General features: G+C 34.1%; 6 protein-coding genes across 6 annotated transcripts; 4 read left to right on the plus strand and 2 right to left on the minus strand.

The window, feature by feature from the left end:
• Window positions 1-10,465: 10,465 nt before the first annotated feature.
• Window positions 10,466-48,462, plus strand: LOC129005548 (acyl-protein thioesterase 1-like). Its single transcript, XM_054434456.1, has 7 exons — window positions 10,466-10,741; window positions 23,149-23,180; window positions 27,191-27,256; window positions 29,808-30,000; window positions 41,829-41,930; window positions 42,904-43,071; window positions 46,301-48,462. The coding sequence occupies exons 1-7, from the start codon at window positions 10,688-10,690 to the stop codon at window positions 46,337-46,339; spliced, it is 654 nt and encodes a 217-aa protein (XP_054290431.1). The 5' UTR covers window positions 10,466-10,687; the 3' UTR covers window positions 46,340-48,462.
• Window positions 48,463-49,857: 1,395 nt separating this feature from the next.
• LOC129005562 (sodium-coupled monocarboxylate transporter 2-like) lies at window positions 49,858-70,335 on the plus strand. Its single transcript, XM_054434472.1, has 14 exons — window positions 49,858-49,933; window positions 51,215-51,427; window positions 53,981-54,140; window positions 55,998-56,063; window positions 56,590-56,641; window positions 58,909-58,976; window positions 59,328-59,482; window positions 59,926-60,066; window positions 62,962-63,070; window positions 63,601-63,713; window positions 63,981-64,155; window positions 65,453-65,539; window positions 69,303-69,451; window positions 69,962-70,335. The coding sequence occupies exons 2-14, from the start codon at window positions 51,225-51,227 to the stop codon at window positions 70,215-70,217; spliced, it is 1,734 nt and encodes a 577-aa protein (XP_054290447.1). The 5' UTR covers window positions 49,858-49,933; window positions 51,215-51,224; the 3' UTR covers window positions 70,218-70,335.
• Window positions 70,336-70,937: 602 nt separating this feature from the next.
• LOC129005554 (eukaryotic translation initiation factor 3 subunit E-like) lies at window positions 70,938-86,072 on the minus strand. Its single transcript, XM_054434465.1, has 9 exons — window positions 85,911-86,072; window positions 83,601-83,717; window positions 78,057-78,227; window positions 77,362-77,484; window positions 75,138-75,370; window positions 74,353-74,470; window positions 73,688-73,899; window positions 72,199-72,433; window positions 70,938-71,023 (listed from the first exon to the last, which is right to left on the minus strand). The coding sequence occupies exons 1-9, from the start codon at window positions 85,998-86,000 to the stop codon at window positions 70,985-70,987; spliced, it is 1,338 nt and encodes a 445-aa protein (XP_054290440.1). The 5' UTR covers window positions 86,001-86,072; the 3' UTR covers window positions 70,938-70,984.
• A 2,676-nt stretch (window positions 86,073-88,748) lies between these two features.
• Window positions 88,749-97,068, plus strand: LOC129005569 (uncharacterized). The gene is made up of 5 exons (XM_054434482.1): window positions 88,749-88,853; window positions 90,093-90,354; window positions 92,305-92,426; window positions 92,711-93,300; window positions 96,963-97,068. Exons 1-5 carry the CDS (start codon window positions 88,776-88,778, stop codon window positions 97,051-97,053), a joined length of 1,143 nt encoding a protein of 380 aa, XP_054290457.1. The 5' UTR covers window positions 88,749-88,775; the 3' UTR covers window positions 97,054-97,068.
• A 484-nt stretch (window positions 97,069-97,552) lies between these two features.
• LOC129005563 (DNA-directed RNA polymerase III subunit RPC8-like) lies at window positions 97,553-103,194 on the minus strand. Its single transcript, XM_054434474.1, has 5 exons — window positions 102,763-103,194; window positions 101,155-101,338; window positions 99,769-99,906; window positions 98,511-98,635; window positions 97,553-97,710 (listed from the first exon to the last, which is right to left on the minus strand). The coding sequence occupies exons 1-5, from the start codon at window positions 102,871-102,873 to the stop codon at window positions 97,657-97,659; spliced, it is 612 nt and encodes a 203-aa protein (XP_054290449.1). The 5' UTR covers window positions 102,874-103,194; the 3' UTR covers window positions 97,553-97,656.
• A 768-nt stretch (window positions 103,195-103,962) lies between these two features.
• On the plus strand, window positions 103,963-117,024 carry LOC129005551 (ruvB-like 2). Its single transcript, XM_054434460.1, has 12 exons — window positions 103,963-104,065; window positions 106,609-106,722; window positions 107,476-107,596; window positions 107,825-107,975; window positions 109,908-110,070; window positions 111,120-111,229; window positions 111,374-111,492; window positions 113,249-113,361; window positions 113,964-114,184; window positions 115,241-115,379; window positions 116,195-116,309; window positions 116,874-117,024. The coding sequence occupies exons 1-12, from the start codon at window positions 104,060-104,062 to the stop codon at window positions 116,903-116,905; spliced, it is 1,404 nt and encodes a 467-aa protein (XP_054290435.1). The 5' UTR covers window positions 103,963-104,059; the 3' UTR covers window positions 116,906-117,024.
• Window positions 117,025-118,004: the final 980 nt, after the last annotated feature.

Raw genomic sequence — 118,004 nt, forward strand, 5'->3', positions numbered from 1 at the left:
GATTACATTTGTTTATAACCTTTTTGAATAAAAGGAGTCTTGAAATTCGCTTGGTTTGCAGTTTGCTTCAGTGGGAGTTATGTTGTTTCTACTGTTTCACTGAATATCTCTTAAATTAATTGATCAATTCAAAAAATTTATTTTATACATTTTTTTTATAAACTACATATCAAAACATTGGCTGAGGCTACAAGTCTATCAATAAATTGTACTACTATACATTTTCAGAAACATTACAAGTATGCATACAATCCCTGATGTACAAAATGCTATTGCAGTTGAAAAATATAATAACAAAAAACTACATCTATTCTGTGACAGGAATCCTAACCCTTATTTTCAAATAGCAAAGTGAGATCATTTAAAAGTACAAGGCGATACATACGTATAAACTATGTAACATTTTAGACTATTTTAATTCCATACCAACACCAACTGTTATTAATCTACGAAAGCAATATCAGATATTAATGTTTGAGTGGATTTATTATTTCAATGAGGAAAGTACGAGGGCAAAGCACGTGTTTCAGTGAACAACTCTCTGGAGAGAACTCTTGAATGATATTGCCGTCTGTAGGATCCATGAGTCTAGAGGTGCTCTTGTTTTTATTAAACCAAAAATAAATTCCATATCAGTTGTATTAAACCGCTAAAGCAATTTAGCTTGTGAATATAATAAATTAGTATTTTACGTGTATTACTCCATCATTATATTGATGCCAGTAACGACAGATAAATAAGAATAATAATTAGAAATTAATTGAAGTAACTGAACCATTACTACTATTGGCTCTTGATACTACAGATGAATTGTTGTTTAATTGTAAAATTTTAATCTCGTTTTATGCGTTTCAAGTCCAGTCACGCAATGATGCACTGATCTTAACTTCGGTTTTGTCTTGTTTTTATGTTAATTTTATTTTGTGAGCTTTAATCTCTCTGTAATAACAGAGAACTTATATTGGTCAAAATATATGGTTATAACAAAAAATAAAAATAAAGTATCGAAACGTAAGCTACGTATACTTTTGTGTAAAATATGGCAAACGTCACACACCATTTAATCAATTTTTTCGATAAAATTTTCTAAAATATTTGTGTCTGTACACAGACAGCCACTAAAGCACATTATCGAAAATGTATATAGGCGTACTATATAGTAGGTATATGTAAACTTGACATACGGTTGGGACCAAATAGGCTTACCTCAGTATGCTATAGTATATTGGCAATATTAACCAGGCTGTCGTACTGTATTGGGTGTCACCTGGCTAAATTTGACTATATTGTCCTCTTCATTGTACTTCAGGGTTACAACGAGTAGGTTAAGTACAACAAAATAGGTTATAGTTCAAATTTTAACAGAATATTTTTATAGAAACATTTTTTTGTATTTCAGATGTTTAGGGAATTTTCCATTTAGGGAAAAAGTTACTACCGTAGGTCTCATGGTAAGACCTGTACCTGGAACCGATTTACCATCGTTTTGAGGTCCCCAAAGCCAAATACGCCATCCGTTCGAATTCATATAAAATTATATAGTCTATATTTAAATTTAAATACATTTATTCATGACATTACATATGCATGGACTAGCCACGTTTCCAAAATTGTTGGCGAGGACCAATAGGTTTTTAAGAAATGACAAACAAAGTTTACAGTATTTTTCTGTTGTTTTCCCCAAGTACAAATATAATATTTCAAAGATGATTTGTGGCAGGCACTTATATTTTAACAGAGTATTTATAATTATATAAATATATGTGTTCGTTAGCAAGAAAGCTCACCGAAAACTGGTCCGAATTTAATTAAATTTGGAATATTGGTGTGCATTTATTTGAACGAGTTTGCTAACCGGAATTATCGGACTATGGGGACTAAGAGGTTTTTTCCCCCATTTTTACCTTAAAAACATAAAATGTTGCAATTTCTTTCTAATCTATTTTGAAGAGCTTAAACCTTAAAACAAATTATATTGAATTGTTGTTATGCGCGATGAGAAAATTCCAAAGGAACTTCAATTTTTAAAATTCCTGAATTGTTTTTATGGAGAATAATTTGCTTGTTTAACAACCAAACGTATTGATTATATTTGAAATATATATTGATTTCAATACTAAAATACTAACATTTCCCTAAAAACACGTTATTATCATCGCTGTAGCAGCAAACCTAAGAACTCATTTAAAAATATTATTTAAATTGCGAGTAATTTAAATTATGACAGTTTTTAAGTAGATATTTTAGTGAAAATGAAATAATAAATTCCGTTTTCAGTGCTATCATTTCTCGTGTATGGATATTTCTAAGCGCCTGACTTCAGCTGGTACCAGAAATAAAACATGCGTGTTATGCAGTTTGCTTCCTAACTTTAAAGGCACGAGTAAATACAAGTTACCTGTAATGTTCACTCTTGGTAAAAGTTTTTCTTCTACGCCTGCTTTAATTTTTCTCCTATGTATCGTGGAAATAGCATGACATATTGGTGTAACCTAACATTACCTTTTTTGGCTTCCCGACAGTCTGATTGTAAGCTTTGACAAATCAAAACTTTACCTACCTTTAACCATAGACATAGATGAAGTAATATTACTTCATCTATGCTTTAACATTCAAATATACTTGGATTTAGATTGATTTTCCTATCACCAATTCAAGAAGCTTAAGTAAAAGACTTGGCCAGATTAGTAATCCACTATGTAATTAATCATCAATGGTTTAATTATTTCCCTAAATAAATAAAATTCTAAGCTTAAAATTGTATAATTGGCAGTATTAGCCCGTATGAAATAAAATGATTGAAAATAGTCTTTTGAACGCTTTTGTTTGAAATTGGAAATATTTTCATTGCGAATTTATACTAGTGCAAAACCAAAGAAGTTAAACATGTTTTTAGTTTTGTCAATATTAAGTGATTCAAGTGATTAATTTAAAGTGGCTAGTTGTCGTTAAATAGCCAGTCAATATTGTTAATAGCCAATCAGTGAACTGAATTATTTCTCTGATATCTTAAAGGTAATATAAACGTTACAGATATTAAACAAGCACAAGAATTAACGGGAAGCAGTAAAATGTAAGTTATGAGCCAGACATTAAACTTCATGACGTAGAGCCTCGTTTCTCTTTGCATTACTTCCACTGCCGAGCCTTAATGTTCCCTCTGATCCTTCAGAGCTGCGAGAAGCTAAAAAATATATAACATTTTGATCATCCGATACATAATATATGCTTATTCTGTGAAAAATAAAATATTTATGATATTAACAGTGAACATGTTATATTTTTACATGTACCAACTCTAGATGCAGTTTTCTTTGCGATGTCTGTGAATTCTGATTCTGTTAAAGTGAGAAATCGGCGAGCATAGAATTATTTACAACCTTGAAAAAACTCTGTATTCTCTATGAAAATAGGGCCTGTTGTATTTGAATTTTCAGAAACTGAAATTACTGGTATTTTGACATGTGTAACTGAAATGATCGTATTTTTCTTAAAAAATTACCGTTCTACGAAAAATATTAGATCACCTTTAATTAATACAATTCTTAGGAGTATCAGTATCAGAAGAAATTACAAAATAATTAACTTAGTACTATTGGAAACGATAGTCGTTGCAGTTGTCTACAAAACTATTTGTTGAGCGGAGTGAAGCGAAGCTCTTTGCGATCAACTTCAATGCCAAGTTTATAACACATAATCTCAATAACAGCTAAACATATTTTAGCCAAACTTACCAATGTTGTTTTGTCAAATGTATAGATAGCTTAGACAAAAACAATTTTGGTTTTTATAATGCCTATATAATTAAAGTAAATCAAAGTTTTTTGGATGAATGAGCCCTAAAGAAGATTAAATATTTTATCTAAATTAATTATGTTACAGGGGATCTCAGGTCTGAGCGAACCCACAATGTTCTTATTTGTTATTTTCTTGTTTATTTTGTTAACACTTATGTGAATAATGTCATAATTTAACCAGAAATAAATGCTGTACAAAAATTTTACATTAGTCTTATGGGTTGCCATGATGGTTACAAAATAATATCGTAAATGTAAACAAAACAACGATTTTAGCATATGTTAAAATCAAGCCACCACCTAAACACAGTACAGAGGAAAAAAATCTGATGATGACCACTGATCAAGTAATACAGAGGAAGTCTTAAGTTTACATTTAAGTCACAATTTGGAAACCACCACTGATCGTATATGTACAGTAATTTATAAAACATAGTGGCCCATAAGTCAGTTGACGCTTGCAATTTTCTTTTTATTTTAGCAGTTGGTACCATACACAGCTGTAATACCACAGCTGTTGGGAGTTGTGTTTAGTAATTGTTGTTGTTTAGTTTGAGGTTATGTTTGATAGTTATTCATGATAGTGTGTTCATTGTTATTCGATAAAAAATGAATAGAAAGTTAACAACAGAACAGCGTGTATTTGTTTTGCAAACATGGTGGAAACATGGCCATAGTTATAGTGATGTGTGCAATTTGTTTGTAGAACGTTTTCCGAATGTTCAACCTCCATCTCGACAGTAAATGTTGTTTTTGAGTTATGAATTAATAATAGACATGTATTCCATTTTGTTGTGTATCATTTCATTAAATGCAAATTTGTCAACTGACTTATGGGCCATCCAGTACAGTATTTTACATATTTGATTTTCGTAGCTAAATAAGGTTATAAAAATAACATTTATCTTAAACAATCCGTCGGTGGATACATCTCATATGTGGCTAACTTAAACAGGTCCACGATGTAGGGAGTGGTGAAGGGAGTGTGGGAACCATTTGTAGCAGTTAGGTTAATGTATCTGCAATCCTGAAATGTTATGAGAAGGGGGGGAAACAGGTCCAAGACGTAGGAATTGAAGAAGAAAGTAGTAAAGGCAGGCAGTGTGGAGTGTGGGAACCGTTTGAATTAAAAGAATTTACTACGCATACGTTCAATCTCATCTGCAGTATGGTTTAATAGCTTGGGGAGGGGCTTATTCATCGGTAATTGAACCTTTGTTCGTAATTCAAAAATCAATAATTAGAGCTGCGTTAAGAAAACCGAGACGTTATTCTACTGATCATTTGTTCAAAGAATCTCAGCTTTTATCAATAAGGCAGCTATATGTTAAAGATTTATTAGCTTATTCATACATTCATTTGGACCTTATCGCCTTGCCCGTAGTTCATAACTATCATACCAGAAACTCAGTGATGATAGGATTACGGGTACCAAGAGTTCTCAAATCAATCAATTTAACAAATTCCTTTTACATTGCTAATTGCTTGTTGCGTAATATTCCTTCAGAAATTAGGGACCTGCGAGTGTCACTGAGTGTATATAAGAGGGTTATCGCTAATTGGCTGATGGAGATAGGCCTTGACAATACAGAGTCGCTTACCAGCCCAGAATATCTCGTTTAGACCTAACCAACTGATAACTGGACTATCTATTGTACCTTCTACAGCACTCTTTACTTGACGGAATCTACGCCTCAGTAAAATTGGGAATTGAAAAAAAAAAGTTATTGAGTTGCACATTGTGTATGGTTATTAGGTTGTTATAATTATAATTGTATATTAAATTAAATTGTATGCTTATTTTACCAAGTAATTGTTTTTTTTTATTCTTTTTTTTATGTGTAGTGAAGTGTGAAGAACTTTTATTTTGATGAAGCAGCCAGTAAGGACTCTATCACGCACAGGTCATTGTGACCCATGTGATATTTTTATTTCTTAATGTATTTGCTGCAAAATAATGTGTATAAATAAAGAATTTCTCTCTCTCTCTCTCTCTCTCTCTCTCTCGTTTGTCGCAGTTAGATTAATCTATCTGCAATACTTAAATGCTATGAGAAGGGAGGGAAACAGGTCCATGACGTTGGAAGTGGAGAAGGAAGTAGTAAAGGCAGGCAATGCGGAGTGAGGGAATCGTTTGTGGCAGTTCCTTTTGCATACCACAATGTCTTATTTTACTGGACTATGTTCACTCATATCCGCTTTACCATAGTTGCCTTTACCTTTCCAAGTACTAACCTGAATCTGAATTTGCTTGAATTCAACAATAGGTCTAATACTTTGTTAAACGGACCAAACAACATTCTACAATACCCTAGGTATTTCCATCATCTTTCCCAGTACATACTAGCTATTTATGACATTTTTCTGAATTAACAATCAGGCTATCGAGTTTATTGTTTATTGTTGAATCATTTTTTGGTTCATAATTTAAGTAAAATAAAAAAAAAACATGTTGGTCATTCCCGTTCAAAAACTTAAAAGATGGCTTTGGAATTAAATATAAAGTACAAATAGAAATAAAAAATCAAAACTGAGGTTAAGACTTATTTATGTTTGATTCGTGGTAATTTCGATTTCATCAAGCGGACCTAGTCGAATCAACCATATTATGTGCTAAAGATTGTTCAAATATGTGAGCTCTATCAGACTTGAACTGAAGTCGTGGTAACTTGGAAATTGTCATAAGCTATCAAATTATACATTAATTCAAAAATATTTATTTAATACGAACATTTGAATAAATGTACAACTTTACACATCCAGGCTGCAACATTTTGAAAAGGGTTCCATCTTTTATCATGTCCCAGTCCCACTACTTTCGAACACCGAAACACAAAGATCACTCAATTACCAACTAATTTCAAAACGTCGATCCTTGAACTATAACTACCGGACGGCGATGTGGAGCCGGCGAAGGTCACGATATCGATGGTGCAGTCCGGTAGCCGCCGTGACACGAAGGTCATTATGGCCCACACAATCACAACAAATGACAAAATAATTTAACCCAATCCTAATGACGATGACCTTTTGGCGGACGTCGCCGGTGGGAAAGGCGCCGCCAGGGCCTTCTAGACTACAGACAGACGTCCAGGTTGATTATTTCTGCTTTCAAATATCCAGTCTATCGTCCAAAATAATCAAGATAAATCATTCAGATATTTTTCAATGTTTGTTATACCTTGGTATTTTGAGAATGTTGAGTGTTCAACCTCTTTTTAATCTTAAAGTTTGAGATATTTTTTATTAACACAAAAATCCCCTTACTACAAGTTGTCTTAAAGAGTAGCTAAAGAATATGCTTGAAAATAAATTTGGCGCTGTTTCGTTCAGTAGTTAGTTAAACGGTACTTAACTTTAAAGTCCTTTTTAAACGTTTTGGCCCACCCTGTAAATACTGTTAAAGGCAATTAATTTTTATCAGCGCCAAAATTATTGGGGTGATTAGACCTTTAAATAGATGTATCACACTACCAATGTATGCATTTGAAAATCTCTCAAAAAGCGCCCCTACGAATTGGGCCTTTTTGGTTCATTTTTCTGAGTTGAAAATAATTTTATTAGATTCGGCAAGGCCAAATTGGAGGAAATGAGAACATAATGAGTGCAAACAACAGATATGGAACTTGTTCAAATTTTAAGTGACAATGCTTTCATCACTCACTTTACTTGGTTAAATAGTGACTAAATTTACTAAGTTGATTGTGAAAGATAGAAATACGCTACCCCTTGTCAACATTTGTCAAACCCGAACCTAATCCTCTCCAGGCGACTGCAGCCAGAGAGTCCCAGAATTAATGAGGGGTCGGCCTGGGACCCTTTGGCTACGCCCACCAAAGCAGGCAAAGGATTTTTAGGTATAGTAAACTTCACCCCAAAGTGAGGCAGAACCAGGGGGAACCAGTCAAGCGCACTAATAGCTTTAACATTTGAGTCTATTGTGCGTGCTTGGAGCTGCTCGGGCAGTCGGTGACCTGGCCGGTGAGTCATACTACTGGCTCCACTATCTCTGAGCAATATTTTTTTCTTGAAAAAAATATAAAAATCTGATGGTATTAATGGATATATTTTAATCTTTATTTTTATACCAAATTTGAAGAGAATCGTGGAGTTTTTAAAATTACTCTACACTGTATACTTTGAATGTAACCTTATTAAATTTTATAAAAGAAATACTTTATAAAATATGTCCTATTACACTATCAAAGATCTTTGTCAAATAACTTTTATAAAATATGTTTTATAAAATGTTTTACAGTGTAATACGGGCCTCAGACCAAAGTTTAGGTTTCATCAGCTCTGCGTTTGGTCATGTAGCCAAATTTATTGGAAAAAATAACATCAAAATAACACACCGCTTGCATATAATTGGTTAATTTAAATACAAAATGCTCATGTTCTAATGACTTGTTTTCTTTGATTCAGAACTGGATATTAAAATTTTGGTTTCAAGATAGTAACTAAAAATACATTTGTAATCATACAACCCTTAAACTGTTGATTATTTTCTATGTTTTTATGCAACAAATACATAAAATACACTGTCATAAAAACACTGTCAAGGTACATAGAAAAAAAGGGGGGAACTTCCTCTCAAACCACCTAAATTTTGGAATGGATCGATAAGTGTTAACAATAAATTAGCACACACTGTAAATGTTATAACGATGTATTAATAACTAAAGAATATATTTTAAAATGGATAGGTACATAAGTTCATAAAGTATCATTGTTAAATTATATAGATATTGTAATAATTTATTCGGAGGTATATACAGTACTTACAGTAAATAAATAGTATTATTAGTTATTTCTTCACCTTTTTCAATATAAATACTTAACGGGTTGATGTATTATTTGGGGAAATGGCCCTCACAGTGTTGATATAGTATTGTATAAAATACTTAATAGACCATTCCATTCCAGCAATGAATGCAGATAAACCTTATTCAGTTACAGATTAGAGGTACTGTAGTTCAGTTATGGGGGGGGGGTCTTTCCTAAGAGAAAGCAAGCAATAAATGATTAGCACATTCCTTGCCGTAAATCCGACTGGCCATCCAGTGTAGATTAGGACAGCCGAACCGGTTTCTTTCGCACGGTTTGAGTGTAGAGTGGACAAAAGCAGGAGATTTTATTACTTTATCTGAACCAGTTGTCGATTGCGTTGTGTTGTGCCAGCTGTTATGGAAAACATCATATTACTTATAGGTAAAGTTTTTTTTTATAACAATTTATTAACCAATCAGCATTACATTGCTATACACGTTAGTTACCTATAATTTAAGAAACAAATTAGCATTATTAATTACATTCACATAGGTGGCGGTCAGCTATGGCTAGCCCCTCAGGCACTTTTTCACTGTTTTTACGGGTTGGACTGTAAAGGCGCTGATGGCCACCAATGAAACTAAATTTAAAAAAAAGGGTTATAATAAAACATCTTGAGGCAATCCGGGCTTTAGCCAGAGTCTCTGGATTTCAGAAGGTTGGCCTGAGTAAAGTTTGTCGAGTCGCTAGGTACAAAAAACATAATTTCCACCTTTAACATATTATATTTATTCCCTAGGCCTTTTTAAATAACATAAGTAGAGTGTGAGTACTTAGGTTTACTGCTAAAGGGAAAAGTCTTTTAGTTCAACTTTAATAGTATATAGTATAAAATTAATAAACTTTCCAAATTTGTTAAAAGAAAGTGTCATAAACAAACTACAGCAATTTACTCTTATTCTAAATAATAATAACTTGGGGATTCTAAATTTACGGTTTTTTTTATATTTTCAATTTAACGATCAAGCGTATGACAAGGCTTTAATATACAAAATTAATTGTTTAATCTCTGCGAAATGGTTTGGACAGAAATTGCAAAATGTTATATTTTTAGGGTCAAAAATGGGAAAACGCCCCATTTTTACCCCATAAACCCCCGTTCCCATTGTCCGATAATGCTGAAGTCCCTGGAGGCGATCAATTATCTTGGATAATTTCAAACAGCCGCTGAAGCGTTATTTATCATCCAAAAATATGTTTTCAAACACCAAGTGATTTTAATTTAAATGTCTAGTATACTGTGAGAATAGAAATGTTTTTTGTAGTTTAAATTGTTTGCCAAGGGAGTCCTTGGAAGCTAACGGATATCTTGGATTTACCCGCCGTAAGACCAATGTTAATTTCGTTAAAGGTGGCTGTGACTTATTGTATGAAAGCATGATAGATTGATGATGCAGTATTCGAAAAAATCTATCAATGGTATTTATTGTTGTGAGTGTGAGCTGAAGATTTGCTATTATAGCTCGAAATATGTAGAACATAAAATAACTTAATCTGTTAACGTAACTTGAATTATACACCATCCGGCTACCAAGAAATTATTGGGGTTTCGTTTTATAATTTAATACCAAGCTATATGCATATAGACGCATATTTTACCTCATGGGTGGGGGATTTTACTCTTCTCAAAACCCTGCTTATTTAGTTTTTATTGATCATACATAAAAATGGTTGTACGTCCATGTTACGTTTGTTGATGTAACTTACAGTAAAAAGGATATTCTGCGTGACAACTGTTGTGGCAACACTGTCTAATTTGAAACAATTTTACAAAAAGGTCAACGAAAAAAACAAACACATGATTCTCAGATTGTCATAGTTTTTTTGTAATTTGTAGAAGTAGTGAGCATGTGCAAGTGACGTAATTCGTTTTGACTTTTTGCCGTGAAGCAAAATACTCGAGTCGAGAATATCATCAAGTTATCGGAAACTAGTAACTTAATTTAGGTCTTTTGAATTTAGTGGGATAACATAAAAGTTTGTTTCGAAAGTAGCCTTCCTGTTTTTCTCTAGGACTAGGCCTTTCCAGTGTCAACTCGGTATCAAGTTTATCCATCACAATGGCATCGGCAACCCCCGTGGTTATTGCTGCCACAGCCAAACAGACCGCTACGGTAAGTGATTTTAACGTTTGGCAATTTATACTAAGCTAAGTTATAACTTAGGCCTACTTGTTTTTATGACTTTAAGTTCCGTAACTTAACTTAACAAGTTTTTTTTTTACATGGCCTGTTAATTCATCAAATGCCTAGCCTACAAATAGCCAGGACTAAGTTAGGCCTTTTTTTGATACTAAGTTAGGTTGCACTTTAGTTTACGTCCTACCTTACTATTATACATTAACTACCAGCTTATTTAAAAATGAAACTGTTCTAAACTAATTAAACCTAACCTTAACCAAACTGCAGTAAGTTATGTGAGTAAAAATAGAGGTCCGAAACTATGGTGCAGCCCTAAGTTAATTAGGGATGTGCATCGATAGGCCTAGTCTATGGTTTTTAAACATCGATGTTTTTTACATCGATGGTACTTAGAGCACCAATGTTTTTGTAGAACATCGAGATATTTTAGCCAAGTAGGCCTAACTTATTGATGTTTTCCATGACTGAATTGTATATTAGTTTTAGGTTAGGCTACGCTGAGGATATGCGTCCGGTAACCGAACGTGGATTAAGTTTAAGTTAGGCGTCCGGCGGTGACGTCACCGGGTTCTGGGGGCCTGGAACACCATTTACCTTAGTTTACCACAACGATACGATAAGCCGTCGGTGTTCGTGGTGTAGTGGATAGAGCTTACTCAGCTACTTAATGTACAAGCGAGGTATCTAAGTTGGGTCGAATCTCATCGGTGACACTAACATTTTGTCAAATATTGCTTAGAATACCATTTCTTCTTAAGTTAACTGTAAGTTACCGGTACATCTTTTGTTAGATTTTGAGGTGTTAAATTTTATTTTATGAACAGAATATAACTTAACCTTCATTCGATTTTTATTATCAGCTTAAGTTAAGTTATGACAGTAAATGCTGGAGACCTAATCCACTGGACGTGAATCCTCTGCTTTTAGGTTAGGCAGAGGATACCCGTCTGGTAAGTTAACAGGACGTGGATTAGGCGACCGGCAGTTTTTGTCATAACCTAAGTACCGTACCTTAACCTAACTAACCAAACTGGCCTATAATATAAATCGAATGAAGATTAAATTCTGTTCATAAAATAAAATTATTAAATAACTTAAGTTAATGCCTCGAATTCTAACAAATGATGTACAGTTAAAAGAAATCGCATTCTATCGAGAACCGTGCAGGGTTTGGGGCAGAGATAAAATCGGTGATTTGAGCAGCAGTCGTGAATGAGTCTCTGGCGCTGGTGTGGCGGGTTGTTGGCGGCTTGTGTGAATGGACTTTTTGGGTTAGTAAATTTAATTTCAACATGTTTATAATAGCCTATGGTACTTAAGATTATTTAATTTTATTTATAAAGTGGATAGGTAGTTATATTTAGGCTATGTTTTAGAGGTTAAGTGGTAGCTAGAGGACTTGCTAGTCCTAACTTCGCCTCTTAAATAAAGACATTTTTCATTTCATTTAATTTCATTCTAAGCAAAATCTTTGGCAACAAGTTAGAGTCCCCGATGGGATTCGATCTGGATACCACTTGAACTTCAGCTGAGTACCGGTACTCTATCCACTACACCACGAACTATTTTTAAAATAGTGGCTTAAACACGATAAATAATTCAAATTTAAAATAAAAACCACTCCAATATTTTTTTAGGCCTATTTCTTTTCATGAGGCCTTTCGCCAGCTAGGCCTAACTTATGCTGGCATCATCAGACACACCACAAAAACATTAATTCCTGTAACATGTGCTAGGCTATGTGCAGTTTTATAATGTTTTAGCCTAGTTATTTGGGGTTTAATTTCAGTGACGCAAAACTATAAAATACCTTTTACTAAATATCTTAGCTAAATTTTAAATGTTAAATTTACCTTTCAATTTCAATCTAAGCTTATTATTAGATCATGCAAGTAAAAATTAAAAGATTCGATTTCATTGTTACTTGTCATTAAAATTTAGAATATTTTAAGCTCATTTAAACAATAATTTTGTGAGTTGAAAGTATTACAAGTTTAGTTTTAATGTTTAATATTACATAATTAAAATAGACTAAGCATATACACTCACTAAGTTTTACTGTAGTGAGTTTATTCTATTTGATAGGCCCAGAAAAACCTGTGATATCACAATGAATCCAAAATTTTTACACTCTTATTCTAGATTGTTAGTATTATTTAAGGTTTTATAAAAACTGATTCTTAATCATTTATGTCCTGTCTGATTCTATTGTTAAGTAGGCTATAGGCCTACCTTTAAAATTTATTCCATCACCAATTTTGTCAAATATAAACTGTACAGGCGTTTGAGTCTGAATCATCAATGTTAAAACTAAGCTTCCACATGAACAAACGATGAACTTTTAAAGTTAACTATCCCTGCCACTAAAAAATTATCAGTAGCCTACTGATATTTCTCTACAATCCAATCAGATAATAAATAACACTTAGTTCCACCAACACCGCGAGATATCCGTTTTCAGTTTTCATTTGTGAATCCATTGTTAAACATATATTCCACTGAGTGTTATCAAGTGCGCCCAAAATGGCTGTAAGTTTTGTAAAACGTTTAAATATTTTACTTAAAATTAATGATTACTTACAATGCCTTTAATGTAATATTTGTATTGTAGGCCACATCTGGTCCCTACTTGTTTCTACTAGTTTTTTTTAGGAAAGTTTCTTACAATAGAATTGTTCTGCTACAATTTATTCTAAATTTTTTGAATTTGTTTAACTATATATGTAGCTACATTTCGGGTCATGTAGATTTATATTTCAGTTTCTAACATTAAATGTTGATTTTAGAATAACTTGTAACATACATTTAAAAAATGCAAAATAAATGCTGACACATCTGCAATGCTTTACAGTTGGTTCCTGGTGGAAAGTCGGAGTCAGTGTATTCTAAAATCTTATGCTAAAACGTATAACTTACTAAACATACACTTATATCATTATCATTAAGATATTATATACACTTTTTCCAACCCTTTTTTTACATGTTAACATTTCTTTCCTAGTGCAAATTAAGTAGTTCTAAATTAGTTTGATTACTTAATTTTTTTTGTGATTGCACTTGGTGATGAGTAAGATAAGTTAGGTAGGTCTATACCTTTTTTGGTCTTTGAGTGGGGTGCTCTTTAAACACCACTAACTGGGACACTTTTATTTGTGGATAGGGCAAAATCATGGTTTTGTTACTGACACCTTTGCCCTGTTAGTCAAAAAGCTTCATTAATTAATATCCCTGTGTAAAAAGTGTGACTTTTTAACTTTGAAGGCAAGGCCAACAAACAACCTGGCTCCCAAATTACCATTTTGTTTCATCAATCAATAAACTGGTATTTTTGAGAATCTTAAAAAATACATTTTTCTATTTTGTACAAATTAAGTTGTCTTTCTGAAAATTGGCTGAGTGTTTTTTGGAAGTCACATAGTGGGATTTTTTACATACCCTTTTAAGTGCTTCAAAGCTTGTTGAACATCAGTAGGCCTATACCTAATACAAACTAACTTCATTCGGTATACCTAATGAAGGTACTAAAAGCCTAAGATTTACACCCCTCATTGTGTTTCAAACTTTCCTTTCCCCTTATCTCAGTTAGTTCTGAAGGCAAACAATTTATAGTCTGCATTCTTCTCAGACAGTCCACATTTTCTAAGAACATATCCAATGTTATACGGGATGGGAATATAGCATACTAATGTACCTGTTGCTCGAAATCGAGCAGTTGTCAAGTATTGGTATAATTTTCTATGGGTTCTAAAGACTCAACCAAAACCTTAAATGTAACTATAATGATAATACTCACGCTGTTAATAACAGTTTGATATAGCCTAATAAAAACTCTTTAGGCCTATAAATATTTTTTAAAAAAATTCAAAGCTGACCTTGTTTTTTAGTATTTTCTTCTAATATTTCCCGACTTATCCATTGTCGCATAAAGTTGTCCATTTCTATATTCGTAATTGATAATGTAGCCTACATGGTACCACCATTGTCACCACATTAATTACAAATTTGAGGCATTCATTTTACTCAAGTACTACTCCTATCCTGCATTATCTGTCAGTCCCAATTTAGTTTGCTTCAATTGACATTCTTTTGGTTGATTGGCTGTAATAAGGTCAATTATATTTACAGCAGAACCCCGGTTAACCGAAACCCGGGTTAACCGAAACAGTTTCATAAAATAGTACAGGGATAAAATACGCTTTATAACTTCAGTGTTTTAGTTTAAAGTATTTTCTAAACCATTGTAACATTTTTGTAGCTGAAATAAAACACTGTATTAGCCTATAAAGTAATTAGGCCCTATTTTTAATTCATTTTTCCTATACACCATGGTAATACAGATTAATTAATTTTATTAGACTATATTTAGCATATGACGAGTTAACCGAAATACTGGTTATCCGAAACGGCTCTCCCCCCTCCTTTATTTTGGTTAGCCGGGGTTCTACTGTAGGAATTCAGAAAATGCAGAATAGGCCTATTCTATGTAATGTATGTTTTTTTTAGCATTACTAAATAAGGCATTGGATACATCTGAGTTCTTCCATTATCAATGCAACTGAGTTGTTAACATGATTCAACAATACAGTGTTATTTCTGTAGTATTTTACATGTTCATACGGTCCCGTTTTATCAATAAGTTAGGTTTATTTCCATTATATCTTTTTACAGCTACTAGTCAGGTCTCTTGGGGGTACAGTAGACTCCCTCTTATCCGGACTCCTCGGGACTGAGTCCAGTCCCGATAACGATTTTTTCGGTTAAACCGACGTCCCCAAAAACTCGTTAAAACGGACTGTGATATTTGACTTAAATTTAAGAGAGCATTGTGTTTAGACACGTGATCACTGGTCTTAAATCTTTCGCAGTCGTTTCAGTACCGCCTACTTCCTGCCGAAAACTAGTCCGGTTAAACCAATGTGCTGATAAAAAATTTTCTGGTTAAAGGTATGTCATTTCTGCCGAGTGTAGTCCGGTTAAAAGGTGACACAGACATAGACATACTTTATTTGCACAAAACATTCCATACATGTCATAACATTTAGAATAGGTGCATTGTCAAAATTAAATCCATACATAAAATATTTAACATTAAAACTTAACTTAAAATTAAACACTTAAAATGAAAAAATAAAAATAAATTTCTAAATTGTAGTTTTGTAAAAATCTTCAATTAAGTAAAAAGCCTTGTCAATAAGTAAATTATCTATTGTATCTTTAAATTTGGTTTTGCTTGGTGACTTATAGCATGGCGGAAGCACATTGTACAATCTCAGCCCAGCATACAATGGAGATTTTTAGGGTCAAACGGTGTCTGGGGAGTCTAAATATATTTTCATTTCGGGTTTCATACCTGTGATTAAAATGTATTGTTTCTGGTAGCTCATTTTTAACTGAATGTATGTAATTTAATAATTCTAGAATATATACAACCCCGTTAATGTCTGAATTCTTATATTTTGAAAATGTTTCTTTCAAGAACTGCGTGGATGAGAGTTGGTGATAATGCGAATAATACGTTTTTGTAACCTGAATAAAGTTTTAATACCAGTAGCTTGACCCCTAAAATTATGCCATATCCTAACACTGACTCCACATAAGCATGATAAACTACTTTAAGTGTCTCAATAGAAACACAGTCCCTTAAATGTATGAATAAAGATGATATCGACCTAATTTTGTTATGTAAATAATTAAAATGTGAATCCCATTTAACTGTGTCATCTATGTAAACCCCTAAGAATTTATGAGCTTAAGTGATAGTTTTGTAAGTTCACTCTTTCCTACTCATAGACATAGACATAGACATAGACTTTATTTGCACAAAACATTCCATACATGTCATAACATTTAGAATAGGTGCATTGTCAAAATTAAATCCATACATAAAATATTTAACATTAAAAAATTTTAACTTAAAATTAAACACAAAAAAAAAAAAATCTAAATTGTAGTTCTGTAAAAATCTTCAATTAAGTAAAAAGCCTTGTCAATAAGAAAATTATCTATTGTATCTTTAAATTTAGTTTTGCTTAATGACTTATAGCATGGCGGAAGCACATTGTACAATCTCAGCCCAGCGTACAATGGAGATTTTTCATAAAGGGTCAAACGGTGTCTGGGGAGTCTAAATATATTTTCATTTCGGGTTTCATACCTATGATTAAAATGTATTGTTTCTGGTAGCTCATTTTTAACTGAATGTATGTAATTTAATAATTCTAGAATATACAACCCCGTTAATGTATGAATTCTTAAATTTTGAAAATGTTTCTTACAAGAACTGCGTGGATGAGAGTTGGTAATAATACGAATAATACGTTTTTGTAACCTGAATAAAGTTTTAATACCAGTAGCTTGGCCCCATAAAATTATGCCATATCTTAACACTGACTCGACATAAGCATGATAAACTACTTTAAGTGTCTCAATAGAAACACAGTCCCTTAAATGTATGAATAAAGATGATATCGACCTAATTTTGTTACGTAAATAATTCAAATGTGAATCCCATTTAACTGCGTCATCTACGTAAACCCCTAAGAATTTATGAGCTTCAACTAAATTAAAGGAACAGTTTTCTATATTTTTGTGTCTAGTAGAAAATTTAATAATATTTGTTTTTTCAACATTAAGTTTTAACCCATTTTCTAAAAACCATTGCTCCATGTCCTTTACCACACTTTGCAGAGAAGAAAACATTTCAGCTGTATTATTATTTTTGATCAAAGCAGTAGTGTCATCGGCAAAAAGAATTAGTTCTTTATTAATAGCTTTTGGAAGATCATTAATGTAAATAAGAAAAAAAAGTGGGCCCAATACTGAGCCTTGGGGAACACCTGTGGATATAATTTCCCATGGTGAATAATGTTTGTTGTTATCTTCTAAAATTAAAGTTCTTTGTTTTCTTTCAGAAAGGTAAGATTGTATTAAAGAAAAGCAACTTCCCCCAATCCCATAATCAATCAGTTTTAGCAACAGGAGTGAGTGATCCACACAATCAAAAGCCTTAGACAGGTCACAGAAAACACCTGCTGTGGCCTGAGACCTGTCCAAGGCCTCTGCAATCTCATTAACAAACTGAGTAAGAGCAGAAACTGTGCTTAAGTTTTTTCGGAAACCAAATTGTTTATTGTAAAATAAATTATTACTTTCAAAATAATTAACTAGTCTATAGCTTATTACTTTTTCAAATATTTTAGAAAAATTACTTAATACTGATACTGGACGGTAGTTATTAATGTCTAATTTTGAACCTTTCTTAAAAACGGGAGAAATTTGAGAGTACTTGAGTTGATCCGGAAAAATACCATTCTCTAAACACTGATTTATAATAAGAGATAAGGGTTCGGAGATAATGTCAGCAGCAGATTTGATCAATTTAATTGGGATTTCGTCCCAGCCTACTGAAATTTTGTTCTTTAGAGAAAGGATGATCTTTTTTATTTCATCTTTATTAGTGGGGCTAAGATTGCACAATGTAACCCCACCATCACTGCAGTATGATTTTACAGACGAATGAACACCATTGACAGAAGCCTTTTTTACATTCAGATTAATAACTGTATTACAGAAAAAACTGTTAAAAAGCTTAGCTACATCATCAGGATTATCAACAGTGGTTTGGTTAGTATCATCTTTTAAAATAATTTTGTATCTTTGAGTACGGTTTAAACCCAGTTCATTGTTAACAATTTGACAAGCTGCCTTAGACTTGTTTTCAGATTTTCTAATTAGGTTATTATTTGAGAGAATTTTTGCATTTTTTACAACTTTATTAAATATTTTTTTGTATTGCTTTACATAGGATAAAAACTCTTGGTTTCTACTAAACTTGGCTTCCAAGTGCAATTCTCGTTTCCTCTTACTGGAAATTCTTATACCTTGGGTCACCCAATTCAGAGTAGATTTATTAGTTTTAGCATTCTTTTTTAGTTATTTAACAGGAAATATATGATTGAAAGATAATAAAAAATTTCTCAAAAAACTATTGTAATTTTCATTGGGGTTTAAAGCGGCGTTAAATACAAAATTATTATTAGTGCTCTGTAGATATTTGCAAAATTCATCTTTATTTCTATCAGAGATGATTCTTTTCTTAAAAGAACTAGAAGTATTCTTGGTGGTTTTACACTTGGCTAGCTTAGGGAGGTTTATAAATATAGCATTGTGATCAGAAAGACCTAACTCAGTGTTTAACCTGTAATGGCAACTAAACGTTTTGGGTGTGATAAAATTATCCAAACAAGTAAATGAAGTATTTGTTATTCTAGTTGGCTCCTCAAATTGAAAACAAAAACCATTACATTCGACAATTTCTTTAAATCTACTTGTGAATGTGTCATTCGTTAAAATGTCTATGTTAAAATCTCCAGTTACAAAAACAGTATTTTTTTTGAATTTTTTCTGTATTATCAAAAATAGAATTTTAAGTCTATCTAAAAACTGTTTACTTATGTTGAAATTTGGTACTGTATAAATAGAAATTAAAATTGAATTAAAATCCACAAGTTCAATAGCAGAACATTCAAAAATAAAGTCTTCATTTAAATTGGAAAACTGTGTTATTGTTACATATTTACAGTTCTTATCCACTAATATGCAAGATCCGCCCCTACAGCCACTTTCTCTTATATAAGAACTAGCCAATTTAAAATTATTGATTGTATTTAACAGAGAGACTGAATTATGATCTAACCAATGTTCATTAAAAGATATAGCTTTAATATTCAAATTGGCCTCAGATAAAAATAAATTAAGAGCTGAAATTTTTGTTAAATTTAAACCTTGACAATTGTAATGCATTATTAAATCACAGTTAGTTGAATAAAAAGATTGATTACATAAACCTTTTAGTTCGTTATTTTGAGCCAGTGAATTTGTTTTGTGCAAAGAATTATCTAAGTTACTTAATTTAGCAGGTACAAGGTCATTGTCAGAATAAATCAGTTTAAAATTAAAGGAGAACTATCATCTAAACTGGAATCTAACTCTAACACTGATGGATCACCCTCAACACTTGACACCACACATTTGCTCTGCTTTTTCACAACACTCGATGGTTTTGACTTAACAACTTCGTTATAGCTGAGACCGCCTGGAACCAACCGGGGGCTGATAAGACCAACAGCAGGAAGTTGTGTTGAAGTTGGTTGTGAGTGATGCTGTGGAGAACTAGATAGTGGTTGTAGTTGCTGCGAAGACGGTTGAGATGAGCAGAGTGTCAGTGGTACAGTTGTTGGTTTGCTTGCCGGGCATAATGTCTGGATGTTCTGTCTCAGCTTAAGGACAAATTCTGAATGGGAGAGTCCATGGTGAAGTATTCTCTGAGCACCAGGTTGTTCTTTTGTTACCACTATGATTGGAATGCCAGTGGTCCTATGAAACTCCATTATTTTCCTTGAAAAATGTTCAATTCGAACAAAATCTCGCACACAACCCATGGGGGAGCATATCAGCACACTGAATTTCTTAGTCTTGAGTTCATCAGTCAGAGCTCCAAATGCTGAGTCATAACCATCCAGAGTAGGCTTGCCATTAAAGTTGTCCTTTGTTATAAGGCTGTAGACTGCTGCCTCCTTAGGGTTGCTTCTCTGGTAGGCCAAAGATTTAGACAAGCAATCCTTTAATTGGGGTTTCCCAAAATGCCTAGCAAAAGAAACTGCTACACCGGCAGTCATCCTTCTAGGGTGTTGAAAATCACCAGAGATTGTGTGGGCAAAAGCTACTGAGCTGTCATTTTTTAGAGCTTTGATCACCTTGTACATGTCTGCCACCACCACTTTAATTCCTTCAACGTTAGAGATATCTAATACAAACTCATCATTGATCTCCTCAGTAGCCAGTTTTAAGTTACTCTTCTGCTGGTTTGAATTAGTTCCGTAGATGCAATGTTTGATCAATTTAGAAACTTCTTTTTTTCCTGATCGGTTAAAATGCAAACCATGCTTAGTATACATTTGCCTTGGTAAAAGGTTGAGAGGTAGAAATTTGGTATGCTCATTTTGGTTAACTTTTTTTTCAAGTTCTATATTTAAAAATGCGATACGGTTGTTGAGACCAGGCACATCGTGTCTGTAAGGTAATCCTGAAATCATAACATTCGTGTGGGTTGTCTTGTCAATGATATCTTGATATTTACTAATTAGTAATTCATCACCATTTCCAATGTCATTACAACCACCAATGACAATGACAGTGTCAGATTTTGTAAAATTTTTATCAGTTCACCTAAGTTATTTATTACTCCATTTAGCTGTGCATTGGGTTTATATATAACAGAAATGTTTACTTCTTTAGTAGGCCATATTTCAACAAGATTTCTGTACAGATTTCTACCGTGACTGTCAGCAACAAACAATATATTAGGCTTATCTGAACTACGTATAACAGTATTGTAGTCTCTTGCTGTTTCTTTGTGTGCTGTACATTTTATTTGATGGTTACTTTTCAATTCATCTTTCAAACACACAGGTCCCTTTTGAGTTTTTGCTGGTGATTTCAACAACTCTTTTTGAATGGTTACTTCAGCTGGTGTAAGTAGTTCAAATCTGTTGGATAGATTTGCTGGGTCGGTAACAAACTGTGCTTTATCTATTAACTTTGCAAAATGTTTAGGGATTACAAAGCTGTCCTCAGTAATAGTTAGTAATTTGTCGTCTCTCAGAAGTTTTGTTTCGGTACTTAGTTTTTCATTTTGTAGTTTCAGATTGTTTATATCACTTTCAAGTAGCTTGATTATTTCCCTGTATGTATTAGATTCTTCGGTGAACTTAGTTTCCATGTATGAAATTTTATTTTTTAAGGATTTTATTTCTGAGATGAGCTCCGGATCAGGTAGTGGGTACGGTTGAATAGTTTCCATAAGCTGTAGATTTCTTCTTTTAAAGTTATTTACTTGAGCTTGCAACACATTTATTTGGTCGTTAAGCAATTGAATTTCTTTATTTTCAGCTAGTCCTTTTCTCAGTTCATCTGATGAGTCTTTACATAGTAGCACATTAACAGAGCTAACTGATATTTGATCCTTCAAATACTGAATTTCATTGATTTTTCCTTCTAAATCACATTTAAGTTTCTTATTGTCTTCTGTTAATATTTTAATATCTTGTTGTAGGTTCATTACAGTTTCTTCTGCCTCTAACTCCAATACCTGTAATGAAGACTCAGCTTTTTCTTTTTGAAATTTTAACTGAATCACATTATCATTTGCTTCAGCCAAACAGTTCCTTAATTTCAATAATCCATCCTCAGCCTCATCAGTGAGAACTTCTCCAAGCTCTAAGCTAGAGATTGACAATTTTGTTTCGTTGGTTTTATTGCAATACACACTGGTTTCTGGTGTACTGGTGTTAAAGTTTGGTTGGCCCTCTGTCATTGCACTTTCATTTAAACAATTGCTTTCCTGACTTTCTAAAATATTATATCTAGTTGGAGATTTTAATATAGATTTAAAATCAAAGTCATCAATATTTAAACTGAGTTTATTTTGATCAATGTACTTTTCAAGTTGAGATTTGGATCTGAACATTTTTCCTTTTGGCGAGTAATAGTATATGTCAACTTTTCCCTTAGTTAATCCTTTCTTCCTAACTGTCTGTTTCCTTACCCATCCATCAAGTAAGTTTGTATCCATATTAAAAACTGTTTCTGTTTGTTACTCCCAGTGCTGTATCACTAACACTGAAGATGAAAGCTCATTGCAGTACTCAATGTTTACAGCACTAAATGCAGCAAACAACTTTATTTATTTAATAATGGCAATAGAATATACATATACACAAAATGTGTCTTTATTATACTAAGTAATATATATTCAAAGTGATGGAAAAATCTTAACTGGATAAAAAAGGATAATTCCTTTATATAATTATTAAATTTTTTTCCAGGTATATTATTAATTGAGGAAAAAAAATAATAAAGGTTTGATTTTAATGATGATAATGTTTAGTTGGAAGCAGGGATCTTCTTATCAGTCTTAGTTCAGAATATAGGTGGTGATATGTAGATAAAGAACCTGGCTTGTTGAGCTTCAGCTGCTTCCTTATCTGAATATCCAAAGGTCAACTTCTGCTGTTTCACTCGTACTGGAGTCTTATCTCTAGTCCACTATTATCTTGAAAATCGGCAGAAACTTGAAATTTTATCAGAAAAACCTTTATTATATACAACCGGTTGCTCAAAATAAAAAACTGGTTTCCGAATATTACACAGAACTAAAATGTGAATATTTACATATAAAACTTGAATAGTAAAACCAAAAATTTCCCGGTAAATTTTATAAAAAACTGAGGAACACAAGTGATACAGGTCAAGTAGTAATCAGGGGCTCACTCCCCACTCCTTGGCATACCGGTACTTAAACGATTTTGTTTTTGTTTCAGTTAATCTTTCTCCATGGGCTGGGAGACACAGGGTAAGAAACCTTTTTTTTATAATTTGATATAATAATTTATTAGCTTTATTTCATCCCAAGCTTACTTACAACTCTGTTAATTAATTTACGTTAAAACTGTATCAGCTTAATAAGTTACTTCGTGCCCACTTGATTTTGTTTGTAGTTTTTCTATTTCAATATATTTATTCAATAATTGTAAGAATAGAACAATGGAAAGAATTAAAATCATGAAGAAACTCCTCTTTAATGTAGTAAGGAGCAATTTCTATAGCATGATTTTTAAATTATTTTTTAAATTTGATGCTGCCGATGGTCATTAAATTATTAGGAAGAAAATGCAAGATCCTTCATTTGGACAGGTGGGCTTGTTATTGGGAAAGAAAAGATGATTGTGACTGTTTTCTCTTGAGGCTTTTCCTCTAGTATTGTAGCATAATTCTACGTTATTAGTTATACTTTCATTAGCAATGAGAGCCGTTTCGAAAATGTATTGATGTGTAGGCCTACAGGCAACGACTGTTAGTGTTTTTAAATTTGCTAAATGGATTTAAACACTGTAATTATTTTTTAGTCCTTAGTCCTTTAAGTCCTTCTTTGTTTTTAATATCCTTTACTGTAGGCTACTTTAAGGATTCGAGTTAGATTTTTCTTTGTTGTAGCTCCAAAAAGGTATACCGTATTTAATGTGTCTGTTGATAAGAGAATGATATAGGGTGGCGCAAAAAGGATGGTCGGTTTTGAAATGAATATAATGCAAATGATTTTACACATAAATTTTACTAACTTGCATTTCTCAACACGTTCAAATGCCCCGCAAAACCCGCCTAACCTTATAAGTTTCTAACCTTGTAAGTTAGAAAGTTGCTAGTAGGCTATGTCAATCAAACTATAACAATTTAAAAATAAAAATTAAACATCAAAAGAACATAGCGGACTTCGAAGCACTGACACTCTTACGGTCTGTATGTTTTCTTGGAGTAACTGCTGTTCGTGGAAGTCCAGTAAATTGACCACTTAAGAAAGTTTGTTATTTAAGAACGTTCTTTGATTTTTTTATTTTTTTTATTGTTATACTGTAGTTTGTTTGATTGACATAGCAAACTAGCAACTTTCTAACTTACAAGGTTAGAAACTTACAAGATTAGGCGGGTTTTGCAATGGGGCATTTGAACGTGTTGAGAAATGCAAGTTAGTAAAATTTATGTGTAAAATCATTTGCATTATATTCATTTCAAAACCGACCATCCTTTTTGCACCACCCTGTATCATTCTCTTATTATTCGGACCCTGTTGTCCAAAATGCAGTCACCCAACTTGATATTGATCTGCGATCAGGAACCAGTCCAATACGGGCTACACCAAAATGTTGCACCCTAATAAAAGATTCACTGTTTCTAAAAAAAATGTTTCAAAGCAAAAACACAATGCTCGACCGTTCGCTCAACACTGCGCCATCTTATGGAAAATTGGATACTATGGTCAACTTACAGACGGCCGGCAGTGGATCATACCCTCCCTCCCCTACTAGTACTACGCAGTTCAAATTCGACCATCCTTTTGCGCCACCCTGTATATTGTTTTTAAAGTACCGTACTGATGTTACATAGATAAGACAACTTTTTCAGTGAAAATACCCTTGCATTAATCTTTGAGCAGACATGATCTTTGTGGTCCTGCCAGAATATGTGCTTATCAATTTTTAACCTTAAAAATCTATTTTTCTCATCTTATTTATTTATTTATCATACGGTAAACACCATTTTTACAATCGATAATACATGAGGGCAAGTTACAATAAAATATTTATAATTATATATAAGTCAGATTCAGATTCATCTTGCTGAAAAAAAATATTGCTAACGTGAAAAAATGACACGAACAGGATTGTCCAAAAATGCATTAACAAAGATTGGATCATGCGTATTATAAATCCTAGTTAACAAGCATAAACATTTTTAGAGAAAAATAACGATTACCAAAACTAGATAACAATTGATAAATATTTCAATATAATAACAATAACAAGCAAAAATATAAATATAAATAAATAAATAAATAAATAAATAAATAAATATAAATATATATCTTATTTGATTTCATCAGATTACAAAAAGATCAACGTTTCTATTTTGGTTTAGCTCGAGATTATTAGCTAGTAAATAGTTTTTAACATTTGTTTTTAACATTTGGTCTATATGTATCAATTTCAATCTGTTCTACTGTTTTGCCTGTAATTTTTAAGTTGACTTCAGCATATTGGCACATAGTTCCGCCAGGTAGACGTGACAGTGTATTTGGAATCTTATCTATGTAACACAGAAATAAAACAGGGCCTAATATTGAACCTTTGAGGGATGCAAACATGATTTTAGGGGTTTTTTTATCAGGTTATTTATGATCTGTTTCTTACCAGCCAATTGTTTTTATTAGGCATGATTTCAATGAATTGCTTCCTATCTGACAAATATGATCCAAAACACAACAAAATGTGACCTCAAGGCTACTCCTACATATTTTAGTATGAGTTTTGTGACATTTCCTATCAAAAGCCTTTATAAGGTCCATCGATATTCCTAACAGGTTTTTTTTTGTGATCAACTAAATCTATAATACTTTTTAAAAAAACTTGGAAGTCGCTGTAATTATTGACACTTAGATTACGATACAAGTGATTGAGTGTCATTTTGTGCTGTCTAATCCCTTACCTTGAAGTTGTTGTACAATTGATTTTCAACTAGGTTTGGCCTACATTAAATTTTGATCATCTCCATTAATGTCTGCCTGATAGCTTTAGTTTGCTAAAGTAGTCGATAAGGCTCAAGCAAGACTATGTACACTGGACGGTGGACAACTGAAATAATTAATTTAACTTATACTTATAAAAGTCAAATACCACTCACTGATCACTGTGTCCTATCTCAAAAAGTACTAACCATAAGAACTCAGGAATTGGCATGGAGATTCTAATTAGTCTCTAGGTGTGCAATAAGAAGCGTTTTCAAGAAATTCCGTCAGGGCTCTGCCAATAAAACATTGTATAAGGTTTTTATGTTACTCAATGTTACTTTAAGATAGATATAACTTTCCAATAAGCCATGGGAGATCTGACAGTACTATTGGAAAATTAGGTTTAAGCATGTAACTAAACCTAAGTGAAAGGAGATGTAGTGGGAATATCTAACAAAAACATTATTTAGGTGGTTTCAGAGTAAGCAGTCCTAAGCTCCTGGTAGTGGGACAAATATTATTGTAAAGTTATGTTCTCTCTTAGTTGAACTTTAGTGGTCACATGTTTAACTTAAAATTTCGTGAGCAAAGCCACGACGGGGTAAGCCAGTAACTATATAAAAATTGTAAAGGTAAATGTTTAGTCTTTAAATCTGTATATTTTTTTCTAGAAATAAAATTTCTTAACCTAATACCAAATGAAATGTTGCCTACAATAGGTTTTTAAAATCCCAATGATCTACTGTCAAATGATCTCAACTGTCAAATTTGTTTACTGATTTAGAATAAAAGTTTTCTTCTAACCGGTTTCAGTGGGAAGCAGGCAGTGCGACGACTCATTACAGAAGCATGGAGTGTGATACGAAATACAGTAGACTACCTCTTATCCAGACTCCTCGGGACCGAGGCCAGTCCGGATAACGAGTTTTCCGGTTAAACCGACGTCCCCAAAAACTCGTTAAAACGGACCTGTTGCCGTGATATTCGACTTAAATTTAGGAGAGCATTGTATTTGACACGTGATCACTGGTCTCAAATCTTTCCCACAAGAACAGTCGCTTCAGTACTGCCCACTTCCTGCCAATCTAGTCCGGTTAAACCAATGTGCTGATAAAAATTGTCTGGTTAAAGAGATGTCATTTCCGCCGAGTATAGTCCGGTTAAACCGATGTCCGGTTAAAAGGTGTCCGGATAAGAGGGAGTATACTGTACACTTAGACAAAATTATCTGACAGCTCATAAAATAAGATATTCTGTTATTTTTACACTATGCCTTATACTAAAACATTGTCACTTTCCAGGCATGGTTGGGCCACTGCGATGACAGAAATCCGTCAGCCCTACATGAAAGTCATCTGTCCTACAGCGTGAGTGTACTTTGTTTTACATTTTTAAGTCAGTTTAACCCACCAACAGGCATGGCATTTTTTTGGATAGGTGTACTAATACGTTCCTCTCCACAGAGAATTTCTAAAAACCAAATTATTGCACCATTCTTACTTTAGGATAATTCATTATGGTTTTATGCCTACATTTTGATTCAGTGCAACCAATATGTCTTCTTGTTTTTGTGTCAAGTTGATGCATTAAAACTTGTACAGTACGTTTTTCGTACTGAAATTATGTTCTTTTAGAATGAGATTTTAAAATATGAAAAACGTTCCACTTTTGACATCCTGTGCTAATCAATCTCGTGGTGAGTACTACGACTATCCGAAGTACTATCCTGATGATTAGACTTATTCGGAAATTACAAGGCAAAAATGTGGTTTGGATTCCGTTATTACCTGTCCATTATAACCTTAGGTGACATTAACCTGTATGGACTATTAATTAACAGCTGTGTCTAAGGAATAAGTCAACTCTGTTCACTAACAAGACTGTAAGATCGCACCACTCATCCCACACTTATCTACATTCATACTTGGCTTAAAATACCGGAATTCGTATGGTCGGCATTTTAAAAGAAAAGTATAAAGTTAAAACAACCACGTTAAAGTTAATTGTTATCATTCACGTTTCGATAACATTTTTTGAAATGTATGCTTCAAAGGCCTATACAAAAAATAAATTTACAAAACTAGTCATTTTTACAATATTAGAATTCACATAAGACTAGTTGGTTTTACAAAATAAAACTTAACTGTCCAGTGAAATTTAAGTTATTTTAATAAGAATCATTAGAAGTGTCTGTCTTAAGGTGCGGCTATTGTATAATGTTGATATTTTTATTCATGCTTAATGGATAGTTTAAATTGATAGTTTGGTTACACTTTTCCATTAAAGCCTTTTACACAACCTACTCTAGTTAACTATACCAATGCAACAGAGCAGATCACTCTCAACTGTCGAAGGTCGCCAAGATAAGAGTTATCAGCATCAAATGGCTACATACCGTGTAACGGTCAAACTATAACCTATTTCATTCTTCATATCTGAATGTATTTTTATACCCTGATTTTCAATAAGTGAACTACTAAACAAAAACAATAACTTAATTTATATTTGGGTTTCAAGTATAGGCTGACATTTAGGACCTAGTTGAAAAAAAAAACCTATATGGAACCACACATTGGTTACAATTTGGAAAACGTGTTTACTCAATACTTTAAAACAGAAGTAGCTTTGCATCAGAGTGTCAAGCACAGAATGGTAGAAGATATTGTTTGGGATTTGCTTTCTTATAGTTATCATGTAGGTAGTAACTGTTAAATAAATTACTCCTACTAAAACTAACATTAAAGGTAGTGGTTGGTAAAGTCCTATTCATAGATGTAAAAACGCTAATTGGGCTATGTTCTGTTCATTCTGTATAAAGTTTTATTTTATATTTGTTCATCCATTTAGTACAGGCGCTAGGTGCAGTTGAGTATGCATGAAAAGAGTCAGAGATTTTGACTTTTAAGTTTTGGTAATGGGGGGCTAGGTGAGTGTAAAAACCCATGTCGTCACATCCAGAGGTGGTCGACAACCTAAGGGTGGGGGTGCAAAGTTGCGAAACACGTTAATCACCAAACCACTTTAACTCCCTTGTTAAGAGGAGGAGGGTCACTGAATTAAACAAAAATTACAAAAGTTTTATGTCAAATGCCCGTTCATTTTCAAGATGAGCTTGTTCGCATGGCTCAAACACGACCTGGTTGAAGTTCGTTCGCTACCCTCATTCACCTTTGGATTGGAGCTCGTTTGTTGCGCTCGCTTGCATTCAGATTAGCTTGTTCGCTACGCTAACTCGCCTCCAGGTTGAAGTTCGTTCGCTACTCTCACTCACCTTTTGATTGCAAATTAGCTGCTGTCATAAATTTTAGTGCTGCACCCTGTTGGTAAACCTATTAGCTTTTTAATGCTACTGAACATCACAGAATCAAATTGTTTAGTGGAACCAGCTGTTAAGATTCTTTAATTCCATTTAAATATGAGTACTCATAAGGTTAACATGGGAAACTCCAGAGCCACTGGGGCAGAGCCCTTTTGACAGATCTGCACCAAACTTCACACAAAACATCCTTGAATAATGCTTAATAATGCCTGAAAGTTTCATTACAATATGTCAAGCGGTTTTGGAGTCCATAAAGGACAAACAAATAAACATTGGATTTTATATATATAGATTAGTGTTATTTAATTGTGCACCTATAATTTGCAACACTTATATTGTTGATTATTTATTATATTAATAGCCTATATGTATTTAGCATATACCCAAATGGCAGCACGAGAGTTTTTAATGCATGATGCTAGACTCAAAATCTGTTATAATTTATTGTATTTATTTGTTCTAACTGGCAGCACTACTTGAAAAGCGGCCAGTCAATTTTCAAACACTGTCAATGTATGTAATAAGTTTGTATTCAACGGAAATAAATTCTCTTATTCATTATTCATATTGACACTGAATCACCATTTTGTTTTCCACAGTCCGACGATGCCGGTGACGCTCAACAGTGGGTTCAGGATGCCGTCGTGGTTCGACCTCAAGTCTCTGGAGGCATCTGGACCAGAGGATGAGGTGGGGATCAAGAAGGCTGCGGAGAATATCCACGCCCTTATAGAGTCTGAGGAGAAAAACGGCATCCCTAGTGACAGGATCCTTCTGGGGGGCTTCTCACAGGTAACTAACTTGTTATCTGTTAGTCCGCGTCCCTTACTCGTTGGACATTTAAAATGCACAGCTAAATACTCAGTACTTGACATTCAAGCCTTGTCATCAAAACATTGGTCCGTTTCACTCAATTAGGTTTATTGAAATATTTTATTAGATGAAATTCATGTATAGGCCTACAACATGAACCACAACTTTTGAAGGTCAGCATGTCTACAAGTAGAACAGTCAGTTTAATTAAGACTCGTTGACCTCGTTGGTAAAAACCAAGATGGCCAACAAGTAACATTTCTGTGAAAGTGACCTCCCAAAAAACAGTTATATTAGTAGTGATTATTCACCAACACATAATCACAACTATACTCACAACCACAACAGGAAGAACTGTAAGTTTTTGCAACATAATCTTTATCAATAAGATAGAAACTGCAACTAAAGTAGACACCAGTAGGCACCAAGACTTTTTCAAGCACTTGACTTCACATTCTTATAAATCTAAACTTAAACAGGATCTTAACTAAACTAATAATGCGGAAAACGAATCTTTATCTTAACAACACTATTTTATGATAAACAGAAGCTAAGCATACCAAGTTCATATATAAAATAAATTACGTCAATTAAGCCATTTCATCACGACCTACTTCCAACACAACAACTCAGCACACAACTTGTCACCTCCGTGTGTTGCTGACCTACTTCACCACACATAGTGAAGCAGCCAAATACTTGATAAAAAACTGTCCATTTTCAATTTTACAGACAGAGGGAACCAGCCAAACACCTAATAAAATACCCCCGCCGCAGCAAACCTGCCGACTAAGCGAATGTCCTTTCAATTCAATCTATTTAAATAATGTTTTAACGATTTTACTTAGGTTTGCTGCTACAAGAAAACTATTAAAGTGGATTTTTAGTTAAATATTAATAGATTGATATACAATAAATAAATTTGCCAAGTTTGATCCAAATATATCCATAACAAGCAAACTACAACATTTTACAATTATCTCCTTAAGAATAACATGGGGATTTTAAATTTACAATTTTTATTTATAAAATATAGTTTATTTTGATTGTAGAAGGTTTATATTACCTGGTTACTGTTAAAACGAATCTGTATAGTTTGAACAGCTACACTGGATCTTGTGACAGTAACCAGGTTATTTAAACCTTTAGTTAAAATGGGAATGTTGCTGAAAGTCAACAGTCCCGGAAGATCAAATAATTTATACCTGTGCCGCTAGGTCAAAAACTACAATTTTTGCAGTGTCTGTAGATCAAAAATCCCAGAAAGTCAAATAGTACAGTCCGGGCTAAAAGTTTAGTCTATGTTAAAGCAATTGACTTATTGGGAATTTGACCTAATGCAACAGCAGGTTTAATATAACGAAATACGGTAAAATACAAGTTCAGTTTCGCTGAGTCAACAGTGCCGGAAGATCAAAAGCAATAAAAGTGAACGTCGATTCAGTGTAAAGTAGACCTCCTGCAACGCTTACTACACCAACAAAACTCGCTTTTAGTTACTTCGTGTTTTGTCATAATTAGAATAGAGCTAAAATTATCATATTTAGTACATAGCTTATTTATTAATGCTTCTTGCCAACTGTTTGGTCAACACTGTAAATAGGTATAGTTTATGTAATGAAAAGCCTTTCGTCAAAATTTGTGGCATAAAATACACGCAAGGACGATCTGAACATTTCTGGTTATTATATACGTTTGTAAAAGGAGATCCGTTTAATTGTAGAACTATTTTATGAGTTATAATGTAGTCTACATATAAACTGTGTAATGTATTACGCCACGGAAGGGTTGAAACCTGTCCAAACTATCATATATATTATTATAACGTAAATGGGGGTTTTTCACGATTCTGAATCAACCAGTCGATGGATTTTCATTAGTTTTGTGTTGAAAGAAAGACAATTTTGAGAACTAGATAATTTCAAAGCCATAATTTAAAATTAATGTCCCAGTTTTTTATAAATTAAGTTTTAGTTTTTAAAAAGTCTAGCAGCCGATGCTAACCTTCTCCAATAAGTCAATGCTTCTAGCTAGCTTTTAGTACAATATAATTTGCTTAACATAACAGCTGTAACATTCAGTATTTGTGACACAAATTCAGCATTTGGAAGAAAATTCAAATACATACTTATGGTTGACTTATTTATACTATGTATGTGTAATGCTGACCATTGATACATTTAATTCTTCGGTACGAGGATGGCAGTTTAATTAAATGTGCATAGTAAAATAGGTACAGTAGTAGGATGTTCAAATTATTTTTTAAAGTATTCTTTGTAATCATCGATTTGTTTTAGTCCAATATAATTTGTTTTAACTAACAGCTGGTTGAATGTGCTATGTATACTTATAAAAGGCAAAGCCCTCACTGACACACTCACTCTCACTCACGCATCATCACTAATTCTCCCACTTCCCATTTACCTAGGAGGTTGAAATTCGATTCACCGATTCTTTGGGCATTAAATAGGAAAACTAAGTAGTTTTTATTATGATCGGGCATTCGGGCTCCGCCCCAGTGGCTCTGGAGTTTCCCATCTGAACCTTATGATTTTTCATATTTAAAAGGAATTAATGAATCATAACAGCTGTGTCAATTCAACAATTTATGACAACAGCTAATTTGCAACCAAAAGCTGAGTGAGCGTTTCGAACGAACTTCAACCTGGAGGTGAGTTAACCCCAAGGCAAGTGAGCTCAGCGAACGAGCTCCAACCTAAAGGTGAGAGAGCGTAGCGAACGAACTTCAACCAGGACTTGATTGAGCCATGCGAACGAGCTAATCTTGAAAATTAATTAGTTTAACGGGGCAAAGCCAGCGGGTACAGCTTGTTATTCTATAGAATTATTAGGTTTTTAGCGAATTTCGCATATAGGGAATAAGCTATTACCGTATAACTCATGGGAACACCTGGACCCGGGACCGATGTAATTTTTCGTTTTGAGTCCCTAGAGGCCAAAAACACCATCCGTTCAAATTCATATATATATAAGTGTATAAAACATTTTGGGGACTTGACTTTTTCGGGACTCGAGAATTTAGTACTTTTCGAGGACCTGTGCAATTTATTCCATTCCAAATGCAGCGCGTTATCGATCTTCACCCTTGTGTGGGCCTCCCATTCACTGACGGAATGTCTCGTGGCGTATGACGACCGGATATAAATAGTCACTTTAACACTCACTTATCTCGTTATTTTTTTCAGCATATTCGTTGACCCGTCTGCAGGTCTTATGTTAATGGGCTGTCAGAGCGTCTGTTGTAATAACTGGAATTCCTTATGTATGTTTGCTGCTGATTACGGTGAAGTATTGTTAGAAATTCCACCTAATCTTTTAAAGTTACCCATTAAATTCATAGAAATAATAATATTTAACTGTTTGACGAGTACCCCTATTGTATTCAAAATACTCAACGGCCCAATCCAATGTCACGTTTCGTATTTTGTATACTACCGTTAATTACTAGACTTAATTACTAGCTTCATTCCCACTGTTCTTGTGAACTTAACTCTAGATCAGACTGTTGCTTCATCCGCTTCTTCATCAGTTAATTTTTCATCTTAAAATCTAAAAAATATCTTTTTGGTACCTATGTTATCACCCACGGGATCTTTGAATAATTTTAGGCTTAACTGAATCTGAAGTATGTGTTTTGGTGGTTGATCATTGTAATGAATTATATAAGATTAACCTGCATTACACTATCGACAAATTAACTATCAAATATTTATTAAAACACTGAAGCATACTGCAAACGCTGAGTCATACTGCAGCAAAAACAGCCGTATTTAGTGAGCTTAAAGTAGGTATTTTCACTATTTTCTCCCTAGGAAGTGAAAGTCAGCTGATTTAAACTCAGTTGTGAGCTTCGATTGTATGCAATCGCATGTATCGAAAGTATGTATAATTTTTTTCACCACACTATGATGTTTTAGTTAATTTACAGTCTGTTTCAAAAGTAGAAAAATAAGCAAATACATTAACAATAATACAACGTTAAAAGTATAGTGATTTACCACTCTCAACACTAGCTAACAAAGATAATTTTGATAACACAGCCGAATCTGAATGGGAGGTTTAATGTCGTAAATGGTGTTGTGATTGTCCAATAAATTTAGTGCAAGATGAGAGCTCGCCTTGTGGTCGGAAACTTGACCAAAAGTATGTATTTTTCCAACTTATCTATATTTACCCTATGCTATAAATAAGACATGTAAATGGAATTTCTTCTATTTGGTTTTATTTTCTGTTTACATTTAGTTGTTATTTCGTTACCTACATGGCAACCCATACGGCCCAAGTTATTTTTTTAATTTTAAATTCGTTTCTTGTGTTTATTTTTGAGCCTATTTTAATTTATAAAGGGATTCATCACATCTACAGGAAAATATCTTTCATTTGGTACCAACCGCGTGTAATTCGTTCCAGTAGTATGGTCAGGCTAGCTGTCATAAGTTTTGCAAAAGTTGTTTTGTATAAGACGATTTTGAATGATTTTCCAATTTGATTATCTTTTTTCACTAGATTTTGTAATTTCTTCTTTGACTTTTCAAATTCTAAGATTATTATGAAGTGTTCTGTTAGTAACAAACCAAGGTGCGTTGACAATTTTACGTAGCAATTTTGATTGGTATCGTTGAAAAATTTCAATGTTTGATGTACTTGATGATCCCCAAAGTTGGATCCCATAAGTCCAAATTGGTTTTATAACTTTTCTGCAAAGTAACATTATTTTGTGTACTAAGTTTTGATTTAGATCCAAGAAGACAATTAAGCTTAGTTATTTTAAAATTTAGATATTGTCTTTTAGTCCAGATATGTGCCTTCCAATTAAGCTTTGCATCTAAGTGCATGCCCAAGTATTTTATTTCTGTTACTTTAGGGTGGTGAATATTGTTCATGGATACTGGAGGACATGTAGCCAGATTTAGGGTAAAAGTAATGTTTTCTGATTTATTTTCACTAATTTTGAACCTCCATGTTTTAAACCAATGTGAAATTTCATCCAAGTTTAACTGTAAATTTGCTGTAGTTTGAACCGGTTTGTCGTGGACAGATAAAATGGTCATATCATCCGCAAATGTGGCAACCATAGTGTTTACAATTTCTGGTAGGTCCGATGTATAGGGAATATACAAGTATGGTTCAAGTACGCTTCCTTTGGGGATTCCTGATTCTATAGGGTAAAGGTCAGTTAAATAATTTTGATGTTTAATTTGGAAAGTTCTGTTTGTAAGATATGATTTTTAAATTTGAAAAACTGAATGGGGTAGCTAAGGCAGGGTGCACACTGGAGAAATCCGTTTCAGGAAACCAATTTCATGAAACGTGAAACTTTAGTTGCTCGCAACAGATGGATTAGTTTAACAAAGGGTAGTGCACACTGCGTTGCATGAAACTGTAATTTCATTTGTTTCTTGCAACTGGTTTACATGAAATCCAAAAAACAGATTTCGTATAGGCTTAAGTTTCACGTTTCTATTGGTTTTCTTGACTTACCTCAATGTATTGTTATTTTTCCTCAGCTCACAGAGCTAACCTCCGGTTGGTGTCCTTCTTTTTTATTAGTGGGCTAAGTAATTCCACTAAAAGTTCAAATACCCCGCCACAGCAAACCTGCAGACTAAGCGAATTTCCATTTGCCTGATTGGATTTACACAAAATGTCTCCTTAAAAATATCACATTCCTTATTTAAATAGAATCAGTCTAACACATACTTAGGTTTGCTGCAACAGGGAGGGTAAAAGTGTTTTTTTATGTAAAATGTTAATAGTTAGTAAGAAATAAAAACATTTTCCAAATTTGGGCAAAATATGATAATAAACAAGCAAACTACAACAGTTTACTTATTCTCCATAAAAATAACATGGGAATTTTAAATTTACTTTTTTTGGAATTTTCTCCGTAACCATTAGGTGCATTATAACGCTTCAATATACTAAATTATTTGTTTTTTTAAGCTCTACAAAATAGTTTGGAAAGAAATTCCAAAATTTTATGTATTTTGAGTCAAAAATGGGAAAACCCCATTTTTACCCCATAAAACCCCCCATAAACCCCCGTTCCCATGGTCCGATCATGCTGGTTCGCGAACTCGTTCGAATAAACGTAGGTTCACACGTTTGTACCAAATTTCATCAAAATCGGATAGTTTTTGTTCGAGTTATCGCGCTAACGGACACATATATAAATATATATTATATATATAAATATATATATATATATATATGAATTTGAACGGATGGTGTTTTTGGCCTCTAGGGACCTCAAAACGAAAAAAAAATCGGTCCCGGGCCCAGGTCTTACCATGAGTACTACGGTAATAGCTTATTCCCTATATGGGAAATTCGCTAAAAGAGGCTTTGGCATTCTTAAAAATCTAAAAATATTACAGGATTACTGCATAATTAACGAGCTACAATGTAAGTACTGTGTTGACCATCCCTAATCAACGGGTGAACCCAATACTTCCTTCTTTTAGTTTTCTTTAGCCATCACCAATATAGTCACATCATCATCATTCGAATTCATAAGTCACATCATCATCATCCGAATTCATATCAAGAAACTGATGGAATCCCGTTTCTTCTGTGTGCATTTGTTAAAGAAATGGTTTCCTTGAAACCAATTTGATGAAACCAGTTTCCTGAAACGGGTTTCTCCAGTGTGCACCCTGCCTTAATGTGGCATTCTTGTCAATAGTTCGATATATCGATAGTAATATACACTAACACAATCGTAATAAACGAAATAATTTTATTATATTTACTAAACAGATGCTTGTTTGCATTAGCAAAATAAATAACAATTTAGAAGTCATTTTGAGAAGTTATCTTAGTATTTCTGTTAAAGAAATGACATTTCTTCATAATCTTAACATCTCAAATTACTTTAATACTTTCTTCTGAAATGGCTACCATACTAAATTCAAACTCACATAACAAGAAATTAAATAACATCTAAACATAAATTAAAAAGTTTTACACCACAATTAAAAAAACAAATGTACGATTGCTCTTGCTCATTCTTCGTCAGATTAGGCATAGGCACGAGACCCTCCTTCATTGCGCAGTCTGTAGTCTTGGAGATAAGAGAGATATGCGGTAAAGATAAGGAAGAACTGGAAAGGTCCGTTGTGGGTTTGCAATATTTATCTCAAAATCCAGCGCAAGGTTAACTAAATTTTGGAATTAAGGTCTGAATACGTGATTGGTGAAATCCAGGAGGCAATACTGAACTTGCACTACTTATGTTTTATCGAATTTTTTACCTTATCTACCAAAATTATGCTATTTTCCTTTGGCACTTTAGGGGGAAACGACTATTTCACCCTGAAAATCACGTTTGGAAATCGAGAAAAGCTTTAGAAATCGGCGATTATAAGCGCTCGAAAAATCTTTTTTTCTTTTAATGGAAGCCTATTTTTTATTATTCGAGTCATTTCAAACTTCTTTTCCTCTTGCACTTTTTCAGCAAACACATATTTCACCACGAAAAACACGTTTGAAACTCGTTAAAAGCGTTATAAATCATTAATATCGCCACATTTGACTGGTAAGTGTCAATAAAAGAGTGTAAAAGAGTCCTTGGAGCCTAGACGTTCTAACTCATAAAACAATGAAAGAACTACAAAGACAATTTATAGTTTAACAATATACTAGATATTTAAATTACAATCACTCTGATGTTTGAAAAAATATTTTTGGACTGTAAATAAATCTCCAGCTGCTGTCTGAAATTAACGTAATTAACATCGCTCTTATGGGGGACAAATCCAAGATGGCTGTTAGCTTTCATTGACTCCACTGGAGAACAATAAAAAAACTACAAAGAACATTTCTAATCTCACACTATACTCGATGTTAAATTATAATCACTTTGGTGTTTGAAAAATATTTTTGGACGATAAATCGCTCTTCAGCAGCTGTTTGAAATTATCCAAAATGGCCACTAGCCTCCAAGGACTCCCTAAAATAACCTTTAGCTGAGCTCCTCAGCCCTAACCTAAGCTGGGTTTACCCAAAATCGGTAATTTTCGGCACTTTGCTATTTTTTAATAAGTACGGTAAATTAATAAGTACGCAATTAATAAGTACGGTAAACCATATTACTGCAGAGGCCGGTCTTTATAAGTTATATTGTCTATGAGAGATTTATTTTGGACCTATTTGCATAAGTATGGTGATGTAAATGCAGTTGTCATCGTATTTATAATCATCGATCAGTCTAAGTTTTATTTTGTCAATAAATGTAAATATCCTTTTTGGTTAACAAAGGATGCAACCGAATCTGTAAATTAAGACAAGTATGCGAAAAACTTAAGTTTTCCAACCACCATTATTGCCTTGTTTACAACTATAAAATCGGAAGTAAAAATAACAATTAGGACAGCGTATACTAACTATTTGATTTTTGTTGTGAGTTGTATACAATATCACTTCTTTTTGAAATTATGTCAAGTCCAAGAGACATACATCTAGTTTTGTATTAAAGTCTTCTGTCAAGAACTACACGAATGTAAATGTTACTGTGGACAAGGTAGCTGAAACATTTGCAAATAGGTGTAATAAATTTAAGAATATTGTATTAGTAAAAGTATCATATACATTTGTCATTGATATCACTGTATTAAATAATGTATTACCTAATTATTTGTAGGGAGTAAATTAGTTAGTAGACTATCTATTAATCGATTTGCAAGGTACATTATGAATATTTCATAATGTAGCTTGTAAATCGATTAATGTATTTAAACCAGACGCTCGTCAAATAATGCAGTTCAAGGCGGAAATGTAGTGAGGGATACATCATGATTAGAATGTGTGTTACAGAACGAGAAACTGATGACAATAGTTGGAATAACTAGTCAATGTCAACGCACTCGATAAAAGCGCGGGATTAAAAAAGGCGCGAATATGTGCAAGTACTACTGTATAACCAGCGACAACACCTATGTAAAACCAGACATAAGCTATATTACAACCAGGCCTACGAAAAAGTCAAACTATGTAAAGAATGAATCACTGAATATGATTAGACGAAATCACAGAGGTACAAACTATGTTAGATATTTACGTGGTAAAGGAGTGTAGTTTCCTGATAGGTCTAAACAACGTCATCAGTTACCAAATAAATTATTTTTACTAGTTTTAGTCATACAATTGTTCTCATTTAAACTTGCGCTATTATGCTAATTCAACCTAGTTCAGATGTAGTTCCCACAATATATCTATACTTACACGAGGAGAGCGTGGTTTCGGTGATTTTGTAAAGTAAGAAATAATAGATGTAGAAAGAAATGTGTAGATTTTGAACTTTTTTCTGTTTTCATTGATTTACTGTGTTGATTATGCACCACAGTGCTTTGTACTGTAATTATTTTCTGCCATTATGAAAAATTCATTGCCAATATTTCTTTCAAGGTCCCTTGCATTATTTTGCGTGTACTAATGTGTACTAGGTGTAAAATGCAGTTGTCTGCTTGCAATATTGAACGGAGCTATCATAGTACTGTAATCCAATACTTTTTCAAAGTCAATGCTAAATATAGTTCACGTAATTGAGATGTCTCCTACAAGTTCACTAAGTCAATTGTATAATTGTTTCTCATAAATGGGATGACTACTTGTAGTATCCAAAGTCAATGCTTTATCTGTTTCTCTTAAATGAAATCTCTACATCCAGTATCTAAAGTTAATGATAAATCTATGCTAAAACTATTGCCTTGGATGTAGTAGCCTACGCCAGTGTCACGGTGATAACGGCGGGAGTGGTCGTGGTAGGCACGGATGAGTCGTTGTTCTTGCAAGGCTGTTTTTTGCCTGTCTTCTGGCTCAGTCAGCACTTACACCATCGGGAAGAGATTGTACATCCAAACTAACAAAAATAGTTTCCAAGGACCCATATTAGATTTAATACAATTGGCGGCAAACGTTATTGTTGATTAGTATGTTAAATAACAATAAAACTGTTGTAGGAGTTTGTTCCTAACCGTAGGTGCTCTGTATAATATTTAAATCGCTAAAATTATACCCCAACAATCAACGTTTACAATCGTGATACGTAAACAAATGATCCAATAATATGTAAGCCGAAGGATCGTCGTAAATTAATGTCTTTCGTGTAATACAACAATATGATAATAAACAATGTTACTATATCACTAATAACGTGTACGTAGACCGTCGTAATTAGGCTCAAATTAAAATATAATAATGCAATGTCAGTATTAAACAATCTGTATTAACAGCTGAAAATAAGTGAAATAGAAAAGGTTTTGGTTAAATCCATCAAATTGTAATTGGACACTAGTAAATACTAGTGCACTTGTTGCTACCTCCCCCCTTCGGTTTCATGTATTCCTCTCAATCAGTTCAAACCTAGGAGGATTAAACATTAATGTTAATTAATGTTAAATCCTCCTAGATTCAAACCTGAAACACCCAGATCGAAACTCGCCTGTCGTTATTTTACCATCGCCTGTTTTTTAAATATATTTTTCAAAAAAGAAATATTATATTGATTTACTTTGGTTTTTAAAAATGTTAACGTTTTATTTTGTTAAAGATTTATGGTGATACGTAAATATTGTGGTGTAGTAGAGTATATTATATTGTAGTTAAGTGTTAAATTTTGAAATTTTAGGGTGAATCGAGATGAATCTTTGTTTATAACATGGGTCTCTCCTACCTTAACATACATACCAAGTTTGATAAACATCGGTTGGAAAAGTGCAAAGATAAATATTTGTATGTAAAAAATACAAAATGGTGGATATCTGGTTAACGAAATTATTTTGGAAAAAATGTTATCCTTGATTTTCTGTTTATTTTGACCCAAGGAATTACTAGGTAAAGTATCTCCCCGCTTATTTTAACACCCTGTTTATGATGTATTCTTATAAGTGAAAAATGTTAGCTGGTAATAAAGAAAGATTTTTTATAAATAATATGAATGTACTGGTGATCTGTATATTCACCTTTTTCTTGTCCTTAGATAAATTAAATTAGATAAATTAAAAGTCCACTCAGCAGTCGCATCGTACGATGTAGTTCTTTCCATGCGTTGCGAAATGCTACATTTGCCGTCCTCTTCAACCCAAGTTATCTACTGAACCACTGATTGTAAAAAATTCCAAAAAAATATATTTTACGCATTACACTTTTGGCTTCAACTTTGCCACAGACAAAACCTCTCTAACCCAAAAACAAAAAAAAATCTCGCATGCTAACTTTTTCATGTTAGAAATCACGATTTAAAACTATTTCACCATACAAATCATTTTTTATTAATTAGATCGGTAAATAGTTTAAAGTTCCAACAAAATAGTCATCGAGTAGGACTAACCAAGAAGCTCTGTGCCAAATTTCAAAATTTTAGCACAACTTTAAGAACACCAAAACACGAAATTATTGAAGACATGCGTCGAGAGGACTATCGTTGTTTTTAACAGATTATACTTTTGACCTTCCGGCACTGTTGACTCAGCGAAACTGAACTTATATTTTATCTTATTTCGTTATATTAAAACTGCTGTTGCATTAAGTCAAATTCCCAATAAGTCAATTGCTTTAAAATAGACTAAACTTTTAGCCCGGACTGTACTATTTGACTTTCTGGGATTTTTGATCTACAGACACTGCAAAAATTGTAGTTTTTGACCTAGCGGCACAGGTATAAATTATTTGACCTTCCGGGACTGTTGACTTTCTGCAACGCGTCCGTTAAAATGTTCTAGATTCCAATCCATTATTATAAAGCAGTCTCTAAGTTAACCCACAGTGATTGTTAACTCTGTTTGCAGGGTGGTGCTCTTGCCCTATACTCGGCTCTGACCTTCCCCAAGAAGCTGGCCGGAGTCATGGCTCTGTCGTGTTGGCTCCCTCTACACAAGTCATTCCCATCGGTTGGTACACTTTGATCAGTATTCTATTCATTATTGTTATTAACTAATTTATTATCATTGGGTAAAAAGAAATGGTTAATGCTATGCAATTTACTCTTTTGTGTGATCAAATTTACTAAATTTAGTTGTAATAAGGTATTTATGGTTTTTACAAGGACACATATATTTTTTACATTTTCACCAAAGGAGTAGCCTATGGTTTTTGAGGAACAATCTATTTTCTACCTAATTTAGTTGCAGTACCATCTGTTCCACACAAATAATAGAGAAAAGCTAATTTACAAGTAACATATGTTTTATTTAATTAACTTACATGCTCACATGATATTTGTTTAAATTGTTTTGTAAATGTTTACTTTTCAGTTTTTGAAATATAAGATTCAACACAACACTATGATCTTTTAGTTTTAATAGTTACGAATAAGAAGCTGGAAGGAGTTTTCAATATCATAAAAAAATTGAAGAAGAAAATGTGTAATCTTAGTTAGAAAATATAGTAGCTTTTTTATGGTTTGACCGGACCCTAGTGATCTCAGTCATAAACAAGTTTATCATCTTATTCATACAAAGTGGATCCATCACTTGTCAAGCCTTCAAAAATCACACACATATGCATCACCATCTTATGAATACAAACTATTCTAAGTTTTTTTTCTACTCACATCGTTTGTTTTTTCATCAATGTATGATTGTAAAATTTTACGTTGATAGTAATGTAATATGTTATAACGTTAAGTAGTACGCTGTAATTAGAAGCATGTAAATCAAGCAATTGAAAGATAGACAACGTTGAAATAGTAAAATGTCAAAACATAGTGGATCTACATACTAATCCTTCAGTGCACTTAAACAGTACCGTAGGCATGGAACGTTCCTGTAGGCCTAATGTTTTTTAGGATGTTTGCGTAATCAGAAACACGCTAACCCCCTAAGTAAGTTTTGACCTTTTTTAAAGCATTTTTCTATTTTACAGGTGTTAAACGCCGCCAACAAGGACACACCGATAATACAGTGCCACGGTGACTGTGATCCGATCGTTCCTTACAAGTGGGGTCAGCTGACTGCGTCCATCCTCAAAACTCTGGTCAAGAGTGCTGAGTTCAAGACGTACAGGGGCATGATGCACAGTTCCTCTGAAGAGGTAGGTTACTAGTGAGAGGGGATTGAACTGGGTGGCAGTCAATAGATGCTTTTAAAATTAGGTGAAATTATAAATTAAATCTGCTCTGTTGACTTTGGTTAACAAACTACAGTAGACCCCCTCTTAACCGACCTCGTATTAACCGATAATCGGATTATCCGCCTTCGATCGTGAAATAATACAGTTTGTTTTAACCGACCTTGCTTTGAGAGCAGTTCGGTTTAACCGCCGCTTTCTAGGAATCTCGGCATTTCCGCTCCCACACCGGGCGATGAGAACTGAACCATACGCTTATCTCCACAGGATATGACTAAGAATAAGTTATTTTGTGTTGATCACAAAAAATATAGCATGGCCTATTGTCAGTTTGTCATCATCGATAACGTTCGTTATCGTAGCTCGAGCAAAGAGTAGTTTATTTTATAACTAATGCAAGTATGACTTCAAAATATTGATTATATAATTCCAAATGAATAGCATTTCATTATGTTATGATTTTAGGGATTGCCCGTTTTAACCGACCTTTTGAGTTATCCGACGTAGGTCCGGTCCCATTAGGGTCGGTTAAGAGGGGGTCTACTGTATGGGTAAAACAATGAAATGTATGCACCTTCAGACATTTTACAGTTTGCTAGTGTGGAAATACAACACCTACAGGATTAGGAGGGTAAAGTATCAGGCCTACCAGAAAAGTTGGATTTTAAAAAATGCAGTGGAACTTGGTAAAAACATCCAGAGACCGATAAACAAATTTGAACCAACCTAAATTCTAACTATAAAGGGCAAAACATGGATAAACCACTTATCATGCATTAAATTTGAGTATTTATTATTTTCATCAACTAAAGTAAAAGCTTGGACACTCAACAATCTTTACAGGTGTTAACAATGTCTTAACTTGATAACAGCACTCATAAAATGCACCAATGTTCGAGCCTAATCAACCGAATGCAGTACTGTACCAAATTTACCCCTATAATAATAATGAGCACAGCACAACACCACCCATGGTAGATAGGGTTAATTTGACAGTTAATTGGTAACTGTTTTTTGTATCTTGTTTCAGGAGCTGCAAGATCTGAAAGGATTCGTGGAGAAAGTGCTGCCCAGCAAGTGAGATGTGCCAAAAACAATTACCTCTCCGTTTTGTTATGTCAAATCGTTATTTAAATATGGCCCCAAAAAGCACTAAAATCAAATTACCTAGCAAAGCTTGAAATCTGATTCTATATTTTATTTATGATGACAAGATTTCACACTTCGAGAGTTCGTCACAGACATTCCTACGAGGAGAGTAATCTCCAGAACTTGTATATTTAGCATGGAAATGTGTTGTTAAATACAATTAGGGTTACAGATTACCCTAGATTCTGCATTTTGAATCGTATAGAGTATTCAACTATAGATACTCCTCCTTCTAGTCCTAATAATTATAAGGAAATTAAATTTCTGTTAGAATAAATTTTAGCATAAGTGTTCTTAATTGGATGTCCACTGAACGGCATTTAGCAATACTTGGCCAAATACAGCGTTTATTAACCCAATGTTGTTTTCTTTCTCCTTGCTGTCTGAATGTTTTGGTATTTTATTTAATTTCATTGATTTTCTGTTCTATACCAGAGCTGGTGAGCAACGAGAAATACTCTGCATCCTGGATTGTTCAAGACAACAGAATGATCAGCTTACAACTTGTTAACAATACTCTACTTCTAGATTTAATTTTAGCTCTAAGCTGAATCAGTTAAAAAAAAATTAGGTTGCCAAACAATGTTAAGATTTACTAGTCAAGTAAACCCCTACAAAATGGGCCACACTATATTTTAAGGGTGAGGGTGATATGTTCCTTCTTACCCTCTGTATCTTGTATCTTACCCTTCTTGCCTTTGTATGATTTTCTGCGGACTAGTTCTGAGCTCTCTAGAGCTCCACTGTTCTATGTTTTCTTGTTTTGTTTGTATCAATCAATCCTTTCCTTGCTCTTTAGTAACTCTGAAGAATAAATCTTATGGAGAATTTTTGTTAGATTGCTAAAGTAAATTACCATTTCTTCATATTGTACTTGAAATTGCAACTTAAATATTAATTTATAACTAGTATTCTTACATTAATATTCTTTCGATAACTACTATATATTGATTTCAAAACTTATACCTGTGGAACAAAAATACTATCTTATCTACTTTCGTAAGTCTTGAAATTGGGTTGTTTTTTTTATGACGAATGGTCTGGTTTACTGATTTGTTTTTTTAAGTAGAAACATACGAGAACAGGTGAAGCAAAAATCTAATATAAAGTAAGAGAACTAACATATGGTTGAAAAGGGTCTGGGATGTACATATTAACAAATTGAGACAAGTTAGCATTGAATAAATTGTTGACAAATAATCTCTTCAATTTACACATGCTTTGTTAATTTTTTCACCATACTATGATGTTTTAAGCTGTTTTACATACGTTAATTGGTGGCCGAAAGTTGCGTTTTGCTGGCCATGCCAGCTGTCATCGTCATTTGGGGACCGAGCAGGTTTTTACATCCCTAGGGCCGCAAAATCAGCTGCTCGCTTACTTTCTTAAAACATGAATGCATATTAAATACACAATCAGTATCCATAATATTGCAATAGAATTGTTTTATCGTCACCACTGTCTAGCAACTATTTATTATTATCATTGCGGATTCCTCAAATTATTTCTTCACATAACCTTAAATTTGTAGTTGAGCCGGCAAAACCTCATTTTCTGCTCTAGGTACAAAATATACTATTTTTTTATATACTTTTTCCAGCAGGTCATGTGTGGTTTTAATTACAAAAACAACATTAAGAGTTATATCATTTAACGGTAAGTATAGATAGAATACGGATAAAGGTGTTGGATTCTCTCTTTCTCATTCTATTCTAGTCGACTATTTCTCAAAAACTTTATGTACTTGTGCTTAGATGCTGTATTATTTCATTTGGCTTAGTGTTGGGGATTTTATTGCTGTGTTAACTGTACATTTAATGTTGTGAAATTAAATAAATTGAACCCTCATAAATGTTTCTACTTTCTAATGTCCTATCTTCCCCCCTTTGACGAGTCTCTAGATTGGTTTTTCTAGGGCCTACGGATTAGTATTCTTATTCTACGATATGTTTAATTATAATACGTAGTTTTATAGCAGAATAATTTAGTTGCAGAATTAAATAGTTTTATTACATATGTTCTAACATTTTGTATTATTTTCCAGGCTCGCCCTCTCTTTCTCATCCCAGGGTCCCTATTTTGAAGCTCAAGATGAATAATAACCCATTGCAGGAAAACGATATTCCGAACTCAGAAGAGGTTTCACTCTTTGAGTTAAAAAAGAAAAGAGGTAAAAGAATGATGATTCCAAAAGAAATGCTCCGTAGATGCTCATTAAGACACCCAAAACACAATGTACAAGATAGTTTGTGCCAATATGTAACAGAAAATCAAAGAGAGGCTATTTTCAACGATTTTTGGCGCAATTTCAATCCTCAGCAGAAAAGACATTTCATTTTCAACACAGTTGACGTAGCAGCAAACAGCCAAACTAGCACAGGAAGACAGAGTTTTAACTACGCTTTTGAAATTGACGGAAAGAGAATTTCAGTTTGTGCAAAAATGTACCTGACGACTCTTGGGCTAAAAACCCCTTATTTGATCAGAAAATGTTTTCAATCAGTGTCTTCAGTTTATATAAATGCTTGTAACTCTATCAATAGCACCAACTTGTTTGAAGCTGATGTTGAGACAATCAGTGATTCTGAAAATGAAAGTTACAAAGATGATGATGAGTATGATGGCTATGTTAATGAAATAGATCAATATATTGATCAATTGGCATCATCAGTAAATGAGACTATTCAGCAGTTGGAGTAAGTGAAGAGTAGCATGAACCAACTATTAATGTTACTCCTATGGTTTGTATCATGATGTATAACAAACTTCTTAAATTTAGGATTTAATGAATTTAATAATTAATATTGCCAGTGTGATTGTTAGTTGAGAGATGTAAGAAACCATCCTTTATATTACTCGTTATGTTTCATTGTTAATTAACATATTTAATTACCACTGGTGATATTACTACTGTTATTGTTAGTAGAGAAATTTAATGAGCAATGTTTTGGTTTATTGTTGATTGACAAAGTTAATGAATTACCCTTGATATTACCCATGTGATTGTTGGTTTACAAATTTAATGAATTACTTTTGCCATTACTACTGTTATTGTTGATTGACAAATTAAATAAATTGCCCTTAATATTACTAGTTATATTGCAAGTATTTTACTTTCGTCTGTTAGATTCTTGTCAGAGTGCATTGGTAATGCAGTATCACTGCCAAGAAGTTGCTCAAAATATTTGCCTCCGAGTGTTTGTATTGTTTTCTTTTAATCTTAAATAAATAATAAAAGTTTTACTGCAATTTATCTTTTTATAAAAATGTATGCTATTGTATTTAGTTTAAGTGTATGTTGTTTATTGTTGTCTTATTTATCCCCCTTCTATCATGATTTTCTTGTTTATTACAAGTGCCTTTGTTTCTATGAGATAAAATAAAATAAAACACAACATTTGACCGAGCTTTGCTGTTAAATGTGATATTTTGTATTGACATGTTTAATAACTTCATCTTGCTCATTCTTGTAAATGAATTCCAGTAGTAACTTAATACTAAGTATCTACCAATTGGTGGTTTATGGTGATATCTTTATTGTTTTATTGCCATTCTTGATTGTACATTAATTTTCATATGTGTATTGTTTTATAATCATTATTGCTTGTACATTAACAATAAGTTATATTTTTCAGGGTATTGTTTCTTATTTTCTAATTCACAACAAGTGTGCTTACAATTTTAAATGATGACTTATTGTTGTGTAAATTGCTACTTAAAAATCAACGATTAAATAGTGTTTTTTTTTAATTTCAAAACATCTTAGCATAAGTTTTTATGCAAGTTTATACTATATAGCCTAGTATTTAAAAACTGTTTTTAACCATTTTTATTCCATATTAATACAAATAAAAAACCATTACCATACCTATGTTTTTGCAGTATTAGTAACAGTTTTAGTAAAACTCAAGTGTATGCTCATCGGGAACTTTTATTTGAAACCAAACAATAATTAACATAGTCGGTTTTTAGATATTTTGTTTTTCAAATTGCTTCCCAAAGAGGTTGGTTCGCTGCTTTATTGATTTTTTGTGTCCAGTAGTTGAACAAAATAATTTACCTTGAACATTCCAAATAGTGATATTACCTATGTAAGGGATAAGAGGTCAAACAATATGACTGACTCTTTTATAAATGTTGATATTATATGGGTAAAACTTTTTATTCATTGTAACTACTATGTTATCAATAAAATTTTTAATTTTATCTGTTCTTTTTCATTTAACATCTCCACAATCACCTTCCACAGTTGTGATACAACTAGACATTCCATCCCCATATTAAATTTGTCGCCAGTTTATTCATCAAATTCTGTAAAGTTGGTGTGAGCCACCGATAGATTGCGCTGGTCTAAATAACTAATTTCTGTCGAATGCACAATATAACTGATGGAACGACTTATTGTAATAAGCTATAGCAACTTTTGACCCATCAACTATCTAAGCAACAAAATAAAGGTATAAAACAGAATTTTAGACACAAGCACATTGTGTGACTGGCTCATAACTACATCTTTTTTAGTAAAATATTGGCGACAGCTGGTCCATAGATGGGATGTCTACTTCTGTACCCAATTGTCAATGGTTTTTACCTAAAATTATCAAAATAATGTATTTCATCATCAGCGAGTGATTGGTGGTCAAACCTTTTCAACACAAGTTCTAGCTTAACGACCAAGGCTCCGGTTGGAGATAGCAACAGCTACAGTTTGGTCTTTGTAATAAATTGAACCATACATCTTTAAATTACCGGTATGTAAAATTAAATGTAGTAAAGAAAATTTTTCTTGTTAATATCTTGTAAAATAAACAGTTTCAATGATATTTAAATTTTAAAATGTAAACTTAACTGCAATCATTTTGAAAAGTAAAAAAATCGCATTTATCCTGTGCATTGATAACTAGAACCCATATACCGAGTTTCAAAGCCTTATCTTAAACATACTTGGAATAACAAATTATTTTATTTTTTAAGCACAGACAGACTACTAGAACCACTAAAAATATTTTTTAGCTAGCCTACCTAAGCATCTAGGAGCAATACCAAGTATCCGACATGAATTCTGAGACACCATGTATAAATTAGAACTATTTTCTTGAGCATATGAAAAATGTACAGCCAGTGTCCAAAACTTTGCCCTAGGGATGAAATCATTACGTAGACTTGCAACACACGAAATATTGAAAAGAACTTATTACTTGTTTTGTACAAATGTGAGGCCTGAAAATCTGCCTGGTATTTTTCTGTCTGGTATGAATTTTTCTTGCCACACGAGGATGCATAGTGCATTTTTTTTACTATTATTTTGTTTTCACCAATATAAACCTAGTGTAAACTGCACTCAGTTAAATTTATCCTAAAAAGAAGAAAACATTTAGTTGACTAGCTCTGAACCAGACATGAAACATGTCAAAGAGTATGGGTCTTAACAAAATTAGATGCCTACTTGCAGAATCAGAACCCAAAGTCAAGGTAATTCTATGGCATGTCGTCTACTGTTGTACAAAGTCAACACTATCATTTTAATCTGATTAATTAATAGCAACCTAGGTTTATCAGATGCAGTAGAACATGTAGTTGACAGTATTTATTAAGACTGTAGGGTGTGATGTAAGCCTCTTTCTCCAGATTATTTTGATAGAATCGGTGTGAATGACACTGGCTCATCAAGATCTAAGTGAGTGTAACTAGTTTTATAAGTACGTAACAAAAGTATTTTAATTTCATATTGGGTCATCAAACACGAGATAAGAAAGAATTGATTTTCACTGCTATTCCTAGTTTATATTTACACACAAGCTGGAGACTATAATACAGAAAAATTTTTACCATTGTAAGGCAATCAAGTTTCTTAACACCACATTTAGATTTTGTATCACTAATGTAGTCACTATGACAATGGGTAATCAAAGTTTTTAAAACCTGTTACAAAATAATTTCTTGACGGAGCAAAATTGTCAATCTAGTTCTTTGAACTAGGATAATTTAGACACTGTTCACCTCATATTGATTTTTTTTTACTACTAGCTTACCTGTATCACGTTGCTGCGATTTCATGAAAGTTAACCATTCCCAATTTAAAACATGTACAAACAATATATTTTTTTTAAAGATTCCAGAGACTCTTCAACCAAACCGATCTGCATAATTTTATATCTTAAATTATTAAATTAAAGGTCGCACACTAGAAGGACCAGCTGTAACAGATTTTTTCAAACATTAGTTGAATCGTTGAATCAAAATTGTATTTTCCCATTTAGTTTTTGTTTTAGATTAGAAGCTATATAGTTTACAAATCTTATTTGATAGAAATCATTACACCAGTACACACTCTTGGTAGATCAATTCAACTACATTACTTTTTCTATTCTAAAATTAATTGGAAACAACTTTGTGGTGGGAGTCAAGGTCCATCAAAAGTCTATATATTTTTTAATTTTATTTTATTTTGAAAACTGAATTTATTAATAAACATAAACAGTTTATATTAACATCCAATAGAGACATATAGAATCTATAGTAGAACGTTGGATCTCCAACCATCTGAATACCTTACAGAATTTAAAAACCTAAAACCACAATAATAATTATTGTTATTTTAGAAGACAGAAGCTGTGCCCCTGCAATATCCTAAACATCTCCCGCAAATATCAGTCATCATTGTCCTTTGCAATCACGAGAAAAGCGTAATTTGTGAATTGCAAAATCTTTGCAGACACGTATTTGAGATCGAAAAGCTCGGATAGACTTAACCGATTTTCCATAAAAAAACTCCGGTAAAAATCCATCTATTTGGATTTTTAGTTACACAAATGTGGAACACGGTACCAATTGATTTGAATGGTTGGAGTTTTACTGTACTTGCAATCTACTGGTTTCTTTTCTGCAATCATAAAAAGAAGAAAATTGCAAAAACTACAGTGAATAGATGAAACAAATTTAAGATATGTTTGAACAGATCCAACACCATGTTGAATGCAACATTGGCACCTAACATTGATCAGCTGGCTCAGTTAGAGTGGGTCGAGTACTGTGTATTTGGTGCTATTCTCTCCCTCAGTGCTGCGGTCAGTCTGTACCATGGAGTAAAAGAGAGGGCGACTGCAAACGCCTACATCCTGGGCGACAGAAACATTAATGTCTTCCCAGCTACCATGTCTCTCATTGCCAGGTAGAAATATTTTTTTATATAAGGCTTGTTGTAAATTAAGGTAGGGCTTCTGTTGCGGCCAAGCAAACTAATTCAAATATGAAACCAACGTTGTGTTCCTTAATTCATCCAAACTACTATTCTAGCTGTTTTCCAGCCCTAAGAGGCAGCTATTGGTATTTAAAAATATCGAGATAGAAGATTATTGAAGCTCGTGCCAATTTTCTGTGGGAAGGTGGCCAAACCGTGTTGTTTACTGTTTCCGAAATGGCAGATGTTAACGCAAAAAGTCTAAAAAAAAATCCTTAAAAAGTCATAAATGTGCATAAGAAGCTTTAGGAAGTTTGCAGAAGGCCATACATTTGCATATGGGGCTTGTATCGGGGGTTCTTCAGTTTCCATTGAGACGGTGATTGATTTTGATGAAACTTCGTGTGCTTGTGTTTTAGACTTGCTAACTTGTAGAGTTCTTGATAGTCATATAGAGATGACTCCTATTAGTTTGACCATCTATCTCGTTCAGTCATACCGCAATCCGCATGCAAAGCCCTTCTAACCTTGCTCACTTCTTTTGATACAAAACGAACATTCTGCCTTTATACCATTGAAAATGTTGTGCACAAGTTTAAAACCACCTACAAACTCCCTCCATTCTTGTGCATTTTATACGTTTAAACACTTCATTCTTGTACGTCAACCGGCCATTGACTTCATCAATAGCGGTTCATGGCTCAGACCACAGAAACCTAATCACAGTGCTGAGAATTTTTCAAATTCTTGACCTTAGGTCATTAAGCTAGAAATTAATTATTGTTTATTAACTAACTGTAGTACAAAGAAGTAAACAAAGGAAACGTTCAGTGGTACACTTAAGTGGTGTCTAGCATTAGTTGCTATGGTGTCTATGGCAGAGACCAACACTGCCCCCCTCGTCCTCATGTATTACAACAATCACTGTGGCTGAAGAAGCCTCTGAGAGAGGTGAAATATCAAGCCTTTTAATTATTTGTGCTGCGAATCATCTGCAACCTTTTTCCTCACTAGTATAGTTGAAGTATAATACCAATCAGTGGCGGCGGAACCAGGGGGTCAGGGGGGTCAGTTGACCCCCCTGAAATTTTAGGAAGGGTCAGGGGGGTCAAGGGTCAGGGGTTCATATAAAAAAAATTAATGATATAAAGCATTCTGTACTGTATACGTTTATTTTTTCGGCCCAAGAAGAAAAGTATAAGTAGGCCTAATAACAGTTACTGAAGTTAAGTACAAAGATAAACAATTTAGTTATTAATAATAATCTATTACATTTATTATGAAGGGGCTTAATACTCACAAAACCTTATAAAAGTAATAATTAATTTAATTGATGTTCATGATCGTATTGGAATTTTGGGTTAATTCCTGGAGAGTTAATTACTGACTTGGACAAGAAAAAGCTTACAAGCCAATTAAACCGTCTACAAGATTTACCAAAAAAGAAGGAAGTTAAAAGTGTACGTGATTTAGTTGTTACTTTAAATAGTGAGCCTCAAGAAAACAAACGATTTTTGTCTGAAGTAGTAAAGGTTGTCAAGTTACTGCTTGTCATACCAGCGTCTGCAGCAACTGCAGAAAGAACCTTTTCTTGTCTTCGTCGCTTGAAAACGTGGCTGCGTTCCACGATGACGCAGAAGAGATTGAACCATCTTGCCATCTTATCCGTCCATAGGGACATTGCTAAATCTATTGATGATAAGCACATTGCAAGAATGTTTGTCAATAGAGTTGAAAGTCGCTGTGCAGTTTTCGGGAATTTCAAAGACTGAAGTTCAAGTTAGGGCCTACTGAAGTTTCATCAGCAGAAGTTTACAAACCTAGTAAACTTGTAGTAGGCTAATATCTTGAGATTCTCGTGTGGGATTTTACTTATTTTAGCAATAATTCATCAAAAAGGTTTTGTATTTCTTAGTAATTTTATGTTTTTTAATGTTTTTGTGTAAACCATTATTTAGCCCCAGTGGACACACTTACTTGGTTATACCCTACCGTCTTACTTTTGTGATTAACTATAATCAAGCAGCCAATTTTAATTTAACTTATTATTAATTCAGTTTTGAGGGGGAGGGGCACAGCCTGCCGAAATTACGCGAACACATAAATCCCTAGGGCTTAGAGCTTGTTTATTCTTCTCTGTCATCTGCAGCAACTCATTGCTGACAGCTTTAGTAAAATCTGGGCACCAGTACTTCATTTTTTTTTTGTTTGAGATGTGTGTGTATTATTTATTATAATGTTTTTATAATGAACAGAGTAGCGTCTTTGTAAAATTGTAAATTTTCTTTGTTACTGCTTGAAGAAAAATGTTCTTCAGGTAGCCTAAAAACACGTTTTAAGGCTTCTATTTTTCAACATTTTCCCGGGGGAAGGCCCCCGGACCCCCCTTGTCCCCAATGTGACCCCGGATGTGGACCTCCGCCATAGGTTTCTGACCCCCCAACAAAAATTTGCTTCCGCCGCCCCTGATACCAATTACTTTAGTGCATGATAGACATTAAAGAATTTAGCAGCTACAAATCATGCTGGGCTGGGTTGTTACAGCCATGTATCTGGTGTGACTGTGGTGGGAGTACCAGCAGAAGTGTACATGTACGGGACCCAGTACTTAGCAGTGCTGATCAGTGATGTGATAGTAGCTGTTGTCAACATATGCTTCTTTATCCCTGTCTTTTACAATCTTCAAATAACATCACTATTTGAGGTAACATTAGTTGAGTTTATTAATATTGTTATGTTTAAGGATTCTCATTGGCTGCAGCAATAGATGAGGGCCGGTTTACATAAAAATTAAATTACACTTTTTAGATGGCATTGAAACAAGAAATACAAAACTTCACACTCTAAAAAAAGTTGAAAAAAACACTATTTGATACTACTATGGGGTTTAGTAGTATGTCTTATGTGTCACTAGTGTCGAAGAATGTTTCTACTATTTTAATATTCATTTCATGATTCGTACTTTACTGTTTGTTATAACTAGGGGACAATTTATTGGTTGTGATTAACTTGTTTTATTTGGTTAAACGAGGTTTTAAATTACCGAAATAACAAGAAACAAATTGTAAATAAAACACAACCTCTACTTATAGTGCACGGATGGAACTAAACAATAAAATTGTTTTCAGCTGGTTCATAAAGATGAGAAATCTAATAAGCATTGAGTAGAGTGTGTTTTATCTATGGTTCTGTTAGAAAGGTTCTTATAAGCAGTGCAGTCTATAGGCCTACCATAGATAAAACCAATTAAAACATACTCCCTTAGAAGATTTCTCATCCCTGTGGAACAGCTGAAGCCAATGTTATTGTCATATGTTTGTTATTCTTTAATATTGATTTAGTAAATTAAGATCATCTGGAGATTGTTGTTGTTTTGTATTTACCAATAATTCAGTTTGTAACATTTTATTCCTAAGATAAAAATTGTTAATCAATATAAAACTTCTTTATTTGACAGTTATTGTTAGTTCCGTCCGTGTATAGTGTCTCGGTTTCCTCTTCCAGGAACTGATGAGAACCTAGGAGGATTAAACATTATGAGAACCTCTTTAGAGGAGTGGGGGGCGTGACGTCACTCTGCTCTTTAGGGAACACCATTACCGTAACGAGACGATATGATTCCATCGGTGTTCGTGGCGTAGTTGATAGCGTCTCGGACTCGTGATCTGGAGGTCCCAGTTCGAATCCCGCCGGCGAAGTTTTTGTCCAAGGTTTTGAATAGGTACTTCTTAACTCTAACTGTACATCTTTTGTTAGAATTTGAGGCATTTATAATTTTATTTATGAACAGAAATATTTTTTTTTAATTAGTAAACCTTCATTAGATTTTTACTTTAACGTATATATTTTTTATATTATCAGCAAGTTAAGTTGGTTCAGTTAGGTTATGGCAGTTTAATTTTATAATAACAACTTTTAAAATTAAAAATTAATTATAAGTAAACCTTTATTCAATTTTTATTTTATATCTTTTTTATATTATCAGCAAGTTTGGTTGGTTGGGTTAGGTTATGACAGTTCAATTTTATAATTTTAAATTTTAAAATCAATTTTATTGTTAAAAAGTTAATTTTCTAACTAAAATATTATAAAATAAATTTAAAGATTTTCTTAAATCAACGTGAGGGGCTCTCCCACAATCCCCCACTCTTTCGCAGAAAAGGTTCTCATCAGTTTCTGGAAGGGGAAAATGAGACGCTAGTCCGTCCGGTGCACTGTAAAGCTTGTGTTTTGTTTAAAATTTGTTTTGTGTTATTTTAGTCATTTGAAACCTCGTTTAACCAAATAAAACTATGTAATCATAAACAATAACACAACTTCTTAACCAAACAGTAAAGCACAAATCATGGAACTAACCCTAAAACAATATATAGAAACAGAATTTTGTCAACACTAGTGCCCAGTGTCACCGGACATGATCTAGACACGAAAAACGAGCTTCAAAATTTACAATGGGATAAGAAGTCTACTTCTGTTGGTTAGTCTATGTCTATACACTGAATTTTCAGTACATTGAAGAAAAAACTGCCAGCTTTAATGGATGTATCTTTTTATTTTGCAGTATTTGGAGCTTAGATTCAATCACAAAGTTAGAGTTCTAGGATCAACAATATTTTCACTGTATCTGGTAAGTTTATTATCATTTCTTTACTAAACTTAAATGCTATAGCAAATTCAATTTTTTTTTTCAACCTCTCTGGTAGGCACTGAAAGAAATTGCTGAAATCAATAAAGTTTCAAGAGTTTTAGTCTACTTGAACAATTACAAAATTTTAATTGCATCCTTTAGTTATATTTTGTAGAGTTAAGCAATACTAATTTCTCTATGTTTTTATTTAAGGGTTTCACTGTTTACTTGTCAGTAGAGATTATTTAAGCATAATATAATTATTTGATTTATGCTATTTCTATAGATAGTTTATGTTCAATTACAAGTTGGTTTTTTACCTAAACAATATTTGAAGTACTCTACTTATTTTTACTAATTTGTATTTTTTTTCTATCTTATAGCTAGTGTGCAACTACTTATTGTTTGAAAAAATCTTTCATAACTGATTTTAAAAATATATGATTTTTCTATGAATCTAATTTATAACACTATAAACAAAGAGATAAATGGGGAAGATACCATAAACTTTATTTTTCCTTTCCAGATATTTTACATTCCAGTGGTGATTTATGTACCAGCTCTTGTACTTAACCAAGGTAAATAATTATTTATTCAACCTAAATATTCTTGAATGAGAGGATAGGAAGAAGCAAGGGGTTGGGATATTTGAAAAAAACGGAATGAAATGGGGGATGTCATGACAGAGTGGGACGGAATGGGATGGGACACGATCGTATGGGATGGTACATGGCATTATGGGACAGGACATGGCCGTATGGGATTGGAGATGGCCATATGGGATGGAACATGACTGCATGGGAAGTTACATGATCGTATGGGATGGGACATGGCTGTATATAGGAAGGGACATGATCGTATGGGATGGGACATGGCCGTATGGGATGGTACATGGCCGTATGGGATTGGAGATGGCTATATGGGATGGAACATGACTGTATGGGAAGGGACATGATCGTATGGGATGGGACATGGGCATGGCTGTATGGGATGGGACATGACTTTATGGGAAGGGATATGAACCTGTAGGGGATGAGAGAGGACTATTTGGGACTCAGGTACTTTACTCTTTAAATTTCCTTCATCCGCTTCTTGTTCCTATTTCTTTCTTATTTAATGTCTGTTTACAGTGAAATCTGATTATGGGCAGTATTATACCCAACCTCAGTTATATGACCACTTGTTCATACTTTAACCCATCTTTTGCAAAATGTCTTCATAATGAAGCATGTGTTTAATAACCTTTTAACAGAACTAATCGCTTAAACTAAAAAAAATATGTAAAATTAGAGAATGTATTATATTTAACATTTTTTTAAATATGCAATGTTTGTAATCTTTTTCTTTTGTGGACATCTTCAATTCAGCATCTAATAAAGGAGGTTAATCTAAATTTTAAAATGCAATTGATTTTTAATTTCTCCCCTTATACATAGTAATATTTAGAAAGTAATTGTTTTTGTCAAAACTTTCAAGTTTCAGTTTTGAGTGGATGTATCCGTTTTGGGTTCCCCTGAGCCCCAAAAAAGTGGTTTTCGAAGTGATGACTCAGACTGTGTGTGTGGGGATGAATACAGAGCTACAGACCACACCTGTAGTCAGATTTTGATGAAATTTGGTAATTGGTATGTAGGTACAAATCCATGGCATCTCCAGGTTTATTTTTAATTTTTTAGAAAGTTTGATTTTTTATGTTGATCTTCCCATAAAACCCATAAAATAACGGAAAATCTGATTTTCTCCAAATGGCCCGAACGATTTTGATAAAAATTTAGTATATATATACAGTATATTTAGTACAGTGGAGTCACGATAATCCGAACTTCGGTAATCCGAAAGTCCGCTTAATCCAAAACAAAAAATATATTTTTTTATATTTTTTCATAAAAAAAATTTTTGAAATTTTTTTGGAAATTTTTTGAAGTTTTTTGGAAATTTTTTTGAATTTTTTTTAAATTTAACTTTTGACACAGTTAGCTGTACCTCGTCAAAGTATTCTGTAGCGGCTGGGCGAGATAGACTATTTTTGTAGAGTATTTTAGTAAATATTTCACCATTTTTGTTATTACTGTAACATTAAAACATTTTCGTCCGCCACATCACAAATGGATTTTATTAAGTTATAATGCTGCAGCTAATAGTTCTAGCCTTAAGTAATGTGAAAAACGATCCCAGGCTCGTGCCTGCTTCCGAAAAAAAAGTAGTAAGAAGTAAGATGAAAAAAAAATTTCAAAAAATAAAAAAAATTAAAATAAAACAAAAAAAAATTTAATCCGAAATATTTGGTAATCCGAAATGGGCCTGGTCCCAACCATTTTGGACTAACGGGACTCTACTGTACTTAAAATTCTGAACAAAATGGTAGAAAACCCATCTCTTTAAAAATTATGGTTCAAAAGTTGTTGTAACTTATGTTATTTTCCCATAAAATAACAATTAAAAATCGTATTAATATAAAAAAGCCGGAATTGATTAAAATTAGTATGTTATGGTCATTTAAATTATAAACAAAATGATGGGAATCATATTTCCATAAAAAGTACGGTTCAAAAATTGTAACTTATATTATTTAACCATTATAAACATCAAATAACAAGAAATCAGATTTTAGGAAAAACCTGGTTTTGATTAAAATTAATGTGTTATGGTCCTTATAATTCTGCAACAAAATAGTGCAACCTCCCATAGTTACTTTGCCCCAATTATGGTTCAAAAGTTAAGTATCGCAACTTTTGTGATTTTCCCTATAAAGTAGCATAGTTTCTCCCACAGCTTATAAAGGTTGTGGACAAGTTAATGAGAGAAAGTATTTCAGATTGCTGATACCGTTTATTTTATTTTTTAGTTACTGGGTTGCCAGTTCATATTGTCGCCCCAGCTGTTTCTGCCGTGTGTATCTTTTATACTACATTTGTGAGTATTAAAATGGTTTCTTTTTAAACCTTTACAATCCCAATTTTTTTTTAAGGTCTGTACAGATAGGTATTATTTTGGTATAATAATACCATTGACTATATACAGAATATATAATTCTGTTTATAGTCATTGATAATATCTTTTTTTTTTGTTTAAAACGAGGTTAACAGATACTTGCAGGTGTTGAGACCTTTGCAAAAACACTTTAACAAACTCTTTGTAACTATACTTAAGCAAGAAAAAAAAATCAAAAAGTGATGGCAAAAACTCATTACAAAATGTTGATGATTGCAAGTCAAGTCAACACTACAGACTTTTGAAGGTGTATAATAAGCTTATGTTTGGTAGGGTGGACTTAAAGGCGTGGCTTGGACGGTTGCTCTGCAGAGCGTGTTTACGGCTGTCTCTGTTGCCGTTGTCATCATCCTCGGATGTCTCAAGGTGGGGGGAGTGGGGGAAGTCTTCTCTCGCAGCAAATCAGCACACAGGCTCGAACTGTTCAAGTGAGTTTGTGTTGTTTCTACAACTTTACTTGTAATTTAACGTATTATATATTACAAATAGGTGGGTTTCGTCCGTTTATGCTTTTGTTATTTCTACACCAGTGATATTTCTTTTCTGGTCCACCCCATTCAAGTTTTATGGATATGCCACTAAAATCCGAGAATAACCACGTACTGTGAAAAACTGTGTACACACAGCAACTAGTGTTGGGTGTGTGTTCTGGATAAGCAAAAACAATAAAACCGATGAGGCTTGGATTTTGTTCAATTGTACTTCATGAACCTAGGCTATAAATTTATTTGGTTGTCCTTGGAATCCCCTTTGGGCTATTCTGTATACAAAGTTTTGAAGCAAAGCCAAATCATTCTATTCTTTGTCCTCACAAGGTAAGACAACTATAATATTCTCTATGTATTGTTTTATAGTTGTTTATATTTTGCAGTTTTGACCCAGATCCCCTTGCTAGAAACACATTTTGGACAATCACCTTAGGAACCACCATAAACTGGATATCAACGATTTGTTTCCACCCTGGTGTAGTTCAGAAGTACCTTTCAGTACCCTCTCGAGAAAAAGCTTTCAGGTTTGTTTCTGTATGTTGTGGAATATATCAGTAATTTCTGTTCAAAAAGTTGAATTTGTCTTTTAAATTCAATGGTTGGATATCTGAATTATTTTTGACAAATAGATTTAAAAATCCATATACTGAGATAAACTGATGAGGTTAAATGATAGGTTGAAATATTTATTGAGTAGTTTTAAAAAACAATATACAATAGATTAAATAATTCGTAGAAAAAAACTCATGTGTTTTGGGAAATAATTTTGTCTCAACACTTATGGAATGACTAGCAAAGTACCCGTCCTTCGTACGGGGTTGGCATATAAGTATAAAATGCTTATTGCAGTGTTGGGAGAGGACATGGTTTAAGGAAATTTGGTTCTATTATATACGGTATGCTATAGTAGCACATCTACCATAGCCATATGTTCTACCACTGCACCTAAACCATGGAAAAAAGTAAAGTTCTCATTGTGTACCACAACTATTTGTTGCTAGTTAGTAGTTGGTTCTAATTAGCTGTTGTTATAAATGCAAAAAAATAATAGTGCTGCACCCTGTTGGTAAACCTTATAACTTTTTATTGCTATTCAATATCATAGAACCAACTTGTGCGGTTAAAACAGCTGACAAAAATCTTTAACATGTTCAGTGCTGACGAGCGCTCCTATCGGCCTACATCAATATTTGATGTAGTTGCGCAACCCCCACTACATTAGTTCAGTATGAGCTCAGCCATTGCCAGGGAACGTTAAAATCGTTGCTATTTTGGTGTAGGTTGGTACTAAAATTTCCCGTAAAATCCCGACTGACAACTGATCCAGGCAGTGCTGCTACCTTTTTGGGTGTTTTAGGGAACTACGTCCAATCTCGGGATAACGTAGTACAATCACCGCTGCTCTTTTGTTATTCGTCAGATTTAAATATTTTAATGCCAATTGTGTTCGCTGTTACGGTGCCGCGGCAGGGCTTCGCCGCCATTGACGAGCGCCTTTTGAAATGTCTGCAGCACTGAACGTGTTAATTCCTTTTATGAATACTCATAAGGTTAACATGAGAAACTCCAGGGCCACTGGGGCGGAGCCTGAAAGGATTTTTGAGATAATAATGAGTGAAAATTTAAAAACGTACGTTTTCAGGAAAAGCACTTTGCAAATTTTTTTCCCCTTTTTTCAAAACTCTTGTTATTTTTTTTATTTCACTAACATTTGAAGTTTCATAAAATGTCCATGGTAACGCAATATCTTTGGTAGTTTTTTTTTAAAAGAGCATTTTTAGTGGAAAAACACAAAATCCTGTCACGACCATAACAGACGTTTAAATGAATATTAAAAATAGTTAATACTATTTTTATGACTATGTTTTGCTATAAACTAATTTACTTTTATGACCATTATACAATAAAAAGGTCACTGAGCTTTTGGTATATTTGGTCTCTCTAGAAAAAAATAAAAAAACTCAAAAAATTGAAAAAAAGCCAATAAAATCTTTTTAAGTTTGTATAACTACGAAAAAACTTACCTGAGACCCGAAAAATCGTTATGTTTGTATAGAGGTTTGCTTCTTTTGTGTATAAAACATTGAAATATGACGATATTTTAATTTTTGAAATTTTTATGATAGAAATCATAAACGTGATGGTCAGGGACAAGCGGTACGGTCGTGAATTTTCTGAAATAATCTAAATCTTTCTAAACAATCCTTCAATTATACTGTTAGTTATAATAAAAATATGTGTTTCAATTGAACTATACTGTTCAATTTACAATTATATTAAAGTTATTGTCACGACCAAACACACTATAATCCATAAGGCTGGATTGGTCGTGAAAAAAACCGCGATGGTCGTGAAACTTTGGTCGTGAAATTACGTGTTATTTGGCTCTGTTCTGATGGTAGCCCTGCACCTCATGTTCGAGGATACAAAGTGGACTTCTAGGTTAATCTAGCAATTGAAATATCTTATAAACAAAAATTAACACCATGTCTACTTCATCGAATGACTACGTACGGTCATGGACACACCAAAATTACAAAAAACACAATCTTTCCTTTATTAATCTTGTAATTCCTCCTTTCAACTCGAAACGACCGGCACTACAATCCTGACGTACACCCCGAACTAGTCTCTAAAACCAACTGACTCCATCGACGCCAGGCTTGCCACTGTCGTGCTCCAAAGTTGAAAATTTTTCCCAAATGGTCGTGACGCCAAATCGAGGGACAGACTTATTTTGTCATGGTAGTCAGTTTGCAATGACAATAAAATTATAATATGCTCCTTTTTTGTAAGTTTAATAACCATTGATGACATAAAAATATGGCTTTATATATTTCGGCATGAATAATTAGTCTAAAAACAGTGTGAAAGTTGGAAAATGTACCCCAGGGACACGTCATGGTCGTGAATTTCGAGACTTTAAAAATACGAAAAAAATACCTAGAACCTATTTAAAATCAAATAAATGTGTGTAACATGTTGCCCCCGTCCCAAAAAATATTAAAACACATAATATTAAACTACAAATCCAGTATCTACGAAGTAAAAGGCCAGGGACATGAAAACGTACGTTTTTAAATTTTCACTCTAATATGTCTATATGTTAATCAGGAACGTGAGCTATCATCATACCGAATTTCAACACTGTCGGTTTAGTATTTTTTTGCGTTTACTTGTCACAAACATCCATCCATCCATACATGTAAACTTTCTCACTTATAATATTAGTAGGATTTTGTTTAATGTAGTGCTAACAAGATAGACACAAGCTTAAAAAATAAAACAGCAAGTTTTGAAAAAATGTTTATGTTGTCCATAAATTTCCCTTTTATGATAAGAACATTTGATGAATTTGAAGGAGTTTAGTCGTCAATAAACAAAACTCACTTGACCTATGGTGATTTTCTTGTTGACAGGGTGATGACATACAGTGCTCTTGGTATTGCAGTTATTAAATGCGTTACAGTTTTCCTCGGATTGCTCATGTTTGCTTACTACATTTCCTGTGATCCTCTTGCGGCTGGGGTAAGGAGTGCCAAGGGAATGTAAGACTTCATCACCTCATTTTCCTTCTTTGTTCCTTTTTCATAATTATAAGTGTAGCAAACCTGATACTTTTTAGATATTTTTGTAGATGCTGAAAACGTTGTAGGCCTATAGGATAAACAATATCAGTAAGTGTTGCAGATATTTTTAAATTTATTAAAAATATTACATGGTTTGTACTGTATAGTATAATAATTAGTAACTGGTTTACAAAAAATCCAAACAGAAGAAGAATTTGTTTACAATATGAATATAGACGCTTTAGAATCAAATATACGGTGAAAATATGCATTTGACCATTTTATTTGGCTAGAACTAGAACATAACTAGATCACAACTAAACATGGTGTATGATCATGAATCTGTCTCCTTCTTTTTTTAAATAAATACTTAATTCTATGTTTACCAATTTTAATACTGCAGTACAATATTTGAATGATGGTATGCTTTTGCGTAAGTTCTTTCAACATTTTTCCATCCTAGTAACAAGTGTTTCTTCCTTGTTGAAGGTAGTTCACAACCCGGGACAGCTTCTCCCGTTGTTCGTCAGTCGTCTGGCAGGGTATCATTTCCGTGGTCTGACAGGACTTTTCATAGCAGGTGTTTTTACAGCAACACTCAGGTAATTTGTTTGAAGTAAAAATATTTATTTTTTAAGGAGGCCAAAGGAGATCACCTTTGGAAGGCTTTAGATGTGTTGTGAATCTAAATAGGTAGTATTTCATCACTAGGGCGTAAAGTGTCTCTTTTTAACCATAGCTCTAGTTTTACGTGAATGGAAAATGAGTGAGGGTTGACAAGTTACTTTTTGCCCTTGTAATGAACTGGAAAGAACTCTAATATATATGACTATATCTGATCTAAAACAAAACTATATTTTGTTTGACAGCACGATGTCTGCAAGCCTGAACGCAGTGGCAGGCACAGTGTATACAGACTTTGTCCAGCCACTGAGCAGCACAGACAAACACGCAACATTGTGGCTCAAACTGATAGTAGTGGTGATCGGATCCATCTGCGTCAGTTTGGTGTTCTTCGTTGAAAATCTCGGCGGAGTCCTGCAAGTATTTGATATTGTTTTGCAACTATAATTAACCCAGTCAGTTATACATTGTACAGTAGAACCTCGATAATTCGAAAACCTCTATAATTAGAAATGTTTGTCTGCTCCCCTCAGAAAACCTCTAAAATTAAAAAAAATATTATACCGATAATTCAAAGTGATTATGCAGCCTCTTGCAATTCCAATTTGCACATACTCGAGCCTCTATAATTTAAACTTTTTTCGAACTGTTATCTACCTCCAAAATTCAAAGTCAACCTCTACAATTTTAACTGCGTTACCGCAAGCCTCTGTAATTCAAATTCAGGACAAAAAATATGCCTGTTGAAACAAGAACTGACGATGATCCCACGATTAGTTCATTAGTCTCCGTTCTCTCAAACTCTCTACACTTATAACTGGGACCTCCATAGTTCAAATTTTATTTATTCTGACCTCTATAATTCAAACTCACCACACTTCAAACTTCCCATGGTTCAAAATATTGTCTTTCCTCCGAAATTTGAATTAACGAGGTTCTACTGTACTACTATGTTTTTTTTTATCATTGCACATCAATGGGAATTTTGTAACATACACTTTTGAAAATACGGGGTGTTCCAAAATGAATATTAGGGTTTTTAGACTTTTTATTATACTTTAAATTTTTTAAGAGTGACTCAAATAGTTAGGTTCTCCAGCATCAACAAGCTGGAAATTTAACCATCACTGTCTTGGAGGTATGAGGTTATTTGAGTTTTTCTGTATTCAACCCTAAACAGTCTTAGTGACAGATCCTGTTTAAGATTGCTTCAACAATCACTTGATAAGTTAATATTGTGATTTCAACTGAGAAGCTATGTTATACAAACATCCTTACTTAAAAAGTGGCCATTGTAATTTACAACTGTAAGTTTACTTTAAATCTAATTATGAAGCATATTCATTTTACACCATTTCGTTAACATAGTATGGTACTTTTACAGTCTTGCAATGTTTCCTACTTTTTTGGCCAATATTAAAATGTTCAACCCTTTTTTTCGAATTTGCTTATCATCGCAGGTAGGTAGGTACTAGATTAAACGTTTATATAAGTTTCCTCTTGAAATGTAGTGAAATTAAAACACTTAGCTATAATATACTAAGTATATTTTTTTACCTAAAATTTTAAATAAATGATGCAAGATGTCCTCGTTATGTTTTTTACTAAGCCTTTATAACATTGCCTACATGTATTTCTTTGAGAATCATGCTTCTTACATCTTTGGTTGTCTATGTCTACCATTATCTGTATTCATCAGTGGTTGTGTTGTTGGTAGGTAGCTGTCAGTTTGGGAGGGGTCGCCTATGGACCTCTACTCACTCTTTTTATACTTGGCCTTCTCTCACCGTGGACCAATGCTAAGGTAAAATTCCGTTCATTTAGAGCATGAAGTTTCAAGGGTGAGCAACCTACTTCTGTTAATGATGTATTTAAAGAAGAAATTACCTCTTCTTTTTGTAAATCAGGGTAATGCACATCACAATCTTCACACTGTTCACTATCACTATCAGTACATTCATCTGTTGTGTTTTGAGCTTTAAACAATGTTTTTCGACAAGAGGCACATAGTTTTTCTCCTGGTTTTATTTTGAACCCCTTTAAAATTAATACTTTGCTTTGCTGTACAGTAACTACTCTCAGTGTTTTTGTTATGGGTTTCTTATGTTTCTTGTATGGATCGCAGCATTTCTTTTGTAAAAATTCAAATTTATTCAAAAAATAATATTTATGGTGAAAACAAATAGTACCACCATCATCCTCTTTCTCAGTTCTTAGCTTTATTAGATTTATTTCTTCTTCAGATAAGTTATTGACATTTTGGGTACCTTTATTTTTTATGAAACTTGTTTTGTGGCATTCAGTTAATGTTAAATCCCCTATGCTGCATTTAACTTCCATTTTATATCTTAGTATAATATAAATTTTCTTTTAAAAATACAAAAACAAACACTAGTTTCATACATAACTTATATTAAAATAATACTGTAAGATAAACCACACTATATAAATTATCTTGCACAATACTGCACTAAACACTTGCACTACAATGTTTTATGTTGCATCAAGGAGCACCAGATACTGACTGAGCAAAGTCCTGCCAATAACAGTACAACAATAGAATTGCATGTTAAGACTTGAAAAAAACCTGTTGCCACTTGCTCAGGAAGCTCAGGCTCCAAAGTGTGCTGACTAGAAAAGCCTGTTGTTACTTGCTTAGACAGCTCAAAGGCAGTATCTTATAGTTCATATATTTTAAATTACTAAAAATTATTTTATATATTATTTTATTTTTATTTCAATATAAAATGAAGTTTTTGAAACAGTTAAGAGGTTGAAATATGACTAAATTAATTTAGTAAATTAGAAACATTTTGTAATAGTGTATAGGGCAAGTTTTAATTCCTTAAAATTCTTAAATAGTTCTGTAAATGAAACGAAAAAAAAAAATAATAATTTGATATTTAACTTAATAAAAAACAATGAAGGTATTAAAACCCCATGAATTTTTTTGCAGCATCTGATAGCTAATTTAATAAGGATTATTAGTAAAAAAAGGTTTTTGTGTTTATCTCATACCCTTTCCTAGATAATCCATTTTACGCTAAACTATGTCTCCGCGTTTTAAAAATTCATAGGTACAAACTAGAAATTTTTTTCAGCCTTATTACATTAAACTAAGAGGTATTAGTATTTTTTTCTGGAATCCTCATGTCTTAAAGAATAAGTACATGAATTTTCATGAAGATTGTTCAGTAAACATAAAAGTTATAAATTATTTTCTAAAAGTAAGCGAGTTTTATTCCGCGACATCGGATGGTTAGCACTAGCAGAAATGAAAAACTTTAAAGGGCTATAAAAAAAAAACGGTTAGAGATATTAAGTTAAAATTTGGTATGGTGACTTATCTTTATGGTTAGAACAAACAAGCCAAGTTTCATCAAATTCTGAGATGGTGGGTGAGATAATCATTTTTCGTTGGTTGAATTGATGTGGAATGACCCTCTGAATAAAATCATCATTTGTCAATAAAAGAGTCAACTTAGGTCCTATTATGATATAAACTGGTTAAATTTAAGCTAGGTGGACCTTAAAAACAAGTAACATGCAGAGGATACAAGCTTATGGAAAACCATTCACTTTCAGCTAGTGATGTGCGTATCGATACGTATCGATACAAGGACCGCAAAATATCGATACAAGGACCGCAAAATATCGATATTTTGTATCGATACGTGGGAGTGTATCGATATGCCCGTATCGATACACCTATAGCCAATATCGTATCGAATATCGTATTGCTTATTTATTAATATAAATCTTATTTTTATGGTAAGAAATTTGTCTTCCCATCTTCCTCCCCTCAAAAGAAGTATTGGAAATTAGATATTTTACCCTAATCTTCAAAAACACTGATAAAACATGTATTTTCAGCTATGTTTTGCAAATAACCTCAAAACTAGGGCCACCATTAATGGAAGTGGGGACCCTCATTGTCCATATTACCACGGCCGCCTTTAACCACGGCCGCGGCCTGGTAGAATTGGCAACATCGCAAGTGGTGTTGTTCAGTGACAGACGCCCCATAAGATAACATGGAAGACAGGTGACATCAGCTCATTAATTCGCACTTTATTGATTTAATTTTTAATTTATGAACATAAATTTATTAAAATATTGAAAATAAAACATACAGAATTGAAAATTGAATCAATATGAATTTGATACTTTACTTTACTTTTGATACTTTCTTATGAAATGGCGACCATACAATGTAGGTATTTTAAGCCAAGTATGAATGGAGATGAGTGTAGGATGAGTGGCGCGATCTTGTAGTCTTGTTAGTGACTAAGGCCGACATTCCTTAGACACAGCTGTTAATTAATAGCCCAATCAGCTAATGGCAACTAAGGGACCTACAGTTTATAGTGGAATAATTGAAATCTATACCTCTACATTTTTAAGCGGAGTCAATATTGTCATAGTCCAGTAACCAATCTTTCGTAAATACACAAATACCATTAGTTGCTTCCAAACAAAAACAGCTGTTACAACACCACTTGCGACGTTGCCAGTTCGAAGGCCGCGGCCTGGAGTTAAAGGGGACAGTGGATAGAATGGAGTAATACAATGATCTGTGTTGCTAGCTTTGTTTTTTTACTTTTTTACTGCGGCCGTGCTTTAACTCCAGTCCAGGCCGCGGCCTTCGAACTGGCAACGTCGCAAGTGGTGTTGTAACGGCTGATTTTTTTGGAAGCAACTAATGGTATTTGTGTATTTACGAAAGATTGATTACTGGACTATGACAATATTGACTCCGCTTAAAAACGTGCAGATTTCAATTTTCAATTATGTATGTTTTATTTTCAATATTTAAATAAATTTATGTTCATAAATTAAAAATTAAATCAATAAAGTGCGAATTAATGAGCTGATGTCACCTGTCTGCCATGTTATCTTATGGGACGTCTGTCACTGAACAACACCACTTGCAATGTTGCCAATTCTACCAGGCCGCGGCCTGTAGTTAAAGGCGGCCGTGATATTATACTATTTAATGTGTAAGTGGCATACCCACCATCATTATTAGTACTTTTTGGTCCAATTAATTATCCCTATGTAAAAACTAGGAAAACAATAACAAAATGTTTTCCAATTTGAGGGTTTACCGGAATTTGGAGGTTATGTATGTATGTTTGATACACCACGTTCCGACACACGTTGATACATCACGTACGCAGTATCGATACATTGACCCGTATCGCCCATCAGTACTTTCAGCTCTGGTATGTTGGTTGGGCCGGAAGTGTACTTGTGATGAGCAAGGAAGAGCCTAAACCGCGAGCAATGTGCTGGAATTGCTATCGCATAGGGTACAGGGTCTTCCTCCACCAAGAGCGGTGTGGTATATGATGGCGAGAGGCGTCATTGCCTTAGACACCAGCACTAGCACCACTTAAGTGTACCATTGAATGTTTCCTCTGTATCTTACTTCTCTATGCCTTTAACTAAATTAAATTGTCCACAGGTTATACAGTACTCTACATCAATGTTCAAGTTGTTTTAATAATTGTACATTTCATTTAGGCAGTATATTGGCTTTGTTAGTAAAACATTTTTTTTCTTAGGGAGCATTAGCAGGAGCTGTGTCGAGCCTAGTCACTTCTTTGTGGATTGTCATCGGATCTCAGCTCAATGTAGCGGAGGAAAAAATACGCTTTCCAGGAAAAGTGACAAGCACAAGTGGTTGTCATTTCAACTTCACTGTTAATCCACAGTAAGCCAACACTTAAACTAAACAATCCACTGGGTGCTTTTGTTGAAATGGTTTATGCAATCGTTTAAATTCCCAAACCACACTTTTAAAAAGAGTTCTCTGTAGATTTATCTGAGATTGTAAAACTAGTATTATTTATTACTAATTAAAACAGTCACGCAACTGGTTGTTTTTAATGCATGAATAGAGAACGAGAGTAGAACGAAGAACGAGGTTAAATATGTTAAATGCCTTGTAGCTTTACCGATTAAAACCAGTTGTTTCTTTAGCCAGGACAATTTATTAAAACCCCAATGATCAAAGATAGTTTACCCTATGCTTTTGAACTTTTTTGAGGATCGATTCGATGACCTTTTGATTATTAAATTTGTCTGCACTTTCTTCCGATTCTATGAGAAACAAAACATTCACAACTGTTAAATTAGCAACAGCAGCAACTACTTTCTCAAAATATTACTTTCATATTCATTCATCCAAAATCATTTTCAAACTTTTTTTTGTTTGTTTCAGATACACAAGTGACTACATAGGTCCTGGTTCTGTTGTGGAGTTTGATCCTGATGTTCCTCAAGTGTTCCGCATCTCGTACATGTACTACGCCGTTGTTGGTACCACTGCAGGCCTAGTGGTGGCAGCACTGACAACCATGGTGTCACATCAAGACCTGTCATTGGTCGACCCTAACCTGCTGGTAACTGGTGTGCGACGATTTTTGCCAGAGAAACAAAAAGTAGTGAATAAGAAAACTGAAGAGACCAAGTGTTGAACTTTGGAAGTGATAATAGTTAGATGAAATAATAAGAATTAGGTGAGACTCTTTGAGGAGTTGGAAGGTTTTATCAGTGGGTAAGCCAGTTTCATCCGGACCGAAATTGCAAAAGGACAATTTTGAAGATTTTCCATTTTTAGACAAAACAAACTAAATGATGAGTGTGGATATCAAGGTCCAAATGTCATTAATAGTCAAATGCCTAAGTTAACTACTTTTTAAGTTATATTTGAAAGGAAAGCCAAGTAGCTGATGAGGAATTTTGGAGAAGGGCATAGAGTTCAACTAGCTTACCTGACAAAATAGAGTTCAGGGGCTAATAGATACAAAATGAAAAGCCACAAAGCATTTAACACTGATATTTTGCCTTAATGTAAGACTTCTTTCAAGAGTAGGTCATAGAGAAGTGTCTCGGTTCAGAGTTGCCAAATGTGGCCACCGAAATATATAAAAGCTAGCTAGCTGAGGGCGAGGGTTGGGGTTAGTTCCTTAAATTGAGTTTAGGAGAATTTCTGGAGTCGGTTATATACTGGAAGGCTAATTCCACCTTCCCGACAAAGAGCTGTTGCACTGTGGGTGGTCTTTGACAAGCTAAAAAATAGCACTTGTCAAGTTCTTGGAATTTTAGTTCTCCTTCCCAAAAAATTGTGATTGATTTTATTTTTGGCATTTTAATTATTGTATCAGAGAGGCAGAGGAGTTTAAATAAATTTGAAGTTTATTTTAGTAAACCATTTTATTGAAAGATAAACTTATTTTAGAGACTAAGCGTTGATTGCAAAGTCCTGTGCTCCCCAACGAATCTGAAACAAGTTTGAATAAGATGTACCACGTTGTTTTACCTCAGCTTCCAAGCATATTTTATTAGTAACAACAAAACAAACTATAATTTCTTAGGATTTTTTGATAGGATAGCAGGCTTACCTGAATGGGAAAGAGTCCAAACTGGCACAGGAAACACAAAACAAAACTTTACACTATATACACAAAACATTAGAATATTTCACTGTCACTGACAGCATTTTCAACTGAGGAGGAGAGAGTTTTAGTTTAGAAAAACTCTCTCTTCCTTAGTTGAAAATGCTGTCAGTGACAGTGAAATATTCTAATGTTTTGTGTATATAGTGTAAAGTTTTGTTTTGTGTTTCCTGTGCCAGTTTGGACTCTTTCCCATTCAGGTAAGCCTGCTATCCTCTCAAAAAATCCTAAAAAATCTAGGCCCTTGTGCTCTATGCTACACCCTTAACCTCAAACTATAATTTCTTTTTTCTAAAAAAAAAAACAAACTGGTTTGATCACTTTTGTAAAAATGTATGTTATGATAGTAGGCCTAAATAAAAAAATAAACTATTTTCTTTTTAAAACAGCATGCAAAAATATCTCTTAAATTAATTATAGACCTTTTAGCTTAAAAATACTTAATAAATAATCTTAGGCTATGTGAAAAGGTGTAATTTTCCATCCTTATTTTAACTCAGCTATATTATGGTTGATCCAAAGTTTACATTAGAATCTTTTAAGGTTTACATTTTTAGATAATACGAAAGTGCTTGGTGGGTAAACAGGTTTATTTAAAGGGGAAACATCTTTTTGAATTCAGTTAATCATTAATACCCACAACACAAAGTGGAAAATACATTACTGCCCAATTACCTGTTTGCAATCCTGTTTTTCTCAATCTATTCCTCATACCCTATGTTGTACTGAGTTTCTTAACATTGCACGTTTTCATAAAATGGGTGAATACTTTTTGGTGAATGAGCAAACTTTGAATATTACAATATGATATGATGTGAAGTTTTGGTTAGTTCAGTACTGAATTTCTACACACAGTTCTCAACTTTTACTACCGTATCATGTGCAACTTGATTAGTCCCTCAATGTGTGTGACTGAGATCATACCAAGCCCCAAGAAATCATACAACTGTAAATACATCTGCACTCTAATAAACCTCAACAAAGGTAAGAGTATACTCACATCTTGTGTGCGGGACTTGAGTTTGCGCTCGATGAGTGTGAGCAGAGCCTCTGAGCGTACACTGAGGGAGTCTACCTTCTCTAACAGCTGTTGGTAAGGACTGAGTGGTTGTGCTCCCATCACGACATGTCCCAACTTGGAGTCAATCTTGGCGTCCAAGCGAGCATTACGAATCAAGTTGACGATCCAACACTCTGCCTCATCAGGCTCCATGTTCAGTTTTGACGCCAACATCCTATAACACAAATCAACATTTGATTGCTCCATTCTCTTGTTGTTCTCCATTGTACGAGTAGTTTGATTCTCTTAAGTGAACAAAGTTTAGTTGGCTGTACAGTTAATTTGATGGATGTTCTAAATTACAATAGTTTCCTAGAAATGTCATTAATAGAGCAAAATCTAAATTCTTTGCTCGCGTCAAGTTACTCAAGATATCGAATCTACCTGCAAGGTCAATATTACTTAAAAATGTCATAGACTACTAGAGAAGACATTGATCACCAAGATGAGTTAAATGATTCCTATAGAAAGCTATGTTGAAACAACTCACCAAAATAGCCTACCAATCAATCTCCTGTATGAAACTAAACGGAACAAGTGCACATTCATTATTTCCATGTCTAGGGCCCTAAACCTACAAAAATCATTTATCTGCACTACAAATACATATGGAAATATGTAGGAAGAATCTATATGGGTAGCCGAAAGGTTATAGTGCTCCGGCCTTGAAATCTGAAGATTGCTGGTTTGGTTCTTTACGGACCCTTGGTCATTGGTCATTGCCATTAGGCATTGGGGTATCTATCAATGACGCTATCTGACAAAAGGTAAATGTTAGACAGTTACAAGACCAGATTTTGGCTTGTTCCATAACAAACACCTTTAAAAATTCTAATGGTAAAGAAATAAAAGATAAAATTAACATAATTTGTATAGTGTTAAATTAAATACATTAAACCTTGTGGTTTTTTCTTCAATCAGTAAGTCACTTTTCTTCATTTTTGGTCAGAAGACCGTCGTGACAATTCATCATTTTGAACTCAATATAGGATAGGCCTAGTTATTAATTGCAATAAAACTGTAAGCAATTCAAAATTAACATTATTAAGAGTTGACAAAAAATATAACATTTATTTCATTCAGTTCCTAATTTTTCTTTTCAACGAACTATCACATTGATCTTAGTCGCTTTACACCAACATACCATGGCACATAGTTTAAGGTATTGAAAAGAGGATGAGTGTTCGATAAATTAAATAGAGAATGGGAGCTTTCTTATGACAAAACCAACTGAATTTTTTAAGTATTATTGTTTAAGCTATAACAAATAAAAATTGAAAAATTTTGTATTTTAGGCGCAGCTTAAAAGTTTATAAGTAGCCATAATGTTTATAATTTACTCTAATTATACCTTTTACTTAGCTAAATAATTAATAACTCCACCGAATACAAAATATTATAAATCTCATAAAGTATAGACACAACTCACTGAATACTGATGCACTGGTGGATTCGACAGAATGTCTCAAAGATCATGAGTCTCGCATTCTCGATAAAATCTTCGAGGCAAGCGATGAGGAAGAAGTCATTGTACAGGACGATCTCGCACTCGTGCAGTTTGAGGCGAGCGCTTTCAAAGTCAAAGTTCACATAAAGATGTTCCAAGAACTCTGTGATGGGGTCTTTGTAGGTGTATGATTCCTGCAAAGTTTTACAACAAGCTTATAAGTGTTACTTATAAATGCAATATGCAAGCAATATGTGAGGCACCAAATTTTAAATAAACGTGTTGTGGATCCATGACTAAACAAAACAACAAGACTTAACCATTTACATCCTATACCTAGGTCTATGTGTTAGCCATAGCTACTAGCCTATTTGCAAAGGAACGTATGCCTAGACTCAAACATAATAGCCTTTAAAGTCTAAACTCACACTAATGTGATATGTTTATTAATAATAACATTCCAAATCATCAGATCAAACCAAACAGACAAGATTAAGCATCACTTTGAAAGGATCAACAACAATTTACAGAACTAAATGTTTAACGTCGACGTCGACATAAGCCTAGCCCCTAAACTATTAAACGCTCGTTTGTTAAACAACGGCCATCACGGCTAGAAAATGGTAGGGTGTAGCTACACTACTTACTTGTTGGATGACCTTGACCAAGTCCTTGAGAGCGCTACGTCGAGGCCGGTTGATGATCACTGCAGTCGCCAAGTAGCGCAGAATGTGGGGACACATCGTCTGGATGGCATTCAGGTAACTATCACCAATAAGATCATCATTACAAACATGTAATATCCATTGATTAGCATTATTAGTGTTAGGCCTACTGACAAATTGAAAATCTTCGCCATCCGGTAACAAACTCATCTTCAGTAGAATCTCACTGGTTTGACCTCCGATGAACCGAGTAATCACTTAGCATTCATAATTTAAGATGTTGACTCCTCCATGTAACTCTTGATGATTCGTCATATGTTTATGCAAGTAAGAAGAGTGTCCACCCAAATAGTGTTAGTCTATTTCAATATACTTTAAAAAATGTTGTTACTACAATTTAATTTTGTTGTTGTTTTTGTACTATTGTTTTGTTTGTGCACTTGACTGAAAACTTTAGATTCAGCAAAACTTACGGTACCGGTACATGTTTGGAAGATTTGATTTGTATAACTGTGTAGGAACTATTGGAATGGAAACCACAAATGAACATTGAAGGAGATCAGCCTGTCACTTAACATTTTCAAGCAGATATGCTTGATAAGAGCTCTTGTAAGGTTTGTACAAAATCAAAAATAATTTAACTACAGAATAAAAACTATGAATATTTTACAATATTGAGCAGCAGTAGCCTTTAATTTGGTTTTACTGTAGCCTACAAGACGCAAAGGATATTAACAAAACTTTACTGTAGGCTAGTTAGCACTCACTTATTCTTGTAGAGGAACATGTCGATGATGAGGTCTCGTCCCTTGGAATGGTTGAAGAACACAAACAAACTCCAATGTATTAGCCACGTACGTTGGGTCAACACTTGCAGTGTGGAGCCGAAGCTGTTACAATCTATGAAGTCCCGCAGTCTGTTGAGCTCCTCTAGCGCACTGTCCCACTGTTGTAGCAAGATCTCAGAAGCCAGCTTGCCCCACAATACATTCAAGTAGTTCTGTAACATATGCAAATTAGTGATCAAAGTTTGTCAACTAAATTCAATACTTTTCCTAGATGACAACTTGTCCCCTAATGCATTCAAGTAGATAAAGTAGTTACCCCAATACACCCAACAGCAAGCCAACCTGGATACCGGGAATCGTACTGAACTTTGTTGAACAAAAAAATGACAAAGCTGGGTGTCCACAGAAAATTTGTCAATTATTTCCATGACTATCCATGACCAATTTCACAAACTTCACTCAAAAATTATAATATAACATATACAAACACGAATAATACTGCCTGAAAAGTTATTTCATAGAAAATAATGAAATATGTATTAACAGAACATTGGGGTAATAAGTTTTGCAAAAATATGGTAAACTTATTCGTAATAAGGGACGGAAAAAAGAAAACCCGGCCGAGTTGTAATAATAAAGCTGTAAAATTTTAATATAAGTTAGGTACACTACTGTTGCAACTGTCCTACAAATATTAAATTAAATTATAAGATAAAGTAGGTACAGATTGTACGAGGCATGTTTTTTAAGTAAGTACCGTTTTTAAACTTCTCCGTTCCAGCGCTGCGATTGGCATTTTGGACATTTGCGTTGTATATGTCCATCTATTGGCAAGCCCTAGCCGGAAATTCGACAACAATCGGTCGTGTTTACATCCGGTATCGAGCATTCAAAATGGTGCCACCAATTGAGACTGCCGCCGACTGTGAAGTGCGTGCTGTAATTAGATTTTTATGTTCTAAAGGTGTTAAAGCCATTGAAATTTGTCAACAGCTTAGTGAGGTGTATGGTGAGAACATTTATGAGTGACGGAATGGTACAAAAGTGGGTAAGGGCATCTAAAGACGGCCCCACCAACGTTCATGATGAGCAACGCACTGGGTACTGGGGACAGTGACGCTGCCCAGTGCGTTGCTCATGATGGACGTTGATGGGGGCCGTCTTTAGATGCCCTTCTGTGTTTGCTGGCCCTTACCCACCTGCGTACCATTCCGTCACTCATAAATGTTCTCGCCATACACCTCACTAATCTGTCGATAATTTTCAATGGCTTTCACACCTTTAGCACTTAAAACTCTAATTACAGCGCGCACTTCACAGTCGGCGGCAGTCTCAATTGGCGGCACCATTTTGAATGCTCGATACCGGATGTAAACACGGCCGATTTTTGTCGAATTTCCGGCTAGGGCTTGCCAATAGATGCACATATACAGCGAAAGTGTACAAAATGCCAATCGCAGCACTGCAACGGAGAAACTTAAAAACGGTACTTACTTAAAAAACATGCCTCGTATTAAACTAACAAACTCAAAAATCATAAACTAATACAACTGTAATAAGTTGAATTGTCATAGGCCTAAATTTGTGAAAAATCCTAAAAAATGCTACGATAGTGGGGGTTACGGCCGACTAGAGCATTGAAAAATCCCCTCAAATCCATCCTTCATTCACTTTCCACGACTTTTTGCCTATTATTTCAATGACTTTCAATTACCGTACCAGAATTTTCTCCCATGACTAGCCCTGGCTTTCCAGGATTTGGACCACCTGCAAGGAATTGCAATAAATCTGGTATGGGCCAAGAGTTCCATCATCAATATCCTGTGGCTAAGCCTCTATTCATTGCTGGCGTTTCATTAGTTCTCTTTGAATGTCGTAAGGTCACAAACACGGGTGACGAGTATTGCTGCGACCGTGGGAGACGATCATGCTATTACGAACATAGGTGTGTGTTTACGTGGTCACGGGAGAAGATCGGTGTTTGCAATCAATAAGTTTTTTTTCATTAACAAATGCTGACTTTCTGCGAGCCGGAAAAAAATCTGCTTGCAGACTGTAGGTTCAAGACCCTTGCTCTTCTGTGTAAGAGAATAATTGCTAGGATCTTTACATAACATAAACAATAGTTTGAGATGAAATGACAGAAAGTTACTCTTAAAACAACAATTATATCACTGAAACTCTATCTCTGCTTTAATCTTACCTTGTCTGTGGTAGGCATGACGTTTATGTAGAAGTAGAGGAGTGTTGAAGTAACGGAGTAGTTACCACATTCATATCTGAACTTCCCCAACTTGTACAGACTCTCCATCATTTCTGGTTTGAGCTGAAAAACAACAAATTAGTACAATTATCATGGCCATTCTAGCCTCAAAGTGGTAACTTATTCCTTGATAGACTATTACTATTCACTAGGGGTTATTACTATCAACTGCTATTATTCAAAGGTGGAAATATGAGACAGTTTTAAAAATATTGCAAAATTTTTTAGTAAAAGTCGTGCAATATTGGGGGTTTTCACTACAGTACAATTGTCATCACATAATAGTTTTCTGCAACTGAGGGTGGGCTCCTAAATACTGTTTGTTCATGTCATTATCACATATGGTTATTTATAAACCGTTGCCAACAGACAGCTTTAAACCTGTGCCTCCACGTAAGAAGTATTGCGCTCTAACCACAATACTAAATATGCCCCCCGCATATGTTTACTAATTTATACAAAGTACAAATAGCATTACAATGAGATCAATCTGTTTGTAGGCCAATAATTGTCATCAATTCAATATTAGTCCTCATAGTAGGTTGGTATATGTTAACACATGTAGGGCTTTGGCTTCACTAAGCATAAAACAGAAAAGAAATTTTAAGGTCTAGTTTGTAATGATGTTTACTCACTCCATATTCATTTTGTAAGAAGTGAGTTATACTCTTTGAGTCTCTCATTCCGTCAAGACTTTTGCTTGCCTCTTCATTATTCATTATGCCGATGACGACTTGGGCTTCACTCTGAAGTTGCTGGAGTTGTTCCAAAACATGTTCTCTTTTCTTTTGCAGAGCGTTTATGGGCTATGAAAAAACATTCCATTATTTTTTGTATAAGATTAACAGCGTTAAATGCTAGCAGTTTTGTTCTTTAAAAAGTTAGCAAACCTAACAACTTCCAATAATGTTGATGAACACTAATTAAAAAATAAAAATAAAATGACAAATATCTTTAATAGTTCATTTTACTTAGCAGTTTAAGACTTTTACCTAACCCGCCATGTTAAACTTCCCTATCCCAATTGTCAAATCTTGGTCTTTGGGTGTTGATCGCGTCATAGAATAAGTTAGGGATGGTCAAGTCTCGAAATTTCGGGAAATTTTCGGGAAATTTTAAATCTCGTTAAACGAGACGAGATTTCTTTTTGGCCGAGATTTTTATCGAGACGAGAATAAAAAAAAAAAAATAATAATAAAAACTCCTGCAGAAAGTCAATGCAATAGGTACCCGCAATACAGGAGCGTGTTGTAGTTGCGTTTCCTTTGCGAAGGCGTTCTTATTTAATTAATTATTTAAATGTAAATATTACTTTAATTATTTTAATAATATTACTTTAATAACATTTGAGAAGTTTTGTTAAGTGTAAGCAGTGTGAGGAATGTTTTATTACTATAAAAAGTCAAAACAAGTAACTATTTTATAAAAATTAATATTGCTTTTATTTTATGATTTATTTTATTTTAGGATAAGTTGAACTCTATCCTAACTGATATCACTATGTTTCCTAATCGTAGGCATTTTTAATAAGTTAGGCGTGATTAATAAAAAATGTTATGCTGATGTTTTTTAATAAAAGATTGTAAATATTCTTGCCTATTATCATTATTTTTGTATTTAAACAGTCATCTAACAATGTTACAAAATCAGGTAAAAATTTTGAACGTGCATTTCCCGTTGTGTATGAGAAGGGAAATCCCGTCTCGATCTCGTCTCAAAATTTTATGAGAAATAAAAAATCTCGTCTCGTCTTGTCTCGTACTAAAAATCCAATCTCGTCCATCCCTAGAATAAGTTAAACTAGAGGCCGTCGTTTTGGATGTGTAGCAGCTATCCATCCAAAACGTCGGCCTCTATAGTTGTGGACAGGGTAACTCCGGACCAGGAAAAGGAGACCTACCTGCCTCGGCTATTGTGGAGTTGCTCGACCGACCGACCCTAATTAATGTCGCTTGGCTGCGCTCAACGAAAACAACAACTAGATACCCAATACCATAAACTTAAGTTAATTTATTTACAAAAATTATTAATATTGATTATCATATAATGTTTTGTTTTAAAATGTCGATCATTTTGATACTAAATTTGATGTAAATCGGCCAATTTTGACCATTTGTGCCGCCAAACTAGTTTTTCTTTTATACTATGTAACTTTTATTATTGTACTATATTTACAAAAGAATCTAAAATTGCGGTTTTGTTGTTAAAATAAAGCTCGTGTACTTTCCATTTGCTCGCACCATTTAAAATTAAAACTCAAACTGTATCCACTATGTTGCTCTCGCTCATTTCCGGATTAACGTATCGTAATATATTAACGACTTAGACAGTATTTGGACTTGGGATGAGTAACGAATTTTGACACTTTGTAACGTGACTCAGGTTTGTGATGATTCATTCGAATGCTTGTGGTGGATTCATTGTTCGACATGTAGAGTATTTGGACTAGGGATGAGTAACGAATCTTGACACTTTGTAATGTAACCGATGCTTGTGATGACTCATTGTAACGGGACTCATTATAGCGATTGAACCAAACAACCCTTATCTTTGGCGACGAACTCCTTTTTGGTTAGTTAGTGGTTTTCATTTGTGGTGTGAACAACTATGGCAGAACCGACACCCGCATCTCCCGAAAAGTATGTGACGAGTCGAACTCATAATTCGTATTCAAGTGGTGAACGGCGAATTATTTTACACGTTTACGGAGTGCTTCGCATGGAAAATCCGGAAATGAGCAAGAGGAACATCGTGGATAGAGTTCGAGCTTTAACTGGTGCCAGCAGATCAACCATCGAACAGCTTAAAAAGGAATTCGACAACGGACCATTGGTTACCCCGGGGAAAAAACGACCAAATCGGCAGGGACGAAAAACACGCATGAAAGTCTACACTGACTTCCAAAAAACTGCCATCAGAAGGAAGGTGCATGAGCTGTACAGGAAAAATATTCCACCTACATCAAAGACTGTCGCGCAAATGATAAATGAAGATCCAGACCTACCACATGTGACTGATCGAACCACAAGACGACTTCTCAACGACTTGGGCTTCAAGTTTGAAAGGCGACAAAGACAGTCTTATCTTATTGAGCGTGAAGACATCGTGCAGTGGAGGAGGAAATATTTGATAGAAGTTAAACGATTTAGAGAGGAAGGGAAACAAATATTTTACCTGGATGAGTCTTGGTGCAATGCTGGCCACACTACAAAAAAGGCGTGGACACCTAAATATATAAAATCAGCAAGACAAGCGCACATGAACGGCGAGACAACAGGGCTGCGAGACTTGCCGGGACGAGGGGGGCGCCTTATAATGGTTCATATTGGCAGTGAAGATGGGTTTTTAAAAGATCCGACCAACCCGTCAGGCGACATTGACGCTCGATGGGTTTTCAAAGCGAAAAAAACAGCCAAGATAGAAAACGCAAATCACCACGATGAAATGAACGGAAAAGCCTTTCAGGATTGGTTCGAGGGCATCATTCACTTGCTGCCCCCCGACAGTGTCATAGTAATGGACAATGCCTCCTATCATAGTGAAACTCTATTTAAGATACCAAACATGAGTTGGAAAAAAAAGGATATCCAGAACTTTCTTACAAGCCATGGGGTGTTTTTCAATTTAAGTGATGTCAAAGCAGAACTTTTAACTCGGATTCCAGCTCACTTGCGCTTAGCTGCTAAAACCTATAAAATAGATAAAATAGCTGAAGATTGTGGCCATACAGTCCTGCGACTTCCACCTTACCACTGTGAGCTGAACCCTATTGAACTGGTGTGGGCGAAGGTGAAGAATGAAGTCGCAAGAACCAACACTGACTACAGCTTAAAATCCGTCGAGACTTTGTTGGATGACGCGTTAAACAATGTGACCGCTAATGATTGGAAATCATTCGTCAACCACGTCAAGAAGGTAGAAGAGTTTATGTGGGAGGTGGACGCCATCATCGACGACGTCCAAGACCGACTGGTAATCAGCTTGGCGGACGGAGACGACTCAACAACTGACTTTGAAGAAATCAGCTGCAGCGAGGACAGTGCAGAATACTCGGATGATGAACTGGCCCGTCCTTTATAAGGTGTTGTATAAAACATTCTCTTATTGTCCTTGGAGCCTAGACTTTATAACTCATACAACAATTAAAAAATAAAATTTAATTTCTGGTCTCACAGTGCATTGGATATTAAAATTACAAACACTTTGGTATTTGAAAAAAAAAATTTTTTGATTATAAATAACCTTTCGACCGCTGTTTGAAATCATCAAAGATGACCGCTAGCATCCAAGGACTATTAATTCGAAATGCACGTGCATTAAACCGTAATTTTGTATATTTTGTGAATATTTTACAGTAAACTAAGTTACAGAGTAGGCCTACCCTATATATTAATAAGCAAAACACTGTAAATAAAACATGTAATTGGAATTTCTACAATTTATTTTTATTTTTCTGTTCATATTTAGTTGTTATTTTCTTATAATGCAGAAGAAAAACGACACAAGTAAAAAAACCAACTTTTTACAGGAGAGCGTTTTAATTTTTTATAATTTATATATAAGTGTCCATAATAGCTCATATAAAGTTCTCGTATAAATAGATTAAATTGATTTTTTGTACTTTTTTTGTTTATACCAAAGGAGTGACTTGCTGTAAATAAAATGTCAATAAATGTTTCACACTATGCTCTCTGTTTTAATTTATGTCGTGTTGATTTTTGTCGTAATCATTTTAAAATCACGTTTTCTATGTTGCTTAATTTTATATTATATTTCACATGCAGTATGCCTATTTAGTATTAGTTAAATTTTAGCTACAACTTTAACACTGTGCTCTATCTATGTTTTGATTTATGTCGTGTTGATTTTTGTCGTAATCATGTTTTCTATGTTGCTTAATTTTATATTATATTTCACATGCGGCATGCCTATTTAGTATTAGTTAAATTTTAGCTACAACTTTCACACTGTGTTATATGTTTTAATTTATGTCGTGTTGTTTTTTTCGTACTTTGTGCCTTTGCATTTTTATAAATTTAGAATCAGTAGAAATATTGTACAGTTAATCAAGTTACTGATTAAAATTATGTTTTCAAATTTGTATTCAAACGATCTATTTATTTTGATTATGATATAATAAAATGTTAATACATTCATACATACGCATTTTGTTATTCCTCCATTTGCTCACGCTTTGATGTAAATTATATTCAATTTTCTTTGTTTGTTAAAAATTATTTTTTAAAAGAAAAACTAGTTTGGCGGCACAAATGGTCAAAATTGGCCGATTTACATCAAATTTAGTATCAAAATGATCGACATTTTAAAACAAAACATTATATGATAATAAATATTAATAATTTTTGTAAATAAATTAACTTAAGTTTATGGTATTGGGTATCTAGTTGTTGTTTTCGTTGAGCGCAGCCAAGCGACACTAATTAGGGTCGGTTGGTCGGGCGACTCTACAATAGCCGAGGCAGGTAGGTCTCCTTTTCCTGGTCCGGAGTTACCCTGTCCACAACTATAGTTTAACTTATTCAACGACGCGGTCAACACCCGAAGACCAAGATTTGACATTCTGCAGTGACCGTGGAAGCTTATCATCTAGATTCCCTATCCCAAGCGTGATGTATACAACTTCTTTACTTCTCGAGTGATGTAAAGTTGAAAAAAACTCACTCGTTGAGGTAATGAAACCCATTTAAATAACATTGAGTACTTAACTTAAAAAATAGACCTCTATGGAGCCAACGACGTTAAACACTAGAAATCAGCTGAGCACTTGAATTTTATTGTTATGTTTTGAAGAATTTTCCTAACCTAGCTTGTTTGTAAATGAACGTTACTGTTAGAAGATGAGTGAAATGGATAATGAAAAATATTGTTCTTAACCTCCTGTATATTGTCGGGTCAGGTAAAATCTTGTACGTTACACAAGAGCATGTTTACATCACTTAGGTAAATTATGCAACTCGCTTCCGTTCGTTGCACAACATTCACCTGCGTGATGTAAAAACGCTCTTACTACACTTGTAAGGTAAATAGCTATTTAACAAGGCTCAATCATCTGGTTACTTTGTAACCATGATGAAAGCGTTCTAATTCAACCATTTTTAAGTCATTGGCGTTATTGTAAGTGTAGGCTAATAAACAGTAGGCAATAAATTATTACTCACTTCGGATTCGTCCTCGCTAAGATTGAGCTGCTGACGGATCTCAAGAATGTAGTCCACCATGTTAGTTTTGTTTAAAATGTTCAGCTTTGTTTGGAGGATCTCATTTTCGTTATAGATCTGTAAATAAATGTAAATTATTGTACAATACTGCAAATTGATTACAACATTAGTAGGCATACCTACAGTAATAAAGCATCAGTAGCCTGATAATAATTGTGTGGATGTACAGGCTAGTCACACATTGATCAGTAGTATGTTAGCATAGGCATCTGTAGGTTACTGTAGGTGCTACCTACTTAGTAACATATGTTTAAAACATGAGTAATAATAAGATTAGCCTAACTTAGAACCTTGATAAGAAGTGTCTCAAGGGAAACAGTTGTGCTAGCTTATTGAGGGTGCTCTTCTAGTTGAGGGTGACTTAACTTGTTGTCATCAAGGTTATTTCAGCTGACAGTCCAGTCATTAGGGTCTGAAAGCCCTGAGCATCTACAATGAGTGCATTTCATAATGCTTAAGTAGCGTAAAGTTATATAACAAATTTATTTTAAAATAATAAATTATAGTATTCATTATTCATTATTATTCATTGGCCTTCGTAGTTGACCCTCTGGTGAGGGAATAGAATGTGTCGTTGTTTAATATTTCACCGTTGTTGTATATTTTATTTTTTCAAAGAGTCAAGATTCTTGAGCTACCTGACATTCAAGCAAATGTGAGTATAGGCCTATTTTGCGTGCTGTGTTTCCTTGGTTTTTCTTAGGTTAAGTTTTGTATATGGTGATTGTATATATTGACAATTGTATTTTTTGACGATGCCCATTGAATTTTGTACAGTGCTTAAAGGAAAATAAATCTCATTTCATTTCATTTCAATAGTACAAACAAAAAAAAAACACAAAAACAAAGACTACACGCACACATAAATTAACTACAATAGTTTGATACTGTTAAGTTATCAGTTATCGACTAAAATTCACTTTTTTTGGAAAATCCAATTTTCTAGAAAGAATTATCCCATATCTCCATTAATCACTCTTTTCCACAGAAAACTACGCTTTTTCTTAATAACCTTGTAAATCTCCTTAGAAGTGAATCCGTGTCCGGAAGTGAATCAGAGGGTTTTGCTTATTTATTGACTGGTAAATTAATTAGTAATAAAATTAAGTCTCTCCTCCTAAAGGTTTTAGAAAGTTAATGTCAGCCTATGTACGACATAAAATAGGTAAGTTATTTAAAAGTGATTTTTAGAATGTTTAATGCATTATATCCCAGCTGTTAAGTGTAGACAATTTAACATTTAACTAAGTTGGAAGTATATGCTGAGTTTATTTTTTAAGCGTGATTAGATTTTTTGCTTGTAAGTTTTCTTCAATAAGTTATGGATTCTTTTCAGAGATTCACCCAAAATGATGAAATAGTGATATTAAAAGAAGTTCTATCTTAATGAAAACCATAGAACCTTGATCAGATCAGGGCTGCACACTCATTCGAATAAAAATATCGATCGGTATATCGATTATTTGATAGGTTATATCATTTGGTTAGTTAGGTAAGGTTAGCCTAACCAAACGATATATTGAATGAAACAATCAAAATACTGTAATCGATATTTTCATTCGAATGACTGTAGGACGTAAAGTAAAGTGCAGCCCAGTTAAGTATTCATAGGCCTAAGTTACTTGGCTTAAAATACCTAGGCTACTTTGTATGGTCTCCATTTCAATGAAAAGTCTTAAAGTAGGCTATTAAAATTATAATAGCTCCTAAAGCTAATAAAGTTAAAAATGCCCTCTCCATAACTTACAAAAGCAATCGTAGCCAAGTATAATAAACAATCCTAACCTCTAAGCATTGATAAATACACCACCTTTATCTTTAGGCCTAGCTCCATTTTAGGTATAGTGTTGCCGGTAGCGTTAAATGTAATTTCCGCGGAGATGCAAAAACTCAAAATTATGGGTGGCTAGATGCTCCAACATGTTAATCGCCAAACGCTATAACGTTTAGTAGTTGCGATTAACGGGTTTTCACAAAGGTGCAAAAACTCTCTAATTGTATGTGGCAGGTATAATGTCACTTAGGCCTAACATAGGTTAAAAGCCCTAGAACCTTGAACCCAAAAATGTAATTCTATAATGCTAATGGGACGGATATGAGACAAAAACGGCATTGATATAGCAATGAAAAATAACAAATAAAACAGCATAATATATAGGATTAGTAGAGAATTATAATATAGTAACAATGAAGTTCAATATGTTGAGAGTATAAGGCCTAACCTATAAAGCAAACTTTGTAATAGCCTACCTTCTTCGCCGATAAAAACTCCAAGAGGGGAAAGACTAAATGGCGATCCAAGTATGGTGCTAATTGACTGGTCAAATCATATTTCGCCATTTTTCAGGTATTTTAAATCTAAATTAATTAAAGTTATTAATAAGACTGAAGTGAAGCGAGACTTCCTCAGATATCGGCAGCAAACACGCTGACGGAAAGGTGTCAAAGACAACGAAAATAGCGAAGCGGCTGCTGAAAGGAAAAACGAAAAACAGTATTATTATGACGTCTCCGTCTAGCGAGTACAAACGTCATAGTCGGCTTTCTCCTTTTTAAAGCCCCCCACACACTACCAGACCAGACCGTCTGGCTGCAACCAGACCGTCTTGGAAGGCTCTACACACTCCCAGACCAGACATTCCAACATTCGTAATTGAGACACCGTGGTGAGAACTCCAACAAATGGATGAATACTGTAGCGACGATCGGTCGTCTGACAGACAGCGCTACACACTCACAGACCAGACAAAAATAGTGGTGGGGGAACCTCAGACCGTCTGTGGTCTGAGGGTTCAACCATCAGACACGCAGACAGTCTGGTCCGAGAAAATCGGTCTGCAGACAGTCCCACACACGATCCCCCACACACTACCAGACCAGACCGTCCGGTCTGGCGTCTGGCACTTGTCTTATCGTATGTGGGGCTGTCTGCAGACCGATTTTCTCGGACCAGACTGTCTGCGTGTCTGATGGTTGAACCCTCAGACCACAGACGGTCTGAGGTTCCCCCACCACTATTTTTGTCTGGTCTGTGAGTGTGTAGCGCTGTCTGTCAGACGGCCGACCATCGTGACAGTCTTCATCCATTTGTTGGAGTTCTCACTATGGTCTCTCAATTACGAATGTTAGACCGTCTGGTCTGGGAGTGTGTAGAGCCGTCCAAGACGGTCTGGTTGCAGCCAGACGGTCTGGTCTGGAGGTCTGGTCGGGTAGTGTGTGGGGGGCTTATGACAAGTGCCAGACGCCAGACCAGACCTCGGTCGCTGCAGCCAGACCGTCTTGGATGGCTCTACACACTCCCAGACCAGACATTTGAACATTTGTAATTGAGACACCGTGGTGAGAACTCCAACAAATGGATGAAACCATCGATGAAACCTGTCGCGACGGTCGGCCGTCTGACAGACAGTGCTACACACTCACAGACCAGACAAAAATAGTGGTGGGGGAACATCAGACACGCAGACAGTCTGGTCCGAGAAAATCTGTCTGCCCCACACACGATAAGACAAGTGCCAGACGCCAGACCAAACGGTCTGGCCTGGAAGTGTGTGGGGGGCTTTATGAAGATGAGTCTGTGCCTGGTAGAATTGGCAACGTATAAAGAGGTATACGTTGTAGTGGTGTAGTGGTGTTGTTTAGTGACAGCACGGCCGCCTTTAACTACAGGCCGCGGCCTGGTAGAATTGGCAACGTCGCAAGTGGTGTTGTTCAGTGACAGACGTCCCATAAGATAACATGGCAGACAGGTGACATCAGCTCATTAATTCGCACTTTATTGATTTAAATTCAAATTTATGAACATAAAATTTATTAAAATATTGATAATAAACATACAGAATTGAAAACCGAAACAATATGAATTAAAAATCTAGCCTATATCTGTAATTTTTTAAGCGGATTAAAAATCCTTTCGGCCTCCGCCCCAGTGCACGGCCGCCTTCAACAGGCCGCGGCCTGGTAGAATTGGCAACGTCGCAAGTAGGGTTGTTTAGTATCAGACGTCCCATAAGATAACATGGCAGACAGGTGACATCAGCTCTATAATTCCCACTTTATTGTTTTAAATAAATTTATGAACCTAAATTTATTAAATCTATAAAACATACTTATAAAACAATATGAAATGAAAATCTATATCAGTACATTTAAAGTAGAGTCAATATTTTCATCGTCCAGTAACCAAGCTTTCGTAAATACACAAATACCATTAGCCGATTCCAAACAAAACAGCTTTTACAACCCTACTTGCACTGAGTGCCTACTTGCGACGTTGCCACTTCGAAGGCCTTGGTGGAGTTAAAGGCGGCCGTGGCTCTGTAGTCCCCCATGTCAACCTAAGAGCACTTTGTGTTAAACATCATATTTAAAGGGAATTCGGTCAGGTTGTTTCATCAAAAAAGTTGGTTCTATAATAATATGCAAAAGCATTAAAATTATAAGATTTACCAACAGGATGCAGCTCGATTATTTTTTGTATTTATGAAAACAGCTAGTTTGAACTAAGCAGCAACAAAAAACTGGAATACGCAAAGAGAAATGTCAAAGTAGGATTGTCAACAGTTATGTTTATACGTTTTTAATTTCTAGTTTGTAATATTTTGGGTTTTTTATCAGTTATTTTCCTCTATTGTTTGGGTGAAGTGGTAGAACATTATGGCTATGGTAAAATGATGTATAATACATTGTATACCGTAAATTTAAAGAAGCAAATTATATCAAACTTTGTCCTCTCCCTCATCGAAAACGCAAAGCTTGAGAATAACTTCAATAAGCATTTTATACTTATGCCAACCCCTCACGAAGGACGGGTACTCTGCTAGTAAAATATCTATATTTTTGCCTTTTTAACCAGCCAGTGTAAAGCACAATACATTGTATATCGAGAGTATATTTTTAATGTATGATGTAACCTAGAATGTTGGCAACACTGCAGCTCACAATAATATTTCAAAAGTCCCAAAAGCCATATTTTTATATTGTTGTTATTTTGTTGCATTTGCAGTTATCAGCTGTTCTATTTGAAATTAATTATTGTCAGGGTAGACTGGAACATCAATTCATCATACTAAAGACACAAGACAAATAAAGGAAACATTTTGAACCGTTTTAGCAATGGATGTTTACCTTGTTGATCACTTTTATAGAAGTAACAATATTTGTTGTGAATTAGTTTGGAAAACCAAACAATATGTAAGTGAATTTATTTCTTAGATTTTTAAGATAAACTTAGCTGTTTGCATTTATAAACTTTTCTCCATAGTTTTTTTCTCCAAGTTAGGTATTAGGTAAATGCTTTACACTTTATCCAAAAAGCTAAGCAAAGCAAAGACAAAGAGCAACTAATGGATGATATGAGAGGGTATAGGGCATCTAAGTTGTTTTAGAATACACAAGACTGTCAAATACCTACCTATTTGGGACTAGGGTCAGAGTGGAGGGCTTGCTTTTATTGGTAAAGGTATTATAAATCACCTCTTAAAAAAAGGATCCATTTATTTACTAGAGGAGTCCAGTGGTCAACCAAAAATATGTAATATATGCCTATGTTGCAGACTTCTCTATTTTCACCCCACACTGTAATACAACATGTGATTGGAATTTCCTCCATTTGTTTTGATTTTCTGTTTATATTTTGTTACCACTAAGTAATGGCAACCAATTAGGCCTCTATTATTTTTTTTATTAATTTTTACTTATTTTTGAGTCTAACATATTTTAGGGTAGACTTTCATAAATGGGGCCAAATACCAACCGAATGAAAATATTGTATCGATTATTAAACATATTGATTATTTCATTCGGTTATTTAGGTTAGGTTAACCTAACTAATTAACCAAAACTTGATACATGGAATAAAATAATCTATCGTTATATTAGTTCGGCTGTTTTTGGCCCCACTTTTAATTGCAGTAATTTATAAAGGGATTCTGCAACCTACAGGAAAATATCTTTCAATCTTTCTAACAATATAAACAATATAAAAAAATTAAATCAAATAAAATATGCATAGATTTTCTCTGTGATGCACATGATGAGCTGAGAAAAAGGGTTTTCAAGAAACATGCTTGCCTAGGATTTTACATTTGATTATACAGATTGTCCATGTAACCTATTTACAACTCAACAACTCATCCTCGTACAATGTCAAATCATCAGCAATAAAAATTACAGTAGGCCAATAAGTTAACTTTAGGGGTTTTTTTACATGTTGTACATAATTAGATCGGTACTTGTACAAATATATATCTACTAAGTTTAGGCCTAGTTTAAAAAAATGATAATTTAACTTAGATGTCTGTATAAAGTAACTTATGATTTGTTACATCACAGACTGTTAACTTAAGGTCTAATCACTTACCGCTGGGCCCCTAAATATAATTTTATGAGTATTTTGTTTGACAATTATTAACAAAAAAAATTGTGTTTCAGATCAACATTCTCCAATATGAATCTCATAGACTCTTCTCACTTCAAATAGAATGTAATCAGCTGCTGGATATTTTTTATGGTTTAAAAGAAGAATTTGGTTTCTTTCTTAAAGAAGGGGTCCACATAAAATATTTAGGGTTGGAAGATGTCTTAGAAAAGGAATATACTAAAGAATTCACTTTGTTTTTAATGAATGTCTGGCAAATTGGTAAACACAAATTTTCTGAAAAAGGGAAGAAAGTTCAATATCTTTGTTACGTAGGTGAGTCAACATAGTTTTTTAATATTTTGTTCATTAGTTATTAGTAAAGTCTTGGAAAGTGTTTTATTTGTTGTTATATTCTATTTGATAAAAATATCTCTAGATTTAATAGAAAAAAATTATTGTTTTGTTAAAAAAAGTAAACGTTATTTTAATTAATTAACTATATTGTTATTAAAATATATATGTACTTTTTGTTAAAATATCTCCATTTCAAAAATAATGTTGTTTCTGTTTTTAATTTGTTTTAAAAGTACCTACAGTTTACTTTAATTATATTATAATTTTACTAGCTGACCCGGCGAACTTCGTATCGCCTAAGTTATAGGTTTCCCCTAAGACAGACCGATGGAAAGAAAGTACCGTTACGTTTAATTTTCAAGATGATCTCGTTCGCATCGCTCAATCACGTCCTGGTTGAAGTTCGTTCTCTACGCTCACTCACCTTTGGGTTGGAGCTCGTTCGCTACGCTCACTCACCTTTAGGTTGGAGCTCGTTCGCTGCGCTCACTTGCCTTCGGGTTAGCTCGTTCGCTACGCTCACTCGCCTCTAGGTTGAAGTTCGTTCGCTACGCTCACTCACCTTTTGGTTGCAAATTAGCTGTTGTCATAAATGTAAAAGAAATAATAGTGCTGCACCCTGTTGGTAATCCTTGTAACTTTAATGCTATTGAACATCATAGAACAGAACCAACTTGTTTAATTGAAACAGCTGTTAAGATTCATTAATTCCATTTCTCATAAGGTTAACATGGGAAACTCCAGAGCCACTGGGGCGGAGCCCTTTTAAGAATTTCGAAACGGGAAATAGTTTACGTCCGATTCGCATACCTACAGAATTTACACACCAAATTTCATAACGATCGGTGAAGTCGTTCCGGAGGAGTTTGCAGACAAACACTGTGACACGAGAATTTTATATATTAGATTATTGCTGTTTGGTAACTTATTTATTAAAGTTAGGTGCTGATGACCAGGTACGCCAGCCACAACAGATGATCATAATGATCATTGTTGTATGTAGTGCAAAGACAGTCATTGTACTCAATTAATCTGTAAATAAAACCACTTATTCATTCATTTATTTAGTAGTATTTTATTATAAGTTACTAAGACCTTGTACTGTACTTGTGTTCTTGTGTAGGCTACATATGTACATATCCTAGTGTTGCATAAGGGCATGTTGTGTGGCTCAATAAATATTTTTTCAAGGACAGAGTTAGCTAGCTTACCTAAAGAGAGAAAGTCCAGTGTCTTTTACAAAAAATATCCCTCCAGCAAAACTCTCAGTCTTTTATTGATATATTACTGAAGTTTTAAGTTCACTAACTTAAGTAACAATCCTGTGGTACCGGTACGGTAATACTTTTTGTGTCTACCACAAACCCCTAATTTTCTGAGAAGAGCTGGCAGATGTCAATCTCTTTTCAAAAGAATCCCCTTAAATCCTTGTGTTGAACATGTTTTAAACCTTGCTCTTATTTTGTTGTACAATGAAAATAAAGGTTTGTATGTCCTCCCAATGATTACATTTTCCGTTTTTTTTTCTTAATCAAATGGACATATTAAATTATTTTTATGGGTTAATTGCTTAGAAAGTAAAAACGGTACTTTGGTATTATGCCGAGGCTGTCATATTTTACAGCAGGGCGGTTATGTTAGGTTGAGTTATCATTTAAATATGTTTGTACGACTTTCCTCGTTTTGTAATGAATCAAACAATACCAGATGAGTCGTACTTTCTATTTATGATAACCCAACCTAACATAAACGCCGCAGTGCGCTATATAAGGGTGGCCACCGTATAATATCAAAGTACCATAGGAACTTCAAACAGTGCTATGACTTATTATAGGCCTAAAACTGTTATTTCCCAAAAAAAGTTATACTTGTTGAGTTTCTTTGGACTTCTTCAATTGTCAATAAGCTATTGATTTTAATACATTTTAGGTAAACTGTTGTCTGAAGTGATACTTTTAATCACCAGCTTTGTGAATGAAGTTATGCATCGTCTGAATTACATGCCTTTCCACTCCGAGTGCACCGCTACAATTCATACAATCTGCAACGAGGTTAGATCAGTTACAATATTGTGTAAGTGTGGGAAGATGTAAGCCTATGACAAGTCTTGTGAAACCCATTTTAACAAGATTATGATCTTAAATTATTATTTTATAAACTATTCAGATAAACGCAGGCTGCTTTAGTTTTCTTTGCAAAATACCTTTTTGCCTAGGAAATTTGAATTTTATTTTAACTTAAAGTCTTGTTTTCTAAGATTTTAGAAAGTTATAATTATATTTTTTTACAGATTTTTTTTACTACTTTTTTTAATTGATTCAAACTTGTATTGCAGATATACGCTGTACTTCAAAGTGACTGCTTGAAGAGTGCAGATGAGTGTTTGCGTCAGTACGTTTATTTGCAGGATGCAATTCCTTTTTTACGAGAACTGAACGGGTTAATCAATAAATACCTTTTACTACCAAAAGTTCATACGCCTAAACAGTTCCTCGATAGAATAATCCTAAAGATTCCTCCTATTGAAGATATTTTGGCAACAGAAGACACCGAGGATACAGAACCATTCAGATTTGTTGTAAACTTGCTCAATGGAAAGCTTCTAGGGGATGAAGTTTTAGATCAAAATACAGATATAAGACCAATAGTGGAGGATGATATAAATTTCAAAAAAAGTATGACTATAGTGAAAACTGTTGACTGGATCTTGCAACAATACAATATCCAAGATATTCCGATGGTTGCTAAACACAGTGAATCAATAAATCGTTACAACACAAACTTGTATAGAAACCACAAACCTCTTGGATATAACACCAGTGATCTGTTTGAGCCATTTGATTTTGGAAAATTAGACTGGATGGGATTATACAGCAGTCAGTTATTGTCTCAGAGAAAGTATAGCCGTAGAGGGAAGAGAAGTGGGTAAGTTGTGCAAAAATAATAAATATGTTTGCTTATCTTTTATACATGTTCCTACACTCATCTCCATTCATACTTGGCTAAAGTACCTACATTTGTATGGTCGCCATTTCGGAATAGAGTATTAAAACATCTTTGTAGGGAATGTACTTCACTAAAAACAAAGTCTTATAGAAAAGACTCGAAACATTTCGTGGTTACAGATAGAAACACATTATGGATAAGTGAAAGTAAACTACTACTAAAAGTTTAGAAAATGTTTTCGTCCTCTCCTTCAATGATTGCCAAAGCTATTAGTTTATGAATGTTTTCTTTGTTACTTTTTGCATATTGCATAATGCAGTAAGTTAATTTTAATAGTTATTTTATCATTGAATTATGAACTCTAATCCTAACTTAAGAGTCGTTACCATACTACCAATTGAGATGGGGCAGAACTGGGTGCATTTTAACCCAAATATGAGCAAGTAATCAAAGTGTAGAATAATGTTAGATGCTTTGTGTAGCTTTGTTACTGACTAGAGTTGTTTCTTTAGAAATGATTAAATGCCCAATGATCAAGGACAACTGGGTCAATTTTGAAAAAAGTATATCTTAAATTCAGTTTTTTATTACTGTACTTATAACGATTTTACAACCTAATTCAACTCTTTACTAAAAGAAAAATATTTAACTATTTTACTACTTTGTGGCTGATAAAATCTACCAACCCCGTCCCATCGTTAACTATTTACAACTATAATTTATTTTTGTAAAAAAATACAACCGACTTCAAACGCTCTAAAAAGAATGAAATAATTTAAATAAAGTAAACTTTTGTATTAGGCAAGCTCACGTATTTTAAGTCGGCGCGGCTCTATGATGATTTTTGATACGAAATTGAAAGAGGGTGTCCATATTGCAGGTGACTATCTTGCATGTATTTTTCATAGTTATGCGTTAAGTGTTATTTTATTACCGTAATCAGAGATCGGCATTATAGTGGTATTAACGAGTATCTTTAAAAAGATTATAACGCATTTAAATGTTTCTAACTTGGAAAAGTAACGTTTTAATACTAAGAAAATATTTCCTTAAATATATAAACAAAACAGTTCAGTATGTTTTTATATAAAACAAACAATTTATTTATAAAACAAACAATATCCAGCTACAATTTATTGATTTTCAAAATACACACACAATATTTAATTTCAATCATATTTTTGCAGTTTGAGCCGCGCCGACTTGAAATACGTGAGCTTGCCTAATACAAAAGTTTACTTTATTTAAATTATTTCATTCTTTTTAGAGCGTTTGAAGTCGGTTGTATTTTTTTACAAAAATAAATTATTTCATAATTTTTAGTGCCTGTAATTTTTTTATATATTAATTACTTGAGGATTTTTGATGAGCAAAACTGTTTGAAACATTCAAAAGTTCCACAGAACAATCATTATTTTAAAACTGCTTGAGTCACCTGTTCAGGTTACATAATCAATGGGTATGAAAATAAACATCTTTAGATATTCCTTAAGAAAGAAAGAGTTGTCCATTACATTAGGCCGAATGAAAAACTAATTGTCTTTTCTAGATACATTGAAATGTCAGACATCATCGTTTCCTGCAATCTGTATACTTCTACACTATAAAAAGAAATACAGTAACGTCTCAAGCCTTTTGGAACAATATGAAAGTTATTCCTCAGCTACCAGCACTAAAAAATCTCTCAAAAGTGGACAATTGGTCGTTAACACCATAGTACCTTTCGTATAGTACCTATGGTAGTATAATAGTACCTTTGGAAAATATTATATGAAAGATTGGTTCAGCTAAAAGTGGTGTAAGTCATGTAGGGGGTTTTGTTTGCTCAAGATATAGCCTAGTCGAAATTGCAAATCATCTTCCTTTAGGACTTTCCGAAGCAGGCATGATAGTATTGATATGTTATAGTAACTGGGTAGAGAATATTAATAAACATTCCACATCTGCAAATGAAATATGTATATGAAAGATTGGTTCAGCTAAAAGTAGTGCAAGACATGTAGGTGGTTTTGTTTGATCAAGATATAATAGCCTAGTCGAAATTGCAAATCATCTTCCTCTAGGACTTTCCGAAGCAGGCATAATAGTATTGATATGATATAGTAACTGGGTAGAGAATATCAATAAACATTCTACATCTGCAAATGCATGTTTAGTAATTAAAATATTTAACACTTTTAAGACAATTGACGACTATGCACTGTCACACTTCTTAGGTCGTGTAAGGAATAATTGCATTTGATTTATATTTAGACCTGTTTTACGAATGCTTTGGTTTTCACAATACACCTTTATTTGTTAATATCATACAGCTATTCACTGAAACATATATGTTTTTGTAAGTCAGAATATTCAATACTAAAAATAGAATTACTGTATACACAAATCGGATCAAACGTTGAAATACACTTTTTATAGTAACCAAAACAAAATGCATTTTTCTCAATGTAATTCATTTAGGTTCCATGGCAAGAAATAGTTTATTGATCAATATGAAGCAACTGTTTCATGAAGATTGTCTTTAGCTTCTTTTTAATGGTTTCAACTAACAGCTGTAGGAATGTTATTATTATTTATTGCCTTCTCTGCACAAATGTAAACAATCTGCACAAATGTAAACAAAATAAATGTTGAATTTTAAGGTTTTCAGAATTTTTCACCAAAACAAATATTACATACTTAAACATAATATATAAGGTACCAAATAGAAACTCTCCTGGTTATTTTGGTGGTGGAACCACACTGATCGGTAAAAGAATCACAGAGAAATTGGTGAACATACATAGAAAAAAAAAAACATCGCCACAGACAAATTGAGAACCTCCTCCTTTTGTTGGTAGTGGGGAAGTCGGTTAAAAATCAGCTAAAACAAACACACATATGTCATCCAAATTTGTAAGTCCTTATCAGGTTTTCCTTTGAATGATTGATTGATTGATTTGAGTCGAGGAAGACCATGTCCTGATGCACATCAGGACATGGGCTTTTTGTGCTCCACGCTTGGTGCGTCAGAACCCGTCAAACCTGAGTTGCTTGATGAACTGCAGCGCCCAAGAGCTCCTCCTGAGGAATGTTTCTGCCCCTTATCATTGTTCCAATAGTGCTTTCCCTTCCCTCATTCAGAGATGTAAAGTCTTATAGTAGATGATCTACTGTCTCCTCGGACTGCTTACATTTCCTACATGCAGTATCTCCATTATAGATCCTAAGCGATGCAGATGCAGTTTCAGGAAGCCATGGCCTGTGACCACTCCTGTGATCTGGCCAGGATATCTTATGCTTTAGATATTATTTCTCGAGCATACATCTTTGGCTTTCATCCTAACTGACCCATGGTTATAAATTAATTGAGCACCAAGGTTGCTGCTATATGCTCAATCTTTCAGCGGAATGTTTACGTCACGTAATAATCAAACCACTTAACACATTGCTCTACCCTGTTCATGGCAGTAAAGAATCGGCTGTAATCAGGTCTGTTTCAATACTGGTAGCCTTTTAAATGAGATTGAAACAATCACAGTCTGATTAGTCTAATGTTCTTTGGGACAACTTAGATCACCAGATCTATTTATACTACAGAAATTATCTTAACAAAAGCAATCATGATTTTGTAATAGTCTAAATCTGGTATTTTGTTCCAGCCCAAACAACACTGGAAGTAGATCTTCAGATGATTTACAACCAATCAAACTTGAAAAACTCCAAACTCCTCTGTTACTTCCTCTGCTATAAACAAACCACAGTTGTCTTGTGTCAACATGGACAATATAGTGTTTCATTATGTTAGTTCATGAGTTCTTCATAAGTTTTGTACTTAACATTTACATTAATAAGTTGTGTTGTAGTGTTTCCTAATCTTGTTCTCTCGATTGGTTTTATTTATAAATGCAAAATGAAATTTGTGTTTTTGTTATGTTTTCTAGAATGTAAACAGTTATATTATATTAATCTAAGCTATGAGAAAATAATATGTTACTTTTGCAGTTTTCAATGTTAACAGTTAAGGATTTTTGCATTAAAGTTAAGTTGGTACAACAGGTTTTGTTATTCTTTCACACCTAAATGTAACAAAACCCCATTATTTGAAACTTACACTTTTTACAAACCCATACTTTGGTCAGTGATATTTTGCAGTTTTCAGAATTTTTAAGGGTACCGTAATAGAATATGAAAATGATTTTAACTTTTTGAATTACCCTTAGTCTTAGTATTGCTTGTTTTTTCACTTATTTAGGATTTATATAAAAAGGCTAAATTTAATATGATTCACCAGGCACTTAAGTTTTAGAATATATTTACAAGAGTATATACAGTGTACAGCTGAGTTACAACAATTCACGCTCCGTCCCACCAGGAGAGAACTCCAAGGCCTGGCTCGTTAATTGTTGCCTGCAACAAAGAATTACGGTCCGAGGTTAGTCTCACTGTAGAATGACAGGCTACACAACACTGAATAAAACGAGAAACGGAGTAGTATTATTTGGTATCATAACAAAATAGTTAATTTGTACAATATAAAACTTACCCTAACATAAGAGAAAAATATTTAATCAACTTATAAGCCCACTCAAACCAACCTAACACATGAAAACAGGCTTCTACAAATTTTACATTAGGATTCGAGGACTACTGTTAGTGAAAAAAGTCAATGGTGATACATATCAATAAGTATTTTTTCATTTAGTCAGCAATTGTTATGGAATTGTAGAGTGAGGAATCGCACACAGTGGTTTTGATTGTGTGAAAACAATATTAACTTTGTTTGCACATCAGCCATAAACGCCAAACGGGTACTTTCAACTTCAAAGTTAAGCTGTAACAGTTAGAACTGTCTGTGAGTCAAAAGAAGGCATCCTGCATAACTATTCAGACCAGCCAACTTTCAGTCTATAGTTAATTTTAAATCTAAACAAAACAAAGGAAGAGTGATACCATGCCTTCCTCTAATACAAGGCCGTGGCGAGACCAAAGTGACAAAGTCGCAGACCCAGCCTAACTAAACAACTGTTAGCACTAGGCCTATTTCATAATGGAGTGTATGTGTAATGTTTTGTTTATGTTCACATATTTGTTATTACTGCAGCTACCATGGCAATAGACTGGCCGGAACCACATTGTTACACAGCAAAGCCGGCATTGTTTATAGGAGGCTATGCTTAATTTACAAAGCGGTACGCAGTTTGACTCACCGTGATGGAGTATGGAACCTTAGGCTCAGTATTAATGGTGTCTGGGAGTTCAGGATTGTCGGGACATTGAACTGGAGAAGTCTCCACAAACAGTTCTGAAGTCACACGGAATTTCAACTTCTCTCCTGTAAAAATTCAGTAATAATCTTATTACGGAGTAAACAAAAAATAAGAGTAAAGTGTATAAGCCTTTTACTCTTATGCGAGCAACTCAGTTTTCATAATTTGTCAGGTTACCAGGTTGTGATCAGTATATATTGTTTAATGCAACAATGTAGGCAGTAGCTTATAGTTAGAATAACAATTCTAACTAAAAGAAATTGCTGGGAAGAAATTGTGAAATTTTGTGTTTTTAGGGTCATGTATTCCATTATAAGTGCATGAACTGCTTCAATGTAAATGGTGTAAACTGTATTGAAGCATGTAAATAAAATAAAATAGTTGGGCGTACAATAGGTCGTGGTTCTCACCTTGGTACTAAACCGGTTTGATAGGAAAAGTCACAAATTTAGATTAAAATTTTTGGGCTTTCAAAAAAATGTTCCTGGCATCAGCTAGAAACAAAACTAAGCAAGGCATCTCACCCGTAGGCTGTACACACTCCAGTACTTGAGTTAGCTCAAGTCTAATTTTGTTCTTCCTCATCTCAAATAGTGGTAATAAAATCAATGGCTTAACACAACATTCACTTAGGAAATATATAGGTACTGTAGGCTATCTTTGAGAAAATCTATGAGTTCACCTTCCATTTACTTCGTGTCCTTAAAGATGTTTATTATTATTCAATAACTATGCTTTGAAAGTTGTATCATTGACTGAAGGATAGACATTTTATCTAAAAGGGCCAGCTTCAACCAAGTTGTCATTCAAATAGAAGATAGTTTAATGAGCCTTTTCCTCTCAAAGAGTGTACTCCAGTATAAATTATATTTTTGATACTTCTGATAATATTGTTGTGATGTAAAAGGTGTTTGTTTCAGTTAATAAAATTTAGCATTTCAGTTTGGCTTCTGTAAAAAGTCAATGCTACGGCAGAAATCAGTAATTGACAGCACATTATGTCGTTGGCTCAATTGACTTACATTAATGTTTATTCTAAATTGGCTACATTTTAAACATGGAAATACCGTACAATCTCTCCTCTCTGTAGTCAAAGGATGCTCATGCTCAAAACCAATTAACAGGTAAATATGACTTGTATGAAAAAGCTAATGCCAAACATGTGACAAATGAACGTAAAACAAAACTGTTAGGTTACCTGGATCCATAAATAGATCGTGCTTGTCTCCGTCATTGTCAAACTCCCACACCCAAACCTGCTCCGTCTCATCAAACCTCGACGGATGTTGGAGGTTGCTTGGCGGAATCAGTATGTCGTCGAAGAATCCCAACGTCACTAGGTAGAAAAATATTACTTACAACAGTTCTGCTTTTGTAAAGACAAACAAATTATTGGTTCTCTCCAACAAATAGTAGGCTAATAAAATTAAAAATAATCTTTTGGTAGTTTTTTTATGTAGCAAAAGCTCGTCACTATGATGAATTGGATAGGAATCAAAGTGGGGCTGCTTACAATTAGTTTACAAATTACTTTTTAGACCTTTTCTAATACATGTTGCATGTTGGTTTAAGTTAAACATTTATTGCCGCAATAAATTTACCATGGGCTGTTTCAGAGATTAAATTAAAAGCCTTCTTAACTATTCTTATCATAATCTTGGCAGAATGAATTAAGGATTCAGATTTTAGTAGGCCTATACGTTGACAGTAGAACTCGCCTGCTTTATGGTAATAACACACAGAAGACCCCCAAAGTATGTGTTGTTGGCTATAGTCAATGGCGGAAGCTGGGAGAAATTAACAGCCAGAACCAAATATCAGAAGTGTTGAAACAAAAATTACATAGGCTATTGAGATGTAACAAAAAAACTGATCCATTATACTGTACTGTATTCCATGTTTGCCAGTGCAGTGTACAGGTCTTCCTCATGCTAAAATAGTCATGCTAAAAATATACAAATAACAACGAAATAACATGTTTATTGTCGTACATGTAAACTGTCCTCGCAACCCTAATGAAATCGCAATACTTAGTAGGTACATTAATACTTATTTCAGTAGGCTAACTTTAAAATGTATGTCTTTTAAGCCTTAATTGACTTTAATAATTTTGACTTAAATGCCTGTTTCCATGTGGTCTCATGTTGGTACCTAACATTTTAGAGTGCCAGTTTTGACTAGGTGATTCCTCATTTTGGTAGTTTTTACTACTGTAGTTGCACTTAACACTAGGGTTAAAACACTAGCCTAGATGAAACATGGTTTATAGATGCAAATTTTTATTTCCAGTTAAAAATTCTTTTAAGTTGATAAAATTGCACAAAGTACAAAACAACAAAATTCTCTAAAACCTTAAAGATATATGACAGAAACATACCTCAAGCTAGCTGTTACAAAAAAAAAATAAATAAATCTACGAGTACGGTATAAAAATGTAGGTTTAATTTTATTTAATCTGACTTTGGTGGTTAAGTTAAACTGCTTGAAAGAGATACAATTTTCAGAAGTATTTTTACATTTTGATACTATGGATTCACTCTTAAAATTAAGCAAAAGTATCAAAAGTATTAAAATACTTCATTACCTTGAACACCATCTTTTGTACAACTTCGAATCTTTCCAATGATGATTTCATCAATAAAAGGGCGAAAAACCACAAATCGAAATTCTACTTTTGTGTGTGCTGCGCCATCACCAGGAAATATGTATGAATCCTCCAAACGCTGAATATCAAATAATGTAATGCATAGTCCAACTTTGGGAACAACCTAAAAAACAAATAAATTAGGTATAAATTTTTTCGTCATTACAATGTGAACTGCACTAATAATGCAAAGCCCAATCAAGGCCACACTAAATTGTGGCCTTGGCCCAAAGCAATAACTTAGCACTAAATTATTAAGGCAGTCCTATAGTACAAACTCTTTTAAGGTAAAATACCCGGGCCGTAGCAAACCTGCAGACTAAGTGAATTTCCATTAGCCTGATTGGATTTACATTAAAACGCTTCCTTAAAAATATCACATTTATTCCCTATTTAAATTGAATTAATTAATTTAACGAGCAGGCCTACTTAGGTTTTCTGCAACAGGGAGGGTAAAAAAAGGGTTTTTTTAATGTTAATAGTTTAAGAAATGAATGTAGGGTACCGAAATTATTTTTCAAATTCGATCAAAATACCTATGTTCATAAACAAGCAAACGGGTGTACACTTCTATATCTGTTGGCACAAACAACCGAATGAGTAGGCCTAATATAGATTATTTGATTGTTTAATTCGATATATCGTTTGGTTAGTTAGCTTAGATTAACCTTACCTAACTAACCAAACAATATATCAAACAATTGATACATCGATCGATATTTTCATTCAGTTGTTTGTGCCAACAGATATGGAAGTGTACCCAAGCAAACTACAACAGATGACTCTCCATGAGAATAACATGCGAATTTTAAATTTACAATTTTTTGGACTTTTCTCCGTAATCATTAGGCGCACAATAATGCTCAATACAATACCTATACTAAATCATTTGTTTTTTAAGGCTACAAAATGGGGATTTTGTGTTTATAGGGTCAAAAGTGGGAAAAACATATTTTTACCCCATAAAACCCCGTTCCGTTCCTATATTCCAATCATGCTGGTTTGCGAACTCGTCCAAATAAATGTAGGTTTACACATTTTTACCAAATTTCATCAATATCGAATCATTTTTGCTCTGCGGAACTGTAATAACTTAAGCAACTAACTTAAGTTAAATTTATTATGACTTTGAGAGGTTTTCTCTAAAGATAACTTATGGCTAGGGCCCTATGATTGTCATTCCAGCACCCCATCACTAATCAAGTCCTGACTACAGTGTTTCCATTCTCGGGATTATTATCCCAAAAACGGGATTTTTAGGCCTCGAGCGGGATTAAAACGGGATGCAGGATAAAACGGGATTTTCAGCTAAGATGTAGCCTATATTTTAATTTTTTTTAGCAAAAGATAATAGCAATGTTTAAACAACTATTTAAACATGGTACGTCAAACTCTCGCGATTGAACAAAAAAAACATGTGGGATAAAACGGGATTTTCCAACATTCAAAAGCGGGATTAAACGGGATTTCTCGACCCGGAAAGCGGTATTATTTTTACACTGCCTGACTATTTGTAGAACAACTTAAGCTTATCTAATTGTCCCTTACCTTGTTCGCAAGCTTTGAGTTGAGGTGATCTGTAACTGAAACTTTGAGCTTTTTATCGAAGACTGCAGGAGAAGTCCTGACAACATCTTTAAATTCGGATAAAATGAACATTTCTGATAATGTTATAGCTAGACCTCGGTTTAGTTTCAGTACCGTACCGTACTACTTAGCCAATAGCCGCAAAAAGATGTGCAACAAAATATAGTTAAAATAAATTAGCCAGTAGTTTTTATTTTATTTTATTTTTTTTTTTAATAGCCTAACTCAGGCAAAAGGCCTAGGCTAGGCTTAACCTAAAATTTTATAATTGCTTGAAACAAAACATGCTGGAATAGGAATCGTGTTCAGTAGGCCTGATTACAAATGGAGAAATAAACCTATTCACAAGTCTAAATTAAAGTCAATACTGTAATTAATTATTATCATAAGACATTGAATAACTATTGTTCATCACTATTTCAAACTTCAAACTTCCATATCACTTAGTTAAAATTGTATTTTAAAACTAAAAGAATGAGGATGAGGTTGAGGTTATGTTTATAGATTCGATTCGATATCCAACGTATTCAACAAGAACAAACAAAAACAATCTAATAAAGTAATCTAGTTAAACATAGAGTAACGCTTTATAATAGTATTTCTACAAATGTATATTACATTAAAGCAAAAAAATAAAAAAATAACCAGCCCCCAAAATTATAATGATAATGAGGCTTGGTTTAGTATAAACATAAAAAACATACACATAGTGTTTGTTAGTCTAATGGTCAATAGTGTAAACTTCGGGAGACAAGTGTTGTTGGGGTTTGTATTTATTTATTTTTATCAACGGCACTGAGCTATCACCCATAGTATTACAACAATACATAAAAATATATGGATAAATATCTAATACATCTCAGTAAGAAAAATTAAAATGCTAATATAACCATAATACGCACTAAGGAATAGGGCATGGTGGAAGGGGAATAGAGATTAAAAGTTAAAACGTAATTACCGTGCTCTTAAGATACCAGCCTGAAGTTGGCTGGTCTCGGTCTCTTAGATTCAAGAGATTGTATAAAATGCTGGATTAAAGTATTTTCCAGTTAATTCGGTGTTCTATGATTTCCTACGATACTGTTTATTGTTTTTTTTTTCAGCTTCATTCACTTCACATTGCAATTGCAAATTGCAATGCAACTTCTTATTCTTGCTTGCCCATGCTTCGCTTCTGCTGCGGCGCCGTTTTTGTCACCGAGTTTTACCGATCAAACAATCAACTTATTTATTCTGCGTTTGATTGAATTGCATTATTATGGCGGTAAGTTTTTACTTATAAAATTAAAGGTGTAATTACGTCAAATGGTGATGAATATTTAAAATATATCATGAATCTTATTTTCAATATCGTGTCAGGCCTGAACTAAAATGGACTACACTGTATTCACCCTAACTTACTAACATTGTTTTGAGTAAGGCCTATCTGATTCTTTGTTTTGAAAGGCCTGGCACTTATGTCAGTTTTTAGTTAATTTTTGTTTTGTTTTTAGGGAGCCAAACGACTTACTCTTGTTTATTAACAGTAGGAATAATTTAAATTATTAAAATTTTAGGTTATTTTCTTGGGCCATCTGCTAAGTATTTTTGACATTATCCTATTTTAACGTTTGATGCTTAGAGATAGGCCCACCACCAATCATCCGATACTTGGTATTGATAATGTATAGGCCTAGTATCCATGGTTACAGTTTATTTACTCTATTTACTGGTCTATCCTAATATCGATTGAAACTATCGATTCCATACCTCAATACCTCCTCCTGGCTGCACTTTACTTGACGTCCTACACTCATTCGAATGAAAATATCGATCGATATATCGATTAATCGATTGCTTCATTCGATATATCGTTTGGTTAGTTAGGTAAGGTTAACCTAACCTAACTAACCAAACGATATATCGAATGAAACAATGGAATGAAAATATCGAATCGAAAAAACAATCGAATGAGTGTAGGACGTCAAGTAAAGTGCAGCCCTCCTCCTTCATCTTATACCCCAAAAGTGGGATTGATAGCGTCACTTATCATGGTTACTAAACAAAAACCTATAAGTTATTTACAAATATTTACAATACTTCTGGCAGGCTACAGGCTTCTTAAGTTCCCTTGGATATTCTGAGATGTCATAATAGGTCCGGCTCTTGATGAAAGAGGTTAACACTCCCCCAAAAGTTTTTAGATCCAACAACTGGATATGTCATGACAGCTTAACTTATAAAAAAAAACTTATGGCGGACACTGTAACTAGCTTGGGTCCTAGATAATCGTACCCTGGGTAGGTACATCAAGCTGACAGCGTTGCCTGGTGTTATGCTGGTGGACGTCATCACGAGTGCTGAAGTTGGTTATATTGGCCCTAACAAAGTCAAAGTCAAAGTCAAATCATCTTTATTCACAATATGCACACATAGTACATGAGAATAGTGTCAAATTCAAAGACACTATAAAGACACTTTTAAAATGCAAACGAAGGCTATTCGTGTGATATTTTCACTTATCAAAAGACGATTGTGTAAGGCATCATCCAGTTCAGCTGCAATTTTGACTATTCCTTCACTCATCCGACAGTAGGCCTATATAACACCAACATTAACTCCAGTACTCCAGTACCATTAACTCCTTAACACACATAGCACATCATAGGCTACAACATAAAAATGCCTGTCCATTCAACTTCATTAGTGGTATTGTGAAAATCTGCAATTAAATAAAAGGCTCTGTCAATTAATTGTTCACCTATTTTATCTTTAAAATTATTTTCACTTAGGCTAACAATTTATAGCTTGCAGGCAGCACATTGTACAGCCTCAGCCCAGCATATAGCGGACTTTTCTCATAAAGGGTTAAACGGTGCCTTGGAATTCTAAGAATGTTTTCATTATGATTATTTCTATGGTTGATTTGAATTGATTCTGGGAGGTCGTTTTTAGCCGAATGAATGTAGTTTAGTGACTTCCAAAATGTACAATCCTGTTAGGGTGTGGATTTTTAAATTTCGCAAAAGGTTTTTGCATGAACTACGTGGATGAAAGTTGGTCATAATACGGATAATGCGTTTTTGTAGCCTGAATATTGATTTGACTCCTGTAGCCTGACCCCTTAAGATTATACCGTAGGCACCTCAATACTGATTCTACATAAGCGTGATAAGTTAGCCCTGACCAAAGGAAGCCAAGCCACATGCTGGTTTGGGAACGATGCCGTTTGCAAAACTTTGACAACTAACTATGCCAATCGGCAAAGCTGAACGGCCTTCATCGGCATAATGGGGATGCAGCTTCAGGTTTAAGAAAAAACATTTTAGTTGAAAAAGCTTGCTAGGCTACAGAGTTCGTGATTTTTCCGCTGACGTGTAGTCAATGATTTCTGATTCCGTTAGATTTTACTTGAAAGACTAATTTTTCTAGACAGTTGGTAGTGTTTTGTATAGGTACCTATCATCTTTTGTATATTTCATTTCCACACCTGGCTTTTCCAATAGGCTACAATATATTTTGTAATTTTGGAATAAAGAACTTATGAGACAGTGGGATTCATAAGGTAGTTATATGATCAAATTCCCTCATTTTTAAATAAATGCCAATTTGTATAGGCCTATACCAAAGTCAGTTAACTTGTAATCTGTCTAATAATATACAATTTTTAGGCTTTTTAAAGCACTTAAAGCAGGCTTTTTTAGCAAATTTTTAGGGACTGACCTTAGCACATCTATAGTTAAACTTAATGCAGTACCGATAATAAAGTGTATAGGAGCTTAAAATTAAAAAAAATGAGTTTTTTAACTGTTCTATTATTTTTTTTAGGCAGTTGCAGCAGCAAAGGTACAAGAAGTTAGGGAGATTACGAAGATAGAACGCATTGGAGCTCACTCACATATTAGAGGGCTTGGATTGGACGATGGATTGGAACCGAGACAGGTTGGTTTTAGTCTATATTTACACAAGTGAATAAGTGAACTAAAGGCCCATGATTTATTGAAGGTACACATTCATTAAGGCAGCAACCAATCTGCTGGGCAATCACGGCTGTAATGTATGCATTTTTGTTTTTAACAGACGAACTGATTTAATTGAGACTGGCAGGCAACATGTCCATCGTGTGCACTTTTCCCAGTTTCAACGAATTTCCCACATATAGGGAGTAAGCTATTACTGTAGGTCTCATGGCAAGGACTGGACCAAGGACCGATTTACTTCTTTGTTTTGAGGTCCCCAGAGGCGAACAACACCGTCCGTCCAAATGTATATTTATATTGGCCTATGTATCCGTTAGCTCGATAACTCGATCAAAAATGGATCCGATCTTGATGAAATCTGGTATAGGCCTAAACCTGTAAACTACATTTATTTCAACGAGTATACCTCTTGCTCTTACTAGGCATAGCCTATCAACAACAATCACATATTCATTATTTAATTGTAACTGTAAAATCGATGTTTTGTAGTTGTTGACTTGAAGAGAGACTAAAAGCCACACTTTTTGAACACAAATACTGTGCAAAAAGTTTAAGAAAATATGTAGGTCTACTTAAAGTCTTGTACCAGTCAAATTCGAAGATCTTCAAAATCATACAACTTTTGTAATCCTTAGCTAATATAACCACTGATTTGTTTTTAAATATTAAAATTATATTTGAAAAAAAGATAATGAAACAACTGCATGTTATGTAGGTCTCCCAAGGCATGGTGGGCCAGCTGACGGCTAGGAGAGCGGCCGGAGTTGTGCTGGGGATGGTCAAGGAAGGCAAGATAGCTGGCCGAGCAGTGCTACTGGCTGGGCAACCTGGCACAGGTCTGAGACTAATAAATTAAGTACATATCCTAGATTAGTTTTTTTAAAGTACCTACCTAGTTTCAGTTTTTTTTTTGTGAAAAAAAAACCACTTTGCTCAGGAGTAGCCTTACTAAGGAAGTAGAAAAGTATGCAAATCTTACTCTTCCAAAAGAAATGTACAACTTTGTCACTGCAATGAAGTCTAGATTATCCAATATTGATAATCCACTATGTGGTGTGTTGCAGGGAAGACAGCCATTGCTATGGGACTAGCTCAGGCCCTTGGTCCAGACACCCCCTTCACCAGCATGGCTGGCAGTGAGATATACAGCTTGGAGATGAGCAAAACTGAGGCTCTTACACAAGCGATCCGCAAGTCCATTGGTGTCAGAATCAAGTAAGTTGTGTTTGAGTTGTTAAACATTCTAACTTCCTTTAGATACTATCTTGATAAATAATGTAGGTACACTGAGAAAGTATAAGTATATTGGGGAGCGAGCTGGCGTAGTGGTTAGAGCGCGGGGCCAAGTCACCAAGATGGATTTTATCTAAGTGACAATGCCGCAACTCCTTGGTCTAGTCTGAAGTAATGTGAAAAATAATCCCAGGCTCAGGCCTAATAGCCAAATATCAGGGCTAAAAACAATTTTTTACTTATGTTTCTGTCACTGATGCTTGTCAATCTTATGAATCTATGAGGATTATATGAAAAGTATGATCAAGGTATAACAGCGTTGCCACCAGCCATGAAAACCTTGAAAAGCTTGAATTATGCATGAATTCTTGTGACCATGAAAAATGGCATGGATTATGCATGGATTTCTCAAATGGACCATGAATTTTCAAAATCAGAAAAAATTATTCAACCAATAGGCTACCATTAAGTTTTCCAAATAAAAAATATTTCATATTTAAAAACAGTTCATAGAAACGAACACCATGAAAATACTGTGTGGAGATGATTATTTAACATGTTCCACAGTCAGAAACAATTGCTTGGTTCATTCCAAGTCATTCAAAGATGCTGATGTCAGCTGAGACTTCCCGAGGACTGTATATGGTTCGAAAAATCATTAGTAGGCTGGTGATGTAAAAGGAGGGCCCTGCGTATGAAAAAGGGGTATGGAAATTAAATCACAAAAACAGAAGTTTTAGACCATGAACGGAATTGAAACGGGGGCGCAATAAAACCGAATTTCCGACTGACGCCTGATTTTTTTAGCTTTTTTGATAAAACCATCATATCTTAGTACGCTGTGAAATAAGATAAACCAGAATGCAAACTTTATGTAGAGGGGGATAAAACTGGATGAAACACGACTTTTTTGGTTGGGTGAGTGGGATTTTTGTTTTATTCGGGTGGAAAGACTGAATTAGACCTAGACTTAATATATTTTACAATTCTTCTCCAATATCTCATATAGAATATGAGCTGGACCAGTTTTGTTTTCAACTTTGTTTTGAATGTTTATAAATTACTCTAAAAAAGTTGTATATTAAGTATGAAAGGTTATTCAAAAGTAACACACAAAGAAACTGCCTCTTTAACGTCAGTTTATGAAATCAGCAAAACTCAATTGTGTCGAAATTGTATAAGCGCATCGACCATGAATTTTTTGTAAACTACCAATGAAAACCATGAATTCTGCATGAATTTTATCATCCCACTGTGGTGGCAACCCTGTATAAGGACCTTACATGTAAATAATAATAAGGAAGAATTGTTTCAAGGGCAGTCAGCCTAATTCCTGTGTTTAAATAAGTAGGCCTATGCTGTATGTTTAAGGAAGTCTTGTTTAGATGGACCACAATGTAACTAACATTCCCTACAGATCAACAGTGTACTGTATGTATTGTCTCATGCCATGTCATTCGGTAGTCCAATTAATACACAGCTATGTTGTTATTTTTTTCAATCTATTCATTATAGATTTTTTTTGTTATCTATTCATTTTTATTTTTGTTCATGGACCTTTCCTACACTAATTGTTTTGACTATTATTTACTATGTTTCAAGAGATTCAAGCAAACTCATTAACCCTTAAAATAGGGACAGTATGATTCTGATTGGCGAACTCTCACAACCTTTAGTGTATTTACAAAAAATCTTCCTTCCTTTCCTTATTGAGTGGAGACCATCATAGGAAAACTCCGCTAACCCATTATTACTAATGCTCGAACATACCGGTACAGGATTAGTTTAGGCCTAGTGTATATTTTTCATTAGAAGACAGTATTATGGATTGTTATATGAGGCTTTTCATTGCTTAATAATGCACTTAAGGCTGTTAAACAAGTTAATTATAACTGTGACACCTGTTTTCTCCAGAGAAGAAACAGAAATCATTGAAGGCGAGGTGGTGGAGATACAAGTAGAGAGACCGGCAACAGGTGTCGGAGCCAAGGTGGGCAAACTTACCCTTAAAACAACGGAGATGGAGACTATCTACGACCTGGGCACCAAAATGATTGAATCTCTTACCAAAGAAAAGGTTTGTATAATTAATTCTTAACATAGTCTAGATCCGATTAAATTATAAAATTCATAACCAAGTTCATTTGTATTACGAAAATTGAATTGTAAAATGTTATAAACTCACCATAGAAGCATAGGTTTTGGATTTTTTTGTAAAATATTCTAATGTGTAAAGGTTGTGTTTTTCTTATAGGCTACTTAGTTCTAACCCTTTCCCATTCAGGGCAGCCTTCCTCACAAACAATCCTAAAAAATATACCCTTGTGCTCTGTATTACATCCTTAACTATAAAAAGCATTGGTGTGAGAAAGGATAGGATAAGCAGGCTTACCTTAAGAAATGTAGGCATCCCACTTCATTCACTACAGAACACAGGAGAAAACACAAAACAAAACAAAATAAACACTGGATATTTCGAGGCCACTGGCCCCTTTCTCAACATGGAGAGTCACATTTGTTTTTGTGTTTTCTCCTGTGTTCTGTAGCGAATGAAGTGGGATGCCTACATTTCTTAAGGTAAGCCTGCTTATCCTATCCTTTCTCACACCTATTCTCTGGCAATAAGCCCCTTCTCTCCAAACCTATAAAAAGCATTGGTGAGACCAACAAGACCTATTTTGAAAATCATTACATTTAGTTTAGGGTGTTTCAATATTTGCGTTACGGTTATATTTTGATTTAAACACATTTAATTTGTAGCTTTGACTTAATTTAAGTAGACAGGTCATTCTCATGTTAGAGCTGTTGGCAGTTTTTTGATAAAAATGAATGTAGTTAAATTGAGTCACTAACAGACTTATTTTGAAATTTTGCACTAATTTTGTACTTATTTTGTCGAAATACGCCAACATTTATACCGAGCTGAACTAAGAGGACAACTCATAACAAAAGAGTCTCTCAGGCGAGCAGAACTTTCTTTGTTTTAAAGCTGTCGCTCAGCAAAATCCATTAGGCCTAGCCTAAATAATTGTATTACTTATAATAATTATAATTGTTATTGTAGGCCTATTACTTGATCTGTGTCACTTAAAACTGTCCTCATATGACTTTCTTGTTTTTTTTTAGGTTCAAGCTGGGGATGTCATTACGATTGACAAGGCAACTGGGAAAATATCACGACTCGGACGATCCTTCACTCGAGCAAGAGATTACGATGCTACAGGTGCACAAACCAGGTAAGATCTGGTCCCGGGATTTTCTCATTTTTTTGTCCCCTCTCTAATTCATTTTGGTGGTGATCTCCTTGAATCAGATGAGTTTCTTCTGTAATCAACAGGTATGATCTTGTCTTTTATTTTAATTCACATGTTCTGCACCAGGTTTGTCCAGTGTCCTGAAGGAGAGCTCCAGAAACGTAAAGAAGTTGTCCACACAGTCACTCTTCATGAGGTCGATGTCATCAACTCTCGAACGCATGGTTTCCTGGCTCTCTTCTCAGGTATATTTTGATTGATGTGAATTTTTGTTTGTAAAAACCATCAAACTAGAATTTAGAGTGATCAACGTAGGTAGTTTTTATGACAAATATAGGCTACACTAGTCACAATAAACTTGGGTTTTTATCTGTAGTATGAAGTAATGTATTTGGTAATCATTGGCTCACTGCAGAATGTTGCAGTGGTTGGTTTATATAGTATCAATGACCAGGCAAAGCAAGCACACAGTCATTGACAATTGTTTTGTGCGGTGTAAAAATGAGAATGTGAAAACAAACACACTTTTCCATTGATTGATCATGTAGCACTGTATAAGGTTTTTAATTTCAATTATCAAACGTCTGGTGTATTTTTCTTTTTTATCTGCTAAGAAAGTAGAATCTATCTCTAGTATACAACATGTAGACAAACTGTGTCCCTCCACTCTGTTGTTTGAAAAAATATTTTAGGACGGTGGCCGTTAGCTTGTATACCAGAAGATATTTAAATTATAATCACTTTGGCGTTCGAAAAAATATTTTTGGATGATAAATAACTCTTAACCCTTTCAGTGCTAGGCCAATAATTTATATTTTGTAAGACTTTTTTGTTTGCCTTTTAATTCCATTACCTGTTGTTGAAACTTAACTGTCATGTTGTCACTATTTTATTAATTAGGCTAATTTTGAATAATAACACAATAAGAAAATATATAAGAAAGATAAATCCCGGTATTTGTAGTAAACATTAAATAAAACTTAGTTTTTGTTGTAATTTTCCTGGTTTGCCTGTAAATTTTTATGTTCTGATAGCATTATTTGAAACCAAAATCTCATAAAATCAAAAGACATATAGTTTACAATGTAATATTGAATTTAACATTGATTTAGTTGAAAGAGGTTATCGGAATATAGCCATTTTAAAGAAACTAATGTTTTGCAGCAAAGTCTCAGGAACACATTTATGATCACTGTTGTGTTCAAACTAAAAGATTTCATCTAAATAGTCCGTGACTAACCGGTGCTGCTACCTAGTAACGCATTGAACAACCATCTGTAGCGCTATCTGTTCGCAATCGGTGGCGACAGCTTATATACCGGTTTTTGACTCCTCAGTCTTCAAGCACAGATAGCCGAGAAGGCTAGGGCAAGTGTCACTTGGCCAGTGGCATTCGTCTGCTCGGGTTCTAATCCCGTCCTGTGTGGCAAATAATTGGTGACCTGTGTGTTTGTAGCGATATACTACAACCACTGGGGCATAGTAAGGTGTTCATAATCCTTGGTTTAGACATACACCTCAAAATCATCGGATTGGGCGAATCTTTTAGCTAAGTGGTTGTTAGTGTATCCTATGAACATGCAGGTCACCAATGGCCGTTTTGCTATTTTTTTTTTTTTTTTAATAACCTTCCTCTCTATATTCCTTAGAGATTTTTTAAAACAACGATATATCGTTTCATAGCACTGAAAGGGTTAAGCAGCTGTTTGAAATGATTTAAGATGGCCGCTAGCCTCCAAGGACTCTTAAGTAAAAAAAAATAAAAAAAACAATGATGTAAGAAGTAAAGAATGCTGTTTTCTTAAGTGAATCTTTTCAATTCTAAGAACTGAACTGAAACGGCTAGTTTAAAAAAAACGGTTGTAGGTGAAATAGTTTACCTACTTAATGCATGTACAGTATTAGTCAAAATAAACAGTACTGAAATAGTAACAGCTGATTCAGTTTCAGTACTATTTTTTTTTACTGATACTGTATTCAAGTTTAATAATTTATGTGCAGGAGACACTGGTGAGATCAAGTCTGAAGTGAGAGAACAAATCAACACCAAAGTGGCAGAATGGAGAGAAGAAGGCAAAGCTGATATTGTACCCGGGGTTCTGTTTATTGACGAGGTAAGCATATCCATGTATTATCCTGGCCTTTAACGGTAGTCATATGGTGGAGAGGTGGAGGTTATACCTGTAGATAAATCAAATTGTCCTATGGACACGCACAGTACTGTGTTGTGCTATCTACTTAAGGGTTTCCCGTGATTGGGCCCTTAGTCACTGTAACACTCCTCACCTACCCAAATCTACCTGGGTGGTTCAATGGAGCTCCCAATTTCCTTTTGTTTAAAAAGGTACTAATTAGATTCAAATTCTCTTGTTTGATTTAATTCCTAGTTGATTTTTTTACAAGGGGTGTCCAAAAAAAAGGAGTCCAACAACAATGTTAAATAAAGTTCCCTTATCATGCTTTGATAACGGTTCCTTATCAAAATTCCTGACATTTTCACTGTTTGAGTGTAAATGACTTATTTATTGACATTTTTGGTGGCAACTGTAACATGTGCGTCCAAGGAGATAGAATGAAATGTGTTAACAAACCAATGGTTTAAAGAAAAGCTTTTCCATTTCTTATCCTAGGCTATGCATGCTTTATTTGAATTCTTATTAAGTGTATAAAGCTTTATAATGCTAGTCACTATCTCCTCTCTATTTACCTTCATCAGGTTCACATGCTTGACCTGGAATGCTTTTCATTCCTGAACCGAGCCCTGGAAGACGAGATGGCTCCCATAGTGATCATGGCTACCAACCGTGGTATCACAAGGATCAGAGGTACCAACTACAAGAGTCCGCACGGGATACCTCTAGACCTGCTGGACCGTATGGTCATCATAGCGACAACACCGTATGAGGAAACTGAGCTCAAGGAAATATTGAAAATAAGGTTTGTAAATCTTTGAATAAAGTACTTAGAAACGACTTGTCTATTTCAAGGTTCAAGGCAGTAATGAAGGACTGGTTGATAGAAAACCCTTTTAGCGAATTTCCCTATAGGGAAGTAGCTATTACCGTAGGTGGCATGGTAAGACCTAGACCCGGGACCGATTTACTTTTTCATTTTGATGTCCCCAGAGGCCAAAAACACCATTCGTTCAAATTTTTATATATGTATATATATATATATATATATATATATAGACTTATATATATATACGTCCGTGAACGCGATAACTTGAGTAATTTTTGTCCGATTTTGATGAAATTTGGTTTAAAGGTGTAAAGCGGGATAAACTTGAATGAGTTCGCGAACCAGCACGATCGGACCATGGGAACGGGGCTTTACGGGGGGTTTTATGGGGTAAAAATTGGTTTTTCTAACTTTTGACCCTCAAAACACAAAATTTCCCAATTTTTCTTTAAACCTTTTTAAAGAGCTTAAAAAAACAAATAATTTAGTATATAAAAGTATTTTTGTACAATTATTAGTAACCGAGAAAATTAAAAAAATTGTAAATTTAAAATTCCCATGTTATTCTTATGGAGAATACTGTCATATGTTGTAGTTTGCTTGTTTATGGATATATTTTGCTCAAATTTGGCAAATTTATTTATTTTGTACTAAGCTATCAATATTTTACTCAAAAACACACTTTATTAGTTTCCTTGTAGCAGTAAACCTAGGTACTCGTTAAACCTAATGTTATTAAAATATATTTAGGCCTAACTGAAAATCAATTCAGACAAATGGAAATTCGCTTAGTCGGCAGGTTTGCTGCGGCGGGGGTATTTATGACCTTTATGATTTTTTTAAAGTAGGACTATCTATCAGTTTTGTTACAGGTAATGCTCTTGCACTGCCTTGCATGGCTATTTTCTTGCTGGTTTTTTTTTGCATGGTTATTCTTCAGTTTTGTTTTACATGGTTTTGTTTGTTTCCTTATTATTATATTTTTCCAACTTGCATTTATTTGTGAATCAAGAGATTTTACTCATCCATCAGGTGTGAAGAAGAAGACTGTGAGATGACAGATGACGCATTGCTGGTGTTGACGCGAATCGCCAAGGAAACTTCTCTCCGTTACGCCATTCAGCTGATCACCACAGCCAGTCTGGTCAGTCGGAAACGCAAGAGCACAGAAGTAAGTAACAGATAAAAGTTGAAAACAATTATTACAAAAGTCATGTGATTGTGTGTTTGAATCGATATTTTAAGAAAAACGCTAAATTGTTTCATTTGCATTGTTGAAAATGTCTTGTAAATTGTTCTTAATTTAACTCAATGAACTACAAACTGAGTAAACTGAGATATATCACTGGTTTCTGTCAAAACCTTTACAAAGCAAAACTAAACATTTGGGGAAAAATATATTTTTAGACTTATCTTTAATCCAAAAGTCAATGATGAAACTTAAGTTTGGGTTTTTAGACTATAAATAATTTTGTTATCAATTTCTCAAATCTTACTTACTTACTCTTACTCCCAAGGCCATCGATACCCAAGGTGGTATTTGGCCTCGCCAACTGAATGCCTCCATTTCTTCCGATCTTCAGCATCTTCCTCCATGATATCTTACAGTGTGAATTTAGATATATTAAAACCTTGATAAAAAGTCTTTCATGGGAGTTATCAAATAAGACCTGTTATCAAGGTTGACTTCTTATCGAGGTTTACAGTAACATGTAATTCAGAAGGGTGTTATAAAATGACGTTATTTTGTTGTCAAGGTCGATTGAAGGAGGGTCTTGTTACCAATGTTCCACTGTGCATTCTGTGTGATACTTAGATAATCAAATTATTTCACCATAGTGTCTTAGTATAGCTAGATAAAACCAGGATTCAACTTCAGAGGTTTTCTAATGCAACATAAACAATATTTTTGACATAACAATCCTTTCGAGTGATGACCTATTGAGTTTGCAAGGTAGTAACAATACAACTTACAATCTGTTTCAGGTGAGCATAGAAGATGTGAAGAGAGTATATTCCCTGTTCCTGGATGAAGGGAGATCCACCCAGTTCCTAAAGGAATATCAGGATGAATACCTGTTTGATGAGGCCGGAGCCGGAGGTACACAACTTATTCCACAAAGCATAACTAAAGGAATTTCTCAAACTAATCTAATATTTTGTGCTGAATCCTTATTTTACAAAATAAATATTAGTGCACTTATCTGTTCAACTTGAACAGGACTTCGGATTTGGTCTTTTTAGTATGAAAGTGATTTTAAGCTTAGATTTGTGAAATGGGGCGGAATTTGGAGAATGTTGAAGTATTGATTAAATGTCCCGTTAAATATTGATGTCGTGTTTTTTATATTGTGTTGGCTATTGCATGAGAAGGATGGATTGGAGAGGTACCAGTGTAACTTCCTGTAGGTTTCAGGTATGGTTCCTATATGTGTAGCAAGTTTGGGTTGGACTAGTTTTAAGTTTTAGGCATGGCAAAAACATTTCCTTTCATCTCAATGGCTTGTTCAAAAGTGTTTGATTTTTACTCTGTGTGATAAATAAGTTCAATATAGCCTACTAAATTGTATTTTGAATTAATCCATACTCATAACGAACCCCTCATGTCTTTGGTGTGTAAATCTTATCCATTAAATTTAATTTAAACGTGTACTTGTTGTTGCAGACATTGAGACAATGGAAGTTACTGTCCACTAAAACGATGTAGCTGAGCTTCTCCACTTAATTTCTTACTTTTAAGTTTTGTAATAAATATTTTTGAATTGCCATGTTTCCTTGAATTACTGTACAAAGTTCAATAAAATAAGCTTTTTTTATTTGTCTACTTTAATTCATTTTATAGTATCCTAGTGTAATTATATAAACATAAAACCATCCTTTTTCAGATTGTAATTTTTTTGTTATCTCTAAAAATCTGCACTCTGCATTGAGATGGGGACGCTACCTATATGATTGTGTATTTTAACCCAAATGTGATTGAAGGATTATTGTAGAATGGGGTGTGAATGATTGTAGTTATTTAACTGACTAAGATCAGCTGTTTCTTTAGTCAGGACCATTATTTAAAGCACAATGATAAGGAAAAGCTGGGTCCAGTCGTCCTATAGCGTCTCGGTTTCCCCTTTTTAGAAACTGATGAGAACCTCTTTAGAGAAGTAGTGGGGGGCGTGACGTCACTCTGCTCTTTAGGGAACACCATTACCGTAACGAGACAATATGATTCCATCGGTGTTCGTGCAGGGCCGTGCTGGCCAGGCGGGCAACCGGGCAATTGCCCGGTGCGCCCTCCCAAGGAATACCCAATTGACGCCCTAGCTCTAAAGGCAAAAAATAAATAAATAAAAATAAAAAAATATGGTTTTGGTTTCCTCACATAACAATCTTGAGAAAAAATCTTTAATAGAAGAAGTTTTACATCAGTGTATTTCATAACTGAATGCTATTTCTGAGACAGAATAAAAACGAATTTGACGTTGAACGGTTGGCAGTACGGAAAACTAGGACCGGAGTCAAGTAGAGGTAGAATCTATTTTAGTCTTGAGTCGTCTGGTCTGCGCGGAGCCACAACAGAAGCAAACCGGTTTGTTTACATCCCTTTCATAGGTTAGGCCTGCAGGTAATTGTTGTTGTATTATTATATTGCTATTATTATTATTTTAGTTTAGTACTACCAAATGTAAAGAATGTTACCATAATTATTAAGCTACCGGTACCATCGAATTTCATTGTCGCAAGTCGCATTATCTTTAACACTACAGTCGGCCTAAATTTTCCTGTAGTTAATAAATTGTGAAAT

The sequence above is a fragment of the Macrosteles quadrilineatus genome, unplaced genomic scaffold (genome assembly GCF_028750875.1).
Source record: "Macrosteles quadrilineatus isolate MER2022 unplaced genomic scaffold, UCM_ALF_1.0 Scaffold_23__1_contigs__length_1887923, whole genome shotgun sequence".
Taxonomy (NCBI): Eukaryota; Metazoa; Arthropoda; class Insecta; order Hemiptera; family Cicadellidae; genus Macrosteles; species Macrosteles quadrilineatus.

What these genes read in the sequence shown, in the direction of transcription:
- LOC129005548 (XM_054434456.1), top strand. Translation starts at nt 10,688, where the DNA reads ATGGCATCGGCAACCCCCGTGGTTATTGCTGCCACAGCCAAACAGACC. An exon ending in CAGCCAAACAGACCGCTACG is followed by an intron (nt 10,742 to 23,148) that starts GTAAGTGATTTT and finishes TTTTTGTTTCAG; the next exon opens with TTAATCTTTCTCCATGGGCT. An exon ending in TTCTGGGGGGCTTCTCACAG is followed by an intron (nt 30,001 to 41,828) that starts GTAACTAACTTG and finishes CTCTGTTTGCAG; the next exon opens with GGTGGTGCTCTTGCCCTATA.
- LOC129005562 (XM_054434472.1), top strand. Translation starts at nt 51,225, where the DNA reads ATGTTGAATGCAACATTGGCACCTAACATTGATCAGCTGGCTCAGTTA. An exon ending in ACCATGTCTCTCATTGCCAG is followed by an intron (nt 51,428 to 53,980) that starts GTAGAAATATTT and finishes GGGTTGTTACAG; the next exon opens with CCATGTATCTGGTGTGACTG. An exon ending in AACTTCACTGTTAATCCACA is followed by an intron (nt 69,452 to 69,961) that starts GTAAGCCAACAC and finishes TGTTTGTTTCAG; the next exon opens with ATACACAAGTGACTACATAG.
- LOC129005554 (XM_054434465.1), bottom strand. Translation starts at nt 86,000, where the DNA reads ATGGCGAAATATGATTTGACCAGTCAATTAGCACCATACTTGGATCGC. An exon ending in AGTTTTTATCGGCGAAGAAG is followed by an intron (nt 83,718 to 85,910) that starts GTAGGCTATTAC and finishes ATTTATTTACAG; the next exon opens with ATCTATAACGAAAATGAGAT. An exon ending in TCAAGTCCCGCACACAAGAT is followed by an intron (nt 71,024 to 72,198) that starts GTGAGTATACTC and finishes AACTTGTTTCAG; the next exon opens with ATTCGTTGGGGAGCACAGGA.
- LOC129005569 (XM_054434482.1), top strand. Translation starts at nt 88,776, where the DNA reads ATGGATGTTTACCTTGTTGATCACTTTTATAGAAGTAACAATATTTGT. An exon ending in TTTGGAAAACCAAACAATAT is followed by an intron (nt 88,854 to 90,092) that starts GTAAGTGAATTT and finishes ATTGTGTTTCAG; the next exon opens with ATCAACATTCTCCAATATGA. An exon ending in CGTAGAGGGAAGAGAAGTGG is followed by an intron (nt 93,301 to 96,962) that starts GTAAGTTGTGCA and finishes ATTTTGTTCCAG; the next exon opens with CCCAAACAACACTGGAAGTA.
- LOC129005563 (XM_054434474.1), bottom strand. Translation starts at nt 102,873, where the DNA reads ATGTTCATTTTATCCGAATTTAAAGATGTTGTCAGGACTTCTCCTGCA. An exon ending in ACTCAAAGCTTGCGAACAAG is followed by an intron (nt 101,339 to 102,762) that starts GTAAGGGACAAT and finishes TTTGTTTTTTAG; the next exon opens with GTTGTTCCCAAAGTTGGACT. An exon ending in TACAAAAGATGGTGTTCAAG is followed by an intron (nt 99,907 to 101,154) that starts GTAATGAAGTAT and finishes TTTTCTACCTAG; the next exon opens with TGACGTTGGGATTCTTCGAC.
- LOC129005551 (XM_054434460.1), top strand. An exon ending in ATGGATTGGAACCGAGACAG is followed by an intron (nt 106,723 to 107,475) that starts GTTGGTTTTAGT and finishes CATGTTATGTAG; the next exon opens with GTCTCCCAAGGCATGGTGGG. An exon ending in AATCTCTTACCAAAGAAAAG is followed by an intron (nt 110,071 to 111,119) that starts GTTTGTATAATT and finishes GTTTTTTTTTAG; the next exon opens with GTTCAAGCTGGGGATGTCAT.